Genomic DNA, 144,179 nt, shown 5'->3' on the forward strand with positions numbered 1-144,179 from the left:
TTAGCAATGGATGCTGTCAATCAGCCGGCGGCCATTACTAAGGCGGTAGTAATATAGTTTAAAAAAAACCACAAAGACATAGAAAAAATATTTTATTGAAATAAAAAAAAAACCCACACAGCCCTCATTAACCATTTTATTAATAAAAAAAAAAGCTGTCATCGAAGTAGTCCTGGAATCCGCCGTAGTCCAACGACCGAACCTGTAAGAAAACACACAAAAAATGATTAGTAACACATGTGTTAGGGTATGTGCACACACACTAATTACGTCCGTAATTGACGGATGTATTTCGGCCGCAAGTACCGGACCGAACACACTGCAGGGAGCCGGGCTCCTAGCATCATACTTATGTACGACGCTAGGAGTCCCTGCCTCGCTGCCGGACAACTGTCCCGTACTGAAAACATGTTTACAGTATGGGACAGTTGTCCTGCAGCGAGGCAGGGACTCCTAGCATCGTACATAACTATAATGCTAGGAGCCCGGCTCCCTGCACTGTGTTCGGTCCGGAAACTTGCGGCCGAAATACGTCCGTCAATTACGGACGTAATTAGTGTCTGTGCACATACCCTAAGGCTTAGATACAGGGCCCATGTGTGATACTGTCTGTGGGACCCTGTATCTAAGCCTACCACAAGGTAGGCTTAGATACAGGGTCCAGCAGACAGTAATCTTATACAGTATAAGATTACTGTGTGCTGGGGCCCTGTATCTAAACCTACAGTGTGGTAGGCTTAGATACAGGGCCCAGCAGACAGGATCACGCATGGGCCATGTATCTAAGCCTACCATGTGATTGGCTTAGATACAGGGCCCAGCAGACAGGATCACACAATCTGTGATCCTGTCTCATGGGCCCCCTAAGCCTGCTACATCGTAGGCTTAGGGGTTGTGCAGTCCCTAAACATTGATGGCCTATCCACAGGATAGGCCATCAATAGCTGATGTGTCGCCCGGGACCCGCAAATCAGCTGTTTTGAAGGGGCCACAGCACTCGTACGAGAGCTGCTTCCCCTTCATTTCACTACTCGCCCACACTGTGAATCGCCGAAACCGATTCACAGTGTGACCGGAATGAAGGGGAGCAGCTCTCGTACGAGTGCTGCGGCCCCTTCAAAACAGCTGATTGGCGGGTCCCGGGAGTCGGACCCCGCCAGTCAGGGCTAACCTTACCTTCCTCTTCGGCCGCGGCGGGAGTTCTGTAGTCTCGATGCTGTGCGCGGCGGCATAGCGCTGTGACGTCATGCGCTGCGCACAGCGCCTGACGTCAGGACCTCCGCTGTGATCCGGAACCAGGAAGGTAAGTAAAGTATGTTACTATAGTAACAGGAAGGAATAAAAGCAAAAAAGCCAAAAAAATGGGTGTCTTCTATGCGCTATTGATCAATAGGATCTTCCAAAGGACGTGTATTCCAAGTTCCTCAAGGATAACGGTATAGTCGGTATTGAAAGGATTTATTGATACAAGAAGATATAAAAACACAACTGTTTAACAATGAACAGTTTCGAAACCGGACCGGTTTCTTCCTCAGGTAGTATGTAAATGAAAGGGTGGGGTGTCGGTTAAATAACCGAGTGAAAGGTCAATTAAAAACAAGAACTACCGGGTCAGATACACAAATAAAAACACCAACTCAAATTACATATCAGAGTGTACATATGATTACAGTCAAAGTAAAAAAATATATAAAATATATGATATATATGAACTAAGTACAAATGTCCAATGAAAGATGATTCGTTTCTGTGTGTTATGCTTGGAATATGTCCAGCTGTTGAAAACATCCTGTATTAAACGGGATTGAACGTATACATATATACCAAAAAAATGCACATACATAATTGTATTATTTTAAAAATGTATATATTATAAATAAGTTTAAAATTTAATAGGGTTAAAAGGATATTAATAAAAAGAAGAATGATTTAAAAAGGGGAAAGCTTAAAACATAGCTTCCTTTCTGACTACTTAGCTATGTTTTAAGCTTTCCCCTTTTTAAATCATTCTTCTTTTTATTAATATCCTTTTAACCCTATTAAATTTTAAACTTATTTATAATATATACATTTTTAAAATTTTATATATTTTTTTTACTTTGACTGTAATCATTTTATTTGTGTATCTGACCCGGTAGTTCTTGTTTTTAATTGACCTTTCACTCGGTTATTTAACCGACACCCCACCCTTTCATTTACATACTACCTGAGGAAGAAACCGGTCCGGTTTCGAAACTGTTCATTGTTAAACAGTTGTGTTTTTATATCTTCTTGTATCAATAAATCCTTTCAATACCGACTATACCGTTATCCTTGAGGAACTTGGAATACACGTCCTTTGGAAGATCCTATTGATCAATAGCGCATAGAAGACACCCGTTTTTTTGGCTTTTTTGCTTTTATTCCTTCATTCATTATTGAGACTTTGTACTTCAAGTTCTCAAACCGGGTCCTATGCTGCAAGCTGATCCTGCCACCAATCTACCGTGGAGGCTACCTAAGTGGAATTTGTTACACTGGATGTTATGCTCCCAGCATAACCCCACCAGGTGAGCGTATTTAGAACCTTGTTCACACGTGTAAAACCACAGTGTCACGCACTATTGTGCGCTTTGTGTTTTTTCTACCTTTCTCCACTATAGTAACAGGGGCCTGCGGCCCGAGTTACTATAGTAACTTTTTATTGATGTGGTGCGGGGGGCCGTGGGCCCCCTGGCTTCGGGGCCCGGTCGCAATTGCGACCGCTGCGACCCCTATAGCTACGCCAGTGATCATACTTATGTACGATGCTAGGAGTCCCTGCCTCGCTGCCGGACAACTGTCCCGTACTGAAATCATAATTACAGTACGGGACAGTTGTCCGGCAGCGAGGCAGGGACTCCTAGCATCGTACATAAGTATGATGCTAGGAGCCCGGCTCCCTGCAGTGTGTTCGGTCCGGGACTTGCGGCCGAAATACGTTCCGTCCATTACGGACATAATGTGCTCGTGTGAATCCAGCCTTATGGTCAGTTGTCCAAAAACCTTTGGCAACATAGTATACTATTAGGCCAGGTTCATACAGGACAGTTTGGTGTAGGTTTCGAAAACATATTTTTTAGCCAAAACAAGGGGATGCAAAGGTCAAGAGAGGTGTAATGTCGCATTCATATAGAAAATCTGCAACAAAGTACAGTGCAATGCATGCGCATGGGGTTTTAGAAATGCTCTATTTGCTAGGGATTTGTTCTGGATGTGCTGCAGACTGTACTACTAATTTTCAAAGGGTTCGCACCATATGAACTCAGCCCAAGGGCGGATTTACACGAGCGTGTGCGTTTTGCGCATGCAAAAAACGCCGCGTTTTCCGTGCGCAAAAGGCACTTTACAGCTCCGTGTGTTATCACCATATGATGCGCGGCTGCGTGATTTTCGCACAGCCGCCATCATTATGACACTGTATGTTTGTAAGCAGAAAAGCACATGGTGCTTTTCTGTTTTCAATCATACTTTTTACTGTTGCTGCGCGAATCACGTGCGTCGTACGGAAGTGCTTCGGTGTTGTGCGCGTGATTTTCACCCACCCATTGACTTCAATGGGTATGTGATGCGCGAGAAACGCAGAAATATAGGACATGTCGTGAGATTTACGCAGCGGTCACCCGCTGCGTAAAAATCACGGACTGTCAACACGGCACCATAGACTAACATAGATCCGTGCGACGCGCGTGAAAATCACGTTCGTGTAAATCTGCCCTAATTCTTTCCTGTATACCTTTCCCCCCTCCATTCCTTGCTTTAGATAAATAAATTGGGTCAAAACGACACCATACTGTCATGTGTGAATCTGGCATAAGAGCGTACGTTCTTTCTCATATACTTCTCTATTTACGCTCTGGCTAATGGGATGATAACCTCCCTCTATGATGTCTTTATGCCCTAATGGGGCACATACTTGGAACATACCCTAATTAGTTCCACAGTTTGTGGCAGAAATATTTGAATGTATATCTTTAGTTTTATATTATATAAGTGTATACTCACAACGTGCTTAGAGGAGGTGTAGAGCTGTTCTCAGGCTTTACACGGTATGTATACAATATCCACTAATTCTGCTGAAATCTTATAGTGATAAAGTGTCAAGTCCAGCACCCAGATACCTTCTTTTCAGGGCATTTATCAAGTTGGCATCGATCCCATAAATTAGAGCTTTGTTAAAAACCGTAGCTTTTCGGACACTTCTTCTGTTAGGCCTTATTTACACGAGCATATTTCATGTCCGTGATATGCGCGTGCAAATCACGCACGTCGCACGGACCTATGCAAGTCAATGGGGCCATTCAGACATTCCGTGTTTTTCACTCAGTGTGTGTCCGGTGCGTGAAACTCACTGCATGTCCTATACTTGAGCGTTTTTTGCGCATCACGCACACATTGAAGTGAATGGGTGGGTGAAAATCACAGACAGCACACGTGATTCGCGCAACATTTGCTCAAGAAATTAAGGGAAAAAGAAAACCACCTCCTTCATTTCATTTTGTAAACGTCAAAACCGCGTGACATAAGGATTCTATACGCGAGAAAATAACGCAGACACGCACCAAACACTGATGACACACGGAACAGCAACGCGCGCAGAATGCTGCGTTTTTTACGTGCGCAAAACGCACACGTTCTTGTAAATAAGGCCTAATGCATGAGACTCACATCAAAATGGAAATGTTGGAGCTGTTGGTCTGTGAAGCAAACAATGTCATACTTTGTCCGTAAGTATGAAGCGCGTTATGAGTGGCAATTTCTTATTTATGAAATTTCATCTAGTCTTATACATTTTGTTTTTTTACAAGGGAGTCCATGCAATTTTCATAATAGATTTTCTGAAGTGAAGAACAACCTGAACGTAAGATGCTCGTATGAGCTTCAAGTGTTCAGACATCATGTCTGAAGTGCCGAGGTGTCTCATCTCTAGATGCCGAAAAACTTTTTCAGAGCTTCGATTGATCTTTAGCAATGGGCTTAAACTAGCAGCTGAGCTTTAGGCCGGATTCACACGAGCGTGTGCGTTTTGCGTGCGCAAAAAACGCCGCGTTTTGCGCGCGCAAAAGGTCCATAAAAGCCCATTGACTTCAATGGGTGCGTGATGCGTGAAAAACGGGCAAATATAGGACATGTAGTGAGTTTTACGCAGCGGACATACGCTGCGTGAAAATCACAGACAGTCTGAACGGCCCCATTGACTAACTTAGGTCCGTGTGACGCTCGTGAAAATCACGCACGTAGCACGGACGTATTTTACGTTCGTCTGAATAAGCCCTTAGGATGTTTGCCTACGTTCATGTCATGGGGTAAGTATCTCTGTTGTGGGGACACTTTTGCCATCGTTGTTATGGGACATTGTAGTAATGTGCCCTTGTTATATACATTGGGGCACATTTACTACCGAGTATTGTTCGCTACCACAAAAAAGATAAACGCGGTGAAAGACTTTAGTAAATCAGTCGCACAGAGTGAAGCTTGAAAGTCATGCCCTCTTTTTGTGATACAATGTTGTGCCGCAGAAAGTAGCAGAGGAGCTCGAAAAAAATGCCGTATTTTATATACAATTGTTCTAGAAAACTGGTGTAATTTTATTAATAAATCTCCCCCATTATAGCAAAACATGATTGTTGCCGCTTTTAGTAATTATATCTGATAATTTGTCAGATTTTAAACCCATAATATTACGGTACTTGGAATTACGCAGTTTTTTAAATACTTTCTGACATTTTTCAGGACATTATATACTGAACTTTCAGTCAGCCAGTGCTGTGGGTGAACACAAGGACCTTTCACTACACCGATAATACGTTTAAATAAAGTTTAAAAAAAAAAAAAAAAAAAGAATTGAGACGTCCAACAGTCACTAGGTAACCTGCAGAGAAACAAACAATGCCGTCTCCTTGGTGGCAGCAGCTCAGTGGATGACACCAGAGACACGGCTGCTGATCACCATGGCTCTGCCACTCTTGCCAGGAAACTCCTTTAACCGAAATGTAAGTGTAAATTGTTCCAATGTGAAGCTGTAACCAACCGTTATATTCAAGCCATTTACCATCTCTTTATTATCTAGCAACACAGCGGTCTGCAAACTGTAGCTCTCCAGCCTCAAAACTACAACTCCCATCGTACTGCAGACTGTCAGGGAATGTTGGGAGTCAATTTACAAGTAAAGAGCCAAAGGTTGCAGAGCACTGTTATGACTGTTCTGTAAAAGTGTATATATATATATATATATATATATATATATATATATATATATATATATATATATATTAGTATTATTATTTTTTTTATTGTCCTTTTAGTGCTTGTTTAGATTTTGCAGCAGGGACTTTGGAACTTTATGGCCCTGTTCACACAGAGTTTTTTTGCAAGGGGAAAATCCTGAAGGAATTTTGAGGCAGATTTTGACCTGCCTGCACACTCTTTGCGGCGTTTTTTGCGGCGTTTTACGGCCGCCGCCATTGAGCGCCGTAGGCAAAAAACGCTGCGAAAACCGCCTTCTCTGCCTCCCAGTGATGTCAATGGGAGGTCAGAGACTGAAACGCCCAAAGAAAGTGCATGACGCTTTTTATTCCCACAAGCTTTTTTTTTCGCTCACGAGAAAAAACACCTTCGCCTCACATTCAAATCGATGGGAGGCGTTTTTGGCCATTTTTTGACGCGGTTTCCGTCGCACTTTCCGTGTCAAAAAAAGCACCAAAAACTCAGTGTGAACAGGGCCTAGCAGTGTTTTCCATGCTTTTTTTCACTGTGTGGTTTTTATTTTTGGTGGGGGGGCTAAAACCCTGGAGCCAGATGTTATTTAAAAGTCTATAGTAAATGATGGGAAAGCATACATACATTTGGTTTGTGGCATTTTTTAAGCGTTTTTGGGAATGGCTCCAGGTATGGCGTTTTTTTAAGGTGTTTTTCTCCAGGTTTCTTTATAGGACTTCAAAAACACCAGGAAAAACACGTATCCAAAATAACACAATAAAAATGGCACTAAAAAGCATGTGAAAAAAGGATCAAACTGCAGGTGTTTTTTACCTTTCATTTTAAATACCGCAGGTGTTTTGGAGCCAGAACTTTTTTATTTTTTCATGGATGATGCTGTATGAGGGCTTGTTTTTTTGCAGAACTAATTTTCAATGGCATAATTTTCTCGTGGAAATACTTTATTGATTATCTTTTGTTCATTTTTTGGGAGGCGCGGAATGAAAAAAAAAAAAAACTGCAATTCTGCCATTATTTTTTGCAGTTTTTTTCTCACGCTTTTTAGTATGCAGTAAAGATAACAAAATAACTTTATTCTACATTATGATTGGGTTTTTCCTTCCAATTGCAGCAATGCCAAATATGTATTTTTTTATGGTAAACTATTTAAAAAAAATAAAATAATGAAAAAGCGACATGGCCTAAGGTAGATCCTTAGTGCAGACCTGGGCGCCTATGTCAGGCTCTGTTAGTAAAGCATCGGACCCCCGCGATCCCGTCGTGGGGCCCTGATGGGGTGACAGAGGGGGATATTAAACAATTTTCGACCAATTTTATTGGTTACCGATCAGTGCCCGGATGCCCAAAGCTGTTAGAATCAGCTTGGGCATCTGGATTGTAAAGCAATTACTGCCTGCATTCTTGCATGCTGTCACACTTCAGTCACATTAGGGATCCTGAATTGGGGAGATTTACTTTGCAGATTTACTAAGACGGTGCATACCTGTTTGGGAGATTGATGCGGAACTTAAAAACAAAATGTGGCGGAGAACATTAGTGAATTAGTCCGTAAAGTGAAGCTGCATATACTTTTCCCACCACAATTTAGAAATGATGCCCGCGTCAGGAAAGGTGACACAGGGGGCTTTATAAATATTCTGATTGATCCTTTTCCATTAAGTTCTATTGGGAGTAAAACGAAAAAAAAATTCTTAATAAAAGCTGCATCATGCATCAGAAACCACAAGATATATGTTATTGCCTTCAAAATTTGGGTCTGCTATTCATATTATACATGCATGATCTCCACCCCCCCCCCAAGACCCCCAAGTAATGCATAGGTTTCTGAAGAGACAGATGAAGAGGCAGAAATCCTAATAGTAGATCTTTATGTACACATTTGAGCTCTGTATTACGGTATTGATTAGCTTCTCTATGACAGTATTTTGTGGACTTACATAACAGCGCGTACAAACCCTGCATGGTACTGGCATACAAATTATGCGGCTTTATCAATCGGGCAGCACCCAAATGCCTGTTTTGGTGCAGCAACATAGGAAACCTTCACCTAGCATTGCAGCCCAATACAATGTGGAGAACATATGACAGCACCAACTCTGTATTTCCTTCTATTTTTAAATTAGATATATTTGGATGGCTGTATTGGTGGTATGGTCGATTCTCGGCTAATTATACCGTTTATTATATTGGTCGCTGAATGCATCAGCAATGTGTTTAGAGGTTGTTAGTTATAATATAAGGTATCTTCATTTTTAACCTTTGAGCGATGCTTTTTTATTGAGATTGTAATACCTGGTTTATTTATGTCTTAGGTCCCATGCACACGGCCGTGCCCGTAATCGGGGACAGCCACCCGCATTTTCGGCCCATGCTCCCATACAAAGTATGCGAACATGGCCCATAAAAAGCAAAAGATAGGATATGTCCTATCTTTTGCGGTACATTTCTACGGCCCGGGCACCTTCCCTGTAAATATACGGACCCATTCACTTCTATAGTCCACGGACACCTTCTCGTTTATATATGGGAATTTGTCCGGGCTGTATAAAGCCGCTTCAAAAGATAGGACATGTCCTATCTTTTGCTTTTTTACGAACTGTGCTCCCATACTTTATATGGAAGCACGACCTGAAAATGCAGGTGGCTGTCCGCGTCCGTCGGCAGCCGGCCGTGCCCGCAATCACGGGCCGTGATTACGGGCACGGCTGTGTGCATGGGGCCTTAGGGAATGTGGCTAAATGGAGAAGGTTTGGATTTTGGTTTTGTCATTCTAAAACTTTGAGGGGAATTTTTCAAGAGCTTTTCTGGAGTTAGAGTCATTATTTTTTTTTCTGCTTACCCCTGTTTTAAAAACTAAAACTGGCATAAATCATAGCGGAAATATATGCCAGCTCGCAGCTGGTGTACATTTCATACTATGGCCCACTGACAGCTGAAGATGCAACAAATGTATTAAAAATAATTTAATTGTATTAATGAAAACCTTTCACCTGCCCATACGTGCAGCTGAGTGCAGCATGTAATGGGCAGGGCTGCACAAAACCTGGCGCACTTTACATTTTTTTTCTACCCTCCTCCGTTATTTAGATATTGGTGCCGTTATATTTGGCGCCCGATATTTAAATAACCACCTGAACTGTCAATGGGGCGTGTAATGGCAAGGGGGCGTGTTACTATGGCTGTCACACTGTCCAATCAGATATGGACAGTGTTAGAGCAAGTGCAAGGATAAAGGAGAGAGTGTGCGCGCGTGTCAAGATCAGTCTTCTGCCGAACTGGCAAGCGGGCGTGAAAGGTTCTCTTTACCAACACAGGTTTTATGAGTATTCTATTAAGTAAATATATTATATCTGAAACTCTATAAGTTATCTTCTTAGTTTATTTTGCAATGTTTTGTGAGATCACATCGTAGGGGGAGACATTGTATCATTGATAGTGATAGTGAGGAGTACATGGCCTGATCATATTATTTATTTAACTAACAGGGGCATTTAAAATGAATTGTAAAGAGAATCAGTGGGAATTTAATACCTGTATTGTGCTGTGGAAATTAATGTATAATCTCTGTCAGAAGAGTGTAACCTAGAGGCGTGTTTGGGAGAAGATAATTTATTATCAGAAGTGGAGTTGCCACAATTCAGTTTGCCTTTGTTGACTTTCTTTAACTTTTTTAAACTTTGTTGATAAGTCAATCTAAATGTGATATTATTTTACTTTGCATATTAGCATACATATCGATTTGATCAATTACAGTTTTTATAATTTAGAATATAAGAGAGTTCTTTACAACGATAAAGACACCAGCAACTTTCTTAAAGATAGTGTCACCCCTCCTGTAGATAGCTTTACCCCCTTCCTGTAGCCATTGGGACTCCCTCTAGGGGCGGAATCTCAAGCCAAAGCAGGGATTCCGCTCCAGGAGGTGCCCCTGACATCACGGTCCATATATGGAGAGTCAAGAAGTAGAAAAGAGAGGCAGCACTGCAAACAGATATCATCAGAAAAGTGGATTTATTCTCCCATCAGTGCAGTAAACAGTGCAACATTTCAGCTGCTCAATGCAGCCTTTAGTAGCTGAAACATGGCACTGTTTGCACTACTTCTTTTCTACTTTTTGTTTGGACATTGTGGGATTTACAAGTCAGATCCCTGGAGGTCGGCACCCATCTGGGCCCTGGAGGCTTCTTTTGTTCTGCTGTGCTGCCCACACTCCGTTTCTTTTGCATATATGGACAGTGACGTCAGTGGCTCCTCCTTGAGCGGAATCCCCTGCCAGATTGTTGCCGACGCTCTGGCAGCGGGATTCCACTCCAGGAGCAGCCCCTGACTTCACTGACCATATATGGACAGTGACATCAGGGTTTTCCTCTATGAGCGGAATCCACGGCCAGAGCGTTCATATATGGACAGTGATGTCAAGGGCTTCCCCACGATTAGTGCTTAAAGTAGCGTTGTGCCCGGGGAGTCCTCTGTACTAATGCTGAAGAATGGGGCTGACAGTTCCCCGCTTCAGCATTGGGTCCAACTGTATCTGTGTCCTGAGGACGCAGATTCAGTTGACACTGGAAGTCCGGGACATACCACTGGCCGCCTGCGACCGAAATCCGGGATCGTTGGGCTGGCCCTGCATAAAGAACTTCTTGTCCCCTCACACCATGCATGTCACTACTGGGAAAAATGGGCATTTATCAGAGCTGTAGTTAATCTTTGTATCAGGGCCCTTCTGTCTGGAAAAAAAATGCTGTCAAGCCTCCCGGGTGCTGCGTCCCAACTAATTACTCACCTTTCCTTGTTCCTGCAGTCCTCTTCACTCCTGGGTGCCACAGACAGCGTCCAGGACATTGTCCATGGCAGTGCCTGGGAGTGAAGAGGACTGCAAGCTTCAGGAACAAGACAATGTGGTTGTCTGAGGTCTGAATTAGTTTAACAGGTCTTCTCTGGGGGTCTGTATATATTTAGGGGCATTGGGTACTTTATGTGCTTTGGGGGTCTTGGGTCTGTATTTATTTAGTGGGTTTAAGTTCTGTATGTCCCAATTTTGGGTATGTGGACCCACTAGAATGCTCTGCCGTAGCGAAGGGGCACCTGGCCAAACAACAGTCAATGCAAAAGTCTTAGCACAAGAGTTACCTGTATGAGAGTCCGGACAGACACGAGATGTAGCAGGAGCTTTGGCACAGGTGATTAGTGGCACAGATGATTCGTGGCACAGATGATTCGTGGCACAGATGATTCGTGGCACAGGTGAGGCTAGGCATGGCAAATGATACTTGGGGTGGCAAATGACACTTAGCAAAGCAGATGACACTAGACGTGGCAGATGGAACAGCACGACTCCAACACTAGACTTCAGCTCAGGACAAACACGGTTACAGGATACAGGAAGCAGGATACCGGAACACTGGGAACAGCATACAACTAAGGGACTATTTGCCAAACTAACATGGGAAGTCAACAACAATGCCCAGGCAAGGAGTGGAATGGCAGAGCCCTTTATATAGTCCAGGATGTAAGGGGATGGGTTTGGGAACAATATTTTGGTGTGCACTGGCCCTTTAAGGCCGGGGACAGGCGCGTACCCTAGAGCCAGGAGTAGCAGAGTGCATTTGTCTAGGATATCTGGCCTGGGTTCTGCATTAAGTTGGGTTGTGATAAAGGGGGTTATATGCACCACTTGTGATTCAAATGCCATAGGTTGGGGGCATACGGTATGTAAATGGTCGGGCATAAGTTCAAGAATTTTGCGCTGTGTGCCACTTAATACATCGCATTTCAGAATTTCCTTGATGTTACTTTTTAAAAATTGTCAAGTTTGTGTTAAAAGTTGTACTGCAGGCCTTCATCTGTAGCTAGGGTTGGTACTAGGCCGATAAACCACTGGCCCATCCGATATTTATGCTGGGATGCCAGTAAAAGTGAAATGTTAAATAAAAAATGGTAATAGCAAGTGCCGGTATTTTTGCATGATAAAACAGTGTGTGCGCAGTCAGGTTGCTTCCTATTTGGATTTGATACTCCTCCTTTTCCAGGCCGCCCAGCCCTAGAAACGTCAGCAGTCAGGACTTGGCTCAGCGTAGGATTGCTATTGGCGGGAGATTGCAGCGGGCAAGGCAGCAGAGAGCCAGAGACACTCATATTAAACAGCGAGACGTGTACACTGCCGGCCTGTGTGGCCCTGAGAATGAAGAATGGAGTTTGGAGGAGGAAACTACTGACTAGTAGAGTTACAGGGCATCATTTTCTGTCTGAGATTCCCTAGTGCAAACCAAACCCACTTTTTTGCCATTGATTTACTCTATTTACATATACCAGTTTTCTGGTGTTTTTCTTATGTGATTTTCTCAAAATCGTGTAAAAAATACGCCACAATACTGGCACGTGTAAATTCACCCTAAACTTGGCCACTATTTTTGGGTGAAAAAGGTGACAACCCTATCTATAGCTCACAGTGAAGTGAATTGCCTTTTTGCTTCACTGACAGCTGGCATGAGCAGCTGACAGACTACCATGACTGTCGGGTTTCTTCAATGAACTACATTGATGTCAATGCATAGCACCAGCATAGAAGTGACATTGTCTGTTAGGCTGGGTTCACACGAGCACATTAACGTCCGTAATGGACGGACGTATTTCGGCCGGAAGTCCCGGACCGAACTCAGTGCAGGGAGCCGGGCTCCTAGCATCATAGTTATGTACGATGCTAGGAGTCCCTGCCTCTCTGCAGGACAACTGTCCCGTACAGTAATCATGTTTTCAGTATAGGACAGTAGTTCCACGGAGAGGCAGGGACTCCTAGCATCGTACATAACTATGATGCTCGGAGCCTGGCTCCCTGCACTGAGTTCGGTCCGGGACTTCCGGCCGAAATACGTCCGTCCATTACGGACGTTAATGTGCTCGTGTGAACCCAGCCTTACAGTTACAGAGCCAGTGTGGTGATGTCATTGGTCCCAGCTGACATTTGTGAGGGACACTGGTGATTCTGGGGGTTACTGTTGCTGCCACTGTCAAGATAGCGTATTGACTGCATTGTTATAAGGGTACTGTGGCTGTCACTATTATGGAGGCTTTGTAAAGCATGTAAGAAAATCTGCCCTTTTTTGAATGTACAACATGCCATTGTGTCGTTTTAGTGTAGCATGCACAGCTCAGCCACTTTACATAACCAAGTTATACCAGGCATTGTTCACCTTCACTTTTCTGAACAGAAAAGTGGCAGAAAGTATTAGTAGTCAACTGCGGTATTCATCCTGTCAAAACGACGGAACCCTTGCACTAAAGAGACAAACTGAAACCATTGGCACCAGATCCGTCACCATTGGAATCAATGGTGATGGAAACGGAAACCTATGGTTTCAGTTTGTGTCAGTCAGGGCTCCGTTCCGACGGAATGCTCCGTCGGAACGGAGCACTGACACAGATGTGAACGAAGCCTTATACATTACGTTTAACAGGTCTATTTTTTTTTGTGCACATGCGCAGACTAATAATGAAAGCAAGGAAGATACAAAGATTAAAACGGATCCGTTAAAAACGGAGTATAACTGATGACAAACTGAAAGAATAGAGTCCGTTTTTTTTACGTATCCGGTAAACAGAGCCGTCAAAAACAGACATATTTTACATTCCGTTGCATTCAGTCTGGCTTCAGTCAGTCTGTCTGTATTCATTTTATTTCAACGGATGCCACAACGCAGATGTGAACGAAGCCTAAATCACACAAATGGAGAGCCAAGCTTCAGACAGAAATACAAATTTTGTGTCTTGAAAAAGTAAAAAGCAGAGTTGTATATATGTTTTTTTGTTCCAAATGGCAGTTTTTACAGTTACATAAAACTGCCATCCTATTATTGTACGACGCTAGGAGTCCTTGCCTCAGGACAGTAGTTCCACAGCGAGGCAGGGACTCCTAGCGTCGTACATAACTATGATGCTAGGAGCTCGGCTCCCTGCAGTGTGTTCGGTCCGGGACTTGCGGCGAAAATACGTTCCGTCCTTTGCGGACCGAACATGCTAGTGTGAATCCAGCCTTATGCTGAAATTTTATTGTAGCCCAGTTAAGTAATAGCATTCGATGATGTCTCATATTTTATTACTTGATTTTTCTGTTGTTTTCTGGGGTTACAGAGATTTTATTTTGATACATATATATCGATATATTAGAGCCAGACAGTGTTATGGGTGAACACAAGGACCTTTCAGAACACTGGTAATATGTTTAAATAAAGTAAAAAAACAGCTTGGGAAGACCGACAGTCACTAAGTTACCTGCAGAGAAACAAACAATGCTGTCTCCTTGGTGGCAGCAGCTCAGTGAATGACACCAGAGACACGGCTGCTGCTCACTGTGACAGCCCAGGCTGCTGATCACCATGGCTCTGCCACTCTTGCCAGGAAACTCCTTTAACCGAAATGTAAGTGTAAATTGTTCCAATGTGAAGCTGTAACCAACCGTTATATTCAGGTCTCCACCTGCCACATAACCCAGGAAAGCAGATCAATAGTTGCTTCATACAACAAGTGTTTGGAAAATAGGAGTATTAGTTCATGTTGTTATGCTTCCTACAACTTTTACCATCTTATTTTCTACAACTTGCTGTATAACACGGTGCTCTGCCACCTGAGCCTCTCAAGTGGTTGTGAAACTACAACTCCCAGTATACTGGAGTTAGTTAGGGAATGCTGTGAGTTGTAGTTTATCAATGAATGGAAAAAAAACAAAAAACGTTGCTGACCACTGCTGTGCCTGTTCTGTATTTTTGGTCTAATAGTGAAGTTTTTTTGTTGTTTTTTTTTTTTTTACATCTTTTGGAAATGACTTTTAGATTTTGTGCTTGTTTGTATTTAATAGAAGTGTGAGGGAGAATTCACACCCTTAGAGAAGACTTTATTGTCCGTTTGGTGTTGCTTATGTATATTGTATTTATGCTACAGAATATATATGTTTAATTGGTGAACTGTAACTTTAAGTTCTGTTTTCTCCGCTAGCCGGTATACAGGAGGAGTGGCCAGTCTGGCCTGCTGCACTTATGTCTGTTGCACTATTTATGTGGCCAATATTGGCATGTGCCTTGCGAAATATTTTTCTGCTTTATTGTGTTATAACTGGCCATAAAATGGATTTTAAATTTGTTTTTATGTAGTGGACCTGACATAATAGTCCTAATTTTTACGTTGGAATGAAAAAAACAACCTTGTTTAAAAAAGATAAAAAATAACTTGTGTATGAGTTTATATGCTGTAAAACCCCTACATAAGGCCCGGTCAAACCAATTAACTTAAGAAGTCACATAATTAGTTGTATAAGGTCCCACGTGTGCAATCAAAGTGTCACATGATCTGTCACATGACGTGAGTATAAATACACCTGTTCTGAAAGGTTCCTGAGTCCGCAGCGCCACTAAGAAAGCAACGTGAAGACCAAGGAATCTCCAAACAGGTCAGAGACAGTTGTAGAGAAGTTTAGATCAGGGTTGGGTTTAAAAAGATATTCCAAACTTTGAACATCCAATGTACTACCATCAAATCCATTATAACAAGATGAAAAAAATATGTCACACCTACAAACCTGACAAGAAAAGGCCGCCCACCAAAACTCACAGACCGAGCAAGGAGTGCATTAATCTAAGATTCAACAAATACACCAACAATATCAAGGAAGGAGCTCCAAAGATCTGCAGCGTAGATGGAAGTGTCTGTCCATAGGAGCACTATAAGCCGTACACTCCTGGGGCTTTATGGAAGACATTGCTTAAATAGACAATAACTTTTCAAAAATGTATGCTAATCTAATAGTACACCTGATTTATATATAAATTTTGTAATTTACTTAGTGTTAAAATATTGTTTTTTTTATCCATACAAATTCTGTGTGAAGTTACTGCCACTAGGTGTTTCCCTTCTTGTAATCTGCTGTCCATTCCCTGTTTTCAAGCAAAATACGTCTCTACTTATTAGGCAGCATTGACGAGCTGCAGGAAGTGTGTGGGGTGGGGTTCCTTTGCCAAAGCACGTTCCAGTGACTACACAGCCTGCCCATAGAAGTCTATGAAGAGGGAGCAGGAGCAAACAGAAAGAGACAAAGGCATGCTGCCCATAGAAGTCTTTGGAGAGGGTAGAGGGAAGCATAATGACACACACAGTTGTGCTGCAGCTGCCGGTAAGAGTTACCAGCATACAGTGGATATAAAAAGTCTACACACCCCTGTTAAAATGACAGGTTTTTGTCATGTTACAAATTCAGTCCAAGCTGAATCATTTCAGAACCTTTTTCCCCCTTTAATGTCACCTATAATCTGTAAAACAAACTGAAATCTTTTATTGTGGAAAATTAAAAATAAAGAACAAAAATAATGTGGTTGCATAAATCTGCACACCCTTAAACTAATACTTTGTTGAATTACCCTTTGATTTTATGACAGCATTCAGTCTTTTTAGGTAGAAGTCTATCAGCACGTCTTGACTTGGCAATTGTTGCCCACTCTTCCTTGCAAAAGCGCTCCAAATCTGTCAGATTGCGAGGGCATCTCCTGTGTACAGCCCTCTTCAGGTCACCCCACAGATTTTCAATGGGATTCAGGTCTGGGCTCTAGCTGGGCCATTCCAAAACTTTGATCTCCTTCTGGTGAAGCCATTCTTATGTTGATTTGGAGGTATTCTTTGGGTCATTGTTGTGCTGAAAGGTGAAATCTCTCTTAATCAGCTTGTCAGCAGAGGCCTGCAGGTTTTGGGCCAATATTGACTGATATTTGGAACTGTTCATAATTTCCTCCACCTTGACTAAAGCCCCAGTTGCAGCTGCAGAAAAACAGCCACAAAGTATAATGCTGCCTCCACCATGCTTCACTGTGGGTATGGTGTTCTTTTGGTTATGTGCACTGTTGACTTTGTGCCAAACATACCTTTTGGAATTATGGCCAAAAAGTTCAACCTTGGTTTCATCAGTTCATTAGACGTTTTCCCACATGCTTTTGGCAGACTTTATGTAGGTGTATGCAAAACAGAGCTGGGCTTGGATGTTTTTCTTTATTAGAAAAAGCTTCCATCTTGCTACCCTACCCCACAGCCCAGACATATGAAGAATACGGGAGATTGTTGTTACAAGCACTACACAACCAGTACCTGCCAGAAATTCCTGCAGCTCCTTTAATGTTGCTGTAGGCCTCTTGGTAGCCTCGCGGACCAATTTTAGTTTTGAGGGGCATCCAGTTCTTGGTAATGTCACTGTTGTGCCAAATGTAATCCACTTCTTGATGACCGTCATCACTGTGTTCCATGGTATATCTAATGCCTTGGAAATTCTTTGGTACCCTTCTCCTGACTGATGCCTTTCAACAATCAGATCCCTTTTATGTGTTGAAAGCTCTTTACGGACCATGGCTTTTGCTATCACATGCAACAAAGAAAACGTCAGGAAAATCCTAAAAGAACAGCTGAACTTTATATGGGGTTACTCAGAATCACTTTAAATAATGGCAGCTGTGTACAGGCTACTATTTAACATGCGTTTAAAATGTGATTGGCTAATATTGAACACAACCACATCCCCAATTATAACAGGGTGTTCACACTTATGCAACCACCTTATTGTAGTTTTGTTATTTTTATTTTTACGCTCTAAATGATTTCAGCTTGTTTTTCAATGGAATAGTACAGATTGAAGGTGGAAAAAGTTATGAAATGATTCATCTTGTACTGATTTTTTGAAATGACAAAAACTTGGAATTTTAACAGGGGTGTGTAGACTTTTTATATTCACTGCATGTATATATATATATATATATATATATATATATATATATATATATATACTGTCACGTGGGGTTCGTGGACTCACTGGGCCGTACCACCTATAGTTCATGTAGGGTACCTGTGGCAGCTCGGACAGTAGCAAGGCAGGCTTGGCTGGGACTAGGCAGCAGGTAGACATCAGGCGTGGAGTAGCAGGACAGGCGTGGTATACAGCACAGCACGGCAACAGCTCAACACGGCACTAGATCAGGATATAGGTTACAAGATACAGGAACAGGGAACACTGGGAGCAGGAAACACTAGGGGACCATTTGCAAGACAAACTTAGGATACGACAACAACACTCAGGTGTGGGAGGAAGGGGCTGAGACCTTCTTATAGTCCAGGGTGCTCTGGGAGCAATCAGCTCAATCTCCCACATGCGTGTGCTCTGGCTTCTTAAGTGTGGACTGAGCTCGCGAGCGCACCCTGGTGGTCACTGTGGAACAGGACGGCCGTATGTGCAGACATCTCTGGAGAGGAGGGCGTCAACTTGAGGGAAAGAGTTCGTGGTCAACGACCACGGACGTTAAATATATATATATATATATATATATAAAGAGAGAGAGAGATATAGGTGAGCAGGTGTCTAATTTTCAATGTGTGCTATATATAGCAGACATGATAGCAGTTAGGCTCTACCCATTAGCTGAGAGAAAACTGAAAATGAAAAATAGAGCCCGCAGAAAGGAAAACTGCTAAAAAAAAAAATGCAGAATACAAGTCATTTAAAAGCCAGATATAGTGTTATTTCTCATGTGCATACATATGACAACTTATTCTAAAAAGCTCACCTAAAAAGTTAGCTACGCTTTAAAGAAAAATAAAGAAAACACGTTTTGAGTTCGCCAACCAGCATGTGGCAGACTCCCTAAACACATGGAAGAACGTTCTCTGGTCAGATAAGACTAAAATTGAACTTTTTAGGCCATCATGGGAAATTATATGTGTGGCGCTAACCCAACAACCCTACAACATCACTCCCACAGTGAAGCGTGGTGGTGGCAGCAGCATCATACCCAGGGGACGTCTTTTGTTGGCAGGGACTGGAAAACTGATCAGGAATGAAGGAAAGATGGATGGCAGTAAATACATGGCAATTCCTTAGATAAACCTGTTTCAATCTGCCAGAGATTTTAAACTGAGATAGAGGTTCACCATCCAGGAAGACTATGACCCTAAACATACTGATAAAGCTACACTGGAGTGGTTTAAGGGGAAACAATTAAATGTCTTGGAAATGTCCTAGTCAAAGCACAGACCTGAATCCAATTGAGAATCTGTGGCATGACATGAAAACTGCTGTACATCAATGCAACCCATCCAACGTGAAAGATTTGGAGCAGTATTGTCAACAAGAATTCAAAACATCCAAAAAGAAGAAAACATATAAAGGAAAGACTGATACTTCTCCTTTATTTTGTATCCACTTCTGTCTTTGGCTCAAGAAATTGCATCAAAAACTGCATGTGTGATTCCAACCTTTGAAGGGGTTTACCACTGAAAACTGACGACCTATCCACCGGATTGGTCATCAGTATATGATCGGTGCGTGTCCGACACCCGGACCCCGCACTGACCGGCCACTCCGGCTGCCTCCATGCAACAGATGTTTGGAACGTCATGCAGTATTTGGAGCTGAAAGCAGATGGCTCCGACCACTGCATAGCGGCCGTTCAACAGAACTGCAGCTCGGCTCCTATTCACTTGAATAGGAGCCGAGCTGCAGTACTGCAGCTTGGCCGCAATTCTTTAACCGGAGCTAACTTTCTTCCGGCAATATTGTCCGGTGCCCGAAGGCAGCTGGAGTGGTGGATCAGTGCGTGGTTCGGGTGCCGGACATGCACCGATCAAAAACTTGATGACCTATCCGGTGTATAGGTCATCAGTTGTCAAAACGTGGAAAACCCCTTTAAGAATAGCTCGGAACTGCTGTTCACATGTAATCTATCACATCTAAGTTATGAACTTAGATGTGATAGTTTACAGGTGGATCCTCCGTGTCAGGGACACGCAGGACCCGCTGTCACTGAACCCATCAGGTCTGTGGGACTGACGGATTCAGTGAATAGCGAACGATACAGCTGCTCTGTATAGAAAATACAGAGCAGCTATATCTTAAAAAGTAAAAATAATTTTGTAATAAATTATATTTGCAAAATTTATTAACACACACTAATACACATTTTTTTTTTTTTTTTTTTTAAAACACACTTTCAAACATTTACGTAGCCTTCAAATGTTGGTATCAATACACACAATCCTGTAATTGTAAATCTATGTAAGAAAAGACAAACCTATGCTGTATATATTTATGTAGTTACACAGATGACAGTTTCCTGAAATGGACCTAATGTCTGTTACGAGAGAGACCCCAAAATGATAAGGCATATCCAAAATAGCACCTGCACCCCATTAAACACCTCCCAGTTCTTTAATGAGGGTGCCAAATGGGTTTGCCTTAGATTTGAGCTCTCTCACAGCCAATCAGATGTTTTGACATATAGATTATATGCCTGTAGGTAGGTAGGTGTCCATCTAAAACTACCCATACAGATTGGATGGTTATTACCAGATACAGTTCATTTCTGCAGGAGCAAGTAATAGTCTACATGAAATTGGCTGAACTATACTGCTAATAATGGGTGTATACCAAAACTCTTGCACAGGATAAAATGGGCATAATAGGAAGATTTTATACCTATGACTACTATAAACAATTGTTGTAGTAATAATAATAATAGTAATAGTATATATTTTGTATTTTCAGCTAGGGAAAGAGAAGTTTCATAAGTCGCAACATTTTGGCTACTCTAATGATGTCTCCATGTTGCTGGGTGAAGACAAGCCTGGGATTGGAGGAAAACTGCTTCTTGGACAGAAGTTAAAGCCCAAATTCAGTGTCTTCCCCCGAGGAGTGGGCACCAATGCTCCATCTTGGGTAGCATTTGACAAACAGGTTTGTATGAGTGTTTTCCTTATGTTTGAAGATATGAGCCTGAAATTCATATTTACACGTTTTGCGGTTTCGATTTTGCTAGAGGTTTCTAGTTTATGCAAAGAAAGCATATACTGTATCATAAAAAGTTATGTAACTTTTTAATACTTTGTGTTTAGTTACCAATTTCTCCTTGCTGTCAGTGGGCGAAAACATTCTTATTTACAGCCAGAGACTGAAGACCAGCACAGACCTAGTCCTGTTCTCAGAGGAGAAGTGAATTGTATCGAGTCAAAGCAATCCTCTGTAGGCTAAATCCGCATCTCTCTCCTGTTTGCTACAATGTGTCAGTGTAGGTAAAATGTACCATTGTGGAGTCCAGGCTGTTTAGCTGACAGAGAATTGTCTACTCTTATACAATTGAATTCTAGAACAGGAGTAGGTCGGCGTGGGTTTCCTCTTATTGTAAAGAATAATTTCCTGACAGCAAACATAGATCTTGAAAATGGTAAGGAATTGAAACACAAACGTGCTATACAATTTAGACTCCTATCTCTTCCCTACGCCACCTCCTGACTGCCGTACTTTACACTAATATTTTGTAAAACAAAAGAAATTTGGGACATCGTTTTTAAATGTGTCACATTTTTCAACTCCTCTTATCCAAGCCTCTTTTACTAGCCACTTTTCCAAACTGTCAAGGGAGGTGTAAAAAGAGTCTAAAAAACATAATAAATTTGGAGCATGCCATGGAGGCCACTTTTTTTGGTGCATTTTGCTTAGTAACTCTTTTACCTCTTATTTTGCTCAATTTCAGGTGTTATCATTTGAAGCATACTTTGAAGAGGAAGTTCATCAGAGAAGGGAAGAAGTTTGCCGTATCCGGCAGTGTAAAATATATTTCTACCTCGAAGATGACACAATTCAAGTAGTGGAACCCCAGATGAAAAACAGTGGAATTCCTCAGGGTTTGTACTGTCATTTTCTCTTAATACCAGTAGTCACATGAACACACCTGCAAATTCGTGTGCATAGACTTAATACCGTCACCCACTTAGGGGGAGATTTACTTAGACTGGCATTTCATACACCAGTCTAAAACCAAAATATGTTGGTGTAAGACTGGCCATACATTTGGGATAGCTGTTGGCCGAATGATCGTTCAGCTGATTAATAGGGGAAATATAAATATGAAATAATTACATATTAACAAAATATAAAATTTTTTGAACTGTGAAGAGGTTGTTCACATTGGTTGAACTAGATAAATTTACGTCTTTTTTCAACCTCACTAATTGTTTTACTATGTTACTTTGGCCAATCTCTTTTTCTTGGGAGAGCACCCTGTCGATAAGCTGATAACAGGGTGTCCCACTGTAAGGACCTTCAACAATCAGTGGGGGAATACAACAGCAAGTTTTTTATTTCACCTCCAGCGCCACCACAGGGGAGACTAAAGATTACACAGAGTTCTTATTGAAGTCAATGGACTATCCATCATGCAATGTGTGGACGTGACAGGTCCTTCAGAGTGGATAACTCTTTAAACTGGCTTGTAGATGAGGATCTTAAATAAAGAACCCAGAGAAAATTTAAAGTCAAGAGGCTTAATTTATGGTTAACAGGGACGACCAATGCCAGCCAATAGGGTGATGATCTGACGTTCCTATAAACCTAGGAATGTAACCTAGTTAAAAATCTATCTATGTTATCATGGTAACTCACCAATGCAATATTAGAGAAATTATAACAATGACTTTTTTTTTCTAATTCAGGGACAATAATCAGACGTCATCGTATTCCACTTCCACCCCCCAATGATGACCAGTTTTACACTGTAGATCATTTCAATATCAACAAAGACATTGTGTTTTACTCAAGAGCTTTCAAGATAGTAAACTGTGATGAATTTACTAGAAACTTCCTAAGGAAACTTGGAATCAGAATAAATCCACCAGGGTCGATTCCAGCAGATCCTTACTCAACTATGCGCAAAGAGGTAAAAACATTTCGAAATATGGTGCCTGATTCTCCAATCCGTTTTTACCATCCTTATATTTATGCAGAATAACAGAACCATACACGATAATTAAAAAACTAAACTTTTTGCCGGCTTTCTACCTTCAAATATCATCGAAAGTAGAAGGCAAGTACTGTTGAAGAACACAGCCATATATTTATTAAAAAAAACGAATTTGGAAAAGGATGGTGAAATCATACGAATTAATTGAAAAGATAGATATATGTAATAGCACACGATTAAATGTGGATAGTAAACTTTAACTAATGATAAGGTTTTTCCTACAATTTTCTCACTTTATCACAATTTTTTCTGTGTAGATGGAAGATAACATGAAGCCGCTACGCCCATATGAACGCATGGATACTCTGAAACAATTCCTAAATCATGACAGACATGTTTTACGTTTTAACTGTCTGTGGGATGATACACCTTCACCTTTTGGAGATGCAAGAGAGCTCATATTACACTATTTTCTAGCTGACGACACTGTTGAAATTATAGAGGTCATACCACCAAATTCCGGCCGGGATTCCGTTCCAGTTTTTCTCCATCGAGGCAAACTACCTAAGGTAAGTAAAACTAGAATAAAAGTAGGCGCAGTTTTCCCTTAAAGAGCAACTAAATGTTTAACAAACTTCTGACATGTCAAAGTGACATGTCAGAAATTTTGATTGGTGGGGGTCCGAGCACTGAGATTCCCACCAATCGCTAAAACAAAGCAGCAGAAGCGCTTGTGTGAGCACTCTTTGTTTCTGTTCTGCTTTTTCCGGAAAGCCGATGTATCGGAGTACGGGCGCATCGACTTTCTATTGAGCCCGTACTCCAATACATTGATTTCCGTAAAAAGCCGAACAGAAACGAAGCAGCTAAGTGCTCACACAAAGACTTCTGCCGCTTCGTTTTAGCGATTGGTGGAGGTCTCAGTGCCCGGTATATGACATGTCAGAAGTTTGTTGAACGTTTAGTTACCCTTTAAGAGAAAGAATGCTAACTTTGTATCATTGCCTTTTGTAGGAGTTACTTAGTAGTTAAAGTTAATAAGGATGAACCTCACAGGCATTGTTGCTGGGCCTTGTTATTATATTAAAACCTGGGCCTGCCCGAAGATGCTATGATCTTCTGGTAGGACAACCCAACTAGCTTTTTCATATTATACCTTATTAAATATTCTTCCGTCAATTACATTGTAGTTAGTTTAATTAAAATGATATTTGCTCAGAATGATGGTATGACAAACATTTTATATAACAAGAAAAATGACAGCACAAAGTCATATGGCATTGATGACATTACACAGCCATTATACAGCAAAGCTGAAGTCAGCTACAGAGAACAGGACATATCACCTTATTGTGACTGCTCTAGTAGTGGCCAGTGTGAAAATGCTAATATTTCAAGATTTTTTTTATGTGGATAAACATATAGAACGTAAAAACACATATATTTATAATAAAAAATAGATTTAAATAATATGTAATTTTCTGATTATACATTACCTTTAAACATGTGTTAGAAAGTATTATTTCCCTGATATCTGATCTATTTCTGTATCCTTTACAGCAAGTCCCAACAAGAATTTATAAGCCTGGAGAGATCACGGCTCGCACTGTCCTCAATGTGTTTGGCCCGATGGGACATGGAGGTCGATATATACTGGATAATCTTAAAGTAAGGTTTTGACATAATTTTTTGATAGAATATTAGGATGACGTGTCTTTTAAAGTATATAAATATTCATTTAAAGGGGTTTTCATCAATGACGTGGCGTTCGAGAACGGGGGCGATGCAATTTTCCTCCTACCGAGCATGCACAGTCATCATAAATGTGCAGTCCCACACATGCTCACTAGCCTCCAAGCTCCCTCTCCCTGCGCTTCAATGGGGGCAGCACGTGACCGCTAAGGCCACTGATTGGTTGCTGCAGTCACGTGCTGTCTGCTTGTAAACAAAGACCGGGGGTACTACTGAAGCTACGGCACTGGATCGGCAGGGTTAGAAAAGGTAAGTATTCGTTTTTTTGTTATTTTGCTGCATTGGCTTCTATTTTCGAGTTATTTTTTTTTTCTTAACCGGTTAACCTCTTTAAGTGCACCTGTTTTATGAAATAATTCCTTAAGCCATAAATGTCTGAGATGGGAGTAAACCTTTAACTTTTATCATAAAGAATTGGGTATAGGGGGTTCTAGAACAGATAAATGGTCTAGCCTGTCTTAAATTGTATCAATTTATTTTTTACATTTTCCCTGGGGTCAGCCATAATGGAGGCACATACTTCTTTCCTGGATTGCCTGTATAGACAGTTCGGCGGTGGGTGGGTGTGTGTGCGTGCGTGTGCGTGCGTGCGCGTGTGTGTGTGTGTGCTCCATGGCAGCTATAATAATTGGGAGTTAATTGACAGAGAAATGTAATGAGTTATTACAGTCTCCAGGAAGTGTTGGAGTACAGCCCCCCCCAGAGACTGGGGAGTGACAGGGGAGCTGCATACAGAGCCCTATCAAGGCCTCCAGGGGCCCATTTTTAGGTGGATTTACATCTAGATTTCTGCACTTAACGATCGGCGCTCGTTTAAAGGCCTTTTTACATGGGTCAATGCAAATTGTGCGGGGATGAACAATGGTTAAGACGATCGTTCATTCCTTATACAGTGGGCATATTGTTGGCATCACATCCCCTGTTTACACAACAATGAACATCTTTGAAGTTGCGTAAAAGATGCATTTGCTAGCTTGTCGGCTGATTGTTGACATGTTTACATGGGCCAATGATTAGGAACAAGAGCTCATCTTTCGCTCGATCATTGGTCCTTGTAAATGGGCCTTAACACTTCAGGTTGTTTTCCCTAAACAATTTTTATCTTTATTCTGATTTGAAGATAAAACATGACTATTTATCATATTAAATTCATAAGCACCAAAAGCAATAGTAATATCAATGTTATTTATACTCTCAGGGGGGATTCACACGAATGTGTATTCGGTCCGTGCGGGCCGCGTGGTTTTCACGCGCCACGCACAGACCAATACAAGTCTATGGGGCAGTACAGACAGTCCGTGCTTTTTGCGCAGCGTTTGTCAGCTGCGCAAAAAGCGCGACATGCTCAATATCTCCGCGTATTTCACGCATCACGCACCCATTGAAGTCAATGGGTGCGTGAAAACCACGCAGGTCGCACGGAAGCACTTCCGTGCGAACCGACTGAAACAGCGCACCAGCTGTCAAAAGGATGAATGTAAACAGAAAAGCACCACGTGCTTTTCTGTTTCCAAACATCCAAACGGAGTGTCTTTGAGATGAGCGAACCCGGACAACCGAACCGAACTTCACCGGGTTCGGCCGAACTCGTTTTGGCCGAACCCGGCAAAAAAATTTCCGGTACGCGACGTCAGGAGATAGTCACTGTCCAGGGTGCTGAAAGAGTTAAACTGTTTCAGCACCATGGACAGTGACTTCCGATCCCAATATACATGAACCTGTAAAAAAAAAACGAGGTTCTGACTTACCGATAACTCCCGGCTTCTTCCTCCAGTCTGACCTCCCGGGATGACAATTCAGTCCAAGTGACAGCTCCAGCCAATCACAGGCCAAGCACAGGCTGCAGCGGTCACATGGACTGCCGCGTCATCCAGGGATGTGGGGCCCGATGTCAAGAGAGGCGCGTCACCAAGGACGCGTCACCAAGGGAACGGCCGGGAGGGAAGTTCTCGGTAAGTACAAACTTTTTCTTTTTTTTTAACAGGTTTCTCGATATTGTGTTCGGAATTCACTGTCAAGGGTGCTGAAAGAGTTACTGCCGATCAGTTTGCTCTTTCAGCACCTTGGACAGTGACGGGCGTCGACTAGCCTCATCTCTATGATGGCGGCTGCGCGAAAATCACGCAGCCGCGCATCATACACGGATGACACACGCAGCTGTCAAGTGGTTTTTGCGTGCGCAAAACGCTGCGTTGTTTGCGCGCGCAAAAACGCAACGTTCGTCTGAATCTGCCCTCACTGAAATTATATTTTTCCTGCGGACTGTCCAAAGCCAATACTCCCATATAAAATATGGTACAGTTTTAAGGTACATTCTGTGTTCAGTGAACTTGTGGCAAAATCTGTATGTATTACATGTGGGTTTTGCTGCAGATTCTGCTGCAGTTTTTTAAATTCCCTGAAATCTGTGCTGATTCTTTTCACTACCTGTGTACGGGTTTTCAAAAACCCAATTCATATGTACTGTATTCTCATGTATTTGTAGTGGAATATCAATACGGAATCAGCACTTATAAATCTGCGAAAAATCCTCCACGTACCCTTAAACTTTGAAAGAATGTTTTTTTTATCATGCTCATGTGCAGTTGAGAAAACTGTTGCTTAATTTTTGACTAAACCACTCCATTATCATTAATATTATTTACCACCTTTAACAGACAGGATCTGTGCATCAGGAGTTTTACAAAGACAGCGATCTGACAATTGGTGCGGCAGTCAATGCATGGGGCAGAAACATAATCTTGTGTGACTGTGATGAATTTACCAAGAATTATTACAGAACGAAATACGGAATTGGTAAGATAATTTTATAAATAATATAGAGTATCAAGGAGTATTTTACTGTCTGTATGTAATGCTGTATTATTCCTACAGATAAAAAGTCAGGTGTGTTTATGAAACCTGTAGCTATTAGGCTTCATTTATGCCATTTAGAATGTTATTTTACACCTACTTGAATGTACAGTAAAATTCAATTTATCCAGCACCCGATAGTCCAGAAAGTCATAATCTGGCACTTGTTTCCAGTACTAAACTACAATATAATGTGGACTTTCAAAAGACCAGAAGTGGAAGACTGAGTAGAGATAACCAATTCCAAAATCCCATTGCATTAAAAAAAACAAAGTTACCAATTAAGTTTATTATTAACAGATTTACAGACTTCCAGACTTCCCTAAGGTTCTCTATGCTTACAAGTGAGTTCTATATTAGTTTCTATGGCATCTGACAATCCAGAATATTTGATAACCCAACACCAAAGCAGATTTTTCCCATTTGTACCTTTGTGTCTCTAAGCTCCTTGCAATCTAGAATTCATTGAGAAGTGATAGTGATAATAAAGAGCCATTGCTGTCCTGTCCAGTGTGGAGAATAGGTGTTGTGGGGACCTCCAGCAAAGAGAATGCACTATACTAGAGGAGGTTAATCACTGGGTGTGATGTTGCTTTTCTCAGAAATTTAGAATTTGCTCAAACTTCTTGCCAGGGAAGAGGGGCAGAGAGAGTCCCACGACTGCCATAACAACCCATTGGCAATCGGCATGGATGCGCTGATGGGGTGACGTGGGGGACGATCCCTCTGTCAAACACCTTAGGTGCTGTTGACCGCTGCATCTAAGGGGTTAAACTGCCGTTACAGTGGAATGTCGGCTGTAAGTTACAGTCAGCCCTCTCACACAATAGCTTCCAACCGTCCCGGATCCGGCGGGACAGTCCCGGTTTCTAACCGCTTTCCCGCCGTCCCGGGCGGTCTGCAAGATGTCCCGATGGACGCTGCAGCTGTATCAAAACAGCTGATCACTGCTGACAGGCGCCCTGCATGCCAGACGACTGCAGCAGTGATCAGCTTCAGAAGAAGGCAGGAGTCTTGTGGCAGTGTTCTGACTGGGATCGATGCCGGCCCGGGAGTGGACCGGTCCAGTCACCTGACTTGTCAACTGACCTCACCGGGCAGGTGACAGGTCAGGTGACTGGACTGGTCCACTCCCGGGCCGGCATCGACACCAGTGAGAACGTCGCTGCAAGACTCCTGCCTTCTTCTGACAGTGAGTGATGTCAAAGCAGAGCGGAGAGTGGCAGCAGTAGGCTACCTCTACCGCTCTCCACTCTGGCGGCATTGTGGCACAAAGTATAAGGGGGTTGTGTGGCACTATGTACAAGGGCGGAGGGGGGTTGTGTGGCACTATGTACAAGGGGGAGAGGGGTTACGTGGCACTATGTACAAGGGGGAAGGGTGGTTGTGTGGCACTATGTACAAGAGGGAGGGGTTTGTGTGGCGCTATGTATAAAAGGGGGGCTGTGTGTGGCGCTATGTATGGGGGGGGCTGTATGTGGCGCTATCTACAGGGGGGGCTGTGTGTGGTGCTATCTACAGGGGGCTGTGTGTGGTGCTATCTACAGGGAGCTGTGTGTGTCGCTATCTACAGGGGGGCTGTGTGTGGAGCGATCTACAAGGGGGCTCTGGTGCATGATTTTTCCATTGACCGGTAGCAGAGTTACACAACTGGAAAAAAAAAATCCCCATCGTATTACTCTGCTACCTGTCAATTGAAAAGTCATCAACCACAGGGTCTCCCTCTTGACTTTCATTGTTCTCAGCCTTTTGGTTTGTCCTGCAGCTGCTGCTGCCGTGATGAACAAATGTTATACCCAAGTTAGGAAAAGTAACATAAAGACGATATAACCTGAAATATATTATTGGTGAAATCCATAGTTTTTTTTTGTAAGTCTAGAGATCCGCAGTGAGAATATGATCTTGTTATTTGAAGAAGGATCTGGCCGTGATTTGATGTGTTTATGCGGGATATTGGTCGTGGTTAGGGGCGTGGCTTAAAAATGTCCCTCTTTTCCGAATTCAAAAGTTGGGAGGTATGCTCACACCATGACGTAGTATACCGACACACCCCCCTCTCTAAACTGCAGCATAACAAGGAATATTTCCCCTTCAGGTTTCTAGAAAAGTTAGTTAGCAAAATGTATTGGAGGTGTAATTACTATCATATTGTTTTTCAGGAAATCAGTTTTTGAAGGCTTAGAAATAGATTACAGCAGAGGACTGATACAGATGGTAAAATATAACATACCACTAGGGGGCGTAATATCACTAAGTATTCCTGTCTAGTACCCTTTACATAATACATATCCTGATGTTATCCATCCTCTGTTGTGATATTTGGCATTATGGAAATGACTGATTAACATAAATATGTTGACCAAATCTAACACTACCACTTTGATCTCTTACTTTGGATCATAGAACGGCTCAGCTGCAGTAAATCACAGACCAGAGTCATTAACCCTTCAGCGTGTGCTCACGCGTGGCGTATTTGCATTGTATTTCCACTGCGTAAACATATGCTGTGGAAAACTTGGCAATGTATGCCTATGGGAAAAAATATTCTACAATGCAAGAACAAGAGAAATCGGCCTGTGTTGCAGAATAGTTCTCACATAGGCATACTCCATGTGTGAGTGTACTGTAATACTGGTTTTCTGAAATGTTATATATTGGCTTTGTCCTTTTTGATAAATTTCTTACACTTCTTTCACTAACTTTTTTTTTTTGCCTTCTAGAGGATTTCACGCCTGTTCAGAACAAAGCTCCCCAACCACTAAAGATTGAGAAGCAGATTCCGCCTTACAATGGCTTTGGTTCTGAGGAAGACTCTCTTTGTTCTTGTTTGGGACTTCTACCAAAACCACCACAACGAGATTTCAAGAAGTTTATGGAAAAAGACAGGTATTTTATTGTATTATCTGGAAAAAATGTACATTATATTAGTGTAGCCCCTCATTTCGTATCAGTTCATTCATTTGATCTTTTCATGTGGATATACAACAACTGGGAAACATGGTTGTCTGTTGCAGAAAACCCATTTTTTGAGTACCCTATTAGGGAATTCTGAGTTTATGGGGTATTCCGTTTATTTTCAAACTGTTTTTATTGGTAAAAGCATATTGGAAAAAGTATACACCACAGTACAACAACATTGGCTACGCAAAGCCAATATACAATTGTCAAAATAAAAGGGGTCATAGAAAAGGGAAAGGAAAAAAAGAAGGAAAAGTAGAGGTTAGGGTAGGACAATAGAAGAATAAAGGCAAATAAAATAAAAGAGTATTGTGTGGCAATAATGGCTGTATGGTAACAACATGACCTGTATACAGCAGTAAACAAATAAAGGTCATCATAACCATTGTATGAAAATGATAAACAAATCAACCTATACAATAATACGCAAAAGCAATAAATCATAGTGATGTTTACAGTTTAGAAAAATCAGGGAATTCAAGCCAGGGAGACGAGGTAGATAAATATTTCCCACACATCCTATTTTCCCAATGAGCTAGTTCTTCAAATCGCTGAATTTCAAACATCTTATCCAACCATTGAGTAAAAGTTGGAGGGGAAGTGTCTTTCGACCACGTGGGAATCAGTAATTTAGCTGCAGTTATCATATGAGTTGGTAGATTGTGTTTCTTAGGTGTAAATCCAACTATGGGCTTCCATAATAATATCAATTCCGAAGTGAGCTTGATGTTAAGAGAGCAAATGATATTCACAGCTTTTCCTTCTTGAAGCCAGAACGGTTGAATGAGGGGGCAATGCCACCAGATATGTGAAAGTGAACCAATAGCTCCATTACATCTCCAACATTTATCCGCGATTTATAGCATGAAGTACCAGTGGTGTTTTATACCATGGTGTAGTTAATTTAGATGAGTTATCTTGAGTTCTCGTACACTGAAAGAAGCCATGTGTATTTGCCAGTATGAAACGTGTTTCTGGCTCAGTGAATTGCACCCCCAGCTCTTCCTCCCATTTCCCAATATAACGTGGTTTATACTGAGTTTGCATGGTTAAAGCATGCTGATACATCTGGGATAATTTAGGAGCAGTGTATGGGTCTAAAGCAAACAGATCCTCCAACCAAGTATTAGTATGAGGAATGACAAGAGGCTTGTATTCCGTTTGTAGCAAGTTATCACCTCTCCACTGGACAGGTGATAACTGATAGATCGGTGGGAGTAATACCCATCGATGCAGGGAAATTGAAGACTTTATGACTGCTTTCTATAACGACCAAAATTTTTTTTTACAGTGATTATTAATTTTAAATAATAGATGATGTACGTTTCAGGCCTGATAATTAAAGGGGACCCATCGGCTATGTTTGCACAGGGGCCCTCAGTAGTCTGTGTCCAGCCCTGAGGCTGAGTTCACACAGGGCGGATATGCGGCGTAAAGTAACACTGCGTATCCACCACGGTGGCTACAGGGAATTCCGGGCGAAAAACCGCACCAGACTGTGGTGCAGTTTTTCACCCAAAATGTCCGCTGCGGAAAACTGCAGCATTTATACGGCCTGCTAGCAGGCCGGCCTCCTGGGATGACGTTTCATCCCAGGAGACCGCTGCAGCCTATGATTGGCTGTAGCAGCAGTCACATGGGATGAAATGTCATCCCAGGAGGCCAGCCCTCTGACGTCATCCAGGCCGGCATCCTGGGATGGCGTTTCATCCCATGTAACCGCCACTACAGCCTGTGATTGGCTGCAGCGGTCACATGGGATGAAACGTCATCCCAGGAGGCCGGCATGGAGGAAGAAGCACAGACTTCTGGGCAAAAATTTTTTGGGGGAGTTGCGTTTTTTGCGGCGGAATCGCTGCGATTCTGCCACAAAAAAATGCAACAACTGCTATTTGTTGTGGGTTTTACCTCCCCATTGAATTCAATGGGGAAATCCCGCAACAAATGAGCAGCGTTTACGCAAATACAATTGACATGCGGAATAAAATTAATGTCAATTTCTGAGCGTTTTTTCTGCTCAGTATTTACGCAGCATGGGGATCAGATTTGTTCTATCTCATCCGTTGTGCTGCTACTGTATTATGCTGTGGATTTTCCACAATGCGTTCCGTTGTGTAAAATCCACAGTATTTACGCAACGTGTGACCTGACCCTTGGGGTTTCTGCACATAGCAAAGTCCAAATCTTTATGGTGGCAAACGGTCTCCATATGCACCCATATCATATGGTGCTTCTGTGGGGCACTGTATTCATTGGTTGCAATGCTTGCAATAATGCATAAAATGGCATGTGATACATGAAAATGACACACGAGAAGAATTAAATACTAAACATATATGCTAGGTCCCAGCAGCTATCAGATGCTCCGATGCTGCAACCCAAGTCTTTTGTAGGTTCAAAACCACAGAGGAGCACTCGTCATTGCCTGGTCTGCCCCGTCCTGTGCCTGCTTCCCCATGGAACTGCTGTTCTGTACTGAACAAAATGATACAGTACAGAACAGCAGTTCCGTGGGTAAGCAGAGACTCCTCGTATATAGCCACACCGCTCCACTGTAGATCACACCCCCTTGCATATCCCACCACCACTGCACCCCACCAGCACTTGTAGATCGCGCCGATGTAGCTCCCACTAGGTGCTAAATCCACGGCCAAAGTGTCGGCAACCCCTGGCCGGGGATTCAGCTCCTAGTGGCAGCTACAGCGCCGCGATCTACAAGTGGGGGGGGGGGGTGCGATCTACTAGGGGGGTGAGGTGCTATCTGCTAGGGGGTGGGGTGCTATCTACATGGTCACTGTGGTACTATATTGGTGGGTTGGCACTATGTGGGCACTGTTATTACATGTGGACTGTGTGGTACTGTCATTACATGTGGGCACTGGCACGGTCATTACATGTGGGCACTGTGGCACTACATGTGGGCACTGTGGCACTGCATGTGGGCACTATGTCACTATATGTGGGCACTGTGGCACTATGTGGGCACTGTCATTATATGTGGGCTCTGTGTCACTGTCATTACATGTGGGCACAGGCACAGTCATTACTTGTGAGCACTGTGGCACTGATGTGTGCGCTGTCATTACATATGGGCACTGTGGCACTGATGTGGGCACTGTATGTGGGCACTGTGGCACTTCATGTGGGCACTGTGACACTATGTGGTCACTATCTACAGGGACATTGGAGCACTATCTACATGGGCACTGTGGCACTATGGCACTATATGTGGGCACTATGTCACTATATGAGGGCACTATCTACCCATATCATATGGTGCTTCTGTGGGGTACTGTATTCATTGGAAGCAATGCTTGCAATAATGCATAAAATGGCATGTGATACATGAAAATGACACACGGCACATTGCGGCACTATCTACATGGGCACTGTGATGTTTTCAGGGGATTGGGACAAAAAACCCTGACAAATGAAATCCATTTCTTTTTATTTCTTTTTAACGAATTAAATGAAAAACAGATGGCAAATGGATGACAAACGGCCATTAAAAAGGGACAGACAGACTGGAAATGGATGAAAATTTTGACACGCTGATGCAAAATGAACATGAAAAACTGACAAATGATCCGTTTTTAATGGCCATCTTTTTTCCCTGTCATGTGACTGTAGCCTAAATGACTATGATGCCAGGTGTCCCGCTCACATGTACCGTGATCGGTCTGGGAAATACGGCTGACAGACGGATGATTTTTCATGGTCCAATCACGGTCGTGTGAATCCGGCCTTAATGTTATTTAAAACCCCATGGTGGGGCTGGTACTGGCAGGGTTCTGCTCAGACTTCAGACATCCCTACCCATTGTGCCCGCTCGGTGCTATCTGCCTGGCCCTGCTGCAATTTACACTGCAATGTCAGAGATCGACTGGTGACGGACAGAGGGGGATGTTAGTGCACGCAGCGCATTATTGATTATAGCTTCTGTTAACCTGTTCCCTGCCGGGGAACACAGAAGTTATAATCAATTAGATAGACATTTTTCCAATTGTATTTTTGATTTAAAAAAAGTATTTGCAGAGGTTAAAAGTTGTGAAGTTATGTACAATAATAATAGCAATATGTGTTAAAAAGTGATTTATATAAAGAAAATGTATTAACCCCTTAGTGACCAACAGTACGCCTTTTTACGTTCCTCACTAATGGGCTTTAGGCTAAGGCGACACCTTTTCACGTGATCGCTTTAGCCTAAAGTAGCGCCGAAACGAAAGATCAGAGCTCCGTTCTCTCAGCTACCGGAGGTAGCTGAGAGTTCGGAGCAACGACCAGAGACCATAACGAGTGGTCTCTGGTCACGTGATCGCCGTGAATCGCTATTTCACGGCGTTCACGCTAAAGCGGCAGATCATCGCCATTTCTCTCTCCTCTCATGGAATAACTCTTTAGAGAGGAGAGAGAACGGGTAATTAGTGCGGCCCCCCCTCCCACGTCCGATCCCCCCCCGTCCGATTCCCCTTCATGTCCGATTCCCCCCCCCTGGTCCGACCCCCCCCCCTCGTCCGATTCCCCCCCCCCCAAATGGCGCCCGCATGCGCAGTGCAAAGCTTACCTATGTTGGTAGCTGGCACAGCAACAGTCAGGGACCATTGTGACTGGTCCCTGATCAGGTGATCTCTGTGATAAAACCTATCACAGAGATCACTGACAGTTATTTTCATAACACAGCCAGGACATGGGCTGTGTTTCTCTCTCCTCCCATTGTAGTTGTTCTGAGAGGAGAGAGAAATCAGTCTGCGTCCTGTTCTGTGAAGAAAGAAAAAGTGAAAAAAAATCATCGTTCTAATATATACATATACACTGCCGTTCAAAAGTTTAGGGTCACTTAGAAATGTCCTTATTTTTGCAAGAAAAGCACAGTTTTTTTCAATGAAGATAACATTAAATTAATCAGAAATACACTCTATACATTGTTAATGTGCTAAATGACTATTCTAGCTGCAAATGTCAGTTTTTTTAATGCAATATCTACATAGGTGCATAGAGGCCCATTTCCAGCAACCATCACTCCAGTGTTCTAATGGTACATTGTGTTTGCTAACTGTGTTAGAAGGCTAATGGATGATTAGAAAACACTTGAAAACCCTTGTGCAATTATGTTAGCACCGCTGTAAACAGTTTTGCTGTTTAGAGGAGCTATAAAACTGACCTTCCTTTGAGCTAGTTGAGAATCTGGAGATTTCTTCTGTGGGTTCGATTAAACTCTCAAAATGGCTAGAAAAAGAGAGCTTTTATGTGAAACTCGACAGTCTATTCTTGTTCTTAGAAATGAAGGCTATTCCATGCGAGAAATTGCCAAGAAACTGAAGATGTGTACTACTCCCTTCAGAGGACAGCACAAACAGGCTCTAACCAGAGTAGAGAGAGAAGTGGGAAGCCCCACTGCACAACTGAGCAACAAGACAAGTACATCAGAGACTCTAATTTGAGAAATAGACGCCTTACAGGTCCTCAACTGGCAGCTTCATTAAATAGTACCCGCAAAACGCCAGTGTCAACGTCTTCAGTGAAGAGGCGACTCCGGGATGCTGGGCTTCAGGGCAGAGTGGCAAAGGAAAAGCCATATCTGAAACTGGCTAATAAAAGGAAAAGATTAATATGGGCAAAAGCACACAGGCATTGGACAGAGGAAAATTGGAAAAAAGTTTTATGGACAGACGAATCGAAGTTTGAGGTGTTTGGATCACACAGAAGAACATTTGTGAGATGCAGAACAACTGAAAAGATGCTGGAAGAGTGCCTGATGCCATCTGTCAAACATGGTGGAGGTAATGTGATGGTCTGAGGTTGCTTTGATGCTGGTAAAGTGGGAGATTTGTACAAGGTAAAAGGGATTTTGAATACGGAAGGCTATCACTCCATTTTGCAACGCCATGCCATACCCTGTGGACAGCGCTTGATTGGAGCCAATTTCATCCTACAACAGGACAATGACCCAAAGCACACCTCCAAATTATGCAAGAACTATTTAGGGAAGAAGCAGGCAGCTGGTATTCTATCTGTAATGGAGTGGCCAGCTCAGTCACCAGATCTCAACCCCATAGAGCTGTTGTGGGAGCAGCTTGACCGTATGGTATGCAAGAAGTGCCCATCAAGCCAATCCAACTTGTGGGAGGGCCTTCTGGAAGCATGGGGTTAAATTTCTCCCGATTACCTCAGCAAATTAACAGCTAGAATGCCAAAGGTCTGCAATGCTGTAATTGCTGCAAATGGAGCATTCTTTGACGAAAGCAAAGTTTGAAGGAGAAAATTATTATTTCAAATAAAAATCATTATTTCTAACCTTGTCAATGTCTTGACTATAATTTCTAGTCATTTTGCAACTCATTTGATAAATATAAGTGTGAGTTTTCATGGAAAACACAAAATTGTCTGGGTGACCCCAAACTTTTGAACGGTAGTGTGTATATATATATATATATAATATATAAAATCTATATTAGCGTCAGCGCTAGTTTAGCGTTAGTGCTAGTTTAGCGTTAGTTCTAGTTTAGCGTTAGTGCTAGTTTAGCGTTACTTTAGGTTTAGTGCTACTTTAGCGTTACTTTAGGGTTAGGGCTAGTTTAGCGTTCGTGTTTAGGGCCGTTAGAATTTATTTTACGTCTGCTATATAAAAAAATAAAATAAAAATAAATAAATTATAATTTGTGTCGTTTTTAGGATTTTAGGTTTACTTTAGGGTTAGGACTTATAGGGCATATATATATATATATATATATATATATACATACACATATCTATAAATATGTCTCAGCGTATGTACAGCGCAGAGCAAGCCTACGCCTTGCTATGTTCCGACACTTCTGAAAGCGAAACAGACACCGCTTCAGAATTTGTTCCCGACAGTGACAGTGACGATTCTAGTTCTACCGCTGAACCGCATAGTCCTATGGTGGTAGATATGTCAGTCGCTGTAGAGGTGTCAAGTGCAGGGCCGAGTGTTGCAGTCCCTCCCGTGATGTGGGATCCTGCTCTATCATTTTCCCCCCAAGTACCCCAATTTGAAGCGACCCCAGGAATTAGTGTTGACGTCCAAAATTTTACCCCCTATAATTTTTTTAATTTATTTATATGTGATACAGTCCTAGACTTGATAGTTCAGCAGACTAATCTGTATGCTAGGCAGTTTGTTCTACAAAAGCCTGTGTCTATGTACTCCAGAATGTGGAGCCCCACAAGTGTCCCAGAAATAAAAAATTTTTTAGGCATTACCCTCAATATGGGTTTGGTTAAAAAACCCTCTGTCCGGTCCTACTGGACTTCTAGTGCTGTCCACGCTACCCCTGTATTTGTAGCAGTGATGTCCAGAAACCGCTATGAGGCCCTAATGCGATTCATGCATTTTACTGACAATTCCCATGTCCCCCCAAGAAGTGACCCAGCCTATGATCGGCTTAATAAATTAAGGCCATTAATCACCCTTCTAAGTGATTTATTTCTAAAGTTGTATACCCCTGATAAAAATTTGTCTGTAGATGAATCGCTCATGAGCTTCAAAGGGCGTCTTTCCTTTCGTCAATTCATCCCTTCCAAACGAGCCAGATATGGGGTGAAATTGTACAAAGTGTGCGAGAGCACAACGGGTTACACCTGCGGTTTCAAAATATATGAAGGCAGGGACTGCCAAATTCATACCCCAGGCTGCCCAGAAACTATTGCCACCTCTGGCAAAATTGTGTGGAACCTAATGGAGCCATTTCTGCACAAGGGGTACCTCGTCTATACAGACAATTTTTATACAAGCGTTGCCCTTTATAAAGCCCTCCATGCTGCAAATACAGGGGCCTGTGGGACAGTACGGAAGAACAGAGTGGGACTCCCACAACAGTTGGTGTCCAGGCGTTTGGGAAAAGGAACATCCATGGCCCTTGCAAGTCAGGAATTGCTTGCAGTGAAGTGGGCCGACAAGAAGGATGTCTACATGCTGTCCACCGTACACACGGACACCACTGTGGCAATTACGGAGAGGGGGGCTACCACTGCAAAGCAGAAACCTGTCTGTGTAACAGACTACAACAAATTTATGGGGGGTGTAGACCTTTCCGACCAGGTGCTTCAGCCTTACCTGGTGAAGCGCAAAAATAAGGCCTGGTACAAAAAGGTAGCAATCTACCTCATCCAGGTTGCTACCTATAACAGTTTTGTTATTTTCAAAAAAGCCCAAGGAACGCTCACTTTCCTTCAATTTCAGGAGAAGGTCATTGAGCATCTCCTTTTTGAGTCCACTATACCAGCACAATCCTGCGAATCTGAGGATGTGCGCAGGCTTTCAGAGCGCCACTTTTTACACCCTATTCCTTCCACTGAGACCCAAAAATATCCCCAAAGAAGGTGTCGGGTATGTAGCAAGCATGGCAGGAGGAGGGATACCCGCTTTTATTGCACCATGTGTCCATCAAAACCAGCCCTTTGTAACTACCCCTGTTTCGAAACCTTTCACACGGTTGCAAATTACTAGAATTTAACACAAAAAAAAAAAAAAAAAAATGGGTTGGGGGTCTTTTTAGGGAGTCAATTTCTTTATATTTTCTTTTTAGTTAGTGGGCTTTCCAAGTAGGGATTATTTCTTGTGGGAGAGGTTGTAGAGCACATTTTTTTCAGACCGTGAAACTAATTTTACTACTTATGATTTTTTTTATTTATTTGTGGGTGATCAAGTGCTGGAATTAATTGTCCAGTACAAAATCCCACATCCACAATTTTTTTATTTTGACTGTTCTTATGACTATGTCCTGCCACATACAGCTGTTACATTCCTAATTCTGTACCGTGATACGGGCATGATCTTTTTTTTTTATTTGGAGGATCTCTAATAATCGAGCTGTTCCTTATCAATACACCATGGGCTATGTTACAGTTCTTCTGGAAATACTGACATCATTTTGGGGATTAGTGATCCTTTACTGTTCCTATAGATGGTTTTGGACACTGTCCCTTTATATATTCTGTAGGTGATTGGTTGTTTTGTGCACATAGCGGTTCCTACCTTGCCGGGCAGGGGCCTGTTATGGTGTACCGCGTCACTTGGCACATTCGTCCCTCATAAGGATTGATGGAGCTAAAGAGACGTTGTACAACCAGTCACTGAAAAAAAAAAAACCTTGTCATGGCAGCCCTGCAGGTGTTCTTCTATCTAGTGAACAGACTCGAGTTTGCAACATAGTTGGATACATTTTCCTCCATTTGTTTGAAGATATTGCCCGTCACTCCAGTACAGTTTATTTTTTCCTCTCTGACTGATTTTATATTAGGACAGAATTCTGTCCACAATGACATCATAATGGCACCAACTGCTTCTTCAGCAAGACATAGTCATAAGTACAGGCAAATACGTCTATAGCGACATGTATCCGTTATGAATACACGGCTTCACTTCTCTTCTGTGCCGCACAAATTTATTAATGTGGCATATTTCTAACAAAATAACCTTCTACCACGTCTCCTCTATTTCATGTGGAAACGTAATAAGAGTTTGAAGAAAACATTATATACCCATAGTGTCTGAAATAATACCCATTATTTCCTCCTTTAAAAATTTTTGGTCCGCATGCCCACTACACCACTAGATGAATACCTTTAGGGGTTTAGTTTTTAAAATGGGGTCATTTCTGCGTGGTTTTTTTTTTTTTGTTCAGGCAGCTCAATGCCTCTAAATGCATGATATGGGGCCTAGAATTTATTCAATTGTGCCCTGAAAGCCAAAGGGTGCTCCCTCTCTTTTTGGCCCAGCCACACGTCTAATAAGCAGATTGGGGCAACAATGGGAGTATTTTTGAAAACAGGAGAAACAGGGTGATAGATTTTGGGGTGTGTTTCTTCATTCTTATGGTCGCTTTACAAAGAAATCAGTCTTCAAACTGACACTTTTATGAAAAAAGTGAAATAATTTTTTTTTTCACCTGCTATTTATTAAATTTAGCAAAAAACTGTGGGGTCAAAATACTTACTACACCCCTAGATAAATACCTTAAGGGGTCTAGTTTTCTAAATGGGGTGGTTTATGGGGAGTTTCTATCGTTCTGGTAGTTCAAAACCTCTCCAAATGTACAGTGGGGCCTAAAACATTTTCAAGCAAAATATGAGTCCTGAAAGCCTCCTGGTCCTCCCTCGCTTTCGGGCCCTGCCGTGTGTCCAGGCAACGCATTAGGGTCACAATGGGGGCATTTTTGAAAACAGGAGAAACAGGGTGATAGATTTTGGGGTGTGTTTCTTCATTCTCATGGTCGCTTTACAAAGAAATCAGTCTTCAAAGTGATACTTTTATATAAAAAGTGATTTTTTTTTAAATTTCACCAGCTATGCATTAAATTTAGTCAAAAACTGTGGGGTCAAAATACTCACTACACCCCTAGATAAATACCTTAAGGGGTCTAGTTTTCTAAATGGGGTCGTTTAGGGGGAGTTTCTATCGTTCTGGTAGTTCAAAACCTCTCCAAATGTACAGTGGGGTCTAAAACATTTTCAAGCAAAATATGAGTCCTGAAAGCCTCCGGGTGCTCCCTCCCTTTCGGGCCCTACCGTGTGTCCAGGCAACGCATTAGGGTCACAATGGGGGCATTTTTGAAAACAGGAGAAACAGGGTGATAGATTTTGGGGTGTGTTTCTTCATTCTCATGATCGCTTTACAAAGAAATCGGTCTTCAAAGTGATACTTTTATATAAAAAAGTTAAATTATATTTTTTTATGCCTGCTTTGCATGAATTCTTACAAAAAAACTGTGGGGTCAAAATACTTATAACACCCCTTAATAAATACCTTAAGGGGTCTAGTTTTCAAAATGGGGTCACTTGTGGGGGTTTCCACCATTCTGACACCTATGAGCCTATGAAAACCTGGCTTGGTGCAGGAAAACAAAATGTACTACAAAATTTATAAAATTATTACTTAACTTGTAAGTCTTGTAAGTCTTTTTTTCAAAAGTGCTGCCAAAATAGAGTAAAGAGATGGAAATATATATTTAATAAAAAAAATTGTACAGTATGTATGTACATATGTGACATATTGCAGTTAAAAATAGGGAAAAATGATAATTTTTACAAAATTTCTTCAATTTTTCTATTTTTTAAGTAATTTCCGCAAATCGTATCAGTCTACTTTTACCACTAAAATAAAGTACAACATGTGACGAAAAAACAATGTCAGAATTACTTGGATATTCAAAACTTTCACAGAGTTATTCTCTGATAAAGTCACACATACCAGATTTGACAAATTTGGCTTGGTCATTAAGGTCCAAACAAGCTTCGTCACTAAGGGGTTAAATTATCTCTTGGTATTACTTTTAAATAAACAGAAAAAAAAAAAAGAAAATCAAGATAAGAAAATCAAGATTCAAATCAAAAATCGGCCAGAGTGTTGAAAAAAATCTAGAGTTTCATTTTTTTGCAAAATCGCCCAGCCCTACATAAATATATATAAAAAAGACCGCACTGTCCAAATTAAAGGGTAGAAAGAAAAACACAAACAAACAGCTGAATATACAGACCTCAGCCGACGCATAGTGTCACTGAGCTTACAGTGTGACATGGACGCATCTTGCTTGAGTATCATTTATAAATTGTTATCAGTCACAAAGAATGCATGTTATTCTACCCATACCGGTAGGATACACATATTTTGTATTGTCAAGTATGGGAACATTAATGGATTATATTATGGAATTAATTTCATTGGTGGAGCCAACTTTATGTACAAAAGAGTACAAAAGAGAAAACTGAAATAGTTTTTGTTTTTTCCCCTATTTCTGACATTCTTCTTAGATAAAACTCTCAAAATTGAAAGTTAACAGAAATAGTGAACTCAATTTGTCCTACATAAAAAAATGTTTTATTAGACATCGAAGATTCCCAAGATATGAATTTAACAGTCAATATAGCTATTAAATGGTTATTTCATCGTTCATACTGTATTCCCAACAGACCCGCTAATGGAAAAGGACATGCCTACATCTATTGGTTCACACCAGATATGCTATGGGTATGCTGCCTCTGTAATATGTATAACATTTTGGTGCCTCATAGCGCTTTCTTCACTCCCCTACATACAGGTGTACAGAAAGTCCTGGTACCACTTTTATAATTTTCTGCAAATCAGCTGAATTTTTAGAAAATCTACGAAAGTAGCCAGTCATGTCCTTCTCCCTGGTCCATTCACTGTGACTGACACTATTATCATGGGATCACTTTCTGCATCGTTCACTTTCTGCATGTCAACTGTATAGAGAAGCCCACACTTCAGTGTATGTGAGACAGTCACTTCTGTATACATCTAGGGCAGCCACTTATGGGACACACCTATGGTTTTTGTAATCAATACATCACTGCCTTGAAAGGTGTAGAAAGGATTACCTTGTTGTGGGTTTGGGGGTTTGGGGTTTGCTCTTAATTGTTTTTTTTTACTGTTATTCAAAATATTTCAATAAAAAATTACTGGAATACCTGAAAACTTCCATTATATGAAAGCTCAGAGGCATACAAGCAGCAGTATGATAGGCAACAGTATACACATTGTCTATACTGGCCTCTTATCTGAATGAATTATGTCTCTTTTCTCTGATTTAGGAATGGCTTGGACAGCAATGTTCTTAGGTTTGTTGCGAAACTTATCACTGACAATCCCATTGATAAAGAACGAACATTCATCATCTCCTTCTTCTTAAGTGATGACACCATAGCTGTGTTTGAACCACCACAAAGAAATTCAGGTACTATAACAAAACTGATGCAATTATTTTCTGAATATAAAAAGCAATTTTCTACATAAAAGCATTAAAGGTATGATTTTTTTGGGATTTTTTTTGCTTTGAGTTTTAGTCGGGAAAAATAGATATACAAACAATAGCAGATCAGCAACCAAGCCAAATTAAGTTGTTTTGTTTTTTTACATTTCCAGCCTCATCATGCTATCTCCCCAAAAAAGCCAAACATGTTCTGCTCTCCAAAATATAGCCACAATATTGCAACTTCATCACCTCTTTAGTCACATCCCCTAAAACATGCTGCACATTTTATTCAATTTCATTGGTCAGATTTAAAGAATGAGATGGATGATCATGGTAGACAACCAGTAGCAATTGAACAGCAGTGTAGTGACAGGGGGGTAGGGAGACAGACAGTGAGCCCTAATCTACCCACCACTCAGTCCCTGCCTACTTGCAACGACCCGCCCTAGGCGACGGGGTACAACTGGGCGACGGTCCCTACGCTCAGTAGGTGCATGACAGACAAACAGACAAGGGGACACAAGCAAAGGGAAATGGGGCAGTTGCCCACGGCAACACCGTGAGCAACAAGAGAGGTGAACGAGCCGAGTCAAACCAGGAATGTACGAGGTACCAAACGCAGAGAAGGAGAGTAGTCAGTAAGCCGGGGTCAGTATGAAGCAAGGTCAAATAGCTAGGAGCTGCAGCAAGGCCAGGAAACCACACGAGAAGAATCACAAGCAAAGGAGGAACAGGAAAGGCAGGTATAAATAGACAGAGGGCGGGAGCTAGCTTCGTCTGGCCAGGCTGCGATAGGCTCTCCCACTCCTAAGCCTGCCATCCTGAGTGGTGGAAGATGGAGTCAGTCTCAGAGACATAGAACCAGGTGCAGACTGATTACCCATGGGCGTATACACAGAAGTTGTGCCTGGCAGATCCTTTACAAGCAGTCTTTATTAACACAACAATGCAATCTTTTGAGTGCGATCTTTTGAGTGCGTTCTTTTGGAGTAGTAATAATAGGAGGTGGAGGATACAACCTGCTGATCCTTGCCAGGGACAGTAAGATACGCCAACGGTTTCACCAAGGTTGGGTTAAACCCTAGGTGAGGTTGCAGCAGCCTCTTGCTGGGGCCGAAGACAGTGAGAAACGCCAACAGGTCCATCAAGGTTGGGTTACACCCTAAGTGTGGTCACACCAGCAACTTACTTTGAATGTACCCTGTGTCTCCGTGGGTCTTTGTGGTTGCTATACCACTACCTGTCAAGGAGTATTCCAACCGACACAGGTGTTAACAATACGCAACACACAACACTCAGCGCAACAAGGACGTTTCCGTCCCAGACCACTAAGTGTTATACGCAATCCAGCACAAGTGCTTATTGGAAAAGCTGTATCGACCCTTTTGCTGAACTGAAGTTATAACTGCAACAAACAGAAACTACAATGGCAGAAATGCACTGTTATCTTGCTTGTCGATTATAGCAATACACTTGAACTTCTCTTCTTGCAGGAGGAGGTATAAGCAATACCACTTGTCCAGCTTTCAAACACTTGTGGCTTGACGCTGTCCCACTAGCCTCCATAAGTGAGCTCATCATAGAACTCTAACTTTCCTTCTCAGGCCTCAGTCCACGTTATATGACAGAAATCTTACTAGTACAGGCCTTAGTCCAGTTTCTTTACAGGGCATTCACTGGGCCTCAGGGTAGCCCCCCCCCCCAATAAGCGCTACTTATTCTCATCCTCGGGTCTCACATCCCATCCCCTCGTCTCACATCTCATCCCAGCTATGGCTCCCAATTAGAGCAGGTTCTGCCTTACTGTACCTTCAGGACTCTTCAGAAACGTGCAAGTTACACCCTTACATCCTCTGTAGCATTTTTAGTATCATGTATCTCTAGCATATTTGCTAAATATCTGTGTATTTCCTCTACTCAGTCCTACCCCTATGTTATAACATTTACTTAATTTTAATCATCTTTCTCCTTTATTTTCCAATTTTATCGTATAATTCAATTTCTCCTCCTTGGGCTGATTCATCTCTGAATATGTTAAAGAAGTCATACCTTTACTAAGGGTTGATGGTCTTAAATAAATGCATCATTTAATTTGGCTCAACTTATTGCAAATATCTTTAATTTTATATAATGCATAAAACTAGCCATAGACATGAGATTTTTGTTGGCAGATCCCTCCAATTTCGATGAGATCCACTGACAATCTCATGGCTACGGACTTTCCCATGCAAAAGACAGTTAGTCAGCACCTTTAACCCATCTTTAAAACTTGGAATTACTATATTACTAAAAAATATTCCTGTTTGGTAGTGCAGAGGTCATAGCAGAGAGTAAAGCTTTTTAACCTAATTTATTGTTTGTGTGATTACGTTTGTAGGAATCATTGGTGGCAAGTTTTTGGAAAGATGTCGTGTCAAGAAACCTGGACAGGAGCTATTCAAGACTGAGATGTCAGACTGTTTTAAAGCTGAAGACCTCTTTGTTGGTGCTCGGATTAATTTCAATGGACACCAGTTTATTTTAGTTGATGCTGATGAGTATGTTTTTAGCTACATGGAGAAGACTGTTCATGAGGTGAGTATAATATTTAGATATCCTGTAATATCATATTTATGTATATAGGAGGGTATGCAAGGGGAAGTTACAGGGTTAAACCTTTCCACCGTTACACGTCAATTCCATCATGATAATTCAGCCACCTCTTGATGTTAGGAAGCTAGGCAGTAACAGCAAACTCTCCATATTAGGGCTGATTCAGACGTGCGTGGCGTTTTTGCGCACGCAAAACACGCGGTGTTTTACCTGCGCAAAAGCCACTTGCCTGCTCTGTGAGGCAGCATCATATGATGCGCGGCTGCGTGGTTTTCGCGCAGCCGCCATCATTATGATACGCCATTTGGATGTTTGTAAACAGAAAAGCACGTGGTGCTTTTCTGTTTACATTCATACTTTTGACAGCTGGTGCGCGAAACAGGCAGTTCGCACGGAAGTGCTTTCCGTGCGACCTGCGTGGTTTTCACGCACCCATTGACTTCAATGGGTGCGTGATGCGCGAAATACGCGGAGATATTGACCATTTTGAGCTTTTTGCGCAGAAGGACAAACGCTGCGCAAAAAGCACGGACTGTCTGTACTGCCCCATAGACTTGTATTGGTCTGTGCGTGGCGCATGAAAACCATGTGGCCCGCACGGACGCAATACACGTTCGTGTGAATCCACCCTTAATGTGTATGACAGTGTTTGTCAGTCTGGACAGCAAGGGTGGTAGGTAGCATAGCATGTACTCAGTACAGCCACTCGTTGGAGTTCCATGGTGATATATAATGCTGCCTTGCCCACTCCTTATACAGTTATATGGACGTTAGTACCCATATGGTACCTATGTCCAGTCTGGCAGCCTCCCACCTTATGCACTACTCAGCTTTTCTTCTCCCAGGTAATTGGCCAATATTATGTGTGTTAGTGAGTGTGTGTTTGTGTAATGTATCTTTGTAGTGACTATGTCTGTATGTGTAACTATATGTAGTGAGTTTATATGTTTGTATTCCGGTATGTCGTAACTGTGTGTATAAATGTGTGCGAGAATGTAGTGAGTATTTGTATGTGTGTGCGCATGTGTGTAGTGAGTGTGCAGTATGCGTGCAGGTATATAGTCAGTTAGTTTGTTTATTTGTGTGCATGCGTACATGCATGTATGTAGTGAGTGTGCATGTGTATCCCAAATGTGGCATGAACTTGAGGTATTATTTTATCACTGTTGGGAAATATTATTGTAATGTGGGTGTTCTGACCGCTGGCATCTGGAGCCTGGCTGGCGTCTCCTGTCACTGAGACGCCGGCAAACATTGCACTCTCCTCCTGCTGTTGCCTGTAGGGGGCGCACCGGCCACTTTGTCCCTGAACAATCCTAGCACACCCCGGACATTAAAAAGAACTCTGCCCACATCCACTTTGCCTGTGCAGTGTTGTGTCTTCCCAGTGTTTGTCATGGAAATGGTTCCTTAGCTGTATCCCGTATCCTATATTCCGTATCCAGTATCTATGTCCGGTGCCCATGCCAAGTCAAGTGTCCGTGATGACTTCTGTGTTTAAAGAGGCTCTGTCACCAGTTTAAGACTTCTCTATCTCCTACCTAATCTAATAAATGTTTTGATGCTGATAACTGTTTTTTTTTTTTTGAAAAACGTTTATTAGTGACAAAGTATTGATGATTTTTACATTTATGTTAATTTTATTTAAAAGCCCAACCGGGCGTTTTTTGTTTGTTTCACTAAGTGGGCGTTGTAAAGAAAAGTGTATGACACTGACCAATCAGCGCCATACAGTTCTCTTCATTCATGCCCAGCTTTATTCACAGCACAATGTTATCTCGCTGTGACGTCACTTACTCCCACAGCTCCTTCACCGGAGCGATGGGAGAATGACCAGATATAGCCTCCAGCCGTGTCAGGACAATTTTCCTCAGCAGCAGTCCTGGCACGGCTGGAGACGATGTTTGGTCATTCTCCCATCGCTCCGGTGAAGGAACTGTGGGAGTAAGTGACGTCACAGCGTGATCTCGCGAGATAGCGCTGTGCTATGAATAAAGCTGGGCATGAATGAAGAGAAGTGTATGACGCTAATTGGTCAGCGTCATACACTTTTCTTTTCAACGCCCACTTGGTGAAACAAAAAAACAAAAAACGCCCAGTTGAGCTTTTACAAAAAATTTGCATAAATGTAAAAATTATCAGAACTTTGTCACTAATAAACGTTTTTCAAAAATACTAAAACAGTAGTTATAAGCATCAAAGCGTTTATTAGATTAGGTAGGTGATAGGGAAGTATTAAACTGGTGACAGAGCCTCTTTAAGTCCATGGTCCGAGACAACTTCTGTGGTCAAGTCCATTGTCCGAGACGACATCTGTGTTCAAGTCTATTGTTCGACATAACTTCTGTGTTCAAGCCCATTGTCCGAGATGACTTCTGTGTTCAAGTCCAGCGTCTGTGCCAAGTCCAGTTGTTCAGCACAAGCCAGCTTCTGATAGTCTGGCAAAAAAACAGCTTCCGATCATCCGACACAAGCCAGCAATCTGGGTACTCTTGCCTTAGTGACTGTTATTGACATTTTGTTTGACCAGCTGCTACTCCACTATGGTGGAGCGGCTCAGTGGGTCCACGTACATCACAGTCGTGACAATTTGCTCAGGCCATGAACTCCGCTGGTCAATCCAAGTCACCAGTCCAAGCAATGCATGCAGATATGCGTGATATTCGATCACACCAGGATCAGCTTCTGCTAGCAGTCAATGCAATTGCCACACACTTCTTGATTCAGTTGCTGTCCCATCTACTCCACTACCCGCCAGCACTCCACTCAGTTCTGGGTCCGGAATATCGTTGCCACTTACATCTTGTTACAATGGAGATGCAACAACCTGTAGGGGCTTTCTCAACAAGTTCAAGATCCATTTCCAGTTGCACGCACACCTCTGATCTTACCAATGTTGCCTTTATTGTCTCCCTCCTCTCTGGCAAAGCTCTGGCATGGGCGAACCCTCTCTGGGAACGTGAGGAGCCGAAATCTTCCAACCAACAGCTAATCCTGGAAAGTTTTCGGAACACTGTTTGAAAAACCGGGCCCATCATCTTCCGCCGCTGCTTCACTTCTAACTCTCCGCCAAGGGGAGTCGACGGTTGGAGAGTACACTATGCAGTTCCATACTTTGACAGCAGAGCTTGCCTGGAATAATGAGGCCTTGGTGGCAACCTTCTGGCAAGGATTAGCTCCTCAAATAAAAGATGAGCTGGCATCTTCCTTGGATGCCCTAATTCTTCTGGCTACATGGATCGACATGAGGGTCCAAGAACGTGCCCATGAAATTTGTAGAGAAAAAAGGTCCTACAGACTGGCGCCTAGGTTCCAGAGACCTCTACTACATTCTTCGTTTGTTGTCCCTGAAGAACCAATGCAGGTGGGCAGACTGAGGCTGTCTGACAAGGAGTGGCAGCACAGGCGTTCAGCAGGATTATGTCTGTACTATGGCCATAATGGTCATTTTGTGCGTCAATACCACCAGTAGCCGGGAAACTCCAGCACCTAGGGTTGATAGGAGAGACTACCCTAGGTGGATTGACGCCAACTGCAAAATTCTCTCCCAAATTATCAATTTTTGTGACAATCTCCAATGGTGAAGAATTGGACTCTATTCCCGCTTATCTGGATTCTGGAGCGGCTGCCAACTTCATCCAACAGATCTTAGTAGACCGTCTCTACTTGCCCACAATTCCTCTGGAGAAACCTCTGGCGTTCGCTTTAGTGAGTGGTCAACCTCTGCCAAATCCAATTCTTTCCGTCACTAAACACGGAGCAAATAGCCTTTTATGTCCTACCAAAAGCTATCAACCATATTCTGCTGTACACGCTCCTGTACTCGACTGGAATTCTGGAGAGGTCCTCCAGTAGGGATCCCGATGTCTTCACCACTGCCTGCCTCAGGTTCGTCCTTTCCCCGTTGCCTCAGTCACTCTCTGGTCTGCCTCCACAGAATGCCTGTTTTGCGGATGTCTTCAGCAAGACGGAGACTGAGGTCCTTCCTCCCCATCGTCCCTACAATTGTCCAATTGAATTGCTCCCTGAAGCTTTACCTCCTCGTGGATGGGTTCATCCTCTCTTCTTGCCTGAAACCCAGGTCATGTCGGCAAATATCAAGGAAAACCTCGAGAGGGGGTTTATCAGGAAGTCTACTTCTCCAGCCGGAGCCGGATTCTTATTCTTAGTAAAGAAAGATGGATCTCTCTAACCACGTATCGACTACCATTAAAAACAAATCACTGTCAAGAACAAACACCCTTTGCCACTAATCTCTGAGCTCTTCGACATAATTCGTGGGGCCAAGATTTTCACAAAGCTGGATCTACGCGAGGCTTTTAACTTGATCGGTATCAGCAAGGGTGACAAATGGAAAACCGCATTCAACACCCGAGACGGTCACTACGAATGTCTTGTTATTCTCTTTGGACTGTGTAATGCTCCAGCTGTGTTCCAGGAATTCGTAAACAACATCTATATGTCTGTGTGGTGGTATATCTGGACGACATCTTGATTTACTCACTAGATCCGACGACGCATAGGAAGCATGTTCGACAAGTCTTGTCGGGGTTAAAGGGATCCTGTCATCAACATCTTACCTGTTAAACTCGCCTGACCCCTCAATGGCCGCAGCTGTCCAGAGTGCGTTTCTGTTCTCTTCTTTCCTGAAGTCCTCCTTTGTCTGTAAATATCGTCGTTTAAACTCTTCCCGCCTTTTATGGTAATTATTTTTCCCTCTGGGATGCAGCTTCTTAACCCCGCCCACCGTTGCCACCGGTCTGGCCCTGACTGGCTAAGGAGCTGTCAATCAAAAAGGAGGAGGTGGAGTCCACTCTGAGACGCTGGAGGAATGAAAATCTGACTCTTTTCTGCTCATTTGCATACGGTGTGGGACCACTGAAAAACGGAATACTAAAGCTACAGAGCTTACTTAGCACATATTTATAGCTTAGATGACAATGATTTTTCACCCACTTTCACCAGGTATTGCTGGCTTTATAGCTAAAATGCTGGTGACAGGTTCCCTTTAAGGGGGAATAAACTCTACGCCAAACTTGAAAAGTATGTATTCGAAAATAAATCCTTGCCCTTTCTGGGCAATAAAATCTCAGATCATGGACTCCAGAGGGATCCAGGGAAAGTGAAGTCTGTCTTACAGTGGCCACGTCCTCAAGGTCTCCATGCCATACAGAGATTTCTTGGGTTCGCAAATCTCTACCGTCAATTCATCTCAAACTTCTTGTCTCTTACTGCTCCAATCTGAGCTCTCACCAAGAAGGAGGTGAACGCTAAGGTCTGGACCCCTGAGGCAGAGTCGGCATTCACCAACCTCAAGAGAGCCTTAACTTCAGCTTCTGTTCTTCAGCATACTGATGTGTCTCGGCAGTTTTCATTAGAGGTTGACACTTCTTCCATTGGTGCTGAAGCACATCTTTTTCAAAGAAACTCCATACGTAAGGCAGTAAGTATCCTATGGCTTCTTCTCTAAACTCTTCTCTCCTGCAGCATGCAACTGCTCTATTGGGGACTGTGAGTTATTGGCCGTCAAGTTAGCCTTAGAAGAGTAGAGGCACCTGCTAGAGGGAGCTGCTCATCCTATTATCACACTGATCACAAGAATCCCTCTTATTTACAGTCTGCACAACGACTGAACCTTCCTAAAGACAGATGGTCACTGTTCTTTGCCAGATTCCAGTTTCTACTTCACTTCCATCCTGCTTATAAAAATATAAAAGCCAATGCCCTGTTTCGGTCGTTTGAAACAGATGACTCAGAGGAGGGCCCTCAACATATTATTGATCCTCTAGGGTTAATTCTGTTAACCCTCTGCAGGTTAGAGAGATTCTCCCTGCAAAATTTTTTGTTCGTCCTGCTGACAGAAAAAAAAATCTCATCTGGGATAATAATTCCAAGTTGGCAGGGCATTCTGGTGTTCGTAAGACTCAGGACTTTATTTCTCGTAACTACTGATGGCCCACGCTGACTAAAGATGTTTTGTACTATGTCTCTTTTTGTACCAACTGTGCCCAAAACAAGGTTACCCATTCCAAGCCTGCTGGTCTGCTCCAACCTCTGCCTGTTCCTGATGGTCCCTGGCAAAACATTGCCATGGATTTTATTATGGAAAATAGTAAAATCAAGAAGTTATGAATCTTGAAATGCGGCGACATGAAAATTTTTTTTGCTTTGAAATGTACTATTATTGTGCAAAATTAGTTAAACAGAACAAAATATACATATTTGGTATCACTATAATTGTACCGACCCATAGAATAAAAGTAACATATTATTTATCCCGCACAGTGAACAGCGCAAAATTTATAACGCAAAGTAGCAATGTCAGAATTGCTGTTTTTTGCCATTCCCCTCAGAAAAACGTAATAAAAGTTTATCTATAAATTATATGTACCCAATGGTGCCTTTGAAAAATACAGCTCATCCTGCACAAAACAAGAATTCATACAGCTACGCCGAAGGAAAATAAAAAAGTTAGAGCTCTTGGAATTCTGCGGTCCTAAAGGTCAAAATAGGCTTGGTCCTGAAGGGGTTAAAGGGGTTATGTGGGGACCGAAAAGTATTAGCAGTGTACTCACTTCAGTATTTGAGTACACTCGCTAATATACATTCTGGTCCCCCGTCGCGCTGATTATGAGATTTTAATAGATTTTTAGAACGCTGCCCGGGGACTAGAAGTCTAGCTGCACAGTCTTCTTTCTTGACGACACGACTCTTCATCATGTGACCGGCCCCGCTGTACTCTATGTATTTGCTGTAGCAGTAGTCCAGCAATTACATAGGCCAGTCACATGATGAAGAGTTGTATTGTCATGAAGGAAGACTGTGCAGCTAGACTTCCAGTCCCGGGGGAACAGCGCTATAAAAATAGATTAAAACCTCGTAATCAGCGCGACAGGGAACCGGAATGTATATTAGCGAGTGTACTCAAATACTGCAGTGAGTACACTGCTAATACTTTTCGGTCCCCACATAACCCCTTTAAGGTTGGTCAAGCAATGGTACTGTATAGAGATTGAGCCATTACAGTCACTCTTAACATCGTCTTGCAGTTGGCTTACTGTCTTATTTTGGTAGCACATTATTCATGTGATCATTGACTACAAGAATGTTTAGCGGTGACTATTTTAGACGTGTCTATTAAAGCACATATAATAGGAAAAACTTAAAGCAAGTAAAAGAATTGTGTTTCAGTAAATCATTTGCAACATTATAATTTTTCAATAACACAAAAGTATGTATTTATACAGAACAAAACTAATTCTGAAATGGAAACTATTTTAGGAACTGTAAAGCTATATTTGAGGAACAATTTTAAGATTTCACATAGCAGATACTGGGTAACATGAGAGCCCAATGCACCTCATAACCCAGGCATTCCACATCAACTCTTACCCAAGGCATTGACATTGGCTCAAATGGGACAGTTAAAAATAACTACTCAAAAATCTGGAACATCATTTAGACGTTGAGCTTGGCTAGAATGTGAACAAGATAAGAGAAGTTTATATGCTTTATTTTAAAATATTCACCATCTATAAAAACATCACCAGGCAGCGACATTCCATGCTTTATTAATGCATTTTTCTGGCCAGAAACAGCTCATTTAATTCCTGAATTGTGTTTTAGCATTTGTATTTCTGTTTGGTATTTTGACATGTAAGCAATTTATTTTTTTTCAATTTTTTTTATTATATTTTTTTATTGAGAATTTCATATTTTTTAGATACGTAAACTCACTTGCACTCTCATTCTGTAACTTAGTCACTTGTGAAGGAATGAAATTGGAAGGACTCATTTAGTATTCTCACTGCTTATTATTTATTTTATCAATTCCACATTCTGCAAACAGGAAATATTAGAAAATGTGAAATATTTTAGCTTTTCTAAATAGTGATAGATAGCATAGTTCCCTTAAAGGAAGATGCCAATAAAAAAAATCTTGTATTATCAGTGTCTGTATGTGTTTCTTACCAGTTCTCCACTTAACTGACGACCGCAGATCTCTCTCTTCCTGCCGACATCTCCCTCCCCGGAGACGTCAGCACATGCGGCCGCTCTGCCCTGTAGTGTCCATATGTAATTAATTAATTATCTACAGATCACCCTGAACTATAAAAAGGGTCCTGCCTTTTCACGCCTTGCCTGAGCGTTGTTGTAGTCTTCCCATGTCTGTATCGCAAATGGTCCTTTAGTGTTATCCTGCTCCCAATGTTCCCGTGCCCTGCTACCTGTATCCTGTATCCCGTGCTGTGTTTTGTTCCTGAGCCTGTCTAGTGTTGGAGTCGTGTTGTGCCGCCTGCTGTCATCCGCCACGTCTGGCGCAACCTGCTACGCCTAGTATTATACGCCACGTCTGGTGTCATCTGCCACTCCTAGTATCATTCACCACGTCTGGTGCAACCTGGCACATCTAGTCCCATCCGTGCTAAAGCCTCTGCACTTGTCTGGACTATCTCAGGTACCCTTGTGCTACGAACTCTTTGTATAGACTTTTGCATTGACTGTGACTTGGCCAGCTGCCTCTCCGCTACAGCAGAGCGGTCTAGTGGGTCCACATACCCCTAGATCGTGAAACTTGGTTTACTTTGTACAAGGTAACAGCTAGGGACTGATATCTCAATGACACTTTTTTTCTCTTTCGAAGACATGTGTCAGTTGTAATTTTAAAGTGGTGGTCTTATCAAGACTACCACTTCTCTAAAAGCAGCCCCCCTAGCGATCAGCTGATCGTGGCAAATTCAACTCTTGGAATTCCCATTGATCAGCTGTTATCGCTCGGGGAATGTCATCTGCCCAAACATTTACCCTGCAGTGAAAATTTAGAAATACATACCCATAAGCCGCTCTTAAGGCCCTTTTACACAGGCCAATGATCGGGCAAATGAGCGTTCATATGAACGCTTGTTCCCGATCATTGCTCTGTGTAAACAGGGCAACGATCATCTGATGAACGTGCAAACACTAATTTATCGGCTGATCATATAGTTTATTCAGCATAAAATACTATCATTGTCGGCAGCCCATCTCCCTGTGTAAACAGTAAGACGTGCTGCCGACATGATGGAAATGCATGGGAATGAGCAATCGGATAAGAGACCGCTCATCCCCATACATTACTGATAATAGCTCCTTGTGAAAGGAGCAAACGAGCGCCGATCAAAGAGCTGTCTCATTGATCGGCGCTAGTTTTTATGGCCTATATTGGCCATACATATTATATATGTAAAAGGACCCTTAATTAGGAATTCTCTGCTATGACAGTGGACCCCCCTTTATGACATCCATATGTTATCTCGAGAATATGTTTAGGAAATAGTGGGGAGGAGGGGTAAAAAATACCTGACAAAAACCTTTGTACAAACAACATGTATGTTTTATACTAGTAAACAAAGTGGTTTTAAGCAAAATCTCTTGCTCGTAAGCTCATGCTGTTTTTCACTTACAAAAGCGAGTTTTGTATCGAAAGCAGCACTAGAGCGCCTAGCAAAGGTGTCCTTTATCCTCACCCCTATCAAACTTATAGGGAATATGGACAGGGGTTGACGTACTATTAGGTAATTGTAAGTGCATAGTTCACGCTCCATGACCTAATATTACGTCACGGGAGGATCGGCCATTTCGGCCGTCCTACCGGCACATACAGGAGCTGTGACAACTGCTGTCTTGTACAGCAGTTGCCGCAGCTCCTTCAGCATGGACCGATCACGGTTTCCTCACTGATTAACCCCTTAGAAGCCGCGTTCAATAAAGATCGTGGCTTTTTAGGGGTTAAAGCACCATCGATGTCCCGCTACATGATAGCGGGCGGCTATGCCACCTACGGAAGCCTAGTGGGTCCTGACATCGAGTAGCTGACAGCTCAAATACACTGCACTACGCGTGTAGTGCAGTGTATTAGAATTGCGATCAGGGCCTCCTGCCTCCAAGTCCCCTAGTGGGACAAAATAAAAAAGTTTAAAAAAAAGTTGCGTAAAAATAAAAAAATACAAGTTTTAAAGTAATAAATGTAAAAATCCCCATTTTTCCTTTATCAGTCCGTTATTATTAAAAAAATAAATAAACAAACCATACATAATTGGTATCACCGCGTCCGTAACGGCCTGAACTACAAATATATTTTGTTATTAATCCTGGGCGGTGAACGCCATAAAAGAAAATAATGATAAACCATAACAGAATAACAATTTTTTCGTCAATTCACCTGGCAAAAATGGAATAAAAAGTGATCAAAAAGTCACATGTACCCAAAAACTACAGCTCGTTACGCAAAAAACAAGTCCTCACACAATTTTCTGGGTGGAAAAATAAAAAAGTTATGACTCTAAGGCTGGGTTCACACAGAGTTTTTTGCAGGCGGAAAATCTGCCTCAAAATTCTGTCTGGAATTTTGAGGCTGATTTTGCTCTTCCTGCACGCCGATTTTCGCGGCGTTTTTTGCCCACGGCCACTGAGCGCCGCAGGCAAAAAACGCAGCAAAATATGCTTTCTCTGCCTCCCATTGATGTCAATGGGAGGTCAGAGGCGTAAACGCCCGAAGATAGGGCATATCCCTTCTTTTTCCCGTGAGACGGTTTTTCTGCTCGCGTGAAAAAATGCCTCTGCCTCCCATTGAAATCAATGGGAGGCATTTTTGGTGTGTTTTCCGACGCGGTTTCCGCGTCAAAAAACTCATCAAAAAACTCTGTGTGAACTTCCCCTTAGAATAGAATATCACAACACAAAAAGTGAATTATTTTTTATAAAAAGTATTTTATTGTGCCATAAGACATAAAAAAACTATAAACATATGGTATTGGCGCAATCGTATCGACCCGCAAAATAAAGTGAATTTATAGCGCACGGTGAATGCTGTAAAAAATCAAAAAGGAATAAAAAACAATAGTATTGCTGTTTTTAAAAAAATTGAATAAAAACTGATCAAAAAGTCGCATGCACTCCATGAAAACTACAATGAATTCCTCAAGGGGTCTAGTTTCCGAAATGGGGTCACTTTTAAAGGGTTTCCCCTGCACTGTACCTCAGAAGCTCTGCAAATGTGACATGGCGCCCAGAAACCAATCCAGACAAATCTACATGCCAAATAGCGCTCCTGCCTTTCTGAGCTCTGACGTTTGTCCAACCAGCAGTTTATGACCACATATGGGGTGTTACCATAATCGGGAGAAATTGTTGGGATGCTTTTTCTCCTTTATTCCTTGTCAAAATTAGAAACGCACTGCCTAATTCCACAAAATGCAGCAAAAAAACAAACTGTGGAGTCTAAATGCTCACTATACCCCTCGATAAGTTCATTGAGGGGTGTAGTTTGCCAAATAGGGTCACTTTTGGGTTGTTTCCACTGTTTTGGCACCACAAGACCTCTTGAAACCGGACATGGTGCCTAAGGGCTTATTCAGACGAACGTATAATACGTCCGTGCAACGCGCGTGATTTTCACGCGCCTCGCACGGACCTCTGTTAGCCATTCAGACTGTCAGTGATTTTCACGCAGCGTATGTCCGCTGCATAAAACTCACGACATTTCCTATATTTGCCCGTTTTTCGCGCATCACGCACCCATGCGCGCTACAGTAGTCAAAACTATGAATGAAAACAGAAAAGCACCACGGGGGTTATTTAAATATCGGGCACCAAATATAACGGCACCGATACCGAAATAATGGAGGGAGGTAGAAAAAAAATGTAAAGTGCCCCAGGGTTTGTGCAGCCCTGCCCATTACATGCTGCACTCAGCTGCACATGTATGGGCAGGTGAAAGGTTCTCTTTAAGACCAAAACTAGGCTGCATCCTTAAGGGGTTAACTACCTTCACAGGCGTCAGTTGCACATAGTTATATTAAAACGAAGTCCCCATATATAAAGCCACAGCCCCCTTTTAGTGACAACCACAGTCATGCATAAGTAAATTACATTAAAAAAATGTATGTGTAAATCTGACAAAAGAAAGATAAATGAAACATTTGAGATCCATGGTGCAAAATCTATTTATATGGCAATAAAACGAAATTTCGGTTAAATGAAACATGTATAATGTACGTGTACACAGTAGCTATTGACTAAATTGGCATTTTGGTGTGTGTGTATGTGCTGGGATTGTAAGCTTTCTCGGGGAAAGAACAGATTTCAATGAATATATCCATGACATGTCTCTACAAATTATGAAAGAGCTATTTTAAGAATTAAGTTAGTAATATTGACATAAACCCCCTGTGAACAGCCTGTTGCAGTGTCTTTTACCATGTGCATTATCTACCACTAGGTGGAGCACTAGCATAAGGTATGACAGAACAGGAAAGATTATACTCTGTCACATGTCTATGTGGCTTAACCAAATGTCATATTACAGTCATAATTGGCTTCTTCTTACAGACAAATAAGCTTAAAAAACTGTTACTGGTAAACCGTAAGTGTTTCATCCGAATGAGCTCAAATAATGCATTAAATGAAAATATATTTATGGTAATGCTTTCTGTGCATCTCATGCCATAAATTACATATAATTGCTCAACACTTATTAAAATCATGTTATATGAACATTGTAAAGAATGGGTGGGGGGGGGGGGAATTTATTAATACTGTGCACTATATGAGCAGGTTCATCAACAAAGTTCACACTGGCTAAGCTGTGCCCCGGGTGTGAGGGGTGCCATTATGCAAGAGTTAATAATAACATTTTAATAATAACAGTGATACATATTACTTTGTTAGCAAGTTCAGTCTTTGTTCACACCACATTAGGTGTTAACGCAAGTAAAATCTTCAGACGCATATGCCGACTTATTGTCCAATCATATACAACGGTCGCACATGGTACGTCACCTATTGACTTCCATTGTAAAAAATGTATACCGCCTAGTATTTCTGGGATCTCTTTGTATTGAGCAGCGCAGTTGACTATTTTTTTCAATACAGTAAGAAAACCAGGTCTACTGTCATATACTGTTCGAACGGATGTCAAAAGGATATGGTATATCTCATATAGGCATTATAGGCTAGGGACATGTTTGTAGTACGTATTGACAGATTTGCTGTGGTATATGGTGAAGGAGCACGTGGTGTGAATATAGCCTCAATTTGGATGGTGAAGGAGAGCGGGGCACCACTCAGCAGTAGAAGTATACACTATTATCTGGACCAAAAAGATAGATTTTAGATGGAGGTTTCATAGTTTATAACTGTATGAAACTATAGCCTTCTTGTGTCGTATCACAAGAATCTAACATTACTACTCTTCGGGGGCTACTGCCTTTTCATATTGCAGTGTACATAATAAGGCTAGTATTTAGGAAAATAAAATGATGTTAATAAAATAATGTGCATTATAGATTTAAAAGGCTATATACACCTAAATAATTTTGTGTTTATATATATCTATACGCTCAAGGTATATTATGCCATATTAATACACAGCCTTTTCTTTTATTTTTAGGGACAGCTGTACTTTCTAAATCCAACCTTAGGCCCTCTCCTTTGCCGACCTAGTTTTGATAAATTATTTATCCTTTTTTCTGTATTTGCAGTCATTCCCTACTAAGATCCATGTGAAACCCCATTCATGTGACATTATTAAGCCCTGCCACAAGTTGCCCTGAAATGCCCAGAAAAACCTCCCCGGCATGCCCACTTTGGTGTATATTAGCATAAATCCCATCCCCTTCGAGGTTAGTTTTGTGGGGCTATCCCCCAAAAAATAGAAATGTTAAGAGGTATGCAGAGGGTTAACACGCTATGTTAGCACATGGAGCCTATCTATCTATCTATCTATCTATCTATCTATCTATCTATCTATCTATCTATCTATCTATCTATCTATCTATCTATCTATCTATCTATCTATCTATCTATCTATCTATCTCATATCTATCTATCTCATATCTATCTATCTCATATCTATCTATCTCATATCTATCTATCTCATATCTATCTATCTCATATCTATCTATCTATCTATCTCATATCTATCTATCTCATATCTATCTATCTATCTATCATCTATTATAAATCCTATATCTAGAAGTAATATTTATGATGTAACCATCTTTCTATTTCACATCTTTTCTTAGTTCCCTATGGCAGACATTGCTTCAATCATAAGCAAACTAAGGTCTATCGGTGAATTAAACTCGAGAGAGATAAAGCAACATTTTGTGGCCAATGCTCCAAGGAACAGGACTGAGATGACGTATGAAACATTCAGGTATGGAATATGAATGTAAAACATGGCTGTGTGATCCTGGGGCGTGCTATATTTATCACTTTTTAAGGGAGTCTATCACAGAAATGCTTTTACTGTGTGTGTGATGACTTCATGGTGAACAGAAATGTGTCAGAGGTTACACTTGTCTCTCTCTGGTTTCCACAAACTCTCTTTTTAGAATACTGTGCTGAGTGGTCTGATCTATCAGCATGATTTAGGAAGCCATGGGATGAATTAATCGACCTCCATACACCACCGGCTTGTTCTTGAGTGCATTCACAGCTGCACTTCCTAAGCACATAACCATAACTCTTGTGTTTGCGGGACACATGGCACTTGGCATACCATCCAAAATGCCAACACTTGAAAATGTTTGACTAACTACTGACACTTGTTGCTACATTACGTTATTACACTGGTAACAAAATTATTGTCAGCGTTAGGCTGCATTCACATCTGCGTCGGGACTCAGTTCATGGGTTCTGTCGGATCTATCCGTCAGGGGAACCCATGAACGGAATCCAAACTGAAACAAACGGAAACCATAGGTTTCCGTTTGCATCACCATTGATTTCATTGGTGACGGATCCCGTGCAAATGGTTTCCGTTTGTCATCGTTGTGTAAGGGTTCCGTTGCTTTGACAGAATCAATACCGTAGTCTACTGCGCTATTCATTCCATCAAAACAACGGAACCCTTACACAACGGTGACAAACGGAAACCAATTGCACGGGATACGTCAACCTTGAAATCAATGGTGATGCAAACGGAAACCTATGGTTTCAGTTTGGATTCCGTTCATGGGTTCCCCTGATGGAAAGTTCAGACGGAACCCATGAACGGAGTCCCGATGCAGATGTTGTACAAAAAGCCTTAGTACAAAAATCTGTTTCAGAATACTTGTTTTTTATTTACTATAGTTCTCAATATTCAGTTGTTATTTTCCATTCCATTTTTATTATTATACTATTTGTTCTATACAGAACATGCATTATTACATTAAAGGATATAAAAGGCACCAATTTTCAACTATTTTGGCGTTTTAAAGCTTTTTTTTACCCAGTTAACCAACAATATGCAAGTATACACAGATTCTGCCCTGCTTTTCACTCACTCCTCTCTTAGTGTCTGTCATGCCACTGTACCTTTTGTGTCAATATGGGTTAGTACAGGAAGGGAAGGTACTCTTAAGCTGAGCACGCTTTCATTAATTTCAAAGGTTACTGCATTAGAGAAAATCACTGTAGAAATATAATGTCTAATTCATAAACAAAAGTGATATCCATATCAGGTCACCTATTTTTCTCTCTAAAAATTGAGCAGTGAATTACCAAAGTGAGCGATGAATTAGGCATTAGAGTTTTTTTCCAGGAAAAAACATTAATGGTCTATCTAGTTTAGGCCTTCAATCGGTGGTGGATCATTGATTGGTGGGGGTCCGACCCTGACACTGATCGGCAGCCTCTTCAATGTCTATCAGTGGCTTGTCTGTACATACCAATGTGCCTGGTATTGTAGTCAGCCTCACTTTATCAGTTGGACCCTCTCCAGTCAAACATTGACCTATCCTTGAAATGAAAACCCATGATCACATTTAAAGTGTAAAGTGTTAAGTGGCAGTATTCACATTGGGCGATTGGCATTGTCACTACTGGTAAGGGCAATTTCAGCACTGTTGGTAATTGTGATATTTGTAACTGTTCAATGTTGTCAACCACAATTACACTGTGTTATATACATTAGATAACATAATGGTGGCAGGGAGTATGATCATTGTTGTTTCAAGTTAAAATGGTTTTATGGGATTTTATAAAATTTAAAGGGGAGAGATGAGAAGCTGTTGAGGAAAGAATCTTCTTGCTAATTTAATGTCTATACTACTTCTGCCGTTATAAGCAATGGGTAAGGGTCGTCCATGTGACAACACCACCTAGCAGTCACATGACATATTCATGTCTCCATAATCAGCCATGTGTTTATATAGAACGAGGTGCGTGAATGTATTACATAAAAAACAGTTAAGTAATACCATGAAAAACTCTATTGGTTGGCTGGGCTATGCTCCGCAGGTCTTGTGGAACTATGCCAAACCCATTTGAGGTATAGATAAGCAAGATCATCAGCTCTTGATATGCTTAAAGGGGTCTCATGAAGACAACCCCTTTATGCGATGAAGTCGGTCCAAGGATCAGCTTCTGAAACCCCTGGTGATCAGTTGGTAGTGCCAGGTGAAGTTTCTGCCAGACAAGCAGAGAAAATGTGGTATTACATGAAACCATTCAAATAAATAGCCGGGTCTGTTTAAAGGGGTTGTTTTAGGGTAACCACATATTTTTATGTAAAAAAATTAAAATCTTTTATTATTGTGGATGAATAGTATAGAACAAATTGTCAATTATGCATCTTTGACATGGCTGCGACTGTAAACAAAGTGTATACAGTACATTAGATATATAGATAAATGGTACAGAAATAGGTATATTATCCCTATTCTAAATAGCGTATTTGAATACTGCAAAAGATAAACCTGTTATTGTCATGATAATACAAAAGTCTCTACTGATGCAGGTGGTCCTGCCAATCTCTGACGTTATGTCTGCCTTCATTTGAATGGTTATATACAGATTTCATGATTAACTACAGCTGCCGCTATGCTATGAGCATGATACAGATGGCAACATCTGCCAACCTAGACGGTTTAAAAAGTTCTCAAATGTGTTCAGTCTGTAAGTGTAGCTGTAGTTTGATAATCCGTTGTGGAGAACTCCAAATTACACAAAGCACCCCTAGTGGACATTATATACATGACATACCTGGAGAACCTTAAGAGGAGTCACACTGTCTCCTAAAGCTAGCTATCACTTTGCAATTTATCATTCACATAGGCTTGACTTTGCCAACAAAATAAATAAAGGAACGAGAAATAGAGAAAATACCACATGCGTTGTCAGCTGTGGTTATGGTGTCATGCAACAATAGTTTTTGTGTGAAATATGGTATGTGCAGCAAATATTTGGCTGGGTCACGTCTTGTCTTCTGGGTGGTAATGCAGCACTTTTGAATAGCTCTCAGATTCTTCTTCAACAGACCATTGTACTTGTACAGTTATTCTAAATTCAACTTGGCTGAGATACAAAGACAGCTTCCTCTTTTAAGTAACCAGCTTTCTTTTTCTGTCCTTCCCTGGCATCTTGAGGGCGTTGCGAGACGCACATTGTACAGTCCTCAAGTATCAGTGGGAAATGTTTGCATACAAGGTGGAATAGAACATTGTGTTCCATGGACGTTTCAGTCAGGGTAGGATGTTTATATTTATAACACTCACACTCATATTATACAGAATTGCAGATGAGATTAGATTTAAATATGCAATTTGGTAAAATCATTGGGCAGTTGGGGAACACTTTTGATGCTAAGTAGAGATCTTGACAGTACAGTTAGCTTTGTGGTTTTTTTGGACATGTATATCAAAGAGGCAACCACTGCAGTTGGGATGGGGACATTGGCCACCCCAATTCAGGTATCATATTCTTCTTTTCCAAGGTCAACGTGAAGCTGCACAGAGCTATTGTAAAGGATCTGCCAGGCACTACGTCTGTGGATACTCCCAGGATTAATCAATCGACACCTGAGGCCGGACCTCTTAGACTGACTCCGGCTCCCACCAATCAGGGTGGCAGGCTCAGGAGTGGGAGAGCCTATCGCGGCCTGGTCAGTCGGAGTTAGCTCCGCCCCCTGTCCATTTATACCTGCCGTTTTCTCTTCCTCATTGCTTGTGATTCTTCTTGGTTTCCTGGCCCTGCTACAGCCTTGCTCCAGCCTGCTACTGCCTTGCTTCAGCCTTGCTACAGCTTCCGCTTATCCTGCTTCGCTCTGACCCCGGCTTGCTTCCTGCTCCTTGCTCTGCGTTCGTATACTTCGTGACATCCTGATTCGGACTGGCTCGTTGACCACTCTGGGTTCCTCACGGTGTTCCGTGGGATACTGCCCCTTCCCTTGCTTGTTCCCTGTTTGTTTTCCCTTGCACTTAGCCAGCGTAGGGACCGCCGCCCAGTTGTACCCCGTCGCCTAGGGCGGGTCGTTGCAAGTAGGCAGGGAGAGGGCGGTGGGTAGATTAGGGCTCACTTATCCCCTTCCACTTCTTCCTGCCATAACAGCTATCTTTCCATAACACATTGCAATATTAGAAAACAAGTAAGCGCTCCTGATGGTTCATATCTCATATGGGATGCGGTTAAATAAGCGCTTTCTTCTTCTTTACCGTAGCTACTAGTGCAGAAAGGTGTACTAGTACCTGGACTCCCCCCTCTAAACAGTCCAGGAAAAAAATAATTAAATGGGTTAGACAGGATTTTAACTGGTTATGGACCACCCACGGTAAATATACTGCACGGGTTTAAACTTGCTGTCTGAGCGAATGGGCAACTGAATATTGGGTGCCCGGCAGTCAGAGGCTGCTAGGGAACCTGGGGAGAACAAAGAAGTGTTTTTCACCACTTGTCTCGTCTGTACTCACGTACTCATGACTCAATGTGAGCTGTGTATAGAATAGATATAGCGGCAGTGACATGATCGCCGGGATGCTGTTAGTGGTAGGCTACTGCTAGATCTAAGTAGACCTAGTAGAGTGCTAACAGTGAAATAGTCACTATATCAGGGTCAATACCCCCTGTATCTGGGGCTGCTGGGCATTCCTAGTCACAGTGGAAAAGTATAGTTTAAAAAAATGAATAATTAAGTTCCCCAAAGGTCTCGTCTGATCTTTGAGGGATAGACCATATTAATAAAAAAAAAAGTAAAAATAAATAATGAATTAAATAAAAATGACATATAGAATACCCCCCCAAAAAAACGCTCCCCCACCAATCATTGTTGTAATGCTAGCCCTGACCCAATTACCCTGAAATAGACAGGCAATAAATCAAAATTTATAGTAGGCGACGATCATAAATAAAATGCCAATTTGCCAATTTTTTGCCAATTTGCCAAAATGCCAATTTTTTTCAAACTATAAGCCTAAAAATGCTAAACAAGCAAAAATTATGTGTATAAAAATCCTAAGAAAAGTAATCTGTATTGGTCATGAAAAAAACCAATTTGCTAGCTCAACGAATAAAAAAGCTATAGCCATTTAACTAACGTGTGCTAAAAATGGCTAAATGGTGCCGTGCCTTGTCCTGAAACGGTTAAAATTGATGGCCTTTCTTCAGGATAGGCCATCAATATTAGATTGGTGAGGGTCTGACTCTCGCAAACCCCAATGATCAGCTGTTTAAACCGCAGCCTCTTTATTGTTTATATGGATTTCATTTTTGTTCCCTTTTTTTTTTATACACTTTTTAATTATATAATAATACTGTATAATAACAATAAATGTTTGTGTTAAGAACTAACAGATTAGGTTGACAACTGCCCTCAAATCTTAAATTCTAATATGAGCAACAAAATGAACCATACTTGGTATACACCACCAATATAATTATAGCAATTAATGATAGGAAGGGGGAAAGGGGGAAAGGTGTGTGATTCTGTAGAGGGCAACAATTGAAAATAAAAAACCTTTATTAAATGGACTAATGAACGATTAAAAACTCCAATGTTGGTATGATGTACCAAGTGCAGATGACCGCTAATTCTGCACTAATATGATGGCCAAAAATCGGTCCATATAAAATGTAAATGCTCTGCTTAGTGATGAAATGGACAAGACATAATAGTGTAAAATACCTGAAATGTATATAAACTATTTGTCCCTAAATTAAATTGACTGAAGTGATAAATGAGTAAAATGTATAATTTTTATTTCATAGCTATCTAAAAACAGGGGTACAATCACCACTGTGAAAAGCCCAACCGTGTATTTAAAAACGTATTAAACAGAATACTCCCAGTCCTAGTTCGTTTGCGAACCCTTTGTGACTGGGTATGTAAACAGAGATATCAAAATATGGAATCAGCGTATAACATTGGTAAAGCAGTGGTTTGGACCCTCGTTCACACAGGAGCCTGCGTTAACCGCACCAGATTCTCCCAATGTACAGATGCACAACAATGCCACTGCCCCCTACGCAAAATTCCCTCACTTCACCCGACCCTACGCGTTTCTATACTTATCATCAGGGGTCTGTCAGTCTGGCCAGGATGCCAGCGATATATCTTCAGCAGCAGGTATTCTACTGCACAACACGGAAGCATGCACGCATAGATGTCAGCGGCATCTATGCGTGCATGCTTCCGTGTTGTGCAGTAGAATACCTGCTGCTGAAGATATATCGCTGGCATCCCGGCCAGACTGACAGACCCCTGATGATAAGTATAGAAACGCGTAGGGTCGGGTGAAGTGAGGGAATTTTGCGTAGGGGGCAGTGGCATTGTTGTGCATCTGTACATTGGGAGAATCTGGTGCGGTTAACGCAGGCTCCTGTGTGAACGAGGGTCCAAACCACTGCTTTACCAATGTTATACGCTGATTCCATATTTTGATATCTCTGTTTACATACCCAGTCACAAAGGGTTCGCAAACGAACTAGGACTGGGAGTATTCTGTTTAATACGTTTTTAAATACACGGTTGGGCTTTTCACAGTGGTGATTGTACCCCTGTTTTTAGATAGCTATGAAATAAAAATTATACATTTTACTCATTTATCACTTCAGTGAATTTTCAAATGTTCATATTTGTGGGAGCACAATATATATCGTTAAAATACAGTGAATTATTACCTAAATTAAATTGCTATGCTAACCTGACTCATCACTCGGTGTGACTCCTCCGGCTCACACTCTGCATCGCGCTGCCCTCTGTGATCTTCATAGACACAGACGGTTTCACTGCTTTCTCAACTCCGGCCAATTCTCATGCGTGCTGCACCACTCCACCGTTGGACTTCAATTCTACAGCCCGATGGAGAGGCTCCGCTAACATTCAAGCACACATAGGGCAATTATCCATCTAGCCCACATAATAATAATTTCTAGTACATAGCTATCATTGTTGTCCGGACGGGGCGATTGACACTCTGACAATACAGATGTATTTATGTATGTACAGTACCAATATTAAGAAGTACTGTGGCATACATGGGGTCATTTCTACCCTCCAGCCCAGCACAAACTTTGCTTATACATCACGGAGTTGCTGTGATTATTAGGGATTATGACACTTGGACCATACAGTGTGCGCATAGACAGCACACAGAGGTAAATAACACCATCTAGCCCATCCATAATTGTTGCCCATTCATTAAAGTGCCGAGGGCACTTTATGTGTACACGATCTTGCCACTCACGATGAGCTCAGACTCAGGGCCATGCATAGTTTTCTGGACATATTTAGTAGGCAGACCAACTTTTTCCAACCTTTAATTTCAATAATAAGGTCAATTGCCACATGCACAGATTTTTTTCAGAATGATTGCTTTTATCTAACGCGCAGTTTATTTTACACTTTTTATCACTTAATATAGTGCCAGCAATAAACCATGTACTATTCATCCCATAAATGAATTCTCAAAATGTTAGCATCAGTTTTATATTATTACAGGTTTTGTCTTTTTCTTATTGAGTAGTATATATATACGTATGTGTGTGTTCCTGTGTGTGAGATTTCCTATACTGATATCTATGATGTATTGGTACATTTGCTTAATCTCCGACCACACGGACCTCCCGCACTCACCTTCTTCTTACAAAGATAAATTATTTTTTGTGAGAAAAATGTTAGTGGTCTAGTTAAGCAGCTAGAGATCCCAGGTGGGCCATTCATTGTACCATACATGAGTATTTTCAGCTCTTGATGGGTATAATGCCCCTGTGCTGCATTTTCTATTCAGAACTTAGTCTATGCGCTATTCTTTCACACATCTTTTTTCACTTCCATGGCAATTATTTTAAACATGTTTGTAGTGTGTGTAAGGAAAAACGGAATACCCATAGGAAACCCATGTAAACATGTGAAGAGCATGAAATTTCCATACGGATGTTTCTCTTGTCAGATTTGAACCCTTGTTGCAGTTCATACTGTACTGTAAACGATGACTGTAGGTTTATATACGCTGGAGGTGACTGATTCCTGATACATGCAATAAAGCACTCAGCCCTTTTATTTTGATAAGAACATGAAAATCCTTGAACAGTCCTAATATTTTTGTAAATTACAACCGGAGGAGACATTCTATTATATATAGTTTATCTGATGTAAATAAATATATAATAATGTTTTCGTTAAATTACCAGAAATGCCATGGTGGAAATTTGTGACAGAAAGCTTACAGAACATGAAATAATGACTGTTGGGCGCTACTACAGTGCACAAGAGAAGCTAGAAGTTGATTTAGGTCTTCTGATGGCTGTGACCCAGGAACATCTGAAGAAGAAGTCATTTGAGAACTTTAGTAAACTCTGTGATGCCTTTGTGTACAATGACCATGAAAGGTAAAAATAAAATGAATGGCCAACGATCGCTGTTTTACAAAATGAGCTTACAATGTACAATATCTATCGATCTATCGATCTATCGATCTATCGATCTATCGATCTATCGATCTATCGATCTATCGATCTATCGATCTATCGATCTATCGATCTATCGATTGACAAGTTAGTCAAACGTTAAATTATATTTATGCTTTGTAGGAAAGGGTTACTTCCACTCCAAGAAACTAGAACGATTTGCAAAGCCTTTAAAATACCCCTGCCAGATGACCTTCTTCGCATTATACTAGAAAAGTAAGTACAGTAAAATTCCAATTTAGGCTCAGGGCATAGCTGATGTCTGGGTTTCATAAAATAATAACATATATATTTGAATTTAGTAGTTGTCATACATTCACATGGATGGAAATTTGTTAACAGTGAAGTGAAGTTTCATTTAACATTATGATTACTAAACAATTTACACTTTAGAGTATTCACGACAGTGGAGTATATGAAATAATATGAAATGATTTGCTGAGAGATGGAGCTAAGCAGATTTATCCTAGGATATTGCATAGATCATGTTTGGAAGGACATCTTTTGAAGCCTAAAAACTGATTTCAAGTGTAATTCCAGTTTCCAAGAATTTATGACATGTCAAAGAAATGTGTCAGAAGTTTGTAGTGATAGAGGACCATTTGTTGGCACCCTCGCTGGTTACTAGAACGAAGGGGCTGCAATACATGTAAGACTTGTTTCCCTTCGGCTCCCGACGGTCTCTTTCAGCATCAATCAGGAGAGACAAAGATGACCCATTAAAAAATATTATAGTCTATGGTCTGTCTTTGTCTCTCCTTCGTGAAGTCCAGAAGTCCATGGACTCCCACCAATCAGTACTTTTGACATTTCTCTTTAACAGGTCAGAGGTTTTTGGCAACTGGAATTACACTTTAAGAATAAACAGAAGGATTTGATTTATATTTAACAAAATTGATGGAAATTGTACTTGACAGATGGTTAAAAGAACGATCGCAGCTATATGTGCTTCAAGTCTGAGTGCTCTATGTATGTGTTTCATTTTCATAGTGTCTTGTTAAGTCTACTGCATCATGTAGTAGTGATGCCTATGTTAAGGTGATATTACACAGCCCGACGTGGGGCGTGTAAACTAGTGCCGATCAATGAGTCAGCAAGTTGATCGGCATTCGTTTGCTCCGTTCACAAGGAGCCAGTATTTTAATGAGCGCTCGTTACTCCCTATCGCTCGTCCTCTTGCATTTTTATCATGTCGACAGCACATCTCCCTGTTTACACAAGGAGGTGTGCTGCCGACAACGATAACAGTTTCGGCATTTAAAACGATGCAATCAGCCGATGAACGAGCGTTCGATCGTTCATCGGCTGATCGTTGCCCTGTTTACACAGGGCAATGATCGGGAATGAGCATTCTATGAACGCTCGTTTGCCCCATAATTGCCCAGTATAAAAGGGCCTTTAGTCTTCAGTGAACAATAAAGACATCATAGGCGGTATTTTTGTAATTCTGGACTACTAAACCTCATTGTTCTGTTTGTGGGTGGAAAGGGAAATTATAGCAAACATTTGCATTACTCTTTCTAGTTTTGACCCACATTTTTTATGTACAGCAAAAGATAATTGCCGTATTTGTTTAACTCTTACTGTTAAATAACCATAACATAGAAGCTTGACTGCAAATATAATAATAAAAATCTCCGCTTAAGACACGTCATTGTAAGATTCGCATTATAATCGCAATGGATTTTGTAGGCTTCTGTTGAAAAGGGCTTGGTAGCCAAACGGTTCTTAAAAGCATGGAATATTACACAACATGGGTCAATAGGATACAAAGAAGACGTGGTGATAGAAGGAAAACAGTACAAAGACACACTAGACTCCCAACAGTGTAACAAACTCACCATGTCAACAAATGTAACTAAATATGTGTAGTAAGCAACAACTGCTCCCTGCTCACATGTGTTTCTAGTTTGGGAAGTTTTTGGGATTGGTACTAAATCAGATAGCAAAAAAAAGTTATGAAACTGTAAGGCTGGCCTCTGTGATATCCATGGGTCTCAATGCTGGATGGGAGCCAATGTCTACAGTTAAACATTTAACCATTTACTCACAGCTGCAGTTGTTTCATTGGAGTCCTCTACGTTCATGTAATATCTTGTGTTTACTTTTTGCAGACATAAAGAAAATGATGGTCAAATTAATTATGTGAAACTTGTGTCTGGCCTTAACTGGAGAGAAAATCCAAATCCGGCACGACAGACCACACCAATTACGGTAAACTAAATGCGCCTGTTCTGTAAATACAAGCCATTCTGTTGGCTGCTTGGGCATTGTTCCTGTTAATGGTGTGTATTTTATTTTGTGCGGTTATTTCGCAACATAACATCAGTAGAACATTTCCTTTCTTTCTTCTTTTCTTTATATGTTCCTTCACTACAACATTCTGACGGTCCAACAAATGTTTCTGGCACAGAATTGTTAAAAATTCTCACAAACCAGAAGTAGAACGCTAACCATGCAGGAAGAGTCGGGTCCACTGCAACAGGGCCTGTCTTCTGGGGGGTTGGGGTTCTGGACACACTGGCAATTCTCTTTTTAAGGTGCAAATACAGAAGCATCTTCGGCACGGAAAGAGTGCCAAGTACCACAATTATAACAAAAAGCAATGTTGACCCAACCATATAACTTTATCACAAAATGCTAGAAGCATCTTTAGGCACTTCAGCATTTGCAACTACAAATCTTTCATATTTTACATAGTGTATACAGGGACTTGTATGTATGTGTGGTGACGCTAAGGCCAACATGAAATGAAGATTCACCTCCCAGCCAGTCCAGTAGTGTGGAGCCATGTGTAATATGAAAAAAGAAACCTATGGCTCTCTAGCTGTTGTAAGAGTACAACTCCCATTATGTACTGACCAAAGGCTGTCAGAGCATGATGGGAATTGTATTTTTTGTGCGAGGTCTAGAGTAACAGGTTGCTAAAAATCAGTTTAGCACTTTTTTCTTTAATTGCACCAGCATTTCATACACTATTTTAGTGTGGATTGTTTATTCTAATACATCAGTTATGCAATCCATGACCCCATGGCCCACTGACTACAGTGTGAAAAAATGGGGAAGGACAAATACAATTTTGTTTTATTTCTACAGGAAATAATAGTGCATGTTTTTTTCATTCCCTTTCTTTCACATTCTAGTCAGTTGACAGGCTCCGCCTTCAGCCTCAACTTAGGCGTATTTTGGTCAGTATTATTGCATAACTATTTGTAAACCAAAATCAGGAGTGGGTCTAAAACAAGGAAGAGGTGCAAATCATTCCATTATACACATGTGGCATTATCTACAGAGTGCACTGTGGCATTATCTACGAGTAGGTGGGTGTGTGGCAGTATCTACAGAGGGCACTGTGGCATTATCTACAGAGGTCACTGTGGCATTATCTACGAGTAGGTGGGTGTGTGGCAGTATCTACAGAGGTCACTGTGGCATTATCTACAGAGTGCACTGTGGCATTATCTACGAGTAGGTGGGTGTGTGCCAGTATCTACAGAGGGCACTGTGGCAGTATCTACAGAGGTCACTGTGGCATTATCTACAGAGGGCTCTGTGGCACTATCTAAAAAGGGGCTGCCCAATCTTGACATTTGTGTGTCTGCCAAACGCTGCAAACTGCGCCGCCAGACTACATTTAGCAACACCTAAACTGGAAAACTGGATTGTTAAAATAAGCACTTGGAGAAAACGTGCAAATTTCCGCTAAGTTTAAACCTAGCGGTATTGTTATAGTAATGTAGTATTGTTATAGTAATGTAGTATTGTTATAGTAATGTAGTATTGTTATAGTAGTTCAGATAACTAATTGATTAACAATAATTTGTATCAACTTCACATTTTTTCTATATGTGGCCCACTTACCCGGTCGAGTTTGAGACCCCTGTGTTAGACCAATGTCTTTCTTGTACACTAATGCCCAAACGGTGCACAGTATTTTATATGTGGTCTGACTAGTGATTTCTAAAGGGCTAAAACTATGTTCTCACCATGTACATCTATGCCCCTTTTAATGCCTCCAATCATCTTATTTGCCTTGGTAGCACCTGGCAGACACTGGTTACTATAGTTACATTTATTGTCCACTAAAATCCTTAATATTCTTTTCTATGTCAGCTTTACCCAGTATTTTCCCATTTAGTCTGTAATGGTAACATTAATTTTCCCTTCCCAAGTGCATAACCTCACATTTATCAGTGTTAAACTTAATATGCCACCACTCTGCCAAAGCTTCCAACTTATCCAGATCCATTTGTAAAAGAATAATGTCCTTCTTGTTTTTATTACTGGATAGAGTAGTGCAGCATGCTAAATTATTTTGGCCATCAGAAAGCAATGGTAACCTGATGGACAAGAACTAACAGAAGTGTGAACAGACCTCAGATTATCACATGTAATAGTCTTTTAGAAAGACATTCTGAAACACTCTGACAGTCCTACAGTCCGCATGTACTGAATTTGATCATACAATATGCATTAGTGGAGTGATTGAAATATAGAGTCCAAGACTAGCAAGGAATGAATGTAACTTGTTCTCTTCTATTCTTGGGACACAATTGCGACAATTGATATCAGAGGTTTTGGGATTCTCTTAGTTTATATTTGGCTCATACATACAAGATCGAGTATGAAACTGAGTTTCAGCAATGTAAAATCATGCAGTGTAAATATATTTTGCTGTGACTTATTATACATGTCCACATTCTGTTTTTTAATGTTCATAGCTAGCAGACAGATCATGTTTTTATTAATGACATCATTTATATTTGGTTATGTTCACACGGGTCAGATTTTCTGCAGAAAATTCTGTAGCAAAGCTGACCTAGATTCTACAGGGAAATTCTGGCAAAAGTCCCCACCAAATCGTGTTTATTTTGGTGTGGATTTTCGCGCGGATTTATGACTGTGTTAGTCAGCAGACAGAAAACAAAATACTATTCTTACATCCCTTGGCGCTTCCGTAGTGACGCGTCCCTGCTCCCCCGGCTGGTCTGTTCAGCCGGCCTCACGTGATGACATTTCATCAGATTAGACCACTGCAGCCTGTCATTGGCTGCAGAGGTCACATGTGAAGAAACGTCATCACTAGAGGCCAGCTGCACAGAGACCAATCCGGTAAAGCATCGCCACGCCACTACAGTGGCGCCAGGGGAGAAGAGTATAGTATTTTTTTTTAAGTAATAGTTCTGTTTTGTTTTTTACTGCTATTTCACAGAAAAAAAACAACATTTAACATTTGTTGCAGATTTTGACTTCTCCATTCAATTCAATGGAAAAATCTGCAACAAATACGCAACCACTTCACTGCAGAAATTGACATGCTGCGGATTTAAAAATCTGCTCACCGGGTCAATTTCTGCATGGAAATTTTATGTAGCGTATGGATAAGATTTGTAATAATCTCATCTCACAGAGCATGCAGTTAGTGGGTTACAACTGGAGGGTGAAGACATGGGTGAGCAGGATCAGGTAAGTAGCTGGGTTAATGTAGTTAGGGGCAGTAGAAAGGGGTCAAAGACAAGGAAGGCCGATCCGGTTTCTGACATTCCAGGCAAAATTGCCAAGTTGGGTGATGATGCGAGGGTGTCAGTCTCAGAAATGGCAGCCCTAGTGGATACTGATCTCCCTAACAGCCGGGAGAACAGCCCAGCTAGTAGTCGGCGGGATGGTAATGCAGGTAAGCCAAGACAATTGATAGTCGTAGGGGATTCTATAATCAGGAAGACGGATAGAATTATTTGTCGCCAAGACCACCTCAACCGAATGGTTTGCTGTCTCCCTGGTGCCAGGGTTCGGCATGTGGTGGAACGGGTGGACAAATTGCTGGGAGGGGCTGGTGATGATCCAGCTGTCGTGGTCCATGTCGGTACCAACGACAGAATAAATGGTAGGTGGAGGAGCCTTAAGAATAATTTTAAAGAACTAGGCTACAAGCTGAAGGGAAGGACCTCCAAGGTTGTATTCTCAGGAATACTGCCTGTGCCATGCGCATCACAGGAAAGACAGCGGGAGCTTAGGGAGTTAAATGCATGGCTGAAGTCTTGGTGTAGAGGAGAAGGATTTGGGTTCCTAGAGCACTGGGCTGACTTTTCATTGGGGTACAAACTGTATTCTGCAGATGATTTGCACCTAAATGGAAGGGGGTCCGCTGTGCTGGGGGAGAGAATTCTAGCTGGGGTGGCGGAGTATTTAAACTAGGGCTGAGGAGGGAGGTCAATGTAGAAAAAAAAGGGGTAGCCAGGTTAGAGAGGGGTCAGACTATATTGGTGGGGGGAGAAACAGAATGTGGGGAGAGGACTGGACAACAGGATAAGGAGATCCTTTCGTTACAAAACATCAGTGTAAATAAAAAGGACCGATTAATGTCAAATCACATTTCTGATAATAAAAGTGAAAAACTGACAGGCAAGTTAAAGTGTATGTTCACAAATGCCAGAAGTCTAGCAAGTAAAATGGGGGAGCTGGAGGCCTTGATACTGGAAGAAAATATAGATATAGTTGGTGTTGCTGAAACATGGCTGGACTCTTCACATGACTGGGCTGTAAATCTACAGGGTTTTACACTTTTTCGTAAAGACAGGACAAATAGGAAAGGTGGTGGTGTATGTCTGTATGTGAGAAGTGATATGAAGGCGAGTGTGAAAGAGACAATAGTGGGTGAAGACTGTGAGGAGGTTGAAACCTTGTGGGTGGAACTAGAAAGGGAGGTAAACACTGAAAAAATTACTTTTGGTGTAATCTATAGACCCCCCCAATATAACTGAGGAGATGGAAGTTCAGCTATATAAACAGATGGAGCGGGCTGCACAGGCGGGTACTGTAGTGATAATGGGAGATTTTAATTTCCGGGATATTAATTGGTGTCATGGTTCGGCTTCAACTGCAAAGGGGAGACATTTCCTCAACCTGTTGCAGGAAAATTTTATGGGCCAGTTTGTGGAAGACCCGACTAGAGGTGAAGCTCTGTTGGATCTGGTCATTTCTAATAATGCAGATCTTGTTGGGAATGTCAATGTTCGTGAAAACCTCGGTAACAGTGATCACAATATAGTTACATTTTACCTATACTGTAAAAAACAAACGCAGGCTGGGAGGGCAAAAACATTTAATTTTAAGAAAGCCAATTTCCCCAGGATGAGGGCTGCAATTCAGGATATGGACTGGGAAGAACTAATGTCAAATAATGGAACAAATGATAAATGGGAGATTTTCAAATCTACTTTGAGTTATTATAGTGCAAAATTTATTCCTACAGGTAATAAGTATAAACGACTCAAATTAAACCCCACATGGCTTACACCTTCTGTGAAAGGGGCAATACATGACAAAAAAAGGGCATTTAAAAAATACAAATCTGAGGGTACAGCTGTAGCCTTTGTAAAATATAAAGAGCTTAATAAAATCTGTAAAAATGTAATAAAATTAGCAAAAATACAAAATGAAAGGCAGGTGGCCAAGGATAGTAAAACAAATCCTAAAAAATTCTTCAAGCATATAAATGCAAAAAAGCCAAGGTCTGAACATGTAGGACCCCTAGATAATGGTAATGGGGAGTTGATCACAGGGGATCAAGAGAAGGCAGAGTTACTAAATGGGTTCTTTAGCTCTGTATATACAACTGAAGAAAGAGCAGCTGATGTAGCCGGTGCCAGTGCTGTTAATATATCGGCTGATATACTGAATTGGATGAATGTAGAGATGGTCCAAGCTAAATTAAATAAAATAAATGTGCACAAGGCTCCGGGACCAGATGGGTTACACCCTAGAATTCTTAAAGAGCTTAGTTCAGTTATTTCTGTCCCCCTTTTCATAATATTCAGAGAATCTCTAGTGACTGGTATAGTGCCAAGGGACTGGCGCAGGGCAAATGTGGTCCCTATTTTCAAAAAGGGCTCTAGGTCTTCCCCGGGTAATTATAGACCAGTAAGCTTAACATCCATCGTGGGGAAAATGTTTGAGGGGCTATTGAGGGACTATATACAGGATTATGTGACAATAAATAGCAGTATAAGTGACAGCCAGCACGGTTTTACTAAGGACAGAAGTTGTCAAACTAACCTAATCTGTTTTTATGAAGAGGTGAGCAGAAGTCTAGACAGAGGGGCCGCTGTGGATTTAGTGTTTTTGGACTTTGCAAAGGCATTTGACACTGTCCCCCATAGACGCCTAATGGGTAAATTAAGGACTATAGGTTTAGAAAATATAGTTTGTAATTGGATTGAGAATTGGCTCAAGGACCGTATCCAGAGAGTTGTGGTCAATGATTCCTTCTCTGAATGGTCACCGGTTATAAGTGGTGTACCCCAGGGTTCAGTGCTGGGACCACTATTATTCAACTTATTTATTAATGATATAGAGGAAGGGATTAATAGCACTATTTCTATTTTTGCAGATGACACCAAGCTATGTAATATAGTTCAGACTATGGAAGATGTTTGTGAATTGCAGGCAGATTTAAACAAACTAAGTGTTTGGACGTCCACTTGTCAAATGAAGTTTAATGTAGATAAATGTAAAGTTATGCATCTGGGTACCAACAACCTGCATGCATCATATGTCCTAGGGGGCGCTACACTGGCGGATTCACTTGTTGAGAAGGATCTGGGTGTTCTTGTAAATCATAAACTCAATAACAGCATGCAGTGTCAATCAGCTGCTTCAAAGGCCAGCAAGATATTGTCGTGTATTAAAAGAGGCATGGACTCGCGGGACAGAGATGTAATATTGCCACTTTACAAAGCATTAGTGAGGCCCCATCTAGAATATGCAGTTCAGTTCTGGGCTCCAGTTCATAGAAAGGATGCCCTGGAGTTGGAAAAAATACAAAGAAGAGCAACGAAGCTAATAAGGGGCATGGAGAATTTAAGTTATGAGGAAAGATTGAAAGAATTAAACCTATTTAGCCTTGAAAAAAGACGACTAAGGGGGGACATGATTAACTTATATAAATATATTAATGGCACATACAAAAAATATGGTGATATCCTGTTCCTTGTAAAACCCCCTCAAAAAACAAGGGGGCACTCCCTCCGTCTGGAGAAAAAAAGGTTCAAGCTGCAGAGGCGACAAGGCTTCTTTACAGTAAGAACGGTGAATTTATGGAATAGCCTACCGCAGGAGCTGGTCACAGCAGGGACAGTAGATGGCTTTAAAAAAGGGTTAGATAATTTCCTAGAACAAAAAAATATTAGCTCCTATGTGTAGAAATTTTTCCTTCCCTTTTCCCTTCCCTTGTTTGGACTTGATGGACATGTGTCTTTTTTCAGCCGTACTAACTACTATGTTACTATGTAACTATGTAACATTGCTGCTACTCTAAAACGCTATATATAACCATCCAAAGAAAAGTCACGACCATAAATTTGAAAAGATACAAACCAATGCTTTATTAAATGTTACATGAAACATATAAAATGCATAAACAAACATTAAAAGCAAGAAGCGGAACAACCCACGCAGGAATACAATGGAGTCAGAACACTGAAGCAGTGGAGAAAAGGTCCAGGTGGTAATAAAGTGTAACATTTAATAAAGCATTGTTTTGTATCTTTTCGAATTTATGGTTGTGACTTTTCTTTGGATGGTTATATATAGTCTTTTCACGTTGACCATGTTACGCTATGGGGATATATTTTGGGTTTCTACTGTAAAACGCTGCAGATTTTCCGCCCGCAAATCAAGATGAAAAATTTACACCAATTCCGATACATTTGAATATAGCCTTTTAAAGGGTTATCCGGGAAGTGAATATTTTTTCTCTAGAGCTACAGCATATAGGCTGAATTTAATCAGTTAAAGCAAGGAATTTGAAGCTCTGAATTTTGGACCTATATACAGTAGTTAAAAAAAATGAAACATAACCTATAGGCTCAAATTAATTACTTGCATTTCACACATAGACTATAAGAGCTTTGTTTTCAGAGGAAAACAGTCGTTTAAAAATAAAATCTAAAGGTAAAATCAATTTTTTTTAATTAAAATCTAGAATTTTAATTAAATTGACCTTTCAGTGGATACAGTTTATAAAAAAATAAAACAAACAAAATTATTACATATTAACAAAGTAGAAAATAAGGCCCCACAATCTTTATCTGTAGCCCTAGTCCTGACCCGAATATCCCAAACTCCACATATTATATATATATAAAAAAAAGATGCACAAATTTTTTTTTACTCTAATAAATAAAAATGACAGCTGTAAAAACCAATGCGTACCCAAAATACTGTAGGTAACCGGTGGTCAAGGGTCGCAGTATACATTTTTTTAAAAACAACCTGTTACCTCCCAGTATTATTTTATCCTAGACACTTATTAACATCAGCCTAATATTTACACAAGATAGCCAAAGTCTTGTATCAGAGCCATGTAGTAATATTTAAGGAGTGGACAGGTTGAGGTTGAGAGAAAAATCCATATTTTTGAATAATGTAAATAACAAAGTTCTAAGAAAAACAATACAATTCTTGTAATGTGGAAATAAGCAGAAAGGTGTCAGGTCTTCTTTAAGAAGTGAACATGAGGGAGTTAATCAAAAGGCAAAAATTGAGTAAGGGTTCGTGGGTTCGTGCTTCTATAGCGCCATACTGTATGCCATCGATTACAAACAAAGGTTTTTCTGTCGGAGTCTGTAAAGTTTACTGAAAAAATATCCCGGCATACTCTATCAGGTACCGCATGAATATGGTACTGTGGTAGCCTGCTGTGTGCATAAGGCCTAACAGGTAATGCAAAGCCTATTATCACCAGCTGGGACTGATGAATCATAGACATTGCATTAAAAAACATGTTTTTTTTTGCTGTGATTTTGTGAAAATTGCAGAAAAAAGTGACAAAACCAGCACATGTGAATACCTATGGTAAAATGAAAAGTTTTTTTCAGCTCACCGGTGTCAAGCATCTTCAGTGATCCAGTGCACGGACCTCGCCCTGGCCCAGGCGTCTTCCATGGCAGCAAAAAAAAAGGTATGATCCGGCACTTCATGAAGAAATCTCAGGACTTTATTATATAAACATTAAAAGTGCACCCAGCGCATAAAGACAAAGGACCAGTACGCTTACGCGTTTCAAATGCTATGTTCTTAGTCATAGCGTCATTGGTACATAAATAATAACAGTAAAGTCCTGAGATTTCTTCATGAAGTGCTGGATCATACCTTTTTTTTGCTACTTGTGAATACACCCTTAAAGTTTGCCAGTATTCCAAATAATATCAGGCAACTTATAAAAACGAAGAATGCGCATTTCTATAAGTTTAGAATGCCAAAAAAATAGGAGGAAATAAAGATGATGAGAGGAAAGGAACCTATCCATCTGGAGAAGTCTCTTACATGTTTATACACATCCGTTTGTGCTCATGATGAAATGTTTTAATTATTTTATCATTTCTGCCAAATCATTTACATAATTTATTATGATTTTGTTTTTAGTTTGACGCTGATTGGAGTGGACAGACTACAACAAATGCAGTGAAGTCCGTGAATTACCTTCTCCTTCTCGAGGATTTGTTTGGAATACAAGAATGAGACATTTTTCACATTGATTCTTAATGTATACATTTCTGTAGTTCCAGTGTGCTCCATATGATAAAAATATAAAACATGTATTAATGTGTGCTGAGGAATGTATGCACGGCTTCTAAAGAAGGAAATAAAATGTCCTAGATGATAACCCGGGTTCTCTACGTTTTCATTGTTTGAACGTGACTGATAAAATCATAGAGGTTGACCTTTAGTTTGACCTTGTCCATGTCCATTAATGGACTAATGTTGTTTTGCATATTACGTTCAAAACATTTTAGATCTAATTGAATTCTTTTGACAACCCCAGGGCAAATTTCCCATTTGTAGCTTGTGTATTAATCCAAGATGTAAAAAAGTTCACTGGATAGATTGTGCACTAGGATTTTATTTGTTTTTTATATTTTTAGAAAGCCATCGAAATGTTTTAATATCATTTAAAGTTTGCTGCAAAATGTGGATTCATTTTGCACATTTGCTTTTATACCGGCTAGTGTGCTTTTATGGGCAAACATTGTACAAAATGGCATTATAGGACTGCATGAATATCTTCCTCATCAGAAGTTTCTCTATTTATATCCAGCCTACAGTTATTTAGTTTTTTACAGTACAAAAAAAGTAAAAATCCATGAGAAAATGTTTCCTGTTAGATGCAACATAAACATGCCTGTTATCATGTGAATAATATATGAGCATTATTTCTGTTGCATTAAGTCCTATGGTCCCTATTAGAGCCAAGCTGGACGTCATATTCTCAGCTTTAGCTAACAGACAGGATTCCAAAATACTCTACTAAATCAAATTTCGGTATACTCGTAAGCTTCACCTAATCGTGTCTGAAGGCCAAATTGTATAATTTAAAGGGTTATTCCCAAGTTGAGGCAATTTTGTTTTTTAGATATTCTAAGCTGAAATTAAGTAAAAAAAACATTTGCTGTTAAAATGTAAAAAAAATTAATTTCCTAACTACTTTTTCTTTGCACTTGATAATTCAGCTAGTGCTGGTTCTTTTATAAAATGGCATGAGCGGCTTGATGTCAATCAAGCCGCTCTGCAGTGTGCGCGCTCCCGACGTTGCTAGATACTGTAGTTCTAGCAACATCGGGAGAATGTTCGTCTCAACCAGGCATGGTAAGCCTGGTTATGACGAACACACCGTGAATTTCAACAGCACGCAACCCTTCTCTGAAACACTCTTCACCCCGTTGCGGCAAGCCACTTCTCCCCCTCTAGCTAAGCTGCCCCCCCATGTAATATGATTAGTCGCCGCACCGGTCCTGCATCAGCACCCGGCGAACCACACAAAATATTTAAACAAAACTCACCGTGTATGCATGCATATAATCTTTTATACTTTGATACACTTGCCTTGATAATATTTCACACATTGGCAATTGTATCTAAGCATGACATTTTATCTGATTACATACACCGAACAGCTGATGTTTTTCAAACTGTCCACTGTATGTAATATTTCAGCATAATAAGTACAGTTGTGCATGTAGTACCTTCAGCGGAACGCAGACTTCTCCTCACGACTGGTGCCTTGCCCCGCATCTACTGCGCATGCGCCGATATGTGCCGATATGCGCGTTCATGAGATAAATGACATCCTCTACTAAGGATGCAGAGGATATCATTGCGCATGCGCGGCCACCGCTAAAGGTAAATAGTGGTGGCCGGATCCCTAGACAACGAGCTGCAAACCAAGAGGGACTGACAGCGACTTCAATCAAGAATAGAACGAAAACGACATCGCTGGGCTACAGACAGGTAATTAGAAAAATTATTAACTTTAAAAGGGTGAGCTTAATAGCTCGATTTTTGTAGATGGGAATAACCCTTTAAGTCATTGGTAGTAAAGGGGATAATGGGAACATCCCTATTGGTCTATGAAAGTGGATGGGTAGTGAAGGCCCTGTTCACACTTGCGTCATGGTTTCTGATTATAATGAAAATCATAGCGCATTGCTGGATCTATCACATGACGGATTCAACCGCTACATGATGGAACCCATTGAGTTACACTTACGTCGCCTATCCTACCTACCATTTATCCTGGCCCCAGACCCTAGTGACAAGTGATTGACTCCAAAGTAAGCTTTAAATGGAATTATCTTCTGCTGGATCATTGTTGTGTTAAAGCCAGGGCCCACTGGGGATCCTCTGGTACCCTAGTGGGCCAGTCTGACCCTATTAAAGAGTTGCCTTGTTTAGAAAATCCATTTACCCTATTAAGGTTTTTAGAATTAACACATGAGTCCTATGTTCAGGACTCTCATCTATTAGCCAGAATGTAGAGCAGCTACTCTTGGTCTAAAGTACCCAACACATCCATACATTCCACAGACAACCCATTGATTTCAGAAGGCACTGTGTAATGTATATTTTTTTCTGTGGTGGCACTGCAGGAAATCTTAACACTTGCTGCCAGGTTCCTCCACTTATTACAACGTATTGTTGATGGATCCTCTTAACAAAAAGGGATTGTCGAAAACCTCTTTTATTAAGCACTTTTTTTAAATTTAAGATTTCTGAGAATCCAGTATACCTGGCTTATTAAAGAAAAAATATTGTATGTAAAGACCGGTAAGACCAAACACAAATAAATCTACACAGAAATAAGAATAGAGCACAGGGAACCCTTATTTATTTTATTTTCATGCTCAGTTTTCATTTCGTTTCATTTTTGCTTCTATAGAACAGGAATCAGCTCTAAACAACTTGTCAACATTAATCCCTTTTCCTTGTTTGTTGCAGGGATTCTAGCTGACTAAAGCTCTGGTATTATATAAGAAGTACCTAAATGATATGAGTTCTGAGTTTTTCAATAAGGGTATGTTCACATGGCAGCGTCCGTTACAACTGAAATTACGGGGCTGTTTTCAGGAGAAAACAGCTCCGTTATTTCAGCCGTCATGGCATGTTGAGGCGCTTTTTCGCTGCGTCAATTACGGACGTAAATGGAGCTGTTTTTCCATGGAGTCAATGGAAAACGGCTCCATTTAACGTCTGAAGAAGTGACAAGCACTTCTTTGACGCGGGCGTCTACTTACGTCTATTTACGCCTTTTGACAGCGGGGCGTAAAAAAAAATGACCGTCGGAACAGAACATCGTAAGACCCATTCAAATGAATGGGCAGATGTTTGCCGACGCTATCGAGCCGCATTTTCGGACGTAAATCGAGGCGGAAAACGCCCGAATTACGTCCATAAATAAGCCGTGTGAACATACCCTTAGATTGAAAAGTAAAATGAATGCGGCCATAGGAAGCTTTTAGATGCAATTGTTTGTGTCAATCAATTGTTAAACCGACTTTTCAGTCCCCCGATATATATTTAGTGCCCCTATATAATAATACTTAAACTGGTGGCTGTTAAAAATAAAAATTATAAATACTTAGCCTCATAGGCAGTTTTTTTTTACCTTTCTCTGTATCAAATCTGTAGGATTATAGGTTGAACTTGATAGACCTATGTCTTTTTCAACCTTATCAACCATGTTGCTACGTTACCTAAAAATTTATTGGCTTGTCATGTCCCAGAATTTTTTTCTCTTGCTATCCAATGGATTGGGCGGGCAGACTCTGGTGAGTTACGTCACTGGCCTGTGCTCGTGTGCTCCATGGGAAAAATTGGGGGTCTTCATAAATTGCCTTAGGCCCATATTGAGGATAGAAGGAAGTGGTGGTAGTCTGAAGTAATGGCAAATTTTTTTCTAATGGTACTTTTTTAATGTAAATAAATGCAATAACAAAACTACTAATTTTATAAATACCTCTTATATGATTACAATGGGGCTACAGTTTGACAAATATACAAAAACAGGGCTCTATAACAAAGGTTCCTACATATGATTTCTGTGTCACCTGTAGCTTGAAGCTCCTGTTTACTAGTATCTTGCTCCCGTTCATAATAATGAAATCTTTCCAATACTATTCCATAGAACTTAATAATGGTGGGTTGACAAAATTTTCAGTAGTCAGCATGTGTCCATGTACACGACATTGCCATGTTCAAGGAGCATTTAAAGTACCTGGAGGTACTCCGTGTGTCGCTTCATGTTGCCGGTATGAGGCACTGTGTTCTAGCTTAGAAGCATTGCCTCTGTAATAGACCATGTGATACTGCATGCCACGATTTCTGTAGGTGCCTTATCATAGATCTGTACTACACAAATCCGTAATACGGCCATGTACTTAAACAATAAGGGTCAGTTCACATGTTGTGTAAATACTGCAGATTTTCCGCAACGCAATACGTTGCAAAAAATCTGCAACATAGTACAGTAGCAGCAAAGTGGATGAGATAGAACAAATCTCATCCACACGCGTGTCAATTGTATTTGTGTAAACGCTGCTTATTTGTTGCGGGTTTTCCCCATTGAATTTAGTGGGGAGGTAAAACCCGCAACAAATAGCAGTTGTTACGTTGTTTTCGTCGCAAAAAAAAAAATCTTATATGTACCCGGAAGTCTGTGTTCCTTCCAGGGACGACGTTTCCTCCTATGTGACCGCTGCAGCCAATCACAGGCTGTAGCGGTGGTCACATGGGATGAAACGTCACCCCAGGAGGCCGACCAGAATTATGTTAGAGGGCCGGCCTCCTGGGATGATGTTTTATTCCATGTGACCTTTGCTGCAGCGGTCTCCTGGGATGAAACGTCATCCCAGGAGACCGGCCTGCTAGCTGGCCGGATGAATGCTGCAGTTTCCGTAGCGGACAATCCGGCAGAAAAACTGTACCATAGTATGGTGCGGTTTTTCGACCAGAATTCTCTGCTGACACGCTGTGTGCTTTTACGCAGCGTATATGCCCCTAAGGGCTTATTTACACGAACGTGTAATACGTGTAATACGTCCGTGCCTCGCACGGACCTATGTTAGTCTATGGGGCCGTGCAGACAGTTTGTGAGTTTCACACAGCGTGTGTCCGCTGCGTAAAACTCACGACATGTCCTATATTTGTGCGTTTCTCGTGCATCACGCACGCATTGAAGTCGATGGGTACGTGAAAATCACGCGCAGCACACGGAAGCACTTCCGCGTGACGCACGTGATTCGCGCAACAGCAGTAAAAAGTGTGTATGAAAACAGAAAAACACCACGTGCTTTTCTGCTTACAAACATACAAACAGAGTGTCATAATGATGGCGGCTGCACGAAAATCACGAAGCCGCGCATCATATGGTGATGACACACGGAGCTGTTAAGTACCTTTTGTGCACGCAAAACGCACACGCTCGTGTAAATCCGGCCTAAGGGCATGACCACACGTGGCGGATTTCCTCCGCAACTGTCCGCATCAATGCCGCACAGAATCTGCGTTGCAGATTCTGCTGCGGATCTGCACAAAATGTGCAGTAAATTGATGCGGACTAGCTGCTGCGGACTGCGGTAAAAGTACTTCCCTTCTCCCTATCAGTGCAGGATAGAGAGAAGGGACAGCACCTTGTGAAAGTCAAAGAAATTCATACTTACCGCCCGTTGTCTTGGTGACGCGTCCCTCCTTCGGCATCCAGCCCGATCTCCCTGGATGACGCGGCAGTCCATGTGACCGCTGCAGCCTGTTATTAGCCTGTGATTGGCTGCAGCCGTCACTTAGACTGAAACGTCATCCTGGGAGGCCGGACTGGAGACAGAAGCAGGGAGTTCTCGGTAAGTATGAACTTCATTTTTTTTAAAAAGATACATGTATATTGGGATCGGTAGTCACTGTCCCGGGTGCAGAAACAGTTACTGCCGATCGCTTAACTCTTTCAGCACCCTGGACAGTGACTATTTACAGACGTCTCCTAGCAACGCTCCCGTCATTACGGGAGCCCCATTGACTTCCTCAGTCTGGCTGTAGACCTAGAAATACATAGGTCCAGCCAGAATGAAGAAATGTCAAGTTAAAAAAGCAAGACGGATCCGCAGCACACATAACATGTGCATGACAGCTGCGGACTTCATTGCGGAACTTAGAATCTCCATTGAAGTCAATGGAGAAATTCCGCCATGAGTCCGCCACTGCTCCGCAACAGACAGAGCATGCTGCGGACACCAAATTCCGCTCCGCAGCCTATGCTCCGCAGCGGAATTTTACGCCTCGTCTAAACGAACACTGCTAAATTAAAGTGTAAGTCAATGGACAAACGGCTCCGCTGCGGATTAACGCTGCGGAGTGTCCGCAGCGGAATTTAAGTGAAATTCCGCCACGTGTGAACCCAGCCTAATAGTAACTGGTCTACCAAGTTTCAATTGCTTCAAAATTATAACATGTGAACCCAGTTTATATTTGTCCAAGATGTGCAATGTTATTTGAATAGTCAGTTTCTACTGCGGTGATCTGATTGACACATTTTATATACAAACAAAAATAAAAAAATATTTGTTATTTATATTTTAAAAGAAGTGGTGTCACATCTATAAAAATACAACTTATAGAGCAACAACTAAAACGTATCATACGTTCATGATTTCCAATGCAGAATACTCAGGTGGTGACAGAGCCACCATTTTTTTTAAATTAAAATGAAGTAAAAACATCCTCTTTCATGTCTGTGTTAAATACTTAAAAATGAATACATGAGGCCATAGCCAAATTGCATATTCTTGGTTCAAGGATTTATTTTGTACTTTCTTCCAAACATAGTAAGATTGTATAAAATTTGTCTGTAGTTGATGAATCCCATCTGTAAAGTAAAGGTTCTGTTTTATAACAGTGTGGTAGCTGTGAAGTCATGCCAAATCAGCAACATTGGAAAAATTATAAAGGTTACTTCATGTTTCCCCTGCCGTTATTGCTTATTTGTCTAGTATGTATACGGCCCTGATCTTATCTTAGTTTGCGTTACTTTTCCCCAACACCGCCTAAATTTTCCATACATAGCCGGGTCTTGTTACTATTTATGGAGTAACCAAAGGTGACCTCTCCCATTCCGCTGATGAATTTGAAATCTGCGGCTGGTCTGATTAGAAAGTAGAATGTAAGCATATTTTATGGAAAATACTGACATTTTACTAAAATAGAACATCGGAATAATCAAGACATAACTATGTAGATTACCAATAGCACCTTGTGTATAATAAACAAAGCTTTAGTTCCTATACCACTGGAGATATTTCTCCAAGTTGTTGGTTGTGTTAGGAAAATGTGGATTTAAACTTGCGCAAATCTGTTTTCCCTTAGATCACTCAGCAGCACCATAATGTATTTTTTGCCCCCGTGGATTACTTGGACACCCTGCCTTTTCTTTTTGGTGCATTTCCTTTACTTATATTGGAAGGAGACTTGTGGTGCTGATGGAACTTCGGGAAAACAGAACGAGTCCCTTCCTTTACGTCCCTCAGGAACTGAATAATGAGGATTTAGTAAGAAGCGCCCTTATGGTAAAGCCAGCTCTCTCAGAAAATCACTGCTCTGCCACCGTGCCTGTGGATAGAAATTAAGAATGCTTTTGGTTCTTTTCTAGAACATGTTCTGTAAATCCTCAGGAATGATGACTTATGTAGGAACTGTGTAGAATTTTTTGCTTTGGTGCTTGATACTGGTCCTATCCTGTATACAGAGCAGCTGTATTGTTCGCTAAGGCTTGAATCTGTCACGTCCACGGGACTGACGGGTTCAGTGTCGGCGGGTCCTGCGCATTCCTGACTTGCAGGATCCACCTGTTATCCATAACATCAAGTTCATAACTTAAATGTGATAGATTACGGGAGGATCCTACGTGTCACAGACACGCAGGACCTGCTGACACTGAACCCGTCAGTCCCGCGCTGCTGTATCTCAAGAAGAGACAAGAATTTTAAATTTATGCCAGTGTCTATTAAATAAAAAAAATATATATATTTACTTTGTTGCTTCCTTTCTTCCATACAGATCCCCTAGGTATTCCTCAGCATTCTGCGACGCTTATAAGGCCCTGGCGCTGCTTTCTATCAGGACCTTGTATAAGCTGCATGCTGAGGGAGCCTGAGGGTACATTGGGGGGAGAAGAGAAGTGGTGAGCATACTTATTTTACATTTTATGTCCGATGGGGGGGGATGGGATGGGAATAGATGGACCACTGTCCTTGCGCCATAATTATGCGCCTCTTAGGGTATGTGCACACGATGAGAGGCTTTTACGGCTGAAATGACAGACTGTTTTCAGGAGAAAACAGCTGCCTCGTTTCAGCCGTAATTCCTCCTCCTCGCATTTTGCGAGGCTTCTCTGACAGGCGTAAATTTTGAGCTGCTCTTCATTGAGTTCAATGAAGTACGGCTCAAATTACGTCTGAAAGAAGTGTCCTGCACTTCTTTTGACGAGGCTGTATTTTTACTCGTCGTCGTTTGACAGCTGTCAAACGACGACGCGTAAATGTCAGGTCGTCTGCACAGTACGTCGGCAAACCCATTCAAATGAATGGGCAGATGTTTGCCGACGTATTGTAGCCCTATTTTCAGATGTAAAACGAGGCATAATACGCCTCGTTTACGTCTGAAAATAGGTCGTGTGAACCCAGCCTTAATACATCCAGTGGAGCAGAAAGCTAGGACTGATGTATTTGGCTTTAAGATTGGTTCCTAATTTTTCTACATGCCTCATATTTGTTTTTTTATGCTCTCAGTTATCTGATCAGAACAATGAATTAAACATAAAGACAGACCCAAACGTAAATTGCAATTCAAGCTATATGGGTTGTCATATATGTTAATTGTTTTATTGAAGGTAGTAATATGATTGTAAAAATGATAAATACATACTACTTGAAAAAGCCTTCACAGAGAAGGTGAAACGTTGCAGTGGATGCTGGATGAATAAACCAGAGTTTTTTTGAGTGCTGCTTCTATCTCTCTTTTTTGGATACTATTTACATCTGATGTAGATTGGAGATTTTTTCACTTATTAATTTATTACCTCCTGCCTATATGGCTCCAACATTTTCCGCAGTGTTGTGCATAGTTTGTCATCTTTCAAATCACTCCCTGTCCCCAATGGTTGTCACAATGAAAATTCACAACATAAAAAAAACGCACGCACACCCCCTAATAAACCTATCAGTATGTTTTTGGGGAATTTTTAAGGAAATTCACTCAATCACAGGGTGAACATGCACAAAAAAATTCTAGAATTGCCATAGAGAGCAGGAATAGCAAAGATTTGTCTAAAATTAAACTATAGTCATTTCTAACATTACTTTTCCATACAGTATGTCTTTAGATCATAATTTGTTTTTGTTTTATAATGAAAGATTATTCCCATTTTAAGTCATGTTGCTTTCCAAGATATTTCCCTCTGACAACCTATCATTAGCCAATATCCCTGTGCCATAACTGGCAGATGAACAGCTGTTTTACTTAGCAGAGATATATGTTCTGATGAGAAGAGAGGATGGATGTATTCTCAGAAATATCAGCCTGCTATGCGAGGTGACAGTGAGAATTGAAAAGATGGCTAATAGAGTCCAACCCATGAGATCAGTCAAAGGTTAAGCTGCACTCACACAAATATGTCCCATCTGACAGTTGTGCTAGACAACACCAGTAAAAATAAAGATGTTTAAAGATAAGTTGCTTGCAAATAAACATATAACATGTCACAGCACCTGATTTGCTAATGGATATGGCATTTGTAGACAGGCTGTATAGTCTAGAGGCAATGACAGCAATCTGCTGCGGCTCTCCCATCAGTATATGCTCGAACAAATAAACATGATGGGCACAATTTACAGGGGCAAGACTTCTCCCTAGATAATGTATCTTTAAATTAATGGGGTCTGCCAATATGATTTGTACTGAGGTACCAGGGCCACGACCATTCAGTTTTCCTTCCTCTATGAAACATTACTATATAGCTAAAAATTCTATCAATACAGATGCTTCTAAGTACTTTTATATCCATTACCAAGGTTATTAAAGTGAATTTGATATATACACTACCGTTCAAAAGTTTGGGGTCACCCAGACAATTTTGTGTTTTCCATGAAAACTCAGTATTCACTGTTTTCTGTGATATTGAAATTGTGCTCCCACAAAGTAGTAAAGGATTAGAATTCACTGAAGTAATTAATGAGTAAAATTTAACATTTTTATTAATAGATAACTCTCTAAAAACAGGGGTACAATCACCACTGTGAAAAAAGCCCCACCGTGTTTGTTTAAAAACGTATTAAATTGTAAGTTACAATCTCAATTCAATTGTGAACCCTGTTCCGATTGTACTTGAACGATATAAGCTGGATCAGCGTTTATCATTGGTGTATCGGTGGATGGGAACCTGCAGAAACACCGGAGCCTGCTGTTACCACTCCTAAATACCCCAGTGCTGGGGTTACCCAACGATACCTCCGTCACCTACGCTATAATCCCTTTTCTATTGACCCTACACGTTTCTGTGTACTAATTCATCAGGGGTCTATATTTGTCAGAGTCTAGCTAAAGCGCCAGTGATGTAGAACTGTAACAGATATTCTGTTACACACACGGAAGCGTGCTCGCATGGATATCAGCGGCACGCTTCACTAAGGACTCAGAGTTAATATAATTAATACTTCTCCCCCTGGGCAGAGGCAAAGCCTCGAAAATGACCAATCACTGTCGTCCATGTCACCCGTGACGTGTGGTCATGTGACTCCCGGCACGTCAACTGACATACCAGTCCAGCACCAAACATCACATCCAGCGCGCAAGCGCAGAGAGAGTCGGAGGAGTGCATATCATTAATGCCCAAAGCCCTCCCATCAAGGGGGAGGAGCTGGCGATACTTGCATGGGAATCAAGATTACTGTCCAACTCATAACAGCAACCTGGCAGCCATACGTCATTTAGACCCTCTGGCTGTGTACATGCCAGTCTGTAAATCCACTGTGCCTCCTTCCTAAGAATTAGATTGTCCCAATCTCCTCCACGTCTAGGAGGTCGCACCAGTTCAATAGCCTGAAATCTCAAGCAGTCTGCTCTACCATGATGTTTAGCATGTACATGCTTGGATATAGGGGTATCTCTCATATTTGTTACATCTCCTACATGCTCCCTAATTAGACGCCGAAATTGTCGAATCGTTTTACCCACATAATTTAGTGGGCATGGACATGTAATGAGGTATACCACTCCTGCTGTTTTACAATTCACAAAATCTCGTATATCATACTCGATTCCAGTGGTAACACATTTAAATTTTCTCCCATTCTGGATGAAGTTGCAAGCTGCATTTATATGTGCCTGGAACCTTCCTATCCAGCCATGTTCCTTCGTGTGGTATAGGATCAAAGCAACTTTGCATTACCCTGTCCCTAATATTTTTGCCCCTACGAAACGTAACTAATGGCTGGTGAGTTATCTGATCCACCAGGTCCATATCTGCACTGAGGATACGCCAGTACCTTTTAAGTATTGTCATAATCTCTGATTGTTTGGATTCAAAGGTGCCTATAAGCCTAGTGACACTTTCCTCTTTCCTTTTCTTTGGGACTAAGAGACTTGTCCTATCAGAGTCTCTTGCCACTTCATAGGCCTTTTGAATTACTCCTTTGGGAAAACCCCTGTCCTTCAGTCTAGAGGCAAGATCCTGTGCCTGTAGCTCAAAATCATCAAGGGAGCTACAATTCCGACGAATTCTCATGAACTGGCCTCTAGGAATACCTCGTTTAAGGTGATAGGGGTGACAACTGTCCCACTGTAGGAAGCTGTTGGTTGCTGTCTCTTTTCGATGTACTTCTTCAACAGTGGAATTCCAGAATAACAGCACGTCATCAATATATCTTATCCAGAGACCTATTGATGAGGTCCAATCAGAGAATTTTTCACTAAAAACCACTGTCTCTTCCCACCAACCAAGGTACAGATTCGCGTATGTGGGTGCAGTAGGACTCCCCATCGCCGTACCTCTTTGTTGGTGAAAAATGCGATCCTCAAAAACAAATGCATTCTTTTCAAGCACAAAATGTAGCATTTTCAATATAAGTTGATTGTGAGCCATGTATTGAGTACCTCGTGTTCTAAGGAAGTGTTAAACTGCTTGGCAGCCAAGCTCATGTGGAATAGAGGAGTACAATGCCTCTACATCCAGGCTTGCCAGCATAGTACCTCGTTCTAGCGTGACACCGTCAATTTGTTTCAACACATCCATTGTGTCACGCACATACGATGACAAACTCAGAACAAAAGGACGCAACACTACGTCTATATATGTGCTCACATTTTGAGTTAGATTATTAATGCCTGATACAATTGGCCTACCACGTAGAGGTGGATACCCTTTGTGGATTTTTGGTAAACTGTAAAAACACGCTAAAGTAGGAAATTGTGGCTATAGAAAGTTGAACTCATTGGCACTAATGAGTGCTCCGCTCTTTGCATCACGAAGGATGTCTAGAAGTTCCTTCTTAAATTGACCTGTGGGATTCTCTCTTAGGATGGTATAGCATTCAGGATTAAGAAGTATGTCCTCACACATCTTTTTATAATCGTCCCTACTCATAACTACAATATTCAAACCCTTGTCGGATGCTTTCAGAACTATATTTTGTCTCTTTTCCAAAGTAGTCAGGGCTTCACGTTCAGACCGGGACAGATTATTCTCCATACCACTAACATCCTGTTCCAATAACTTAAACTCATCGCCCACCAATTCAACAAATAAATCCACATTTGTAAAATCACCAACTGGTGGCAGTTTCCTACTTTTAGTTTTTAGGTTAGTAAATGGTCCCTGCCCTGGGATTCTGCTAGATTCCTCAAGCAGCCCTTCCAAAGTTTCTAGGCCTTCTAGATCAGACTCCTCTAAACCCATTTCCAAGCATTTCTTTTTGTTGTGATGCTTAAAGAACTTAATCCATTTTAATTTTCGAGCAAAAAGATGTAAATCCTTCACCTAGGTAAATGAGTCAAATTTTACTGTGGGGACAAACGAAAGCCCCTTCTCCAAAAGCATAGTCTCAGATTTTTTTAGTTGATATTGTGATTAATTAATAATCTGCAATTTGTCAGTAACTCTTCCCTTTAAACATCTCTTTGCCCCCTCAGCATGTAGCGGGAAATAGGGGGGTTGTTGGATAAAAAATTATTACCACTATTGGCAGAGGCCCTACCACGACCTCTATTTCTGCCTCTAGCACCTCCCCTATATTTTTGTCTCCCACCAGTAGCTCCAAAGTATGGGCCCACTCTCTCAGAGTCTGTGGTCTCACTCTCTGATGTGGAAGGCTCAGACTCTCTTGGCCCCCTACTCTGCTGTTGCTGTTGTTGTTGATTGACAAAGTCATAGGCTTTTTTCTCCCTAAACTCCTGCAAGTCCCTTTGGAATTGGAAGTGCTTATGTTCCTTTAGATGATTGGTAAACCTCTCAAGAGACTGCTGTAAGGTCTTATCTTTTTTTCTCAAAGCCAGGGGTATCTACTAGAGTCTTAGCTGTCTCAATTTCCTTTTTAAGTTCTTCACTAGTGTGCTCAAACTGAATTTTCTCTTCATCCACCAAAATTTGCATTAATTTCAGCGAGCTACCTGTGATCTCCTGCTCCCACCTCTCTTTTATATTTTGCGTCTTCAATCTGGAGGCTGGGACAATCGGGATCCTCAGGCCTCTAGGTACTATTTTGTTTTTAAGATAATTCTCAAGACTCTGGATTTCCCACCAGCTCCTAGTGTAGTCCTTATGTAATCTAGTAAGGTTTTTGAAAGTAGATTTTAGGGAAGCACCTTGAGTTGTATATGTCAGTTCACACTCAGAAAAAACACTTTTAGCCTCGCTCATCCATCCCTCTGTGCTTAGATCAGAGAGCGCGAAGGCAGCCATTCCCAAATATCAATTTATAAAGAGCTGTATTAAATTCATAAAGTATTCACTGTTTTCTATGATATTGAAATTGTGCTCCCACAAAGTAGTAAAGGATTAGAATTCACTGAAGTAATTAATGAGTAAAATTTGAAATTTTTATTAATAGATAACTCTCTAAAAACAGGGGTACAATCACCACTGTGAAAAAAGCCCCACCGTGTTTGTTTAAAAACGTATTAAATTGTAAGTTACAATCTCAATTCAATTGTGAACCCTGTTCCGATTGTACTTGAACGATATAAGCTGGATCAGCATTTAACATTGGTGTATCGGTGGATGGGAACCTGCAGAAACACCGGAGCCTGCTGTTACTGCTCCTAAATACCCCAGTGCTGGGGTTACCCAACGATACCTCCGTCACCTACGCTATAATCCCTTTTCTATTGACCCTACGCGTTTCTGTGTACTAATTCATCAGGGGTCTATATTTGTCAGAGTCTAGCTAAAGCGCCAGTGATGTAAAACTGTAACAGATATTCTGTTACACACACGGAAGCGTGCTCGCATGGATATCAGCGGCACGCTTCACTAAGGACTCAGAGTTAATATAATTAATACTCCTCCCCCTGGGCAGAGGCAAAGCCTCGAAAACGACCAATCACTGTCGTCCACGTCACCCGTGACGTGTGGTCATGTGACTCCCGGCACGTCAACTGACATACCCGGAAGTCCAGCACCAAACATCACATCGAGCGCGCAAGCGCAGAGAGAGGCCGAGGAGTGCATATCATTAATGCCCAAAGCCCTCCCATCAAGGGGGAGGAGCTGGCGATACTTGCATGGGAATCAAGATTACTGTCCAACTCATAACAGCAACCTGGCAGCCATACGTCTAATAGACACTCTGTTCACACATTAGTGTGGATGAACAGGCATAGTATTACATGAGCGGTATTTTGAATACAGTAGTACATGGATAAATAAACAGATATATCAAAAATCTAAAAATCGATTAAGATAATCTTGTACATGATAAAAGCAGAGATTATTTTTCTCAAATAAAGCAGGTATAATTCGTCTGGTCATTTAGACCCTCTGGCTGTGTACATGCCAGTCTGTAAATCCACTGTGCCTCCTTCCTAAGAATTAGATTGTCCCAATCTCCTCCACGTCTAGGAGGTCGCACCAGTTCAATAGCCTGAAATCTCAAGCAGTCTGCTCTACCATGATGTTTAGCATGTACATGCTTGGATATAGGGGTATCTCTCATATTTGTCACATCTCCTACATGCTCCCTAATTCGACGCCAAAATTGTCGACTCGTTATACCCACATAATTTAGTGGGCATGGACATGTAATGAGGTATACCACTCCTGCTGTTTTACAATTCACAAAATCTCGTATATCATACTCGATTCCAGTGGTAACACATTTAAATTTTCTCCCATTCTGGATGAAGTTGCAAGCTCTGCAACTACCACATTTATATGTGCCTGGAACCTTTCTATCCAGCCATGTTCCTTCGTGTGGTATAGGATCAAAGCAACTTTGCATTACCCTGTCCCTAATATTCCATGAAAACTCACACTTATATTTATCAAATGAGTTGCAAAATGACTAGAAAATATAGTCAAGACATTGACAAGGTTAGAAATAATGATTTTTATTTGAAATAATAATTTTCTGCTTCAAACTTTGCTTTCGTCAAAGAATGCTCCATTTGCAGCAATTCCAGCATTGCAGACCTTTGGCATTCTAGCTGTTAATTTGCTGAGGTAATCGGGAGAAATTTCACCCCATGCTTCCAGTAGCCCCTCCCACAAGTTGGATTGGCTTGATGGGCACTTCTTGCGTACCATACGGTCAAGCTGCTCCCACAACAACTCTATGGGGTTGAGATCTGGTGACTGCGCTGGCCACTCCATTACAGATAGAATACCAGCTGCCTGCTTCTTCCCTAAATAGTTCTTGCATAATTTGGAGGTGTGCTTTGGGTCATTGTCCTGTTGTAGGATGAAATTGGCTCCAATCAAGCGCAGTCCACAGGGTATGGCATGGCGTTGCAAAATGGAGAGATAGCCTTCCTTATTCAAAATCCCTTTTACCTTGTACAAATCTCCCACTTTACCAGCACCAAAGCAACCCCAGACCATCACATTACCTCCACCATGCTTGACAGATGGCGTCAGGCACTCTTCCAGCATCTTTTTCAGTTGTTCTGCGTCTGACAAATGTTCTTCTGTGTGATCCAAACACCTCAAACTTTGATTCGTCTGTCCATAACACTTTTTTCCAATCTTCCTCTGTCCAATGTCTGTGTGCTTTTGCCCATATTAATCTTTTCCTTTTATTAGTCAGTCTCAGATATGGCTTTTTCTTTGCCACTCTGCCCGCCCTGAAGGCCAGCATCCCGGAGTCGCCTTTTCACTGTAGACGTTAACACTGGCGTTTTGTGGGTACTATTTAATAAAGCTGCCAGTTGAGAACCTGTGAGGCGTCTATTTCTCAAACTAAAGACTCTAATGTACTTGTCTTGTTGCTCAGTTGTGCAGCGGGGCCTCCCACTTCTCTTTATACTCTGGTTAGAGCCTGTTTGTGCTGTCCTCTGAAGGGAGTAGTACACACCGTTGTAGGAAATCTTAAGTTTCTTGGCAATTTCTCGCATGGAATAGCCTTCATTTCTAAGAACAAGAATAGACTGTCGAGTTTCACATGAAAGCTCTCTTTTTCTAGCCATTTTGAGAGTTTAATCGAACCCACAAATGTAATGCTCCAGATTCTCAACTAGCTCAAAGGAAGGTCCGTTTTATTGCTCCTCTAAACAGCAAAACTGTTTACAGCGGTGCTAACATAATAGCACAAGGGTTTTCAAGTGTTTTCTAATCATCCATTAGCCTTCTAACACAGTTAGCAAACACAATGTACCATTAGAACACTGGAGTGATGGTTGCTGGAAATGGGGCTCTATACACCTATGTAGATATTGCATTAAAAACCAGACGTTTGTAGCTAGAATAGTCATTTAGCACATTAACAATGTATAGAGTGTATTTCTGATTAATTCAATGTTATCTTCATTGAAAAAAACTGTGCTTTTCTTTCAAAAATAAGGAAATTTCTAAGTGACCCTAAACTTTTGAACGGTAGTGTATATACGCTAATTATTATTATCTTTTCATTGTTCAGGGATATCGGTAGTTGGCAAATGTTCAAAGTATCTAGAATGATCTTATATAATGTCTTCACTGAATGAGCCTATATAGGAAACTAGTATATCTTGGTAAAAAAATCACAAGCTATTTTTGGTAAAGCTGTAAGGCTATTATTTTTTATAAGAAAACTCATGTACTTTACCCAGAGTAATACAGTCTGTAACTAGGAACACATGGATGGGGTTGTCAGCTTTGGATAATCTCTTTTTGTTAGAATACCTCCCTGAAAAAGACACAATCACAGGTCGTCCCAGCAAATAAACCTCCAGCTGGCGGCTCCCTGCTCCACTATTCAATTCAACTGTGTCTGCATCAAATACTCTCAGGTCGCAAATACAGTTGAAACCGGGACATGCCTCCGGCCGCCCGGGAAAGCGCGACACCGCCCGAAATCCGGGACTGTTCCGCTGGATACAGGACGGTTGGAACTTGACCGACCCTGCTTTCAGGTATACCCTAAAAAAGGTGTGTCATTATTCCGCATACAACAACAAAAGATAATGTGAACTACTATTAGTAGGTGTGGACTTTCCAAATGTGCAGAGAACTAAGGGTAGCCTGCATGGAGGAACAGACCTGCCTGCAAGCTATCACACAAGTTTTCTGGAAAGAAAAACTGCTCTTCCAATCTGTTTAATACGTATTCTTTTTTTAATCTTGAATTTGGCTTTAAGAAAATGTATTTACTTTATATTTTGGGGTGACAGTGTCCGTGGTAATAACGGAGTGATGCCCCTTTTACGTCAATCACATTTTGTACACAATGCTGAGCTGTTCAGTCAATAACTTTTATGTGACTAATATTATTCTGTGTTCATTATGAAATATCAATTTGTTTTGGTCAAATAAATCTTTCCACAGTGAGTCTACGTAGATAATTCAAGTATGTGTGAAGATGGAAACAGCTGTTGTAAACGCTTATTCCCCGTCAAGGAGACAATGCAAACAATTGAAAGTGATGATCATTTGTTTTTTGCTCAGACCAAACTTAACAGCTTTAATTTCTCTGTCTGAGATGTTATGGAAGTGAAAAACAGGCTAAAATTGTCAAAAAAGACATCACAATATCATAATCATTTTTTACAATATTTTATTGCTAAATGACGTATTGAGATTACATTGCTGTCATGATGCACATGCTAACAAATAGCAATTACATTATGTACCAACATTAGAATATTGAACGTTTGCTGTAAAATTGGTTATAAATCCCACCACCCTTAGTCTGTTATGATGGACACTGTTAGGGCTCATGAACACCTCTCCTCCGCTATGTACCTCTGATTCTTTTTGGTGGCACACAGATTGTTTTGTTTTTTTTGCACAGATTCTGTGGCATGCTCCATCACTTGCCATATTACAGTGGTATTCTCCACTAGAAACATTGCTTCAAAGGGACAATATGGTGCCTTACTGAAACAGAATGTAGTGGCACATGTGTGCCGTAGGACTTTGTGTGCCACTGTATGATGTCCATGCAAATGATTTTGCTGTGTGCATGATCCCTTAGTGTTAACCCCAGCATGGGCCTTTTATGCCATGAGAAGATCCCGTCAGCAAACTTAAAGAGGCTCTGTCACCAGATTTTGCAACCCCTATCTGCTATTGCAGCAGATAGACGCTGCAATGTAGATTACAGTAACGTTTTTATTTTTAAAAAACGAGCATTTTTGGCCAAGTTATGACCATTTTCGTATTTATGCAAATGAGGTTTGCAAAAGTACAACTGGGCGTGTTGAAAAGTAAAAGTCCAACTGGGCGTGTATTATGTGCGTACATCGGGGCGTGTTTACTTCTTTTACTAGCTGGGCGTTGTGTATAGAAGTATCATCCACTTCTCTTCACAACGCCCAGCTTCTGGCAGTGCAGATCTGTGACGTCACTCACAGGTCCTGCATCGTGTCGGCACCAGAGGCTACAGATGATTCTGCAGCAGCATCGGCGTTTGCAGGTAAGTCGATGTAGCTACTTACCTGCAAATGCTGATGCTGCTGCAGAATCAACTGTAGCCTCTGGTGCCGACACGATGCAGGACCTGTGAGTGACGTCACAGATCTGCACTGCCAGAAGCTGGGCGTTGTGAAGAGAAGTGGATGATACTTCTCATCAGAACGGCCAGCTAGTAAAAGTAGTAAACACGCCCCGATGTACGCACATAATACACGCCCAGTTGTACTTTTACTTTTCAACACGCCCAGTTGTAGTTTTGCAAGCCTCATTTGCATAAATACGAAAATGGTCATAACTTGGCCAAAAATGCTCGTTTTTTAAAAATAAAAACGTTACTGTAATCTACATTGCAGCGCCTATCTGCTGCAATAGCAGATAGGAGTTGCAAAATCTGGTGACAGAGCCTCTTTAAGCCTTTAAAAGCACCTCAGTAGGCCTGCAACAGAGAAAAAAAAGTAAAAAATGTTCTATTTTTCATTGCATTTTCTACCAGACAGTATTTTATTCACCTAGGGTTTGTTTTTTTCCACTTTAGCCAGCAGTCCTTCTAGGCTGCAAGAAGAATACAGAGATAGAGTTTATAGTCAGGATCCTGGAGAATCATAAAGACATTTATGGCCCATGAAATATATTTAGATAGGGAGCAGTAAAGTGAGGTCTGACTACTTCATGCCCATGCGTTTGCTTTATATGAGGACTGCAGTTGGCTTGAGTGGCTGAAGAAAGAAGGAACCACTGCTGACCTCAGCCTCTAAATACTGTAGGCAAGTAGAGCCATTTGAAGGTAGGGGCTCATGCAAATATTTGACCAAAATATAGAACAATTATAATGCACTATTAAATTTACTATTAAGAAGCTTCTGCTGTCCAAAGGCCATGTTAAAAGCCTGGTTCCATGATATCCAGAGAAGGAATTAAAACTGTTCATATATTTTTCCCTTTTTTCCACGACTTTGGTTAGGGTCTTTATACTCTTCTGGTACCAGAAGTGTATGTTGGTTAGCCAGTAATTAACAATTAATAGGTAGGACAGAAAAAAACGTAGTGAAATGAGTATTTGCTAGAGTCTCGTACTAGTCTAGCGAGGTTTAAGATTAATTAGTCCGGTGCAGTGTCAACGGATATAGCAAAAACATAATTAAAAACTATGGAGGGTCAAAATGGAGAGGTATGGTAGCCAAAACCACAGTTCAAGGGGCGCAAACTAATAAACATAGTCAGGGCCGGCCTTAGGATAGATGGCGCCCCGTGGAAAATTATCTTTTGGCGCCCCACCCCATCATATAAAAAATGTCCCATAAAAAAAGTATAATGCCCCCCACAGTATAATGTTTTGAGTAAGACAGAAAACGGCTAAAAACAAGCACTTCACTCTTATGGTATGTTCACACAGCATTTTTTGTAAGGCAAAAAAAATCTGCCTCAAAATTGCTTCAGGAATTTTGAAGCAGATTTTGAATTGACAGGGTTGTTTCACGTTTTTTTTTGCGTTTTTTTAAGACGTTGAAGCGCAGGTAAAAAATGTACTCCAAATGAGCGCCGTAGGTATTTTCTGCCTCCTACTAATTTCAATTGGAGCTCAGAGGTGGAAACCACTTGAAGACTATCAGCCCCCCCCTCACAGTAAAATAACCATCAGCCCCCCTCACAGTAAAATGACCATAAGCCCTCCACTCACAGTAAAATGACCATCAGCACGCCACTCACAGTAAAATAACCATCAGCCCCCCTTCACAGTAAAATGACCATAAGCCCCCCACTCACAGTAAAATGACCATCAGCACGCCACTCACGGTAAAATGATCATCAGCCCGCCACTCACAGTAAAACGACCGTGAGCCCCCCACTCACAGTAAAATGACCATCTGCTCCCCCACTCACAGTAAAATGACCATCAGCCCCCCACTTTCAGTAAAATGACCAACAGCCCGCCACTCACAGTAAAATGACCATCAGCCCGCCACTCACAGTAAAATGACCATCAGCCCCCACTCACATTAATATGACCATCAGCCCCGCCACTCACAGTAAAATGACCATCAGCCCCCCCCCCACTCAAGGTAAAATGACCATCAGCCCCCTTACTCACAGTAAAATGATCATCAGCCCGCCACTCACAGTAAAATAACCATCAGCCCCCCACTCACAGTAAAATGACCATCAGCCCCCACTCACAGTAAAATGATCATCAGCCCCCCACTCACAGTAAAATAACCATCAGCCCCCCACTCACAGTAAAATGACCATCAGCCCCCCCTAACAGTAAAATGACCATCAGCCCCCCCTCACAGTAAAGTGACCATCAGCCCCCCACTCACAGTAAAATGATCATCAGCCCCCCACTCACAGTAAAATGACCATCAGCCCCCCACTCACAGTAAATTAACCATCAGCCAGCCACTCACAGTAAAATGACCATCAGCCCCCACTCACAGTAAAGTAACCATCAGCCCGCTACTCACAGTAAAATGACCATTAGCCCACCACTCACAGTAAAATTACCATCAGCCCCCCTTACTCACAGTAAAATTACCATCAGCCCGCCACTCACAGTATAATGACCATCAGCCCCCCCACTCACAGTAAAATTACCATCAGCCCCCACTCACAGTAAAATGACCATCAGCCTGCCACTCACGGTAAAGTAACCATCAGCCCGCCACACACAGTAAAATGACCATCAGCCCCCACTCACAGTAAAATAACCATCAGCCCGCCACTCACAGTAAAATGACCATCAGCCCGCCACTCACAGTAAAATGACCATCAGCCCCCACTCACAGTAAAATGACCATCAGCCCACCACTCACAGTGAAATGACCATCAGCCCCCCTTACTCACAGTAAAATGACCATCAGCCCGCCACACACAGTAAAATGACCATCAGCCCCCACTCACAGTAAAATGACCATCAGCCCGCCACTCACGGTAAAGTAACCATCAGCCCGCTACACACAGTAAAATGACCATCAGCCCCCACTCACAGTAAAATGACCATCAGCCCCCCACTTACAGTAAAATGACCATCAGCCCCCCACTCACAGTAAAATGACCATCAGCCCCCCACTCACAGTAAAATGACCATCTGCCCCCCACTCACAGTTAAATGACCATCAGTCCCCACTCATAGTAAAATGACCATCAGTCTCCGACTCACAGTAAAATGACCATCAGCCCCCACTCACAGTAAAATAAGCATCAGCCCCCCACTCACAGTAAAATGACCATCAGCCCCCACTCACAGTAAAATAACCATCAGCCCGCCACTCACAGTAAAATGACCATCAGCCCCCACTCACAGTAAATTAACCATCAGCCCGCCACTCACAGGAAGATGACCATCAGCCCCCCACACTCACTAGTGACCACACTGCCCCCAGTCGGTAGTGCCACACTGGCCTCTGTAGGTGGTGCCACACAGCCCCCTTGTAGGTAGTGCCACACAGCCCCCCTTGTGTGTAGTGCCACACAGCACCCTGTAGGTAGTGCCACACAGCCCCTGGTAGGTAGTGCCACTCAGCCCCCTTGTAGGTAGTGCCACACAGCCCCATTGTAGGTAGTGCCACACAGCCCCCTTGTAGGTACTGCCACACAGCCGACTTTTGGCTGTGGATTCTGCTCTTGGAGTGCTCCACTTGATGTCTCTGTCCATTTATGGACATTGACATCAGGGGCAACTCCTGAAGCAGAATCTGCATCCACAGCGTTCCCAACGCTGTGACCGGGGATTCCACTCCAGGAGAAGCCGGACCACCTGTCGTCTGTGTCCTTTTATGGACATTGACGTCACTGGCTTCTCCTGGAGTGGAATCCCCTGTCACTGAGTCACAACGCTGTGGACGGGGATTCCGCTTCAGGAGTTGCCCCTGATGTCACTGTCCATATATGGACAGATATCCAAAGAAAGTATGGGCAGCACAGCAGAACAGAAACCTCCAGGGTATTAGGGTGCAGGCCTCCAGGGATCCGACTTGTAAATCTCCAAATGTAGGCAAAATAGGAAAAAGAGGCAGCACTCCAAAAATCTTATCAAAATGGAATAATTTATTCACCCATCAGTGAAAAAAGATTGCAACGTTTCAGTTGCTCCATGCAGCCTTTGTCAAGCCTTTGCATATATGGACAGAGACATCAAGCGCTGCGTCCAGAAGCGGAATCCCCAGCCACACAGGGATTCCGCTCCTTCAGGGAGCTACAGTGGCGCTAGTAGATAGCAGAGAAGGGAGACACCTCCCTGCTCTGCTATAGTGGCGTCGCTACTGCTGTATCAGCCGCAGCAGCTGTTAGCGGCATGGGTGCCCTTATGCCTGGTGTCGCCGCTAGCAGCCGCTATGGCTTCTACAGCGGTAGGGACGCCAGTGAGTGAAGAAGCGCCCGGGCGCTTCTTAAACAAGCAGGGGAAGGAATCCAGCGCAGTGCCCCCTGCCACCTGCTGGAGTAATGCACCCTGTGCAATGGCACAGGTCGCACAACCCTAAGGCCGGCCCTGAACATAGTCAAACTAACCGAGGTCAAGAAAGACAAAAAGTCAGCAACACAGATGAGGTATGGCACATACAAAAACGCCGCTCAGTATCCCTGCCACTGAATATAGGGTGGGGGCAGCAGATGGGACCTGCATATATTGTGCGGTCATTTCTTCACAGACCAGGGATGGGAGTGAAAATTAGATTTAAAGGGTCCTGTTCACATTACCTTTTTTCCACATGTTTAGCGCGTACGTTGGGAAGCTCCCTGTAATGACGGGGGTGGGGAGACAGACAAGTGAGCCCTAATCTACCCACCACTCAGTCCCTGCCTACTTGCAACGACCCGCCCTAGGCGACGGGGTACAACTGGGCGACGGTCCCTATGCTCAATAAGTGCATGACAGACAAACAGACAAGGGTACACAGAGCTAGGGGGAGAAAGGGGCAGTTGCCCACGGCAACACCGTGAGCAACAAGAGAAGTGAACAAGCCGAGTCAAACCAGGAGAGTACGAGGTGCCAAACCCAGAGCAGAAGAGTAGTAAACAAGCCGAGTCAAACCAGGAGTGTACGAGGTACCAAACGCAGAGCAGGAGAGTAGTCAGCAAGCCGGGGTCAATATGAAGCAAGGACAATGGTACAAGAAGCTGCAGCAGGGCCAGGAAACCAAACGAGAAGAATCATAAGCAAAGGAGGAACAGGAAAGGCAGGTATAAATAGACAGAGGGCGGGAGTTAGCTCCGTCTGGCCAGGCTGTGATAGGTTCTCCCACTCCTAAGCCTGCCACCCTGAGTGGTGGAAGATGGAGTCAGTCTCACAGACATAGAAGCAGGTGCAGACTGATTATCTATGGGCGTTAACCCCGAAGCTGTGCCTGGCAGATCCTTTACACTCCCTACATACAAGCTAAACGTGTCCATAGGGCTCCATTAGCCCAATGGAGGCCAAAAGAGTGACCTTTTGGCCTCCATCGGGTTGGTATACATTTTTGGAGGATGGAATAACGTAGTATACTACGTTATTTCATCCTGAGGGATCCCACAGAAAAATAACGGTATATGTTTCTTTAGCGTGGGAGCCTATGTGTGATGGATGCCACTGTATGGCTTCTGTCACAGGTATACGTTAAACGTATACCCCGGGGTGATTCCCCAGAGTCGGAATCCTTGTGAGGAGTATCAGGTCGTGGTCAGTCCGGGGATTCCTGCCCTGGGGAAGCCCTTGACGTCACTATTTATGTATGGACAGTGCTGTCAGGGGTTTTCAACTACGATATCCCCGGCCAGAGCACTGGTAGCGCTCTGGCTTGGAACTCCGAGACTAGAGAAGCCCCTGACGTCACTGTCCATATATGGACAGTGATGTCAGAGTCTTTCAACTTTGGAGTCCCTGGCCAGAGCATTGGTAGCGTTCTGGTTGGGAAATATGGGACTAGAGAAGCCCCTGACGTTGTTAATGCCTAGTAGCGGAATCAGGGGCTCCCGATTCTGCCATCTTAAAGCTTCTGACGTCACTGTCCATATATGATCAGTGACGTCAGGGCCTCCACCAGGAGCGGAATCCCCAGCCACAACGTTGCTGGTGCTCTGTCTGTGGATTTCAAGATTTTTAATCTCAGATGTCACTGTCCATATATGGACAGTGATGTTGAGGGTTTTGCCAAGACATGAGTCCCCGGCCAGGGTTCCGAGATTCCATAGTTGAAAACCCCTGACATCAGTGTCCATATATGGACAGTGACGTCAGGGGCTTCCCCGAGGAGTTTGGGCGGCATATACCACAGTATGTCTATACAATGGGATACATCAGTGCCTTTTGTCAGATGTATACCTCTGACGGAAGGAAAAAACTTGATGTGAACAGGTCCTTACATGTCAGGGGATGCAGCCATGTCTTTCTAATTCTGGAAACCCTTTTTAAGGATAAATAACTGTATTTATGCATAATCTGTTGAACTATAATATGTTGTCCAATCACTTCTCGAATCAAAAGTTTAGGTTTAAAACAAACTTCTCTACTCATCAAAAGCTACATAATTAACTTTGTCTATAAAATGTAAAAAAAAATGCTCTGATCATCATGATGTTAAGATGATTCATTATTTCCATAATTGTACATTAGAGACAGGGCACTAGCGAAATACAGCCTTTTCCAAAAACATCTCATTACAGCGTTCATTAATGTTTACATTTGCTACACAGTCTTCTAATGATAGAACCGACAGACAGATTGATGCTATTTTTTCCACATTATTATCGTTTTCTGTTTTCCAGCAATGTTTGTCTGCTGACATTTATAAGCTATATTTTCGATAGACCATATTGTTCCACTAGGAATATTGCTGACACGGGATTGCTGACTTTACTAAAGTCTGTCACCAGTGTCATCTAGTCCAAACAACAAAAAAACAAACCAGATTTAGTTTTTTAATTGAAAGTCAATAATATTCAACAACACTATATAATACTGTACTAGTTACCACTGAGTTTGTTGCAGACAGTAAGGCCTCATGCACACGACAGTAGCCGTGTGCACGGCCGTGATTTTCGGGTCGGCCGGCTGCGTTCTGTCAGCCGCGGGCCGGCCGCAAATCGTAGGACATGCACATGGCCGCAGTCATTGTTTTCAATGAGCCCGGACCGCAGAAGACGGCCGCAATAGGACATGCCCGTTCTTTCTGCGGTGCGGGTTCCCGGGCCGTGCAAAGACCGCAAAAACTACGGTCGTGTGCATGGCCCCATAGAAATGAATCGGGCCGCAATTCTCCCGTGGATTTTCGGGGGAATTGCGGCCGCAAAAACACGTTCGTGTGAATCTGGCCAAAAACACTCTGCCTCTGTATGAAATCAGAGATATGCAGTAAAGGCCCCATGAACCTCTATGGCATCTCTTTTATAGCTTCATCATAAACATATGTCTCACCGCCGGACAAGTAGAAAGTCGGCCAGGTGATTCCACATATGGTATTACACCTCCAAATGTACTTAAAGGGAATGTGTCGCGAATTAAACTTTTTTTTTTGTAAGTTACTTATTTCTATTATATATTTTTCGTTTTTTGCTGTATTTTTTTTTCTTCCACATGGTGGAAAGTATTAAAAATTAAATAATAATTTGACATGTTTTCCTATGTCGGACACTAGAGGGAGCACTTCCCAGAATTACAGCAAGGTGAATAAGGCAAAGCAACCTGACTCACGGCTGCCGTTAATGTGGGAGGGAATCTCACCCCCTTCATATTTTTGGCTACAAGCCAGGAAAAGGTGAAAAAGCCCAAAAAACGGCTGAAAACGCTACGTGTGCACATACCCTAACGGTATGGTCACACGGCTTGTTTTCGGCCATTTTTCGGGCAGTAAAAATTTGAAACAGAACTCCTCCAAACATCTGCCCATTGATTTCAATGGGAAATACAGCGTTCTATTCTGACATGGAGTTGCTAAAAAAAGGTCTGAAAATCAGGAGCAGTTTTCCCTTGAAAACGTCTCCGTATTTTCAGACGTTTTTGATTTTGTGTGTGCACATACCCTAAGGCTTTATTCAGACGAACGGGAATTACGTCCGTGCAACCCGCGTGATTTTCACGCGCGTCGCACAGACCTATATTAGTCTATGGGGCCGTGCGGACATGTGCGTGATTTTTACTCAGCGTGAGTCCGCTGAAAAAAAGTCACGACATGTCCGTTCTTTCGGCGTTTTGCGCGAATCACGCACCCATTGAAGTCAATGGGTGCGTGAAAACCACGCATGCCGCACGGAAGCACTTCCGTGCGAACTGCGTGATTCGCGCAACAGCTGTCAAAAGGAAGAATGTAAACAGAAAAGCACCACGTGCTTTTCTGTTTACAAACATCCAAACGGAGTGTCATAATGATGGCGGCTGCGCGAAAAGCACACAGCCGCGCATCATATGCTGCTGCCACACGGAGCTAAGTGGCTTTTTCGCACGCAAAAACGCCACGCTCGTGTGAATCCAGCCTAAGAATAATGAAAGTGAAGTGAATGACTTTTCAGTTGACAGGTTCACACGGTGTGTATTTGACACTTTTTTTTTTGCGCATTTTATGTGCCAAAAACCGCATCAAAAAACGCTTGATTACGCTTTTCACTTGCATAATTAGTAAAGTGCGCTGTTAGTACATACAAAGTGCTTTTTTACACACGCGTTTTTAAAAAACGCATTGTGTAAATAAAGATGTGTCGAGTCAATTCCTTTGTACGTAAAACGCGCCAAATGTTCCCATAGTCAATGTGAATCCTAATTATGCGTCAAAAAGCTCACACAAAATGTGTCAAAAAACACCCCAAAAAAAAGGGTCAAACGCTAGATTAAAGAGGCTCTGTCACCACATTATAAGTGCCCTATCTCCTACATAATCTGATTGGCGCTGTAATGGAGATAACAGCAGTGTTTTTTATTTTGAAAAACTATTATTTTTTAGCAAGTTATTCACTGCTCAATCACACTGTGCTGTGGATCATGCTGGGCTGGAACAATGAGAAGTGTATGATGCTGATTGGTCACTGATTGGTCAGCATCATACACTTCCCTCCACAACGCCCACTTGGTAAAAAGTAAAACACGCCCAGTTGGTCTTTAAGAAACTAATTAGCATAAATCTAAAATTGCTCATAACTTGCTCAAAAATTATCGTTTTTCAAAATAAAAACCACTGTTGTTATCTACATTACAGCGCCGATCAGATTATGTAGGAGATAGAGCATTTATAATCTGGTGACAGAGACTCCTTAAAGGAACAGTGTCATGGCAAATAATTTTTTTTATATGTTAAAGATGTTAGTGCTTTAATAAAAACGTTTTTATTCATTTGTGTGTTTGTGTTTTACTTTTTCTTATTTTTACACTTTTTCTTCCCTATGGGGGCTGCCATTTTTTGTTCCATTTCTGTGTGTGTCGATTAACGACACACACAGACATGGAGTACGGCAGCCACAGTCCCATAGGGACTGTGAACGGCTCCCGTCCCATTCACGTCTGTGTACGGCGTCTGTGTGGGAACTGCGCATGCGCCGCTCCCACACAGTCCTATTCGAAATTGGCGCCGTCCGGCGCCATTTTCCTGTGGACCGGAAGTCGCGGCCGGACTGTAATATTACTACTTCCGGTCGCGGCTTCCGGACTTGTGCACATGGAACAGCGGCAGCAAAGGGAGCGGACGGGCCGGAGGGAGCCGCGGCGGCAGGAGCAGGTAAGCGATTTCAATGTATGTTAGTGTTTGTGTGTGTTTACTACTGTATGTAAACCTACTACACTGTGGGTTACCTCAAAAAATGGCGACACACAGTGTAGGAGGTTAAACCTTTCAAACCCCTCGTTTATCCCGGCACTAGCCAGGATAAAGGAGGGGGGGATGCTGAGAGCTCACTAGAGCGAGAGCTTTTAACCCAATGTTGCAATGCTGCAATTTTGGGAACTAGCTCCAACTAGCTCCATCTAGTGACCAAAAATGGGTAGTATTATAAATTTTGAAAAATGTGAAAAAATTTATAATATTTCCTGACTCGCGAAAAAAATAAAAAAAATTTGAACAATGTTTAATCACCCACACACTAAATGTTTAAATTTTAAAAAAAAAAACATGTTTTTGGGGCGACACCATGCCTTTAAGCTTCCAATTTGCATCAATGGGAAAGTGAGCCATTTTTAAAAACAGTGTTGCATAAAAAACAACAGTGGGGTGGGGTTGTGTGTGGCGCAGTTGAATGTTTGGGGGGATTTGTGTGCGTGTGGGGGGTGTGCTCGCCGCTGATTCTTCAAAACAGCTGATAAGTGGCTATGAAGGATCAGCGGTGCCCTTGCATACTCCGCTGCACAAAAATAGGACACAGCTCTTCTGCGCGAGCACACACACAGCTCCGCTGCACCCACACACACAGCTCCACTGCGCCCGCGCACACACACAGCTCTGCTGCGTCTGCACACATAGATCCGCTGCACCCGCGATGACCTGCGGGGGGCGTTGCGAGAGGGGGGTTTTCAAGGGGGGGCTGTGCGAGAGAGAGGGACAGACAGAGACACACACACCTTACCTGCAGTGTGGCCGGTCTTCATAATGGCGCCTGCTATCTCCCTACAATCCAGCTTCTCTACTGGGTCGCTCTGAACTGCGCTTGCACAGTACAGAGGCAGATGGCAAATGCAATGAACGGAAGATGTTCATTGTGTCCTAGGCACTGTGCTGCCGTATTCCATCTGTGTATGTATCTTTAAGAGACACATACACTGATGAAATAAAACATGGCAGCCCCCAGTACAGTAAGAAAGAGTTAATAAAAAGAAACATTGTGTGTGAAAAAATAAATATTTTATTAAATAAAACACATAAATTAATAATAAAAAAATAATAATCATGGCACTGTCCCTTTAATGGTAACAAAGAAAAACTCTACATAATAATGTATTTTCAAAAAAGGACAAGCAGTCATGAACTATCTATTTTTTATAAAGGTAAAAAGTCTAAAATTTTATTGATTGTCCAAAAAATTGGGAATATAACATACACAGAAGATCTCACCAAGATTAATTTTGGTGGGATCTTCTGTGTATTTTTACCTTTATAAAAAATAGTGCATGACTCCTTGTTCTTTTTTTAATATGTATCTTGTATAGATTCGCACAAAACGGAGCCGTAATACAACTGTGTGCATGAGCCCTTGAAATGTATTAGTGTTTTTGTGTATCATAAGACATGTAGGGAAATATTTAGCAATGTATCTTTCAAGTGAATGCCATATTTATGAAACCCTTGTGTAAAAGTTTTCTGGGCTTTAGCGTTTTTAGAAAAGTGGCATAAAACAATGTTGTTTTTTGCTTGCTCCACATTCATCAGTAAGGCTTCGACTGCATGAGGAAGAATTATCGGTGCATTGCTCGCTCATTGCACCAGTCAATAGTCCATGACATGACACATGACACGTCCATGACATGATCAATTACTTACCCCCCATATTTGCAATGCAGTTCCTCTGGACAGTGGGGTCCTGCACATGTTCTCAAAGCTCAATAGTTAAGAAGACAGGACCAACCAGGACTGCGCCCTCTTCTGGGGCTACAAAGAGCTGCATCTTGGCACAAGTATTAATAAATCTCCCACTATGTGTTACTAGCTAGAGCTACAGGATTCATAGATAATTACTAATATCATCATAATTAAACCCTCACCCCATGTAAATGAATGGTCTAATGGCTCGATCCCTGTCTACACCGTGTTCCAAATCATTATGCAAATGTGATTTTCCTAATTAGTCGATGCAAATGACAGTCAGTATAATCTTCAAGCCATCAACCGCTGGAGTATAATGCAAATTTTATTGAACATATCTCCTAATGATAACAGATTTTTTTTTAGAAGTAAAAACTCAAAATGCACTGTTTCAAATTATTATGCACAACAGAGATCAAAACATTTTAAAGGTTGTAAAGAGAACTAAAATGGTAATTTGTTGCATTTGCAGCATCAGGAGGTCATATTTACAGAAATCAAAAGCTCTTTCAATCAAAAAAAACTTAACAGGCCAAGTTACATGTTAACATAGGACCCCATCTTTGATATCACCTTCACAATTCTTGCATCCATTGAATTTGTGAGTATTTGGACAGTTTCTGCTTGAATATCTTTGCAGGGCGTCAGAATAGCCTCCCAGAGATTCTGTTTTTATGTGAACTGCCTCCCACCCTCATAGATATTTTGCTTGAGGATGCTCCAAAGGTTCTCAATAGGGTTGAGGTCAGGGGAAGTTGGGGGCCACACCATGAGTTTCTCTCCTTTTATGCCCATAGCAGCCAATGACACAGAGGTATTTTTTGCAGCATGAGATGGTGCATTGTCATGCATGAAGATAATTTTGCTATGGAAGGCACGGTTCTTCTTTTTGTACCACGGAAAAAAGTGGTCAGTCATAAACTCTACGTACTTTGCAGCGGTCATTTTCACCCTGTCAGGGACCCTAAAGGGGCCTACCAGCTCTCTCCCCATTATTCCAGCCCAAAACATGACTCCGTCACCTCCTTGCTGACGTTGCAGCCTTGTTGGGACATGGTGGCCATTCACCAACCATCCACTACTCCATCCATCTGGACCATCCAGGGTTGCACGGCACTCATCAGTAAACAACACGGTTTGAAAATTAGTCTTCATGTATTTCTGAGCCCACTGCAACCGTTTCTGCTTGTGAGCATTGTCTAGGGGTGGCCGAATAATAGCTTTATGCACACTTGCAAACCTCTGGAGGATCCTAAACCTTGAGGTTCGCGGGACTCCAGAGGCACCAGCGGCTTCAAATACCTGCTTGGCAATGGCATTTTAGCAACTGCTCTCCTAATCCTATTAATTTGTCTGGCAGAAACCTTCCTCATTATGCCTTTATCTGAACGAACCCGTCTGTGCTCTGAATCAGCCACAAATCTTTTTACAGTACGATGATCACGCTTAAGTTTTCTTGAAATATCCAATGTTTTCATACCTCGTCCAAGGTATTGCACTATTTCACGCTTTTCGGCAGCAGAGAGATCCTTTTTCTTTCCCATATTGCTTGAAACCTGTGGCCTGCTTAATAATGTGGAACGTCCTTCTTAAGTAGTTTTCCTTTGATTGGGCACACCTGGAAAACTAATTATCACAGGTGTCTGAGATTGATTACAATGATCCAAAGAGCCCTAAGACACAATACCATCCATGAGTTTAATTGAAAAACTAATAATTGAATGCTTATGACACTTAAATCCAATGTGCATAATAATTTGGAACACGGTGTATACTGTGACCAGGAACTGCTTATTTAAAAAACCGTGGCTTTTGCATTCTGGCGTTTGCTAGGGAACCCGTGATCTCATTAATGATGTCACAGGGATTTCCTATGCAAAGGAGACTTGAGGCTTGCATAAAAGACACAAGACAAGCAGAGAAGTGTTTACAGATCACTTGTAACAGTGATCTAATTGACTGATAAGCCTTGTTCACACAGTGCAGATTTTGCCTGCATTTTTTAAGCCAAAAACAAAATTGGTTTCAGGAGAGCAGTCCTATAAGGCCTTCCGTTATATATTTTTCTTCTGTTTAGGTTACGTTCCCAGTTTTGGCTTAAAGGGGTTGTCTTGGCATGGGGTGGTTTTTCATACTGATGACCTATCTAGTAAACACAATTACTGGATATGGGATACAGGCCATGGGAACACAGGGTACAGGATACAACAGGCTTCATGCACATAACTGTGCTCATAATTACGACCCGGTCCAGTGTGAGGTTTCCATAGTCAGTGATAGTTTGAGGAGCCGTGTCATCTGCTGGCTTTGGTCCACTGTGTTATATCAAGTCAACGCAGCCGTCTATATATATATATATATATATATATATATATATATATATATACATATATAGACTTTCAGAATGACAGAAGACTGCATTGTTCATAAACAAATACAGCCAAATCATATCTGCATTTCACATAGTACATCTTATGAAATTACACTGGTAATTGGTACCATACTGTCTATTTTAAACCCTATTAAGTGTTTCCTGGGAGTCTGTTGGCACAAATGAGAATGTTTGATCCATATTTTATGTACATAAAATGAAAACTCCCCTCACTTTAGTACTTTATTCAGCGCTTATTAATTGATTACTGTCCAAAAGTCATAATGTTCTCACATCTCCTGGTCTTGCCAGCACAAGCAATTTTTTTTTCACTTGAACTAGTGAAGTTTACGGTGAATATTATTTTCCCAGACTCCTGATGCTCTTGATTTATACAGAAGGTATGAATTACAGATTAATGGTAGCTTGGATAGCATCTCCAGGCTTAGTATATGCACAAATGACTTGAACTCCTTTGTTTTCTGATGAATTTACATGGCTTTAAAGCGTACCAAACTTTTCAGGGGACTTTTCAGATTAAACTGCCATATGTGTGTACATGAGGAATAACACTATTTCCGGCAATTATCGGACTTGTATTCTGCATTTATTAGCAGTTTTCCCCCTCTGCAGGCTCTCTCTAATTCTCAGTTGACTCTGAGCTAGTGGGTGGAGCCTAACTGCTGTCATGTCTTCCATGCACAGCACACAAAGAAGAGGAGACTCCTGCCCTCCCATCTCTAGCTATCACATATATAGAAGCAAACAGGGAGAAAAGCCCTAGAAATAAATGGTCAAACACCAAAATCATAAATAAACACCAATATGAACAATCAGTGTTAAACAACCAAACATTTTGAATATAAAAGTGTTTTTATTGAGACATAATTAAAAATAATTACCTGAAGAAGAACCATATATATATAAAAAATAAAATAAAATATACAAAGCATAAAAGGAGAAATTATAAAAGAGTCCAAACAGATAAAAGATAACTGAGTGTGCTACTGGAAATAACATCTATACCTTAATAAAGTACATTGTAGATAGTCCACAAAGGTAAGCTAAGAGAAAGTCTAAGGCAAACAAGTTTGACCACAAAAGTAGACAGTAATAGCACAATGGCTAGAAGGTAAAAACAAACAGCAGACCATGCAGACAAACAATGAGGTAAAGAATAGCTATGTGCCAGTACCCCACTTACACCCAACGCGTTTTGCAACCAGGCTTCGTCAGGGGTATGCTGCGTTCACAGCTGCACAGCTCATTACTGCTGTTTAATGTCCTCCATGCTGCTGCTACTTCTGAGTGTGTGCTACAGAGAGATGTGAGATCAGTGTATGAGAGACATTATAGTACCTTGTCTCCGCCCCCCTCTGGAGAAGATCTCAGGGAAAACTGACAATTTGAGCATACAGAAAAATTCCATATGCAAGCCATATAATAGCCAGAAATAATGTTATTTTTTTTATGTACACACATAAAAAAGCTCAATGGTGCATTCTGAGACTTTAATGTTTTTTGCCTATTCTCAAGATAGACTATCAATTTTGGATCTGCATGGGTCTGACCTTTGGGACCCCAGACGTTTAGCGCAACATAGGCTTCTGCCGATCAGCTCAAGTAACAAGCTGAAGTTTCAGGAAAAGCCGACCGACCGTATGGACGAGCCTTTGTGCTTGTATAGACAGTTAGGGCACCACGAACCCTTCATTGTGCTGATGGTGGTCCAGGTTGTTGAAACACCACCAATCAAACCCCACTGCTGCCTGTAGGGTGCGCGCGTGCTCGTCCCGGCCTTATCGGGCCAGCGTGCGCCAAATGTTCCCTAACCAATACCTTTGCACATATAAAGGTGTCTGCACTCGTCCGCGTTGCCAGAGCGTTGTTGTATCTGCCCATGTTCGTTATTGCAAATGGTCCAAAAAACATAAGGCATGTACCAATCATAAGGAAACATTTTCCTGCTAATCCTAAGTGGCGATCAGACTAGATCAACATTTAAAAATTGATTTCTTTATTATTATGTCCTATTTCTGTATTACAGGTATATTACACAGTGCTAAATGTAAATAGAGAATATAAATATATTTACAATTGTAATGTTGGGGGAGAATAGTGTGTCACTACTTTGTGTGGTACACTTAGAAGGTGTTGGGCAGCCCGTCTGATCTAATAGTATGGGTGTAACTAATAGGCTGTATGCCAGCATAGTGCACTACATGTAGCCATGTGACTGACACACTTATAGAAGCTATATCTGTGTGCAATGATAATACTAAGCAGCCACCCTCCTCATGAATAGTAGGCATGAGAGAGGATGTTAATCAGTATTTTTGCACCTGTGCAATCTCCCTCTATGTAGCATTGTAGTCTGTCTGTGTCCTCATGTGTGTGCATCTGCCATTGTGATTAAGTTTGTCTTTTTTCAGTGATTTTAAATTAATATTGCTCATTTTTGTGATTTATTTACAATTGAAGTCAATGTAATTTCCATGCCGCTGAGAAACACAACTATAGAGGAGAAGCTACTGTAATGATGGCTATAGCCGGGGCTGACCTTAGCTTGGATGGCGCCCTGTGCGGGACTCTCTATTGCTGCCCCTTACACAAACCAAAAATTAACCACAGATATAGACACGCACATACTGGAACATATATACTGTACACACATAAAGACAGATATTTAGACGTACAGGAAGATATACATATACACATCTGAAATATATACATACACATAAATATATAGACGTTCGGACACATATACACACACACACACACACACACACACACACACACACACACACACACACACACTGGCAGATAAATACACAGACAGGAACATATACAAATACATAAAAGGCACATATATACAAACACAAAGACACATTCACAAATAGACCCATATATACACAGTACAGATAATGTAGTCGATTTCACATGCAGTCCTATGTAACACCACAGATAACACACAGTGATAACTCTCTGAGTACAGATAATGTCGTAGATTTCACGTGCAGCCATATGTAACACCACAGATAACACACAGTAATAACTCTCTGAGTACAGATAATGTAGTAGATATTACCTGCAGTCCTATGTAAGACCACAGATAACACACAGTGATAACTCCCTGAGTACAGATAATGTAGTTGAGGCTACCTGAAGTCCTATGTAACACCACAGATAACACACAGTAATAACTCTCTGAGTACAGATAATGTAGTAGATATTACTTGCAGTCCCATATAACACCACAGATAACACAGTGATAACTGAGTACAGATAATGTAGTAGATGTTACCTGCAGTCCTATGTAATACCACATATAACACACAGTGATAACTCTCTGAATACAGATAATTCAGTAAATGTTACCTGCAGTCCTATGTAACACCGCTGATAACACAGGGATAACTCTCCGAGTACAGATAATGTCGTAGGTGATAACTATACCCACAGACACATATAAACACGCACACACACACACACACACACACACACACACACACACACACACACACACACACACACACACACACACACACACACACACACACACACACACACCCACCCACACACATGCATATATATATATATAAGGGCAGCAGAGTATATAAGGGGCAGCAGGGTGTATAGGGGCAGCAGGGTGTATAGGGGGCAGCAGGGTAAATAAGTAGCAGCAGGGTATATAGGGGCAGCAGGGTATATAAGTGGAAGCAGGGTATACAGAGGCAGCAGGGTATATAGGGGCAGCAGGATATATAGGGGCAGCAGGATATATAGGGGGCAGCAGAGTATATAGGGGCAGCAGGATATATAGGGGAGACCAGGATATATAGGGACAGCAGGGTATATAGGGGCAGCGGGTATATAAGGGGCAGCAATATATATAGGGACAGCAGAATATATAGGGGCAGCAGGATATCTAGGAGGCAGCAGGATATATAGGGGCAGCAGGGTATATATGGGCAGTAGGATATATAGGGGGCAGCAGGGTATATAGGAGGCAGCAGGATATATAGGGGCAGCAGGGTATATAGGGGCAGCACCGATATCTTTGTTTTATCTGTTCTACTTTAATATTGAACACACACTTTTACAAAGAGACATAAACACATGCAGATACACACACACACTGTAACATATACAGATACAAACATAGAGGCACATACTGTATACACACAAAGACACATACTGTATACACACACACACACATATACACAGAGACACAAATACTGTATACACACAGACACACATAGATACTCACCATCTCTCCTTGCTGACAGGATCACAGGCTTCGTGCAGGACGGGCAGTGCACAGAGCTTCCTCCTCTTCTCTTGCTCCTCGGCTCTTACTCCGTGCGTGTAACTAAGAGTAGAGCACAGAGTAGAGGCAGAGCTCAGTGCCCTGTGCGCTTGCACAGCTCGCACACCCCTAAGGCCAGCCCTGGCTATAGCCATAACATAATTGAAGGCTATCTTCCCTAAGTACCTCATGAATATTCCAATTCTGCATGGTCATAAGGACATGTTATTTATTTAAGCGACTGTCAGAAACCTCTGGTGCAGTTCATCTTGTGGCTTGGGAAGATAAAATTGCAAGCTCTCAGATGAATTTTTTTTTGTTGTTCCCATAGATATGGGACTGCAGGGATATCCCATCGAAACTGAAGGGATCAGACAAATCTCAAGTCAATGTCCAACCTAACTTAACAGAGGCCTTTTAGACGGTAAGGGCATGTTCACATGTAGCGGATTTTCCATCCAGATTTGCGAGCTGAAAATCTGCAGCGTGTTCCGGAAGCAGCAAAGTGGATGAGATTTTAACATTCTATGCGGAAACAACCTGCACAGAATACCTGCATAAATTGACCCGCTATCATAACATAATGGGGAAGTCATATTCTGCTAGATTTTGTTGTAGAATTTTTTTGCAGCTAAAAATAATTTTTATTCATGTGAATTGGGTTGATTCTGCAGCAGCTGTATGGATTTCTGCAAGCTCCGATGAATGGAAATGATTTTCAATTGCAAAAAAACCCCTAGCAATCAGCTGACATTTCCAGGGGGAGTTTCGTCCGACCATACATTTCCCCTGATAACGTTATATTTGCATAAAACTGCATAATTTCTTAATCTATTTACTATTCTATTATTTTTCGTTTCACACTTTGTATCTGATTTTTCACACAATTGCTATTTTTGTGAAAAAAAAAATTGTTGACGTTGACTATTGGTAGTTACTGGAGTTAAATGCGTTGACAGCTCTTAGATGGTAGAGAACACAATATTTCAGCTCCTGTCATATGTCATCTCATATCCATTCACGGCCTTGATTATCATTTATGATGATGAATCTATTTCAAGATGGGTTTGTTCATACTTGGTTCCATACATGGTTAGTCGAGGTGAAGTAATACAGGATTCAATCATATTATATTATACATGTTAGTGTCTGGAAAGCAGCAGTATCTGAAGTAAAACCTCTTCCTAGGTTATGTGGGAATCATCTGGATTTTCTACACTGACAAATAAAGGAGATATTAGTTTTATGATTTTGGGGCCACATGAGGTAACTTTTCTACTTTTCTGTAATTTATAGCCTAATACAAAACTGAACAGTACTGTAAGTAAAAAAAAGTATTCACGCAAACACATACCTTTAACAAAATGGATTGCACCGACACCAAACTGCAACTTGTTTAGTTTAAGATTTCAAGAAACATTTTTTTCAACTCTATTTCACCATAAGTATAACATGATATGAGTGATTCCAGACATGCATGATGATGAATGCATGAGAACATGGCATGATGATAAATGCATGTATCTAATTTCAGCAAAACCCCAAACTTTCAGATTTTCATGCAAAACAGTTAAAAAAAAGTGCATTGAAAAAAATAATCCACTGAACAGATTCATGGGTGAAAATGGTTTGTGGACAATAAAATAATCATGCCTGCTGCCTGATGGGGGAATACTCCAGAAAATAGAAGCAAATTTGTATTAATCTGGATTTTATTTGAGTGAAGGGTCATGATTTGTCTCAAGTAACAATAACCAATATGGTATACTGTCAGCAAATTTTGTTGGTGAAGGTTGTACAACACACTCATTGGTAAATTTTATGTGAGTTTTTGGCAATCTCTTTATAGTGCTGCAGAATATGTTGGCGCTATGTAACAGGAAATAATAATAATAATAACAACAACAGGAGCGAGTACCTGTGATACCAACTGGGTCACATCTGATCACCATGTTACCCAAACAAAAGCTTGCTTAAATATTGCAACTGACCAGCTGTAATATTGTAATACACCATTTCAGGAGGGCTGTGTCTTCATGAAACATGTCAACGCCCGACAGGGCCGGCCTTAGTATAGATGGCGCCCCATGCCAAATTATCTTTCGGCACCCCATGCCATCATAAAAAAATGCTCCATAAAAAGTATAATGCCCCCCTACAGTATAATGCCATATATAGTGCCCTCTCACAATAGGGAACCCCACGGCACCCCGGTTGGGAACCACTGGCCTTTAGTGCCCCACACACAGTATAATAATTATATTTAATAATATAATATATTATAACTCCTTCAAGGACACAGTATTTTATCCCCTAATTGTGCCCACACAGTATTATGCCACCTAATTGCCACACACATTATATTGCACCCCTGTAGTGCCCCTACACAGTATAGTGTCTGCTTAGTGGCCTCCACACAGTATAATGCCCCCACAGCCCCCCCTTGTAGATAGTGCCCCCTGTAGATTGTGTCATCACAGCCTCCCTGTAGACAGTGCCATAATCACCCACCTCCTCCTTGTAGACAGTGCAATACAGCCCCCACCTCTCCCTTGTAGAGTGCCATACAGCCCCCACCACCCCCTTGTGCACAGTGCTCCCCATGTCCCCCTTGTAGACAGTGTTATACAGCCCCACCTCCCCCTTGTAGAGAGTGCCATGCAGCCCCCACCTCCCCTTGTAGAGTGCCATACATCCCCCACCTCCTTGTACAGTGCCATACAGACCCCCACCTTCCCCTTGTAGACAGTGCCATACAGTTCCCAACTCCCCTTTGTAGACAGTGCCCCCAAACAAAAAAATTGTACTCACCTAGGCCCCGTTCCCACGACGAACAGAGCTGCTCCACAACACCGACTATGGGATCCTTGCGTACGCCGGAGTGATCCAGTGATGTCATCATGCCGGCCTGTGCAGGGATTCTGTCCCTATCCTTAGGAAGGAATTTTGAGGCAGATTTTTGTCTGTCTGGAAAATTCTCCATGTGAGCTAACCCTAAAATGTCACGAAACTTCTGATTGGGACTAGACAGAGCTACGTCTAAGATATCAAAGACAGGAACACAGCCATGGCGTATGCAGTGGTAGCAGTCTGCCACATAAATAGATACCAGTATTGCAATTGGCACATTGTAGGTGGAGACCGAGTTACAGATTTGCATTGAGGAACAGGAGCTTCAAGTTACACGTCTGACCGAAAATTTCCTTAATCTTCTTATGATCCTATAAGCGAAGGAACTATGTTGCCATATTAATTATTTGGAATTCAGTTTAGTTGTTGACCATGACATGGGCATAGCTATAGGGGTACAGAGGCAGCAGTTTCACATGGGCCCTTGTGCATCTGGCACAGAAGAAGACATCGGCATTATAAATGGGAAAAAGCGCTATTTGTACCTCACCATAGACATATACAAAATATGGCGGTACATATGGTAACTATAGCTTAGAAATCACCAACTGGGACAAAGATCTGAAGTAATGACTTCAGAAATATAAAGCAATCAAAGTGAAAAAAAAAAAAAAAGACGAAAAAGAGCTGTATACATAAGAATTATGTTAAAGCTGCCTGGGAATGTGTCTTTTTTTGTCTTCCATTACCCACACATTACGGTAAAACATAAAGTATAACCAATTCTTCATGAAGGTGACAGACTAGAAGAGATTCCCAGAACGTCCTCTCCTGTCATTTTGACAACCATCTAATCTAAACCAGCTGAAAATAAGGTGTCTCCTGAATAAAGCAGCAGAAACACATAGTTCTGTTTTTTTTTAAAACTATTTTGACACATTTTTTTAATTATTAGCCTTTTTATTCACATTGTGAAACCCTATAGTGTCTGCTATAGTGTACTGTGTATTTTGATATATAGCATAGCTTAATTAGAGAAATTGCATTGAGTATATTGCTTTGGACTTCAGACATAATTGGGAGGGGGAGGGGGGGGGGTTATTAGAGAATTTTCATAGTTTATTTGGTTTTATTATAATTGTTGAATAAAAAATGTTTTCAATGTAAAAAGTAAATAAGCAAGAGTAAAATTACATGGAATACCACAGTTTGCTGTTTTTAGTCACCTAAAAGTGGGAAAAGTGATAAAAATTTGTATGCACCCCAAAATAATACAAATAAAAACTACAGCTCACCTCGCAAAAAAAATAAATAAGCACTCACACTGCTCTATCGATTGAAAAATTAAATCGTTTAGGTTCTCAGAATATAGCGGCACAAACCATTTTCTTTTTTTAGCAAATTTTATTTTTTTGTAAAAGTATTAAAACATAAACAAAATTAGGTATCGCCGTAATCATACTGACCTCACAATAAAATTAACATGTCGTTTTTACCACAATGTGAACGAAGTAAAGTCAAAACCCCAAAAACAATGGTGGAATTGCTGTTTTTTTTCCTTTCTATCCCACAATGTATTTTATTTTCAGCTTTTTAGTACATTATTATACGGTATGGTACATTAAATGGGGCCTTTCCAAACTAAAATCTTCCCTGCAAAAAACAAGCCCTCATTAAGCTATGTTGATGGAAAATTTTTAAAATTATGGCTCTTGGAAACGGAAAAGAATTAACGAGAACGAAAAAACTAAATTTGGCCTGGTCTTTTAAAGGACTTTTCCCACAATTAACATTTATCCCCACCGATCTCTAGAATGGGGGTCCCGACCCTCTTTACGCCTCACTGCACGATTGCAGTGAGGAGGATTTTAAATGCAGTGGTGTGTACTGCAGATTTATTCAATGTTTATGGGGTCGAATGGATACCATAAGGGGGGATTCACACGAACGTGTATTGGGTCCGTGCGGGCCGCGTGGTTTTCACGCGCCATGCACAGACCAATACAAGTCTATGGGGCAGTACAGACAGTCCGTGCTTTTTGCGCAGCGTTTGTCAGCTGCGCAAAAAGCGCGATATGCTCAATATCTCCGCGTATTTCGTGCATCACGCACCCATTGAAGTCAATGGGTGTGTGAAAACCACGCAGGTCGCACGGAAGCACTTCCGTGCGAACCGACTGAAACAACGCACCAGCTGTCAAAAGGATGAATGTAAACAGAAAAGCACCACGTGCTTTTCTGTTTCCAAACATCCAAACGGAGTGTCTTTGAGATGAGCGAACCCGGACAACCGAACCGAACTTCACCGGGTTCGGCCGAACTCGTTTTGGCCGAACCCGGCAAAAAAATTTCCGGTACGCGACGTCAGGTGATAGTCACTGTCCAGGGTGCTGAAAGAGTTAAACTGTTTCAGCACCCTGGACAGTGACTTCCGATCCCAATATACATGAACGTGTAAAAAAAAAAAAAAAGTTCTGACTTACCGATAACTCCCGGCTTCTTCCTCCAGTCTGACCTCCCGGGATGACAATTCAGTCCAAGTGACAGCTCCAGCCAATCACAGGCAAAGCACAGGCTGCAGCGGTCACATGGACTGCGGCGTCATCCAGGGAGGTGGGGCCAGATGTCAAGAGAGGCGCGTCACCAAGGATGCGTCACCAAGGCAACGGCCGGGAGGGAAGTTCTTGGTAAGTACGAACTTTTTCTTTTTTTTTAACAGGTTTCTCGATAATGTGATCGGCATTCACTGTCGAGGGTGTTGAAAGAGTTAATTGCCGATCAGTTAACTCTTTCAGCACCCTGGACAGTGACTGACGTCGACTAGCCTCATCTCTATGATGGCGGCTGAGCGAAAATCACGCAGCCGCGCATCATACACGGATGACACACGCAGCTGTCAAGTGGTTTTTGCGCGCGCAAAACGCCGCGTTTTTTGCGCGCGCAAAAACGCAACGTTCGTCTGAATCCGCCCTAAGGCTCAGTACACAGTCCCTTTCTCTTCTTCATCTAAACCTACAGCCTTGGCCATCTCATCACCAACCTAGACAACCTACTAACTTGTGTCCCTGTCGTTCAGCCATCACCTTTTTGCCTTTCAGTTTCCTAAAAGTAAACATGTACATGACTGAGCTTATCATCTTTCCCCCATCACGATCAGCTCCCACACCAGAACAATAATATCTTTTAACGATACACCACTATTACCGTCTCCGCAAGCAGGTTGCCTGGGGGTAATATTTGACTCAGCGCTCACATTTAAGCCTCACATCCATAAATTCACTATGTCATGCTGTCTCCAACTCAAAGACATATCCAGTAAATGTCCCTTTATCACAAAGGAGTCTTCCAAAATACTAGTACATGCTAGGCTACAGAAACACACTCCTTTGTGGCCTGCCAAAAAACAGACTAACACCTCTCCGACCTATCCTTAACTCTACTGGACAACTCACCTACCTCCCTACCCTTTACTCAAATGTTACCCCTCTGTCAGTCCCTCCACTAGTTGCCCATCACACAAAAAAATCCAACTCAATACAAAGCCCTATTAAATGATACCCCGTCCTACATTTATTGTCTAATTCCCAGATACCACCCCACATGCAACTTGGCACTCATTTTTTATTATTGTTGAATGACATAAAAATATTTCATACCACATGTAAAAAAAACAAACAAAGAAAATGTTCCAAGTTAACATTATATTAAACAAAGTATTATGTAGTACAGACACTATCCCGAAAGGGGTTAAAATAGATAATACTGAAAAATCAATAGTCACCCACTAAAACCCTGGAAAATATTGCATGGGGAGGAGAGGCAGAGAGAGAGAGAGAAAAACAAAACAAAAAAAAAAACATTACTCAAACAACTACTAACACATGTTAAACCAGCTCTAAGGCCTTTTTCTGTTCGGGGGATAGTTCCATTATACATCTGTTCCAGATCTTATAAAAAAAAATGTCCCCTTCCTCTTTACTTAGCATCAAACATCAATACGATCTTTCTAAGAGCATCACTCTATTCACCTTATGGTGCCATTCTACTTCCCGTGGGAAATGTTTTGAGATCTATTTATAAATGATAACCAATCTTGACAGAAATAAAATCTTTCTAATTAATTTTCTACAACCACAATCTTTCAAAAGAGCGGAGGTGCCAAAAATAAATAGCATCGGTTCCATTGGAGCCTTTTTCCGAATTAATTTAGAAATAGATGCTGCCATATTGTCCCAATATCTATGTAGATTGGGACAATGCCATAACAAGTGGATGAGATCCACTTGGTGTATTCCTCAATTCTGACAGTTATCTTTATTCATCCCCATAAATTATTTTTTTATATAGTGAGGACAAAAGTACTTTCTTACTTTTTAAACATTTTAATGATTGAAAAAATGTAAGAACAAACCGTGATTTATATTTAATGGCCGAAAAGCTGTGTTTTATTTGAAAATATCTAAACAGACCGTAATCAGGGACCTTGTACAGTCAGTCTCTGCAGTTCCGTTAAAGTTTTTAGTTGTGCATTATTAAATAAATGTGTTATCCTTGTGATGTGATCCTTTTTCCAAAACCAAGAGTCCGGGGGACCGTCAAGCTCACCAATATTCCTATTGTCCCATAGAGGAGTGACATCGACTTTTTGCCACTTTAATCACATCCTCCCACTTTTGCATACAAGATTTCACTGGTACCTCCCCCTCCTCTGGAACCCCGTACCTTATTCCATCCGACATTCTCCAAATTTACAAACCTTTAAACTCTCACTGAGCACTTACCTCTTCCAACAAGCGTATAACATAACCTAAAGAGTCCCCCAGCTAGTATTCCAACATTGCCTTCACTTTACATGTTAAGAACAATTTGCTTCATCTCCTGACTCCTGACACCCTATTCCTTATAGATTTCTATGTTTCTATGAGCAGGGCTCCTCTTAAATGTATCTTGTCTAGGAAATGTTTCACTTGTCCGTATCACACTTTTTTTTAAATGTCATTTTTATTAAGATTTTCCAGTTTTTCTAATTTATGCACATGAAGGATAAATAATGCAAACAATCAAATAAAGAATGTTGATTTACACTTTGTCAATGTGAGTTAATGCATTGAATAATAATATGAATAACATGTAACATCATATTTCTTGCAAGAGAAAAGGAAATTTTCCATTATGCAAGTAGCTGACATATCAAAAGTAAATGTACAACAGTAGACATGAGAAATTAGGGAGTAAAAAGACTACTAAGGAAAGAGGGGTAAGTACTGAAATACATGTACTACATTGCAGTGCTTGCATTAACACTATGCTGTTTTTTCGAATTGTCCACACTTACTTGTCCCCATTGGGGCTCATAATCTAAGTTCCCTATCAGCATGTTTTTGGGAGGAAACTGGAGTATCCAAAGGAAACTTGAGTATCCAGAGCAAACTCCATGCAGATGTTGACCTTGGTTGGATTTGAACCCAGGATCTCGATGCGGCAAGAGAACAGTGCTAACCACCGAGCCACCATGCTGCCATGTATCGTGTTCAGTAAAGCGCTATGAAAGCTGATGGCACTATATAGAATCATAATAATAATAATAATAATAATACACTGCTATGTTATTTCTGTGTGAAGAGTTCATGGTGGGTTATGTACTGTGTGTTTGTTAAACACAATTTTAGAGCTACATATGCATTAAATGTTCATTTACACTATATGTGGGATGCTGCATTGACCTTGTTGTATACTAGACTTCTACTGTAGGTTTAGAAACATTTATCCTTTAACCAATTAATGACCCCCATATAGTCTTTTTACGGTGGCCGCTCAGGGTTGTTCTTCTGAAGTGCCGCCTTTTCATAGCAAAAACGTGAGGGGATGGCGGCGCTCCTCCGAGACTCTTATGAGGTGGTGAAGTGTAGATAGCCGGCTGCCACCCACTGCAGTCCCTTGGTGCTAAATCCTTAGTACCTGGGACAAGGTGAGAGTCAGAAGGTGAAGAGAAAAAAAATGCAGTGTAATACTGGCGCCGATACCCGTAATTACACTGCATTTTTTTTTCTTCACCTTCTGACTCTCGCCTTTTCATAGCGGCACTTCAGAAGTTGTTTCCCCTGAATTGGGTGCTCTGCTCCTGAAGCCCAGGCTGTTGCTAACAGCCTCGGGCTTAAGGGCAACAATCGGATACCAATAACAGTGGTCTCCGGTCATGTGATCCCGCCCGTTTAACCCCTCAGATGAGGCGGTCGATAGTGACTGCCACATCTCAGTGCTTTTAGAGGGAGCGGACGCCTTGTCTCACCCCATCGGCACCCCGCCGATTATTTTTATGGCAGCCGGGGGCCTAACAATCTACCCCATGTCTGCCTGTAGTCAACGCCTGTTAGGCCATGCCAGAGGCACAGATGCCTGTCAGTTTTACAGTTACAGGCAATAATACACTGCAATACAGAAGTATTGCAGTGTATTATAAAAGCGATCAAATGATCTCATAGTAAAATTACGTAGTGGGACTAAAAAAAAGTAAAAATAAGTTTAATAAATAAATAAAAATCCCAAGTAAAAAAACATGAAAAAAACCACAATATTTCCCCTTACAAAATGCTTTATTAAGAAGAAAAAAAAAAGAGTAAAACAATTTCAAATGTTTGGTATCACCACGTCCGTAACGACCCCAATTATAAAACGATTACATTATTTAACCCGCACAGTTAATGCCATAAAAAAAAATAAAAAAAAATTCTAGAATTGATGTTTTCTGTTTATCCTAACTTGAAAAAGAATTTGATAGAAAGTGATAAAAAAGTTGCGTGTACTCCAAAATGGTACCAATAGAAACTACAAGTCGTCCCTCAAAAAAAACTACTGTTATACAGCTATGTCAGCAGAAAAATAAAAAAGTTATGGCTCTTTAAATATGACGACACAAAAACAAATAATTTCGAAAAAAGTATTAAAAATATAAAAGAAACTATATAAATTTGGTATTGCCTCAATCATAATGACCCTCTGAATAAAATGATTATGTTTTTTATACCACAAGGTAATTAAAGTTATTTAATAGATGATATGCACCCCTAAATGGTGCCATTAAAAAATACAACTTGTCCCACGAAAAAAAGAAGTCTTTATACAGCTATGTCGACAGAAAAATAAAAAAGTTATAGCTCTTTGAATGCGACAATGGAAAAACGTAAAGAATTACTTGGTCTTTAATGGGTTAATAACGATACTGATGATCATTTTTACCTTTTAATCCTATATACTTTTTAAAAATGTATTGTTAATATCATAAATATAAGCTCCATATAATTTTTTTTACATTTCAGCTATAACAATTTTTCAAATATCACCTACAGAGTTTAAATCACATCCTGGGTATATAAGATTAGGTAAAGTAAACACTCTTGAGTCATGCTTTAGAAAAGCTCAATAAATTAAACATAAACAGTCTGACGAAACAGCATCTGGCCTCCAACATCCTGATTTATTTCAGCTCCACTTACAGAAGTGAAGTGATAAATGATCTCAGGTAGATGTGCTCTTTGAGAAATTGGTGGTGATGAATAGTCACCAGTTGGCATTCCACACTATATTGTATTCTTCCTTCTCTCTCATGGGACCTTCAACATCAACATTAAAAGAGATAAACAGCTGCTTAGGAATGTCTTTAGCCTAAATGTTCTGTTAAGGAAGTAAACTGTTTCTGATATCTACTTTATTATGTTCCATTAACTAGACGTTAAATAAGAAACAACATTTTCAATATGGACAAAATTACATTTAGTTCACTCAGTTTTAGCAAAAAAATCTTAAAAGCTAGGTACACATTTAAAAATAAAAATAAAAAAATGTCTGTCAGTGTGATTGGTGCAACTTTCAAAATACATTTTATTAAAAATTATTCTTGCTTTTTGTTATACAGCTGCTTCGTATCCTGTATGGAGAGCAGCTGTATCTTGCGCTAAGACCTGAATCCGTCAGGTCAGCGGCTCTGATGGGTTCAGTGTCAGCAGGTCCTGCATATCTCTGACACGCAGGACGAGATACTATCGATGACATCTAAGTTCATAACTTAGATGTGATCGATTACAATTGGATCCTGTGTTTCAGAGATACGCAGGACCCACTTTTGCAGAACCCATCAGTACCGCGGACTTGACGGATTCAAGTCTTAGCGCTAGATACATCTGCTCTGTATACAGGATACAAAGCAGCTGTATCTAAAAAAATAAAAATTATTTGTATTAAAAAGTATTTTGAAAGTTGCACCAAACACAAAAATATATATTCTTGCACCATCAACAATAAGTTTTCTTTCGTCTTTCATTCCTTTCCGACATTCAAGACAAATTCCCTCTGCCTGTCCAGAAAATGGGACAAACTGGTAAATCATGGAATAACTTTGGGAGATATATGTAGCACTTCTGATCATCAGAATCTGCCAATATTTTTCCATACAATATATGGCCATCTTGGTAGATCTGTGCTCTCTTTAAGTGAATTTTAAGAACTTTGTTTCTTTTAGATCTGCATTTGGTATCATAATTTTTCTTCATTGATTTACAGGATTCAGATATCATTATTACAGAGGACCTGTCACCAATTTTCACAATACAAACTGCATATATTATTAAATAGATATCTTAGACCTGATGAGACTGATGTACTTACTTTGAAAATCTGTGTGGACTAGTGGTATAGGAAAAGCCGCATGGGGCTGGCATAAACCTCTCCACAGATCTTGGTCCAGTCTCTGCTGTACTGCCAGTCCCGTGCGAGAAGGAGATACCGCACGGGACTGGCAGTACCACAGTGTCCGGAGAGAGGTCTGTGGAGAGGGTTTTCCAGAGCTCGTCGCTGAAAGGGCAGACCCTGGGAATTCTGCTGGACGGTATGCACAGTGACCTCGATCTGAGCTGGCTGCTGTGAGTGACTTGGGCCCTGATGACTTGGAGGCCCTGTGTCTGCTGCAATTGTGTAAGGGCCACCCCCAGAGAGAGAGAGCACCTGTGCCAAGGCAGGTGGAGGCTGTGGATCCCTACCAGAGAGAGAGAGGGGGAGGGACCAGAGACTCAGCAAAAGGAAGGCCGCGTAAACCTTGTGTACAGCAAGTGCCGTTAGTTGTGTTCATTACTCATTAAAAGACTGAAACCGCCAAGATCTATACCCACTAAGAGACTGAAACCGCCAAGTTATGTACCCATTAAGAGACTGCAACAGCTAAGCTTTGTGCCAAGTTGTGACAGGAACTGTTAAAGGGGTTTTCCCATCAGAGACATTTATGACATATCCACAGGATATTCAGAAAAAGCGTGGTGAACAGCAGCACACGTCTCCCAAGTTTCAATCAATAATTTCTTCTATTGGTCAAGCCTTGAGAAAGACCCTCCACTTGTCACGGGTCGAAACGTTGCAATTTTTTACTGGATGTTTGACCAATAAAAGAACTTATTGATTGAAACTTGGGAGACGTGTGCTGCTGTTCACCACACTTTTTCTGAAGATTACATTACGTCAGACTGAATTTGTCTGATTTTACAGCGTGACACTGCTCCTGATAACGGAATTTGTGCTGCTTCAAATATTGTATTTTTTGGATATCCACATGATATGTCATAAATGTCAGAGAGATGCAGGTCCAACCTCTGGGACCCGCACCTATCTCTAGATTGGGGCCCCCTAAACCCCTTTCTACCGCTATGTGTTGTAGCTGAAAAATGTGATTTCCGACCATGAATTACAGAAACAGTGTAGCTCGATGAGCTATGCTGTTTCCGTAACTCCCATAGTAGCAAATGACAGTTACGGAAGCATAGTGGCATACGAGCTACGCTGTTTCCGGAACTACCATTAATTTCTATGGGACTTACGGAAACTTTCCATAATTCATGGTCGGGAATCACACGCGTCAGCTACAAAATAGACAAGTAGAACGGGGTTTAGGGGGCCCCGTTCTAGAGGTGGGACCCGCATCTATCTGACATTTATAACATATCCAGTGTCATAATTGTCATTGATGGGAAAACCTCTTTAACCGCTGTGCACAGTTGTAACCATAACGTTAAGCAATGTGCCCGGTTGTGACCGTAACTACAAAGATCTGTGTTTTTATGTGGCTGTAACTGCTTTGCTGTGTGCCATATTCTGTGACCGGCAAGCTGCATGCCATATTCTGTTATCGCCAAGTTGTGTGCCGTGTTGTAACTATTACGCTCATTGCCCTAAGTGGAGTAAAGCTACATTTCCTGTGGACAACCGATGTGTGTGGCTTCAATACTGAGTCATCCTTAAGTTGGGTACCAAGTCAGGGTCAAGGGCCAAATATACACTAAAAACTGACCATTCATGGATCAGAGAGAAGAACATTATATTAAATCCAGGCTTACTTATTATATTATAGTAGCATGAATATGGCACAACTTTAATTCTTTATAAATGATTTTATGTATCTTATGAAACAGTGACGCTCAATCAATAAGGTACTGTTATTCTCAAATGTAGGCTAGGAAATGTGAGTCTGTACCACTGTGCAGTGACCCAGCACCCAGACATGCCTAATCTATATGCACCAGCTACTTTCAGTGTGATGATAGATTGCAAAGAAAACATGTTATATGATATTCATGAACATGTCCGTCTTTCTAAGGAAGAGGAAATCTGGCTTGACACTATGCACAGCAGGTGCAAAGCTAAAGAATACTTTACAAGTTTGACTGGCTGTGGAACTTAAATCAATTTAGCACAGGTAATAAGGGTATCATGTCCTATTTGCTGTGGTTCATAAATAGTATTTACTGTCAAAAACTTAACACATGATAATATGAAGCTGCAGACCTAAAATACACCCAACACTAGAAGTAGAAAAAGGAAAAAAAAAAACTCAAATAATTACATTTTCAATTTCACTAAATCATATATATATTTTATTACTTTCTATGAAGAACACCATTTATCTGTAGCAGACTCAAAAAAGTTTGTCTAAACAAGGGTATATATATAACATAAGTATTTGCTATGGTTGCCCTAGAACCAATGGAAATCAAGAAGCCTTTCTCCAACTGTCCCCATCTATAATGTCTTTCATGGATAGTAAAAACGTGCAATTGCTCCCTTTGACACAGGGGATAAGAGGTGGTGGTGGTGGTGATTGTGGGGAATGGGACAAGCCCCAGAAAACCCAGCCCAGGCATGTGGTATTGTAGTGCATTGAACAAGCAACAGGCTATGGGGTCCTTATGGTTCCGTATAGTATGGATAACACATCGTGATGTCATGATGAATAATTTAAATAGGATGTCTGCTCTATAAAAGTATTTCTTAATACCTGTAGTCCACTTGGACATTAGCAATTATATTTTAAGTGTAAAGTATATTGTCAATAGTGTTTATGGTCTTAGGTTGGTAATATTTTAGAATAATTGGTATGGTGGGGGGAACATGGACATCTGAGTAGTGGTGGATGATAGAACAGATTTGAATCAAGGATAATTCATCCAAATCTGTTTAATATAGAAGTCTTGCAGCAAGTGTTCAATTCCCCTGTAGCACCACAGTAGGTGACATGAAGCATTACACTATTCACATTTGAATCAATAGGCTGTTCATGTAAGGCAATTGAATTTTGATAAAGTAATGTTGATTTCTTCTCTGCAATACTAAGGCCAAATGTATGTAGTTGCATCACAGATCCATGTTATGCAGATCTTTAATACGGGGTCCATTGCATACCATATTATGGAGCAATACTACTAGAGAACAGTGTCTCATGGAGTGAATACGGCCCTATCTGCGTTCGTCATTCTGTTGGGTTTCCGTCGGGGAAATCTGCGACGGAGGTCCCTATCGGAGCCTCCAACGCAGATGTAAACAGGGCCTAAGCTCTAACTGTGTCTATGTTTCTTTAGGACGCAAGTTTAATAGGAAATATCCACATATCAAGACTGCTGTCAGCAGTATAGGACATTGGGATTATAGAAACTTGCTTTTTTCTGGCAATCAAGTACAATCAGGTTCACCTCTTTTGGGAATATGATTGTTGTAACTGATCTTTTATCATGAATTTCTGCTGGTCATTGAAAGTGTTGATAGAAAGTCCCATGAAGCTGTCTCATATTCACAATGTAAATAGCTTCCTGGTGCTACATGTCTCACCATGGGCTTCCGTGTAGATGATCCAGGTTATAAAATGCAAGAATAAAGTACTTTTCATTTAAAACTCATAATAGGGTGCCTTTAAACGTTTCCCCTAGAAGACAAACCTCACCATGCTCTTCTCCTTGCACGCTGTTTAGACTATATTGAGTAACATGACTTATATTTGATATTCAGAGAAACCTGAAGCCAACCATAAATCAGACGTTTAGTGATCTTTAAATCAGAGAGTAAGCATCCTTCCAGGCATTATTATGGCATTGTTACTATTATTTTAATAAGTACAACATGAACTTTTTGTCTCTATACAAAATGTCCACTAAGTCAAATCTGTAACAAATTAAAGCCAAACCTTGTTTTAATGTGGCTTCATGTTTTATAATAATGTTCTGATCTTCAGGGGGTAGTATAATAACTCTGACGCTTGTTCATAATGTTTCCTGTTAATAGCTCTATATGTCTTTTTTGAAAGTGAGCATCACAGGACCGCCTGCCAGCACGGAATATGGAACATGGTGTTTAATTTCACAAACAACAGCTAAAAAATATATGATTTACTCACTGAGATATTTTGAGGAGAACAGCTAATTCTTATAAAAAATATTGAAAAAAAATGTGAATATATAATACAATAGCTTATGTGGTTTGTGGTGCTTGAAGCCTCATTATTGGGCTCTTATAAAGCTCTTGTTAATTCGCTATACAGACTTGCCTCCCCACCTGGCTTTGCTCTTAGGGTCCCAATGAAAATTTGGAAGAGATCCTTATTACTGTTCCATATTTGGGATGAAATCTGCCATTTTTAATCACATATAGAATAAGTGTTAAATAAGTGTTCATCCTCCCTTCCTGTACTTTTATCAAAATATGTGAAACAATACACCGGACTTTTCCATTATATAACTAAGCACTATACACCGTGTTCCAAATTATTATGCACATTGGATTTAAGTGTCATAAACATTTAATTATTAGTTTTTCAATTAAACTCATGGATGGTATTGTGTCTTTGGGCTCTTTGGATCATTGTAATCAATCTCAGACACCTGTGATAATTAGTTTGCCAGGTGTGCCCAATCAAAGGAAAACTACTTAAGAGGGACGTTCCACATTATTAAGCAGGCCACAGGTTTCAAGCAATATGGGAAAGAAAAAGGATCTCTCTGCTGCCGAAAAGCATGAAATAGTGCAATACCTTGGACAAGGTATGAAAACATTGAATATTTCAAGAAAACTTAAGCGTGATCATCGTACTGAAAAAGATTTGTGACTGATTCAGAGCACAGATGGGTTCGTTCAGATAAAGGCATAATGAGGAAGGTTTCTGCCAGACAAATTAATAGGATTAGGAGAGCAGCTGCTAAAATACCATTGCAAAGCAGCAAACAGGTATTTGAAGCCGCTGGTGCCTCTGGAGTCCCGCGAACCTCAAGGTGTAGGATCCTCCAGAGGTTTGCAAGTGTGCATATATCTATTATTCGGCCACCCCTAAACAATGCTCACAATCAGAAACGGTTGCAGTGGGCTCAGAAATACATGAAGACTAATTTTCTAACCGTGTTGTTTACTGATGAGTGCCGTGCAACCCTGGATGGTCCAGATGGATGGAGTAGTGGATGGTTGGTGAATGGCCACCATGTCCCAACAAGGCTGCGACGTCAGCAAGGAGGTAGCGGAGTCATGTTTTGGGCTGGAATCATGGGGAGAGAGCTGGTAGGCCCCTTTAGGGTCCCTGACGGTGTGAAAATGACCTCTGCAAAGTACGTAGAGTTTATGACTGACCACTTTCTTCCATGGTACAAAAAGAAAAACTGTGCCTTCCGTAGCAAAATTATCTTCATGCATGACAATGCACCATCTCATGCTGCAAAGAATACCTCTGTGTCATTGGCTGCTATGGGCATAAAAGGAGAGAAACTCATGGTGTGGCCTCCATGTTCCCCTGACCTCAACCCTATTGAGAACCTTTGGAGCATCCTCAAGCAAAATATCTATGAGGGTGGGAGGCAGTTCACATCAAAACAGAAGCTCTGGGAGGCTATTCTGACATCCTGCAAAGATATTTAAGCAGAAACTGTCCAAATACTCACAAATTCAATGGATGCAAGAATTGTGAAGGTGATATCAAAGAAGGGGTCCTATGTTAACATGTAACTTGGCCTGCTAAGTTTTTTTTGATTGAAAGAGCTTTTGATTTTTGTAAATATGTCCTCCTGATGCTGCAAATTCAACAAATTAACATTTTAGTTCTCTTTACAACCTTTAAAATGTTTTGATCTCTGTTGTGCATAATAATTTGAAACAGTGCATTTTGAGTTTTTTTACTTCTAAAAAAAAATCTGTTATCATTAGGAGATTTGTTCAATAAAATTCACATTATACTCCAACGGTTAGTGGCTTGAAGAATATACTGACTGTCATTTGCATCGACTATTTATGAAAATCAGCGAAAAATAACATTTGCATAATAATTTGGAACGCGGTGTACATGTGCAAATATGTACAACAGACCTGATGAATGGACCGTTACGGTCCAGAAACGCGTCGTCCACTGAATAAAGAAATTCCTTCTAAAGAAAAAACTATCTCTCATCATCATTGTTCTTACCTGCCTGGCGCTGACACCGTAAATACTGCACTTTTTCTTTCTACCCTTTATACCAATTTGATTCCTGCAAGGTGGATTCTTCCTCCCAGGGAATGCACTGGGTGGCATACGGCTTTGAGTCAGAACAACACAGATCTTGGATGAGCGCCGTCTCCCGTTATTATCTTCAAACTCCCTATATGCCTATATTGCGGAGGAGGTATTGTAGCTGTCACACTACTGTGGTATAACATACTACTGTGGTATAACCTACTTCTTCCATATTTGAGAGGATTCTCTGACCCACAGAGGAGCATCTGTGAGTGTCAGGACACTGAGAGATGTGTTATATGAGGACTGGATGGCCACATTTACACAAATTAGGGCTAAATATCCATTCCCTCTATATGTTTGGTGCCGCTGTTTCCAATTGCGGCATGCTCTATGCTCGCGATTTGCAGGATATGGCGTGAGCCTGAGTACATTTCCTTTGGGGGATTGGCTGTTGCAGGATGTGCTGACTAAGCCACTATTCACACTTTATAAATAGCTATTACAAGTCATTTTGGATAAACTTACTAAAGCATTTCATAGATAGAATGTGAACTTTCCTTCTGTGTCCAGTAATGACAGCGAGGAGATCTTGGAGTCCCTGACTGCTCTTCTGATTTCGTCCAGGTGAAAATCTTCCATAAATCTACAATATTCCTTCTAAATTGTTTAGAATGGGTAAAGTTGTCCCTTCTGCCTGCCCTTATTGTGTTATGGCTCACATATCATTCCTACATATGTTGAAAGACATCCATGAGGAATTTATTGAACATAAAGTGGGCCTGCCTCGGTTGTTAAACTCTATGGTTTGCTTGTTTTTGCTTGTGGAGGATCTGGTGCATCCTGTGGTATCTAAAACACTTCGCTTGTTCTATGTCAAAACAGCTATTTTTGTCTATTAGAAACATCCAAAAATTTCCACATTGCAGTCATGGATTCCAATAGTTAATTTTGCCCCTCTCTATTTAAATTGACCTAAAAATTACTAATTGGGATCAGCATCCATGGGTAGACAACCACCACACAAACTCATCCCCTCGGTCTTTACTCATTGGGGTGCCCACTCTGTCATGAGGTTCTCCTTAGTTATGTCACTATAACTAGTGTGACAACTTGGGGTAAGTTAGCTCACAGGATCGCCATCTTCAGGGTCAAGATGGCTGGCACACTAGAAAATTTGCATTCCCACACAGTGGCCTTGGTTTGAAACTGGCCGCAACCAGTTTTATTGTCTTCATACACGAAAAGCAGATTTACCAAATGATACAAAATAAATCCTAGGCCGTCCAACCTCTAACTAAACATATAGCTTCCCTAGCTATCAGGGTGAAAGGCCTTCTGCCCAGAACCTCATAACAAACGTGTTATTACCAGAACTTCTGACACCCACAGCCTGGCAATACCTGTCTTCTTCAGACTGGGAGCCTTCTGTGAATAGATTACACCTTTCTTAAAGAGGCTCTGTCACCACATTATAAATGCCCTATCTTCTACATAATGTGATCGGCGCTGTAATGTAGATTACAGCAGTGTTTTTTATTTAGAAAAACTATCAATTTTGACGGAGTTATGACCTATTTTACTGAGATCACGCTTGCTGTCATTAAGTCCCACACAAAGGTTACCGAAGTGTCGGGATTGTGAATAGACATCGCGTCCTGGCTGGAAGCAATGTCTATTCACTGTCAAGATTCTTCAGTAACGTTAATGTGTGAGTATGTGACGTCACATCATGATCTAGCAAGATCACTATGTGCTGAGTAAATTAATGGAGAGAAGTGTATGACGCTGATTGGTCAGCGTCATACACTTCTTTCCACAACGCCCACTTGGTCAAAAACTAAAAACACGCCCAGTTGGCCATTAAGAAAGTCATTAGCATAAATCTAAAATACACTGCTGTGATCTACATTACAGCACCGATCACATTATGTAGAGGCACTTATAATGTGGTGACAGAGCCTCTTTAAAGGAACCTTTACAGCTGGCAGCTAATGAGACTCCTAAGGCAGCCCAAACCCTGGACTGTCCTAAAGACGGAGTGGAACTTTTACTATTTTCTTCCACTCCAGCAACCCAGACCTTTTTCCAGCTTTCTTACACTAAATAAGGAGAAAAGGACACTTTCTCTTGTGACATTCCTTTTGATTATTACATTTTGGGCCCACATCCTGCCCCTTAGTAGCCGCACTGCTACACTAGTAATGCATGGTTTACTGTTCTAGACTGTACTTTTTTCATGCTTTTTCCTAGGCTACATTCACATCTGCGTCCGAAGCTCCATTGGGCGCCACCATCGCAGATGCATGCAGCACTGTTTTTCCTGTAAAAATGATGGACACTTGATGGACCCCATTATAAGTCAGTGGGTTCATCGAGCGGCGCTGTTATACATCATGCGACTGATCTGGTATTGCATTGTGGCTTCCGTTATAAACAGATGCCACGACGCTGATGTGAATAGAGCCTTATCGGATCCTTTTGTAATGACGGGGTAGGGAGACAGACAGGTGAGCCCTAATCTACCCGCCACTCAGTCCCTGCCTACTTGCAACGGCCCGTCCAAGGCGACGGCGTACAACTGGGCGACGGTCCCTACTCTCACTATGTGCACGACAGACAGACAGACAGACAAGGGTACAAAGAAGCTAAGGGAAAAGGGGCAGATGCCCACGGCAACACCGTGAGCTACAAGAGTAGTGAACGAGCCGAGTCAAACCAGGAGTGTACCAGGTACCAAACGCAGAGCAATAGAGTAGTCAGTAAAGCCAGGGTCAATATGAAGCAGAGGACAAATAGTACAAGCAGCAGCAGCAGAGCCAGGAAACAAGCAGAATCACAGGCAAAGGAGAAGCAGGAAATGAAGGTATAAATAGACAGAGGGCGGGAGCTAGCTCCGTCTGGCCAGGCTGTGATAGGCTCTCCCACTCCTCAGCCTCCCAGCCTGAGTGGTGGAAGAAGGAGTCACTCTATCAAACTTAGGAGCAGGTGCAGACTGAGTAACCACGGGCGTCGACACAGAAGCTGTGTCTGGCAGATCCTTTACACCTTTGTTTTATGTTACTCCAAAGCTACATATTTATCTTTTGCTTTGATATTCTTTGGTACATGTTTTGATATTGTGCTGATTTTGATTTTTAAAGTGTAGCTAAACGTTTGACAAACTTTTGACATGTCATAGTGACATGTCAGAAGTTTGCATTGGTGGGGGTCCGAGCACTGAGACCCCCACCAATCGCCAGAACGAAGCAGCTGAAGTGCTCGTGTGAGCGTTCAGCTGCTTCGTGTGTGTTCGTTTTTTTCCGGAAATAAATGTATCGGTGTACGAGCTCAATAGAAGGTCTATGAGCACGTACTCCGATACATCAGCTTTCTGGAAAAAGCCGAACAGAAACGAAGCAGCTGAGCACTCACACAAGCACTTCAGCTGCTTCGTTCTAGTGATCGGTGGGGGTCTCCGTGCTCGGACCCCCACCAATCCAAACTTCTGACATTTCACTATGACATGTCAGAAGTTTGTCAAACGTTTAGCTACACTTTAAGTGCTGATGTTGTACCATGTGGTCTTAATCAAATTTTTCTTTAGAAAGTATTGCAGTTTTCACACTATCCAGTGATCTCTCTCAATAGGCTGACACTGTTTTCTGTATACAATGGGGAAGGGTCGGCAGTTATGTCATTATCATCAGAGGGTAGGATTAAAAGGAAACGTAACACTTCTATTATAATGCTCAAGAGTACACCATTGACAATCGGAAATGGGGACAGTCCTGCTCCTCCTCACCTTCCATGCACAGTGACTACACCACAGGTCACAAAGTATCCCCAAAACACACTCCTATAGAACTCTATGGTTTCTTATGTCTAGATTCCTGCTGTAAAGCACATCTCTGGAGTTGTTGTTGCAGCAAATCAGACAAAATGGCTGCTGTTATAGTCATCGATATAAAATATATATATATACAGTATATGAAATTAGAAATTAAAAACAGAAGTGTATTTCACTATATATTTTTAATTAGTAAAAAAATAATAAGATGATACATTCCCTTTAAAAGAGCAGACAAATTTCTATCAGCACCCGAGCTCTAATACAGTTTTCTTTACATTGAAATGATGGGAACAATTGATTAAAGCATACGGGTGGGTTAATTGACTTCCTACAAAATTGTCCTTTCAGTGTGTGGTTGAAAGAGGAAATAATAGATTTGTGATGAGGTTGTATTTGGGCAATACTGGCCACTGAGCATACCTGAACGGCCGATGTCCCTCTACTTGTCTCACCGCCACTGCCAGCCTCTCCATAGCAGTGTGTGCACAAGCTCTGTTTCGTGTTAAGAGGACAGGCCTAAGACAGCTAAACAGAGCTTTGCCTGTGGCTGATCACCCTTGCTCAAAACTACCATCATAGCCTAAGCAACAAGGATCTTTGGATCCTGTCCATTTGTGAAGGTGTTTTTTGTTGTTTGCTATTTTGGATATGACCTGGACTATTGCCTGACACTGCCTTGGGATTGCTGCCTGCTCGCCCTGTATCTGTCTTATTGTCTCGCATGAGCTCTGCCCCCGTAACCTTTGATTTGTTGACCACGTCTGTTTACCGATTTTAGTACTGCGCATTTGAAAGCCGTCAACAGTTTCTATTGGAGGCTACTTCGGTATGCAACCTTGATATTACCTACACCAAGTTCATATCACTGGGAAACTCAATTTAAGGTAAAGATTGCAAAATCCCTTACACTCCGCCCCTGGTTTAGCTATAACCAAATCGAATAGTGACACAGCGGGTCCACGCTCCTATCCTGTGGCTCGACCTTGATATACACTAGCAGTTGTAGATGTTTAGTTGGCCACAGGAAGGATTTGAATCGCTCCTCCCACCATCTTTAACATTGTTAGCAAGTATTAGGTCCTACTGCTGAACAATGTCTGGAGTAAAACTTTATTATTGCTATTAAAAAAACAAAAAATCTAACAGCATTAAAAGAGGCAGAAGGGGGGCCCATGCAGGGCCAGTTTATGTTTTAATCCCTACGTAGTTTTGATTTTCTAGCCTGTAGCATTGTCCCTCAATAGTTTGCCCTTAGGATCGGTCCCTCTAGGGCTTGTCCACAAGTAACAGAATTGTTACAGAAAATTTCTGCAGCAATTCCGTTAAATCTAGCAGATATTCCGCTGCGGAAAAACTGCAACCATTTTCTGACCTTAACTGCAGAAAATGGTGCGGCAATTGCTGCGTTTTTCTCAATGTTTTGAGATGGTAACATTTCCTCTGAAAAACGCAGCAATTCAGTCCACTTTCCGCAGCAGGAGTTGACATGCTGCAGTACGAAAAATAGGCACCGCAGGGGATTTTCTGCTCAGAAATATTACGCAGTGTGTGGATGAGATTTGTTAAATCTTATCCACTTTGCTGCTGCTGTGTTCTGCTCAGTGGCATAGCTATAGGGGTCGCAACGTTCTCAGTTGCGACCAGGCCTCTAAGCCTGCCCATTGCCACATAGCACTGAGCGCACTGGTTGCGCTTCTAACTGTATTTGCATCCTTAGGAGGCAAATACAGTTCAGTGCAATGCTGGAGCCTCGCTCCAGCATTCAGTGTACCGTGAGCGGATCGGTGCAGGCAGGCGCGATGTATTGACATCATCGCACCTGTTTGCGCCGAGTCACTCACTGCGCAGTACAGAGGAGGAGAAGGATCTCCTCACCCCGTCGTGGGAACGGGGATAGGTAAGTAATTATGTTATTATTTTTAGGTACGTATGTTATTATTATTAGGTACGTACATATGGAGGGCATTATACTGGGTATGGGATTGGGGGCATTATACTGGGTATGGGAGGGGGGCTCATATGGTAGCTGCTGAGGGATCATTACACTACATGGGGGCATTGTGCTGTATAGGACAGCTAAGGGTGGCATTATACTGTATGGGGGCATTGTACTGTGTGGGACAGCTATGTTGGGCATTATACTGTGTGGGGCATTATACTGTATGTGGCAGCTATGGAGGGCATTATACTGTATGGGACAGCTATGGGGGGCTTTATACTGTATGGTGGCATTATACTGTGTGTGGCAGCTATGGAGGGCATTATACTGTATGGGACAGCTATGGGGCATTATACTGTGTGTGGCAGCTATGGAGGGCATTATACTGTATGGGACATCTATGGGGGCTTTATACTGTATGGGGGGCATTATACTGTATGGGGCAGCTATGGGGGGCACTATGCTGTATGGGGGCATTATACAGTATGTGGCAGCGATGGAGAGCTTTATGCTGTATGGGGGGCATTATACTGTATGGGACAGCTACAGGGGCATTATACTGTATGGGACAGCTATAGGGGGCTTTATACTGTATAGGGGCATTATACAGTATGTGGCAGCTATGGAAAGCATTATACTGTATGGGGCATTATATTGTATGTGGCAGCTATGGGGGGCATTGTACTGTATGGGGGGGCATTATACTGTATGGGACAACTATGGAGGCTTTATACTGTATTGAGGGCATTATACTGTATGTGGCAGCTATGGAGGGCATTACACTGTATGGGGGCATTATACTGTATGGGGCAGCTATAGGGGGCATTACACTGTATGGGGCATTATAGTGTATGGGGCAGCTATGGGGAGCATTACACTGTATGTGGCAGCTATGGTGGGCATTATATTATATGGGGAGCATTATATTGTATGGGTGCATTATACTGTTTGGGGGGCATTATACGGTATGGGGCAGCTATGGATGGCAACATACTTTGGGGCCGCTATGGGCGAAATTAAACTGTGGGGGCAGCTATGGAGGCATTATACCGTTTGGGGGCAGCGATGGGGGCATTATACTGTGTGGGGGCAGCAATGGGGATTATACTGTGGGGGCAGCTATAGGGAGCATTATACTGTGAAGGCATTCATGGGGTCTGTCGGGCAAGATGGCTAGGCATAGGAGTACGCAGGGGTCTGGTGGTGTTGGGGATGGGTAGGGGGGCCCAACATGAGTTCTTGCACGAGGGCCCATGAGCCTTTAGCTACGCCCCTGATTCTGCTGCGTATTTTCTGTCCGCAATTCCAGACAAAAAATACGCAGCAATTCCGCAAGCCCTTAGACAAGCCCTTAGAGAAAGTCCTAGAAACCAGCTTATATTTTGAGACAAATAAAAAAGATGAACTTTCCATTTATACCATCTCCATTTATAAAGTGAAACAATTCAATTTAAGTTAGACATTTTGTAGCAAAAAAAACTTTTATTGGCAAATTTTTAGTGTCCATTTATTAAGGCATATCAACGTCACAGAGTGAGTAATCTGGCAGACCCGGCCTGCCCATGCATTACATGGATGGCTGTTCATTGTAATGACTGCCATGTAATGCTACATTTCCACTGCAGCAGTCACTGCATGCAAAAAGTTTTGTCAAATGTTTCCCCTGGCAATATTAGCTGATCCCACAGGGTTAGAGAAGCTGGACCCGCGGTGATCAGCAGATCGCCGCACCGGCTTCTGTACTCTTCACAAGACAAATCCTTTATGCGATATATAGTATTTGCCATGTGTTTAAATATTTAAATATGGTACATTACAGTACATCATTCTGTACATTAAATAAGAAATCACTCAACACAAAATATATAACACTTTCTTTACTTTTGCTCCATTTTGCCATCTCCATTGTTTTGGTTGATGTGCTTTCTCCAATGTTTGAAATTCACATATTTTGCTTTTCAAACTACTGAGATGAAAAATTTACCCACTGATGCCAATGTCTAAATAACTTTGATGCATTTGCCAAATGTTGTCATGAAAAAGTTAATTGGTTGTACTACAAACAAACATCCAATATTGTTTTTTATGTAAACACATAAGCAGAAAATTTGATAGCAAAACAATGGGATGACATTGATAAAGCACATGCAGTCACTTGAATTGTTAGGAAACAATTATTCTATAACCTTTAGTGAACAAAATTGTTTACAGCTATACAAGCCAAGATGTTCCTCCATAATAAAAATCAGGTCTGTGTCAACCATGTGTGTATTGACAACATGAGCCTTTATTTTCTACGCTGTGTATTGAATTATGTATGTTGTACCCACTTGTGAAACAATGTTTATTATTTTTGCTGTATTATATATATGTACCAAATAAAATATGTTAGATCTGTAGGGTTCTGTCTCAATTGTCCACACAGCCACTGGTACTGTTTCCGAAAAAAGCCAAAGGGTCTACTGCAGTTTTGTACTAGTCTGATATACCCACAGACCTTGATAGCATATTGTATGTGGTGGTAAATCAGGTCTGTACATCCATCCTAATGCTTTATGGTAAATTTGGTCATATTGTACTGTCTGACATCCATTTCAAGCATTTACCTAGACCTACATCCAACCTACCCCAATATGTAGCTGGGAAAATGTGGCAGGCACTCAAAACATACTTTCACACAGCTGCAGTTTATTACAATGTATCTGTAATGGTGGAAGGAGGTGAAGGGAACAAGTGAGCCCTAATCTACCCACCGCCCTGTCCCTGCCTACTTGCAACGACCCGCCCTAGGCGACGGGGTACAACTTGGCGGCGGTCCCTACGCTGACTAAGTGCAAGGGGATACAAACAGGGAACAAGCAAGGGAAGGGGCAGTAGCCCACAGAACACCGTGAGGGAACGGAGTGGTAAACGAGCAGTCAGGATCAGGATGTAATGAAGTATACAAACACAGAGCACGGAGCAGGAAGCAAGCTGGGGGCAGAGCGAAGCAGGATAAGCGGGAACTGAAGCAAGGCTGAAGCACGGCAGAAGCAGGCTGGAGCAAGGCAGCAATGGGGCCAGGAAACCAGGAAGAATCACAAGCAATGAGGAAGAGAAAACGGCAGGTATAAATGGACAGGGGGCGGAGCTAACTCCGACTGACCAGGCCGCGATAGGCTCTCCCACTCCTGAGCCTGCCACCCTGATTGGTGGGAGCAGGTGTCAGTCTAAGAGGTCTGGCCTCAGGTGTCGATTGATTAATCCTGGGAGTATCCACAGACGTAGTGCCTGGCAGATCCTTTACAGTACTCCCCCTTTTATGAGGGGCCACCGGACCCTTACTAAGAGGACCCGGTTTAGTGGGGAAGAGAAGGTGGAACCTCCTGACCAATACCCCAGCGTGAACATCTCGAGCAGGTACCCAAGTCCTCTCCTCCGGCCCGTATCCTCTCCAATGGACCAGGTACTGGAGGGAGCCCTAGATCATACTGTCCATGATCTTGGCCACCTCGAATTCCACCCCCTCAGGGGTGAGAACGGGAACAGGAGGTTTCCTCGAGGGGGACCAGGACGGGGAGCAGTTTTTAAGGAGGGAGGCATGAAAGACGTCGTGTATGCGAAAGGATGGGGGCAGCTCCAGACGG

The 144,179-nt window shown here is 41.6% G+C and overlaps 1 protein-coding gene across 2 annotated transcripts; it reads left to right on the plus strand.

Annotated features, from left to right (window-relative positions):
* Positions 1-5,867: 5,867 nt before the first annotated feature.
* Positions 5,868-80,249, plus strand: EFHC2 (EF-hand domain containing 2). 2 transcript variants are annotated; one of them, XM_075850754.1, is made up of 16 exons: positions 5,868-6,011; positions 6,089-6,184; positions 20,798-20,986; positions 21,783-21,933; positions 22,741-22,964; positions 23,306-23,557; positions 24,549-24,656; positions 27,398-27,536; positions 30,314-30,479; positions 43,125-43,267; positions 45,663-45,859; positions 59,941-60,074; positions 68,309-68,506; positions 68,708-68,800; positions 70,699-70,798; positions 80,009-80,249. In XM_075850754.1, exons 1-16 carry the CDS (start codon positions 5,940-5,942, stop codon positions 80,102-80,104), a joined length of 2,358 nt encoding a protein of 785 aa, XP_075706869.1. In that variant the 5' UTR covers positions 5,868-5,939; the 3' UTR covers positions 80,105-80,249. The 2 variants fall into 2 exon arrangements, with proteins under 2 accessions (XP_075706869.1, XP_075706870.1); XM_075850755.1 differs by lacking the exons at positions 5,868-6,011; positions 6,089-6,184 and adding an exon at positions 14,601-14,651.
* The last annotated feature ends 63,930 nt before the right edge of the window (positions 80,250-144,179 follow it).

The sequence above is a fragment of the Rhinoderma darwinii genome, chromosome 2, assembly GCF_050947455.1.
Source record: "Rhinoderma darwinii isolate aRhiDar2 chromosome 2, aRhiDar2.hap1, whole genome shotgun sequence".
Lineage (NCBI taxonomy): Eukaryota > Metazoa > Chordata > Amphibia > Anura > Rhinodermatidae > Rhinoderma > Rhinoderma darwinii.

Excerpts from the sequence above, each read along its gene's own strand:
- EFHC2 (XM_075850754.1), top strand. The coding sequence starts at position 5,940 with ATGACACCAGAGACACGGCTGCTGATCACCATGGCTCTGCCACTCTTG. Across the intron at positions 6,012-6,088 it reads GAAACTCCTTTAACCGAAAT|CAACACAGCGGTCTGCAAAC; the intron begins GTAAGTGTAAAT and ends TTTATTATCTAG. Across the intron at positions 6,185-20,797 it reads TGTTGGGAGTCAATTTACAA|CTAGGGAAAGAGAAGTTTCA; the intron begins GTAAAGAGCCAA and ends TTGTATTTTCAG.